This window comes from Cheilinus undulatus, linkage group 10 (assembly GCF_018320785.1).
Source record: "Cheilinus undulatus linkage group 10, ASM1832078v1, whole genome shotgun sequence".
In the NCBI taxonomy this organism is placed as follows: Eukaryota; Metazoa; Chordata; class Actinopteri; order Labriformes; family Labridae; genus Cheilinus; species Cheilinus undulatus.
The window spans coordinates 5714691-5858869 of record NC_054874.1 but is presented as its reverse complement, the minus strand read 5'-3'; the positions used below and the strand labels follow the sequence as shown (position 1 = coordinate 5858869).

Below are 144179 nucleotides of genomic sequence, written 5' to 3'. Positions count from 1 at the left end.
GCAGGGCTATTCAGTTATAAATTCAACTGGGCCAAGTTTTAAAATCAAGAAATGTAGCTGGGCTGGACATGTTCGGCGCCCAGCAAGCAGCTGGTAATGCCAAATTTTGGAAACAATACAGATCAATTTAATTTAAAATATACACTTTTTATTCATAGCCTCCCTTTTAAATTTGGCAACATGACAGAAGTACATCAAAAAGTGTGTAAAACCATAACAAGCTGTGTTTGAACATAACCTGAGGTAGTAGAAATGTTGTTTTCCCTTGAATAAAAATAAAATAAATAGAATGAAAAACAAAATGAAATTCTTTAAATAATAATTATGGTCACATCTTACTCAGGCATATCTTAGAGTGCATCAAATCTCAGTTTGCACAGTTGTAGCTACAGTTGAAGAGGACATGTTTTATACTCTGTATTTCAGGGCCACTTTTGGTTGCCCTCTGCATCTCTGACATGACCACAGACTGGGCCACTTGGGGGTTGGCTCTGGGCCGCATGTGGCCCCCGGGCCTCTGATTGAATAGGCCTGCTTTAGTGAATACATCTACGCCCTGATGCATCTTCCTCCAACAACTTCGGTCTACTTTAAAAAAGATTTAAAGAGACCAGGTCCTTCATCCTCCTGCAGCTGATTCCAAGTAACAGAAGCAGTCTACCTGAAACTCCTTTCCCCCATTTCTAGATGACTTTGGGGACAGATAGCAAAAGTAAGTCTAGAGACGGGGTCACAGACCGAAGACTGGAGCTTCCAACACTTTTCACATGAATAAAATCACACCAAGTATGCTGGGAGAAGGTTAAGATAGCCTTATAAATAAAGACATGCAAATTATTTAGTCTCAAAGTGGCCAATAAGGGCCAACCTGAGAATACGGAGTATTAGAAATAAGTTAGAGCATTAACATTTGTTAAGTGGTATCAGTATCTAAGGATTTAAGATATTGAGCAGATGGATGCTCCTAAAAAACATTTCTCTGTCCATTCATTATCTATACGGCTTATCCCATTTGAGGACACGTGGGGCTACAGCACATCCCATCTGTCATTTAGTGAGAGAGGAGTAAACCCTAGCCTGGCTGCCAGTCAATCAATCACTGATTTTGTTTCATGAATAAACTTAAAACAACAATGGAGAAAAGCTGTTAAAAGTGGCCACATCCCTGTGGCTGCAGGGCTTAACCAAACTGGGGTGTAAGAGACAATGAGTAATGATTAATTGTGATTTAAAAATCAAATGCACCAAACACTGTTCTAACAGCCCTACTGTTAAATAAATACACCTTACGAAGTGCATTTTTATTTAACAGAGCCCTAATTCACAAATAAGCAACTAACACCGATATAAGATCATGCACGGGTACACACACAGGTGATTTGCACTGGATTGATAACAGACATCCTGTGTGATTGTTACAAATGACCAGAGGTCCCAAGGTAATCCTAATCCTGTGCGAATAGGGCTTAACAGTCAAAAATATTAATAACAGTAAATAAATAATACTGAACATTTAAGAAAAAGGATGCGCCTTCATTTATGCATTTTTATTCAACAATGAATTGTATTTGTGTATGCTGTAGTACAATATGACATTTTCAAACTGTAAAAACTTTTCTTAAAACAGAATGGCCTTTTTATTTGTAATGTTAACAATGTGGTGGGCACCAGACTTAACCCTTTGGAGAGTAATATTGACTTTATAGTTAAGCCATGATGTGAACAAACATCAGGATACCAGAGAATAAAATAGAAGGAATTGAAATAACTTAAAGGTCAAAATAATTAAATATATGCAGAATAAAGATAAAAATTGGGTTGAAAGTGACAAAAATTTGGGAAATAGATGGTGAAATAGCAGCAAACAGGGTCTAAAGTGGCAACATTTGGCTTAAAGTGGCAAAAAAAAATACAAAAATGGCCTGGATAATGTGTAAAAAAAATGATGTTGAAAAAGGTGAAAAGCAGTTAAAGAGTGGCAAAAGTGTCTTAAAATGGCAAAAATGTGATTAAAGTATAAATAATTGGCTAAAAGTTTAAAGAATGGGTGATAAAAAATAGTAAAAAGTGGTTAAAAGTGGCAAAAATGGGTTAAATGAGGGAAAATAGATAAGGAGAAGCAACACAAACGGATATTAGCAAATATGGGTCAAGAGAGGAAAAAAGTGTAAAAATTGATCTTTAAAAAGGTGAAGAGCTGATAAAAAGTGGCAGAAATAGGGCTAAAGTGGCAATGATTTTGTAAAAGTGTTAAGAATTGGAGGTTAAAAATGGTGAAAAGTGGTTAAAAAGTGGCAAATATTGGTAAAGTGGCAAAAGTGGGTTAAATGTGGAAACTAAGCGGCAAAATGGCTGGAAACTGTGGTGAAAAGGGGTTAAAAAGTGGCATGAATAAATGAAATAACATGAGACACTTTTCAGCTCTGATATGAAGTAACTGTTCGCCCAGACGCTACCATCATGGTTACTGATCCAATACAAATGCACTGATACATCAATAAATCACAGCTGGGCCTGTTCACTGGGGTTTCAGGGGCCCAGTTAAATCTGTGGACAGGCCTGCAGGTTAAACCATATATAGAGAAGAGAGTGCTTGCTCATTTTAAAGCACATGTAATGGAGTGAATTTTGCTTTTCTAAACTGGATTCTATTTACATGTAACAGCCTGAAATGCTGCTCTGCTGAAATGTTGGCTCTGGTTTGGTGAAGAGGTTTCAGTAGTAAGTGAGAGATAATGCAGCTGTTCAAAATTTCTCATACTTCTAATATTAACTCTGAGACGTTCAAGAACCCACCTCTGTCTATCACAAAGTTCCTTTTCTGTATCTTTTAGTTCCTTTTAACAATGAGCTACTAAATGCACACCTCTGCCACTAAACCAGTCAACTACAAAAACACTGAGTCACTCTGACACAGTGCCAAACAAAGCACCTTTGACTTATTCTCTGTGCCTGCAGTGCTCGTATAGTCTGCCTGCAATGCAGTGCACTTTCATATCAGCATAGAGAAGGCACCAGTTAATCCACGGGGTTATGATAGTGAAAGTCCTCCTTTATCCACCTTAAGATGATCCTGCTTCTGCAGTCCTGCGCGGGGCAGATATCAGTCAGAGCCGAGCAGAGGGGAAAGAACAGGAGTTTGTGCAGAATGTACACCCCGAGGTCTGCGAGGGGCCATGATGAGTCGCCCACAAACAGCGCGGGGTTGTTCCACCTTTGTGATCAGTGAGGGATGGAGCAGAGGAGGAGCCGGGGCGGAGCACTGACAGCAGAATAAACACATATTGATGGGAAAGTTTACCAGTGTGGCTGCAGCAGAGGCTGGAGGAAGCTGTTTGTGGTCTCTCCCCTCTGCTGTGTGAGTTAACTCAATAAAGTGTGCAGTGGAAAGACAAATGGTGCATGTATGTTTGAGCGCTGCACAGTTTATAATCTGAAGGTGGACCCTGTGGAGGTTTTGACCGCTGGTGGCACCAGGGAGGAGAGTTTCCCCCTCTTTGTTTGTCATGAAGATGCTTTATTCCTCCACTAGCTGAAGCACACATGCTGTTGTTTTTCTGATGTGTTGTCAGGGTTAATTCAGAGAGACTGCATGACAGGCAAGGACAAAGAAAGGCAAACAAGGCCAACAATGCACACTGAAAAATGTTTATATAAGGGTATGTTTAACAAGGATGGAGCATGCCTGTTTGTTTGCTGTCAAGGATTCCTATAATGAGGCTGTAACTTTATAAGTTCAGGATTCTTGGAGTAATGTATGTATATTATTACTTTTCTCATTATTAGCCATTTAATTTGATTTATTTTAGGAAAACTTGAAATTATAGCTACACATGTCAAAGACTATCAAGAATGAGACTTGTGCATTTGTCAACATAAGTCATAACTCAATCAGTTATAACTCACTATTTCTAAATACTCTGTATGGACAAAAGTATTTGGCCACACCTGTAAGAGGTCACATATTTTACCCTTTTAAGACAATTTTATATCGGTCTCAGAGGCCCCCAAAACATGCTTGTGAGGTTAGTTGCTGAAAAAACACTCCAGTATTGGATGTTTGCAGGTCTAAAACCCCTCTATTTCAACCCCGCTCAGAACTGTTTCTGTGTCCGTGGGCTTTATATGTTATTAAACTGTCTGTCTCCGCCCCCTGACCACGCCCCTATCAGGAAATGGATGTGGCTCTCCTGTTTCTCCTCTCACCTCAGGTAGCCCTGACTGCAGTGTGCAGATCAGGGCGGAGCTCAACGCCGCTTAACGTCGGCATTCCATTGGCTGAGTTGGAGCTCAACGTCGTCAGTGGTATTTAGTAAGGTATTTACTGATTTGGAGTTTATGTAGATGAATTGGAGAGAAATTTAGGTGTTTTTAGCTGATTAGGAGGGTTTTTTTTTTTTTTTTTTTTTGAAACAGGATGAATAAACTCTTTAACCAACCAGTACAACTCACCACATATCATGTCAACACGTTTTTTAAAAAGAGCTGACGCTCTAAAAAAACTCTTCAGCAACAAGTGACACACTGCTACCTTTGTGTCTGTGTAACCTGCAGAGAGGATCTCATGCAGTGTCTCTGGATCAAACCAACTACGGGGAGAGGGGTGGATGTTTTTGAGGTTTGGATATAAAGCACAAGTAGAGGACTTGCTTTGACTTGAAAAATATTAGAGATGACAGGCTCATACTTAAAAATAGGGGGATAAACGGCAGAAATTACAAGTCGGGAGTCGAGCGGGAGAAAGGGTAAAAAAGCAGTTGCAAAATGAAGTGAAGTTGTATGTAACGAGACTGAACGCGATTGGTTTATGGAACGTTGAGATGGGTGGAGTCAAGCGCTGAACGCCGCCCAAACTGCACACTGCAGTCAGGGGCTTCTCCCTCACCTGGCAGCTCAGAGGAAGATCAAGAGAGGAGGATGTAACTTTCTTCCAAGCGGGGAGGGCCAACCAAACCTGGGGGCGGGGCTAACTCCCCACATGACATCATGAGGGGAAAATCTAGGAAGGCTTGTTTCAGCACACATTTTCTGAAAGGTGGGTAAAGACAGGAGGAGAGGGAATGGATTTTTCTGATTCTTGGGGGTACATGTTTTTGCTAGAAAAGTCTGAAAAGTGTATTTTGCATAATTGGTGACCTGTAAGTATTAAATTATCCTTGTGGCAACAATAAAGTGCTGACTATGACTAAGACATTTACTTTATTATAAGACATTTTGCAATACATGGATTTTTGATTACAGTGAAAGAAACCCATTTCCTCATAAGATCAGTACAGTTTGATTGCAGGACTGGTACATTTTAACACTGTATTTATAAAATGTGTTTAATGTGTGAATTATCTCAGGTTCTTTATCCACCCACTAAAATCACATTTCTGTGAAGTAATATAAATTGTCATAATTATTTCATCATATTATCAACCTCTGCCTTTGGAGCTTTTGCCTTTTTTCTTTATTCCAGAGGACGATATTCCTTCAGTATTCTGCTCTGAAACTTTCTCGTAGAAGTTAATAATTTGTTACCTTTTCCCTCTGATATGTTGCTAATAAAGTTGGCCTGCTTCTTCTCAGATTCACTCAGCTCTGGTTTTTAAAAACAGCCAGCAGGTAATGTTGTTTTTTTTGCAACTCACAACTAAGTTTATCTAGAAAGGCAGAGATCAACATGACTTCATTTAGGGATAATTACTGTCTTACCAGGTGTAAAGGAGTTTCTTGTTTACACGTTTTTCAAGGTGTTGATGCTCTAAAGCAGAGATTTTCGGATGTTAATTACCCAAAGCAGAACTAAGATAGAGCCAAAATCTCAAGGCAGACCATCTCTAACCTGATACGCCAGATGGGTTTGTTTCACACATTCATCTGGGAAACCTTAAATCTTAAGTGTTTGGGAAAGGGCAGAGCCTTTAAAAAAAAAGTGTGATTGGATGAATGTTCTGTGTGTCACATCTCTACGGGCCAATCAGAGCAACAAAACAGGTGACATAGCCACAACTGAGGTGCACGTGCGCAGTTACCGAGGAATAAAGCGAACCATGGCGACTGTAGATGTGTCAGTACATGACTTTTATTTTTTTTGAAAAGAAAACAACTCACTGTTGTTCTTTGTTCAACTTTTAATGAAGAAATGTCGTCAAGTTCTGATAAAATTGGCGCTTTAGCAGCATCCACGCTAAGCTCTTCCACCATAATTGCATCGGCCTGTTGTAGCTGCTTGCGTGAAAGCGCCTGAAAGTACTGCCCCTCATCGCTGATTGGTCCTGTCACTTTCTGCCCAGACAGCTTTGCAAGATGGATTCGCCAGTGAGAAACAAGGAAACAGGTTAAAGTTGACAAAAATGGGTGTAAAAAGTGATGATGGGGTTAACAGTAAGTCAAAAGTCGGGCTAGAGGTGAAAACGACAGAGTTACAGAAAAGGAAGTCAAGTGTGACTTCAAAACCAGCAAAAATGGGTTAAAAGTGGCAAAAAGGGTAAACCAGACAATGAGGCATAGTCAAAACTTGGAAAAATTGACATAAAAGGGATAAAATTGATTAATTTCTGCAAAAATGAGTCAACAGTGGCTGAAATGGGTGAAAATGGGGTAAAATGAGATTTAAAGAAGCCAAAATCAGTTAAGAGGTTTGATGGGATTTTAGAATTAGCAAAAAGGGTCTAAATGTGGCAAAAATCAGTTCAAAGTTCTAAATGGTTGTCAACAAGTGTAAAATTTGCAGAAAGGGATTTATTGTGGCAAAAATTTGCTTAACAAACTGTCACATGTGGTTAAAAAGGGACAAAAATGGGCATAAAAGGTGAGTCAATAGTGGCAGAAATGGGTGAAAAATGAACTGAGGAAAAAAGGTAATGGGGCAAAAAATAAGTTAAAAGTGGCAAATACGGACTTGACAAACAGTGAAACTAGGGCTTGAAATGGGCAAAAATAGGCATGGAAAGTAATGGAAGGGGATAAAAGTGACAAAAATGAGTCAAAAGCAGCAGAAATGGGTGCAGAATGGGTTAAGAAGGAAAAATAGGTACAAAGTGGCAAAATGGGTTGAAAAGGTGGTGTAATTGGATTTTGAAATTAGCAAACTGGGTGTAACAAACAGCGAAATACAGTTAAAATTTGCCATAAAAAGTAAGTAGAATGGAACAATAATGGCAAAAATGGATAAAATCGGATTAGAAAGTGGCAAAGATGAGTGCAAAGAGGGAAAAATGGGCAGAAAACGAGATGAAATAGGACTTAAAAATGCGCAAAAATGGGTTAAAAGTGGCAAAAAAAAGTTAAAAGTTTTAATAAAGTGATGAAAAGTACCTGAAATGTGGCAAATTTATCTTCAAGTTGAAAAAAGAGGTAAAAAGAGGCAAAAACAGGTGAAAATTGGACAAATTAATGAAAAGTGGCAAATTCTAGTGGCAAAAAAATGTTGTAAAATTGGTTTTAATGATAAAAAAAAGGTGCCACAAATTTAAACATCAGAACCAAATCATAGTTTAATACACTTTTTAGCTCCAGAGTGAGGGAACTGTTAGCCAGGACCAGCACTCCTCATCCAGCACACATGCATTAATGCCATCAACACGTCACAGCTGGGAAGGGCCCTACTCTGGTTTGTCAGGGGCCCAGCTGAGTCTGTGGGTGGGCCTGTCCCTCTGTGCACCCTGTCTGTCAGCACCTATGTCCACTCAGACTTGTGGCCATTGGTTGGCCCTTACTTGTGCGCTGTCCTGCTGTCTAATCTTGCTTAGATGTGCATCATGTTGGACAAAAGCATCTCCTACATGAAAGTGTTGTCATAGTTGTTGACACAGAATTTTTGGAATTAAACACAGCTGTCCCTCTGCAGGAAACTACCTGTAACCCTAAACTAGAGTTACAGAGTTGAAAATAAAACAGAAAGTTTCAGAGAAGAGGAAGCACTGCTGCCCTGCACCCTAAAAAAACATCACTTTTCTTAAATTCCACTTTACACAGTCTGTGCTCAGGTCTGCAGGAATGAGTTTTACCTCCTATGCTGCCATTCAGAGTTCACTTCCACTGCGCATTGATCCTGAACTACATCTTGGAAAATAGCCAGAGCCCAGGGAGCAAGAAGAAAACTGTCGAGAGGCGATTCCTGAGATGTGTCCCTCCCACCTTCACCCCCCTTTTCCTTTAAAGAACTGCTGACATAATCTGCATCTCTTGACTTAAATGGATCTCATAAATTCAGATACACGGTTGGTTAAAACACATGAATGAGGAGGAGGAACTCAGGTGGAATACAAACAGCGGGGCAAGTCGTGAAGCAGTTTCCAGGGAAGCAGAGCACTTGAGTGTGGACATCTCTCTCCCTCCCTCCCTCCCTCGCTCTCCCTCTCTCTGGCTGCAGTGTGAGGCTAGCTATGGGGAAATTACCCATGAATGAAACAACTGTTGACACAAAGAGAATTATTTTTTTGCCCTTGCTCCAGTGTACGGGCAGTGGATTATGAAATCCTGTGATCCCTCCCCGGTCCTCAGGCTTGGGTAAACATTAGCTGACACATGGGGGAAAGGAATCCCCATAGCCTCAGGGCCAGATTGCCTGCTGCCAAAATAAGCAGCACCCAGCCCCACTACATAGTAAGGGAGATAATGAAGCCAGGAGATGCCTGAGAGAGAAATGATCATAAACATTCAGGACCTTAGCATGCCTTTAGGTTGTATGGAATAAAAGAAGAACATAAGAAACATGGAGGAAATAAAGAGCATGCTGTATGAAGCAAACATTGAATATCAATGTAATATTGACACCTGCTTTGTAAAGACCATAAGTTTGGGTTTCTTTCAATGCATTTGTGTTTGCTTCAAAGGGACATCATGTTGCCACATGAATTATGACCGCCATATGCTAGAGGGAAGAAATCTCATCAGAACCCCTTCCGTAGGATGTTGCCATGGATGGCTGTAACTAAAAATAGCATGTGACTATGTAGAGGTATGGATTTCAAAGCCCTGTTTAAATGATTGTGCAGCAGCAGTTCTGAGAGATCTGGGAGAGACACATACAGGACTAAGGACGCGAATTAAAGGGTAACACACTTTGCAATTTGTGGATCACAGCAGCATCAAGATTTTGTGATTCTGTGGTAACTGATACACAAAGTAGTGATAAATGGTTCCTGGTTTACATTAGATTTAGTACGATTCATAATTGTGTTTGGGATTGAGTCTATCACATGAATGTGGAGGAATTTTAGCCCACAAGTCTTTTCAGAAGTGTTTTAATTCAACCACATTGGAGGGGCTTTCAGCGTGGAAGGTCATGCCACTGCATCTCAGCTGGATTTAGGTCCAGACTTTGACTAGGCCACTCCAAAACCCTCATTTTGTTTTGTAAGCCACCAAGAGGTGGGTTTGCTTCGGGTCATAGTCCTGCTGCATAACCCAAGTGTGCTTGAGCTTGATGGCCGGGCATTCTCCGATGGGATTCTCAGATAGAGAGCGGAATTTACGGCAAGTAGTCCAGGTCCTGAAGCAGCAAAGCAGCCAAAGACCTTCACACTACCACCACCATGTTTGGTTTGATCTTCCTCTGATGAAATGCGGTGCTATTTTTACTCCAGATGTGCCAAATAATTCATCTTTTGTCTGGTCAGTCTACATAATATTTTTGTAAAGGCTTTGAGAACATCACCATTTTGCCCAGTCTCTTTCTTATTGTAGAATCATGAACTCTGACCTTAACTGAGTAAAGTGAGGCCTGCAGGTCTTTTAAACATTGTGCTGGGACCTCCTGAATTAGTCTTCTGTGCATTCTTGGAGCCATTTTGGTTCACCCGCCACTCATGGGAAGGTCCACCACTGTTCTAAGTTTTCTTCATTTGTGGATAATGGCTCTCACTGGTGTTCACGGGAGTCCCAAAGCCTGATAGATGTCAATGACTTCCTCATCTGTTCTTACCTGGATGAAGCCGAGGACCTCCACTTCACACCAAAAGTTGAAAAATGGCCACCATATCTAGCCTTCTAATACCGGAGGTCACTTGAACTGAACGTCTTCTTTGTTGTTCTCTCCGTGTGTTGGCACCATATTAACAGAGGCAAGTCTGTCACGTAAGGAAATACAAGTAGATGAAAAATACGTAAGTTTTCGGGTTAACAAACACAGCAGGGGAGGTCCTTTGCTGCATCCAGGTCCCTCTCCAATTTCTTCAGATGGCGCCATGATGTGTTGCTTTTAGAGATCTTTTAGCCTACTTTACTTTGTCAGACAGGTTCTATCTGAGGGATTTCTGGATTCAACATTTCTGGTATTAATCAGGCCTGGGTGTGGCTACTGAGATTGAACTCAGCCCTTCAAAGAATGTGGTTAATCACAGTTCACTCATCACTCATGATTTAACTTAGGGCATCAGGGTAAAGAGCATTGTGGTAACAGAAGCTACAGTGGCTACTAGTGGCAGGTAGCTGCATTACAGCTGAGACAGAGCGTTTGGCCAGGATTATTGGCCTGAAATGGACAGAAAATATTAAAAGGAAGCATGCATGTTAGACATGTTCATTAAATTAACATGAGCGTCTCCTAGACAGTGCTTTAAGTGGAAAAAAATAAGTGCCAGTACTCTCTTCTCACACAATCTCAGAACTAATTTTGGCGGTATGGAGCAAAAATCATATCTTAGTAGTAATTTAGCTGAATGGCAATAGGTGTTTTATATTTGAATATTTTTAATCTACAAAAAATAACAAACACAGGCTCCTCTAAGTCAAATCCACATGGATCAAATGTCCCGGTGTCACACTTATTAACAGCAATCTGATCATTGTCAACATGGACATGGGAAAGTAATAAAAATAAACTACATGTTTGTGGGGAAGACACTATTAAACAATAAAGCTCCTTAAATAAAATAAGAAAAGTGAAACGCTATTTCCCCACTGGACTCAGCATTGAAATAGATGGTTTTGTGGTCAGTAAGCCTATTAGTGTTAGTGATTCAGTCCTAGTATTCCTGACTTTCTCTTCATGCTTCCCTACACCCTCCACTGTCCCATTCTCTCCAAATAAAGGCAACAAGCCCTTAAATACATCTTTAAAAAACATGAAATAACAAAATAAAAAATTAAACAAAAATATACTGTACATAAGAAGTAAAAAGGCTCTTTGATATAATAGAAATTTAAAATGCAGTGAGTTTAATAGTTGTTCTTTGTAACCATGTAGAGATTAATCAGCCCCTCCTCTCACTGACACCCTGAGTCTCTGCTCTGTCTGTGAGCTGACTTTGTCTCCGTATATCCAGGCTTTCTGTCTTTGTCAGTGAGTCGGCTGTTCTTTAAGCAAAACTACAGCCCTTGATCCTTTCAACCACAGTCTGATCGGTCATTTAAAATACTGCTATTGAACATAGTTAGTGTTGATGTCTCGTTCAGTGGCAGTACAAACAGGTGTCAGTGGAGCATCAAGCTCCTCGGTGGATGAGGCGCTGCACTCGCGCGCTGCGTCACTGTCCAGGAGAAGTGAACGATTTAATCTCTGGTTTCCCTCCAACAGTGGCAGGTGAGTTCACCTGGATTTGCGTACAGATAAAAATGTCACGGTACACAGCGGGAAGAGCGCCGTGTGCCACATAATGCATCTATTTAGATACTGTCATGAATCATCAATTAAAGCTGTCAGCTGTAGAGAGGACAGGAGAGCATACTGGCAAACTGATGAGAAGTAATGGTACGCTGGAAGAAGTCCCGGTACGCCAAAGGGCAAAATTTAGAAGTGCTGGTACTGCGTACCGCTGCATACCGGCCCACTTTAAGCACTGCTCCTAGATGTATGTTGCATAAAGAAAAAAAACTTCTCCAAACTAGATCAGACGGCCATTTTTGCGAGAAGCTCTCTGGGTAGTAATGCCACCAGGATGCATTGTTCTTCTTCATTTCTTTTCAAATGTTCTCACCTCAATCTACATCGTAGTTCTTTGTATTGTCCTCTTCACTGAAACTGCACTTGGGTTTGAAAATAATAAGGTTTCAAGTGTGAAACTCTGCAAAGAGGATATTGGTGTCATCGGGCTGCATTGTTCTTCTTCCTGGGGAGTTTCATCCATAAAACTTTTTCAAAAACAAAACCAAGTGCAGTCTAAGCAAAGAGGACATTGGGAAAGAAGTAGCTGTGATGTAGATTGAGGTGAGGACGTCAATCTACATCACAGTAGATTCACTACCGATGAAAATGAAGAATTTCTGCCTGTACTGCAGACCTCAATTTAAATGATATACAGTAGAGTGCAGAACTTTTAGGCCTGTTTGGGCCAAAAAATGAGGCTGAAGGTGTGTAATGACACGTTAGCCTGCCTCTGGGCACCACCAGGTAGGAGGATTGATATGACCCACGTTGTGCTCTGGATGTCCTTGCATTTACTAGGGTCATGGGACTTTATCTGTTGAAAAAATAACAAGTTCACACCTTTAGGGTGTAGTAAGAACTGGATGTGGCGAGTAAGCACAGCTTACCTCCACCATTAGCCATATCTTCCAATAGTACAGAATCCTTTAAAAAATTCCTGGATCCAGATGGTGATCCGGATCAGTCCCAAAATCTAATCAGATATTTCTTATGCTATTTCTGACATTTCCTGAAAATTTCATCAAAATCTGTCCATAACTTTTTGAGTTATGTTGCTAACAAACGAACAAACTAACAAACCCTGCCGATCACATAACCTCCTTGGCGGAGGTAAGAAACTATAACCCCCCCCAAGGACCCACACGCCCCCCCAGGACCCACACGGAAAAAAGTGACATATTGCTGTCAAAAATACACATACATTTTTATTGTTTTCATCATTTAAAGCCAAACACATTAACCCAAACCACAAATGCTATTAGCAAAAGATCTTTAATGAACCATTAATATGGGTTTATCATGATATTAGGTGGTTTGAGTGAACCATATTTTAACAGCTTCAGAGCAGACAGGCCTTCCTGTCCCCCAGAAATCTCTGGCACCCTCCCTAAGGGGGTCGCAGACCCCAGGATGGGAACCAAGAGTAGCCAAGCAACAAATACTACATCATTTTTTACAAATATCCATGCATTTTAATGTATTTTTGGAGCATAATTTCCTCATTTATAAGCAATATTTTTACTAAACTGAATTTACTTGCATTATATCGCAGCGTTAGACTATATCATTTGGACATTTTTATTGGAGGAGCAGGGCCCCCCTCAGCATTTATTTTACTCTCTTACTCTCCCAAATTTTAGTCTGTTGACCGATTCATTTTGTCACCTTTGATTAAATAATGACACTAATTACTATGAAAAAATAAATAAAAACACACTTTTCATTGCAGGCTCCTCAAGGGCTCCTCCCTACTGTGGGACCGGGTAATCAGTGCCCTTTTCCACCCCTGTGCTACGCCCCGGTCTAGGCAGGTTGCCACAAGGCCGTGGTCATTCTGTGCATGTCCCAAGGGCCTGAAATCTGCCGATGGTTTACAGGTGTATTACCAAGGGTGAAAAGACCCCGACACTGTCAAGCTTGACCTTGGTTGCCGAGCGACACTTGTGTATTGACATGTATCAAGCTTGACTCTTGTCGCCCCGTCCCCCTTCTGTCCAGCCCCAGGTTTTGGCACATCAGACCCTGATGAATCATTAGCCTACATGTCTAAAACTTATACACATTAATATTGACATTTTAGTGCATCTTCAACAACATTATTCTGTTGCTGTTGGAGCATTCGTCATAGCATGCACTTATCAAGAACATGTTGTTCTTCAAGGTAAACATTTCAATAATTACAGTGAAATTGCATGCTTCTTACATACCTGTTAAGTGCAGAGAACACCCTGTCTGCATAACAATGATCTGTGTTTACAAGCAGAACAATAACCAGTAAACTGTTCGACATTTCTCCACTATAGAACTTCTACAGGAGCCATTAAGTCAAGACATTATTAACCCAAAGGTCTCGCACTGTTCACACAACAACACGCTGTACTCATCATTAAGTATAGTTAATATAACGTCTCAGGTGAGCCTTGACCTCAGAACAGAACTGGTAGCAGTCAGCCAATACAAAAGTTCACAACAGAGGCTACGCGTGTGATGTTAGCGCGAGTGCGAGCAGAAAGTTCAGACTGGTAACAGGAATCAGAATGAAGTAAGAAACACTAACTTCAGCCAAAAGGCGCTGTGTCTTTTAATAATTAAATCTTAATAGTGTTCACTGAGGGCATAATAGATCTTCAGCTGATAGACTAGGTTTATAGAAATTTTTGGAGCCGCAACGGTACGCTCCATTCTCATCCCTCTTGGAAGATTATCTTTATTTAAGTTTTATACAGAAAATCCTGCAGTCAAATTGACACAGCTGGTTTTATAGGGAAAGAAAAAGACAATCCTAGCCCAGTGATAATCATCACAGATTAAATTAATTTATCTAAGTGAATTAACTTGACTTCTTTATGGTCAAAATATCACTTATTTCTGTGTGGTATTCCTAGAGTGGATAACAGTATCCTTTAAGCTGGTGATAGTTTGATTTTCTCCTGTTTGTATCTGTTTCCTGTTTCCTTCCTACTCAGCTCAACAGAGCAGGCATGCTTAAAGAGACATCAGTGCATGCATGGGCGTAGCACAGGGGGGGAAAGGGTACTGATTACCCACAGTAGAGAGGGGCCCTTGGGAGGCCTGCAATAAAAAGTGTGTTTTTATTTATTTTATCTTAGTAATTAGTGTCATTGTTGAATCAAAAGCAACCAAATGAGTCAGTCAACAGACTGAAATTTGTATTAGAGTGGAATAAATTACTGGGGGGCCCCCTGCTCCTCCCTTAAAAATGTCCAAATGGTGTAGTCCAGCGCTAATGCAAGTAAACTTAATCTAACCAAAGTAAAAATACTGCTCATACATTGGGAAATTATGGTTCAGAAATACATTTAAATGCATGGATATTTGTAAAAATGACGCAACATTTGTTGCTTGGCTAGCCAGTTAAGGGGGCCCTGAGTAATTTCTTTTTCTGGAGTCTCAAAATCCCTAGCTACGCCCCTGAGTGCATGCCTTCTATACCAGTGCTTCTCAACTGGTGGTTCAGGACCCAAAAGCAGGTCCCTGAGCTCTTTCCTGTGGGTTTCGAACAAGTGTCTTGAAAAAATTGTGGCAAAAATTCTACAATATATGGAAGCCTTAAGTGGACACAAACCCATATTTTTTTTCAATATTACCTTATTTTCATGTGATAAGTATATTTCAGACTCATGTCTGAAGATTTTCTCTTATTTATCTCATTTTCTTAGGATACCAAAATTAATAATGCCAAGATAACTAGGTTCTTCCTCAAGAAATTAAAAAAAATCCATGCTGTCTCAGGAAAGGGAGTGCAACTAAAATGTACCCATGCGTGCCCTTTCTAACTATGTGCTTTACAAGTATTTGTTTAGTCCAGTCTCTTGTTAACCCTTTAAAACCTACGGGAGCGCCGGCGCTCCCATTTTTCATATTTACTTTCAACCGCTGGTAGAATTGTAACCAAATGAGATAGAGCATTAATTATTTTTGCATATAAAACCAGAGAAGTAACACTAACATATCACATATTCAACGTGTTTCAGAGTTCTGTTTCCTTCTAGAAATATCCTTCCTTCTTTTGCAGATATGTAGGACAAATCACACACATCAAAAACAATATAATATAATATAACCCAGGCTATAATGGTGTAGTTTTCATGCAGGTCACAAGTCGCACTTGTTATTGTTTCAACACGGTTTTCTGAAAACACATGCATGCTCAAAAGTATTTGGCACACTTAGAGATTTGATTGCACTACTGTAAATAGTTTGTTTTTCAAAAAGATGCTGTCTCTTTGGAAAATGAGCACAGTTTAATTTTATTGTTGTTTTTGCCATAGTTCATAAAGATGAATGTATTTCATAAAGTTAGAAGTGGAGTTATGAACGTACTCGAAATAACTGTTTTTGTGGTTTGAAATGATCTTGTGCAACTTTTTTGCAATCACAATTTTGAGGGATACAGCTATGATATCTCTGTGTCAAGAAAATTGTCAAAAAAAAAGTTTTTCATTTTTCTAGTGGTTTTTTCACACTTTTGAGCAATTTAGTTGTTACTACATACTTATCATATACATATCATTAAAATTTGTGTTCTAAGGGTTGTATTGACGTATAGCCAGTACAAATACTACAAAAATTGGCACAGCATGGAAATATGTAAAGATATGCTCTTGCTGACTTGTTCTATGGTAGGTCATAAAGGGTTAAATCTCATAAGGATTGGTCGGTCCCAATGCCCAACCATTTGAGAACAGTCGCTCTATACTGAACACAAACGCTGTAATTTAATGTGGTACAAATGATTTTAGTGATGGGAAATTAGATGATTATTTGTTGGAATAAAATGTTAAATTTATTTTCTGCTCTGTAGGCGGTGCATGTTGGTGCAAGTATTCCATCAGTTAAAGTAAGGAGCTCTCTTATGTTTACTGAATATTAGATACTTTTCAGTTTCATCAATACAGATTGAATATTTTCTTCCCAAATGTGACCGCTGAAACTTGACATGCCAGATGGATATGTTTTACACATCCATCTGGGAAAACTCCCATAGACAGCGTTTGGGAAAGGGCAGAGCCTTTGAAAAAAACTCAGAGGGTGACTGGATGAACGTTCTGTCGGTCACATCTTTACGGGCCAATCAGAGCAACAAAACAGGTGACATTGTCGCCGCTACTGACGAGTAAACTCCATGGAGAACTGCATAACGCGAACCATGGCGACTGTAGACATGTCAGTACACGACTTTTGTCATTTTTGAAAAGAAAACAACTCAGTGCTGTTCTTTGTTCTTCTTTTAATGAAGAAATGTTGTCAAGTTCTGATAAAACTGGTGCTTTAGCAGCATCCACGCTAATGTCTTCCGCCATAATTGTACCGGCCTCTTGTCGCTGCTTGCCTACGCCACTCTCAAAAGTACTGCCCCTCGTCGCTGATTGGTCCTGTAACTTTCTAAACGAGCCCAAATGGTTCAGATGGAAGCTTTGCAAGATGGATCTGCCAGTGAGAAACACGTAAACAGGCGAATCCATCTGCTTTGCAAGGTTATGACCGCTGGTCTTTGGTACTTTAAACCTCTGACGTGCGTTACAATGCAGCTTCTGTAAACCTGCATCATGTCAGATTGTTTCCAAAGAATATAGCTTATAAATTACAGTATAACACTATAATAATCAGCTGTGCCTTTAAGGACTCCATGTTTTCTGCAGAGGAGGTTCAACATGTGTCAGCTTGTCACCATTCCTAATGCCCAGAGGAAGTATAAAAAGCATCAGAAGGCGAACCAGACCTGTCTCTCAGGCCTGGGCTCGGTTCCATCGGCTCAGCTGAAGATTACAAACTCTAATGTGTTTATTTAAAAACGTTAAGGACCTCCAACCCTCCATGGATCAAAAATCAGCATATGATGTTAAAATACAATCTGCTTAGCCCAGACCACTTCATACCACATGCACAATTAGTTTATGTGAAACGGCATGATATGCCTTTCATGTGCCATTTCCTTAATCCCACATTGCACAGAGGGATATGAGTCTCCCCAGGAAATCAATCCTGCTGTAACCCTGTGTTTTCTTGGTCGCCGGTATCTGCAAAGGGAACTGCCACCTTCCTGTAGCACCTTACACCACCTTTAATGCCAAAGGCTTTAGAGACAGCTAATTTCCATACTAATTTCTTTCTTTTCTCCCTCCCCTCGCCGTATTTCCAGGCCAGGCACGAGGCAAGGAGACATGTGTCGCTTGATCTAATGGCAGAGGACTAATTGCATTCTGGGATACATGCCTGGAATTCAGAATGTCCAACAGAAAAAGCATGTTGTGCAGGCAGACCACATACAACATGGGGACAATTAATAACCCTCCTTCAGGGGGGGAAAATTTGGACTGTCCAGCCTCCCAAAAGACTGCACTGCTGCCTTTATTGATATCTGCGGCCAGATAGAGACAGGCCCTGCCATCCCCAGGCAGCGTGACTCCACTGGGGCTCTGCTGTGACTGGACTGTTATGAGGCCAACTTAGCCAGCCCGCTCCAATCATAGGAGCACAAACAAGCCCCTAACCACACTGAAAGCTAAGCCAGATCAGTCTCGGGGGTGGTTTGTCAGGTTTTTGCAGGGATAACATAGCATGAGATTATTTTCTCTCTCTCTGGCTGTGTCCCTCCCTCTATTCCTCTCCGTGTGTGTCTGTTATTTTGAATCTCTCTGAGGAGGAGAATGCCTTTTCGACACATGCTGACACGCACATGCACTCACATCCATACATAGTGGCATAGACACAAATACGCTTGTGTGCTTTACGCCCACACGCTCTCTCACCTCCCATCTCCCCTCGACACAAGCAGCCGAAGCATTCGAAGTCTCCATTTACACGGTTCAGATGTGGTTCAGCTGCGAAATTAAGATGAGGTGTCGACAAGCTAATGTTGGAATAACAAGAGCTACTAATTTGAGGCTGGCCTTATGGAGCCTGTGCCATCAAATGTTGCTGCAGCCCAGTATTAAGGTGATGAAGTGTAACATTTTAAACTGGCACAATCATAGGGCAAAGTCCTCATTACCGTGAAGGCACCGGTGGCACATTATGAAAAGCAATAAACTTGACCCCCTCCCTTGTGCTGCATCCATCACGCAGACAACATATGGGTGCCCGCAGGAGTAACTGTGCCTCCCCGCCTGGGGTTCACTAACAACGCTGTCACGGCCAGTATGAAAGGAAATGTCAGTCTCTTAACATAACTGGATTTTTCCTCAGCGGGAGTTTGATAGAGTGAGACTGTAACCTTCCTCCTTGTAGCGCCAAGGTGTCTGTCCTGTAAGTGAAAGTGTGTGCAACTGTTAAGCATGGTGCATCTGGTACAGTATGACACGACTATTATGATTATGACAGAAGACAAGGAAAAGGTTAGATCTGGTAGGCATAGGACATTCTTCTACTGTGTTAAAGGCTGCAATCTGTGCTAATTTTGATGTCTGAAAGGTGTAATAATTTTATTTTAAAAAAGCTTCAGGACAGTGTGCTTAAATTCAAAGGAAAATGACCAGTTTGATTAGTAATAAGCTACAGTTAGGCCTGCCCACAGAAATGGCTGGGTCGCTTGGAAGCAGAGAATGGGCCCTCCCCAAGTTATCATCTACTGATAGTATCAATGCATGTGTGTTGGATCAGTAGCATTGGTGCTAGCATCCTGGCTAACAGTTACTTCATTTTGGAGCTGGAAAGTGTGTCAACCTATAATTAGGTTCTAATGGTCAAATTATATTTTAATACCACCTTTAACCCTTTTTCATCACTGTTTCCACCCATTTTGCCGCAGCCAATTTTTGCCATTTTTAACTAGCTTTCACTATTTTTACCATCATTTTTTCCTTTCTTAACCCAAATTAGCTGCTTATCCCTTTTCTTGCCTCTTTAAACCAATTATTGCCAGCCTTTAGCCGCTTTTAACCACTTATATCTGCCAATTTCTGCCACTTCTAACCTGTTTTGTCATTTCTAACCCATTTTTTTCACTTACAAACTGCTTTGCAGCATCCAGTAGCACTGGTGCTAGTGTCCTAGCTAAAAGTAACCTCATTTTGAGCTGAATGTGTTTCAGGCTTTTGTTGGGGTTCTGATATTAAAATTACCTTTTCATGCCACTTTTTAAACCCCTTATCCATCGCTGTTTTGACCATTTTTGCAGCAATTGAACCTTTGTTCTTTTCAACTCCTTTTCACTACTTAAGCCATCCATTTTTGCCACTTTTTTGCCGTTTTTTTAGATTTTTTTGACACTTTTTGCACTTTACTGAAACTCTTTAGCTGCTTTTCACCATTCTTCCTGATATTTTTTTCACATTTGACCCCTTTTTTTTTTTTTAAATTACCTTTTCATACCACCTTTTTAACCCCTCTTTCCATCACAGTTTTAAGGCCATATTAGCCAAAATTGACCCTTTGTTCTACTTAAGCCATCCATTTTTGCCGTTTTTTTCCCAATGTAGACACACTTTACATTTTTGACACTTTATAACTGCTTTTCACCGTTAACCGCCCATTTTGCCATTCTCAGACCATTCTGTTTATTTTAACCCATTTTTTCTACCTTTTACCCATTTTTGCCATTCTGTAACCACTTTTCATCACTTTTTTCCTCCAATTTTTGCCACTTTTAACACAAAATGTCAATTTTCACCTTCTCCCCTCATTTTGCAATTATTATTACCTCTCCCTTCAAGTAATTTCAATTCATTCTACTTTGCTCTCTGGCATCCAGACATTGTGCACTATATGGCTTAGCTATAAAATCTGAAGTTACTTTCCAAATAAGCCAAATCCACTCTGTAAAAAATGACCCATTAACATGTTTTTGTTTGAAGAAAAGGGGTTAACATTTTAAAAAATGGCTATATTAAACTGAAGTATAAATAAACAGCATTCAAATTGTGTTTCTTTGATAAGTGTGGTTATTTTTCAGGCGAAATGAAAATATGGTCATCACAGCTTAACCTTACAATGGACCATGATTTTGCTGACCTCCATGGGCCCCCAGTTTGGCCCCTGAAATCTCTCCCCTTATCCCCCATTATGGGAAGACTTGGCTACAGTTAAATCCCAGCAGGTGTTAGTTTTCAGACACTTCATTGCTAAGCACACTGATAAAAAACCTTTGCACATCTATTTCATAAGACAGGTGTGTAGGAGGGTAAAGTGTCCATCAAAAACTCAGAGGTATAGTTGAATCCAGAGAAAAACTAGGAGTTGAAGAGCTGCCATCTCTGCAGTTGTATCTCACAATCATGCTCACAGATTTGAATGAAATCTGACTGAAGGAGTGAACATTTTCCCTCTTTTAACATGACCTTCTATCTAACTTTATTTTTGACAGCGGTGTAAAGGACATCAGGTAGAGGCTGTGAAGTTTAGCACTCTGAAAGTCGTGACAACTTTGTACTCAGTGGTGTAGTGCAGGGTGTACAGAGTATACCTACTTATTTTTTAGTCTCCATAGAGCAGGGGTTCTCAAACTTTTCAGCCCACAACAACAAAATAGCGGTGTCAGAGACCTGGGACCCCTACTGGACCTGAAGGTGGCTCAAGCAAGGTTGAACACAGCCAAGAAGAGGCCTTTGCAGACTTGCATTTAAAGGATTTTTTAAACATCACTTTGATTTCAGCTCAAATCTCACCAAAGACCATATATTTATTTACATTTAATCAACTTTAAGAAACGGGGACCTCCAGCAGACAATGAGGCGGTTTGTAACTGAGTGCTAATAAGACGATGAGGGTTAGCACCTCCAAGTCCAAGGCCATGGTTCTCTGCTTGAAATCTGGACTAAAATTGGTAAGATAAACAATGATAACTCAAACCCTAGCATGCTACACAAGGTGAAATACAGCTGATCTATGACATGTTTAGAGATGGATCAGACTTTTGACCCTTAAAGGGGGGTTGAAGTTACAAGCTTATTATGATATTTTCAAATGTCACACTCACGGAGAAAACTGGCTACTTTAATTGTTGGTGTGTCTGTCCGTCTGTGTCAATTTGCACGCCACGCCATTGTTCCAATTGACCTCGATAACTCTCTGAAGACTTCTTGGGTGTACTGGTTCAAAAATGGTGCCATAACAAAATCACAAATATGTACAAATTTTCTATGAAATCCAAAGTTGTCACTTATTTTGCTTCAGTTTGCCCAGGTTGCACACGGTAATGGTCAGGAATCTAGCTTGAGCGGGACTAAGAAAAAAGTCTTGTACAGGGCTCTGGTCTGAATAAATGCAGTAGGAAGTAGAAATATGTTAATTTAATTAGCAGTATAAAAAAGACAAAAATAAACAGATCAGCTAAACACATGCTGTCTCAGTTTTCCACTCTAAATACACAAATATTCCTATTAATATACTAACATTATCAATAAAGAGTTTGATCATTATGGTGTACAAATAAGGGTACCAATATCAATAAAAATCACTGATCCTCATCCCAAAAATTTCTAATCCAATGCATGTTTTATCAGTATTTTAGATTATTACAAGTATGCCTATTGATAGTACAAATAGTTTTTACAATTGAGCTGATTATTTTAGTCAGGAAAAAATATTGTGACTAAAAATAAAGACTAAAATGTAAGGCCTTTTGTGTAGACTAAAACTGCACTTTTTGAGTTTTTCCCAACTAAAACTAGACAAAGACTATGGAGAGGGAACAGGACTAAAATGTGACTAAAACTAACTGAAGCCTGGCATTAGTTCATGCAGGAAATGGTAGTCATATGCCCAGCTGAGATCAGCTGACGCCTGATGATCCCAGTTATCGACTCCCAGCTCCCACAGCCAATCACAGCTCTTTCTCTTAACACAGCGATGTATTTAAATACGACATACTTCTCAATCCCTGCTCGAATAAATGCTGATGCACCATGCTGCTGCTGCTGGCAAAGCTTCATCTCCTCCACCCCAGCCTCCTCCTTTATAGCAAAAAGCTTGTTGCACTCTCATACTGAGATTCATGCTACTATGGATTTATTGCTTTTGAACTGATTTTATTGTATTCAATATGCCACTGTCATAAATGCATCCATCCATATGGGGTTTCCAGCCATGCACTCCCTGGAAAGTCAAAGCATGCTGCTTGGCTAATCCAGGGAGCATCTTCTGAGCAGAGCCTTCTCCACCTAAAACTAAGACTGCATCTAAAAACAGAACAGTGTGATCGACCAAGTACATTTGTAGTGACCATAACATTTGTAAGAATCTTATAGCAGTCATATAAAAACAGGTAAAGGCTTTCTTCTTCTAAACAGCAAATTAGCCTTCCTAGCACACTGTTAGATTAGCTGTCAGGTATCTTCATGCTAACAACGGCTGCTGACAGCAGCAACCACAGAGCCAACTTGTTGAAAAACGTTTTAGCAAGAGCCACAATGAAAGTGGTGAAAAGTGGCAAAAACTGATTAAAGTGGCGATAAAAATAAGTTAAAGGTAGCAAATACTGGTCAAAAGTGTCAAAAAAGTGGCATAAAATGGCAAAAAGTGGGTGAAAAGTGAAACAACAAGGAGAAAAAGTGGCAAAATAGTGCAGAAAAGGGTAAAAATGGGTGAGAAGTTACAAAAAAATGAGTTACAGGTGGAAAAAAAATGGTCAGAAAACAGCAAAAAAATTGCAAAAATGAAAGTAAAAGTGACTAACATGGGCAAAAATGTTGAAAAAAATGTCAAAAATCAGCGAAGAGTGGCAGAATGCTGAAAACAGTGGCATTTAATGGCAAAACGCGGCTTAAATTGGCAAAATTTAATTTAAGCTGGAATGGAAAATGGAAAAAAAAGGAAAAAATTGCAAATAGCAAAAAGCAGGATAAAAGAGGCAAAAAACTGGTGGCAAAAACAGAATAGACGTAGTAAAAATGGGCAAAAAGTGGCAAAAGAAATAGCAAAAGTGGGCTTAGAGCAGTAAAAATGGATTAAAAGTGACCAAAAAAAGGGGGGTAAAAAAAGGAAAAAAATAACAAATAAGGGCGATGAAACTATAGATACAAAAAATAAACGCTGAAACTTAAAGTCAACTGTATTAAAGTAGGGATTAAAACTGATTAATGTGACTTGCAATTTTTCTGAGGTCATACCTTCCCTTTATCAAGGTTTTCTGGGGGAATAATATTTCAAATTAAGACATAAAGGATCCACAAATCATCAAAAAAGAGCCACATGTGGCTCAAGAGCCACATGTTGAGTGGCCTATCAATGGTTTAAATAGAAAAATTTCCAGTATGTTCCTTTAGAATCTTAGTAAAACGTTGAAGCTGTGAAGTGATCGTAGGTTAGTTTGATACTGTAGCTTACATGCATGAGTGACACCATGTGAAAGAGTGTCGGTCTATGGCAGGCAGAGTAGATGGGTGCTAGTTGGGAGGTTATCCACTGTTGATATAAAACTTTTACCCTCATTATACAGCAAACAGCCTGGTCAGGCAGGGATTTAGAGTATTAACAGAGCTAAATCAGCCTCAATCGCTCCAAAAAAATTGGATATTAGATTAGATGGACAGATTAGAGAGTGAATAATAATCCTGACAATATGTTTTCGTCTACTTGGACTCCCATATTATGAATCTAAAGATCAACAAACACATTTACTTAACACTGACATATGTCACCAACTTTTAAATACGCCCAAGCATAGCCAGGCGTTTTCCCCAGTGTGGTACTGACCATGATGTTTCCATTCACTCTGAGAGAGTGAAGGAGCTGCAGCGCCACACTAATTTGTCTTGACGAGAAAACAGCTGTAAACACCCTGAAGGGGGGGCGAGGAGATAAGCGGCGTGTTGAGGAGATAGTATCGGATGGCAGCAGTGTCCCACCCAGGCTCCATGCTACATTTTCAGGTGTTCTCTCCACCATGTTGTGCCTATTAATCAGAGCTGACAAAGAATAAACACAGCAGCACAAAGCTAATTGACCGTACGCCAGGTGAACAGAAACTTCAGTGTTCACAGATCCCCGCTATTGTCTGTTGAAAGCCTTGGATCTGTTTGGCTTTTTTCTTCCTTTTTCTCTCTTCGAAGGCTCAGGCCTCTGAACAAAGACCACTGATTTTTGAACATCAAGTTAATTAGTTCAAAATGAAATCTCCCATATGGCATTATGCTCATGATTACATGCATTGTGCTTCATGCTGCAGAAATGGGAAAGGAGAGTTAATCACAGTGTTTAAAAAGGAGTTCAAAAGTATACAGCGGCTAAATCTGAATTATACACGGCAGAGCATCCAGACCAGCCTGAAAACACATTTCTGTCTTACTGCGTTGCCAGAAATATGCAGTACAATATGTAGAATGTTGGCCTTTCTGGTTTGCGCTGCTAGCATTACCAGAGTGCTTTGAAAGCAGCTCAGCCTCAGGATGGCCACTCTGTCAGTTTACTTACAGTATACACCCTAAGGAGTGTGTTATACAGTCTTTAAAGCTACATTCTGTAGACTACTTCACTGAAATATCATGTTAACTAAAAATGGCTACTCCTACGCTATATAAATTTAGCACAAAAAGTAAGGGCATTTGTGTTTGGTAGATTATTTGTTGTAACAAAGCTTTTTGGTCATAAATCTTACACCCTTGGAAAACGTGCTCATTTCCTTTTAAATGGGGCTACATTTGTGAGGATCATGCATTTGTGGGATGAGCAGCAGAGCTGAGTATGTTGGCTTTACCCATGAAAGATTTGCCAGTGCCAAACTAATTCTGCCGCTGACTCTTGTTTGGTGAAACGGGTGATTGGAGTCTGAAGAAACAAATTTAATTATGTATTTATTGGGAGGGCATCACATTCTTCAACCAGCATTTGTTGCAAGTCAGCCTGAGATTTAATGATGGTATCAATGCATGTTTATTTGACCAGTAGCATATGGGCTAGTATCCTGGCTAACACCTGAAACACCTTATTTCAATGGGGTTGAAGAGTGTCAACCCCACCCCACCCCTTTTCCCCCCTTTAAACCTGCCTTTGACACTCAATGGACTTTTAATTGGTTTATGAAAATGTTAACACATTGGTGCCACTGAATGCCAGACTTATCCAATTTTTCCAGTTTCATTCCACATTTAACCCATATTTCCACTTAATGCCATGCTTAAATGATTTTTGCCACTTAGTACCGTTTTTTAACAGTGATTTTCACTTTAGTCCAACTTTTGCAACTTAATACCACTCTAAAAACATTGTTGACACCTTTACTGACATTTGTTTTAACAATTTTTGCAACTTTTAACCCTTTGTTGCTACTTAATGCCACTTTTAATCAATTTTTGCCAATTTTAACCTATTTCTGCAATTTTTTTTTTCAACTTTTAACCCATTTTGCCACTTATCGTCACTCATAAGCCATCAACAATTAAAGCATTTTTGCACCTATTTGCATCTTTAACCTGTTAGTGCCTCTTATTATTATTTGCCCTTTTTGAACACTTTATTACATCTTTGCCACTTAATAATACCACTCTTAAATGATTTTTGCTACCCAATGCCACCCTTTGCTCATTTTTGCAATTTTTAACCCATTTTTGCCCCATTTGTTGCTACTTTAAGTCCAATTTTGTCAATGTTTACAAATTTCTGCTACTTTTTGCCACTTTTAACCCATTTTGCCACTTATTGTCACTCATAAACCATTAACAATTAAAGCATTTTTGCACCTTTTGCCTATTCAAAGCCAGTTTTGCATCTTTAACCCTTTGTTGCCTCGTATTGCCATAGTTGATTCATTATTGCCCCTCTTTTGCCACTTTTAACCCATTTTTGCCACTATTAAGCCAGGCTTTCCACCTACTTACACTTACAACCAATTTTTTTTTTTAATTTTGTTACGTTTTTGCCACTTAATAATGCCACTCTTAAATGATTTTTGCCACTTTTTACCCATTTTTGCTACTTAATGCCACCCTTTGCTCACTTTTGCAATTTTTAACCCTTTTCTGCCACATTTATTGCTACTTTTAGTCTATTTTTGTCAGTGTTTACAGATTCCTACTTTTTTGCCACTTTTAACCCATTTTGCCACTTATTTTCACTCATAACACATTCATTAATAAGCATTTTTGCACCTTTTTGCCTATTCAAACCCAGTTTTGCCTCTTTTAACCTGTTTTTCCTTGTTTACCCATTTTTCCTTTCTTTTGCCATTATTAAGCCAGTCTTGACACCTACTGACTCTTTTAACCAGTTTTTTGAAAATTCTAAAACATTCTTGCCATTTAAACCCCTCTATAGATTCTTTCCAGCTTTTCGCTATTTCTTTTCACTTTTTAACTTTTTTTTGCCATTTTTAACCTTTTTAGCCACTTTTAATTATTTTTTCCAATTTTAACCAATTTCTGCTAGTTTTTGACAGTTTTAACTCATTTTGCCCTTAATTGACACTCTTAACACATTAATATGTAACCCATTTTTGCTACTTTTTTCTGTTATTGACCCAATATTGGCAGTTTCTAATTATTTTTGCATGATTTAGAAATTATCCAGTTATTTTTCCACTAAAGTTTTCTCACTCTAATCTATTTATCTCCTGGCATCCTGACATCTGACATTAATAAGCCTACCTCCGCCAAGGAGGTTATATGATTGGCTGGGTTAGTTAGTTAGTTTGTTAGCAACATAACTCAAAAAGTTATTGACAGATTTTTATGAAATTTTCAGGAAATGTCACAAATGGCATAAGAAAGAACTGATTAGATTTTGGGAGTGATCCAGATCACCGTCTGGATCCAGGAATTTTTTAAAGGATTCTGTACTATTGGGAGATAGGGCTAATGGCAGAGGTCTGCGCTGTTACCACTTTACACCAGGAGATGGCAGACATGAGTAACTTCAATCCCAGCAGCATTTTTGGGTGTGTTTCTATTTAAAGTTTTGGAGTTTATAGAGTTCGACAGATGCACACCCGGTCGAGGAGACGAGTCGGAGCATAACAGAGAGAAAGACAGCGAATTGTAGCGAGAATACTCACAATGCTGGGAGGAACAGAGGAATATTCACCCCCTGACATGACTTCCAGTCGTCCAGTGAGACCATGGGTGAGACTGTCAGTGCATCTGTTGGCACTGGCAGGCAATGCTTCCACCATGACAGTCCACCCGTAGTGAAGCCAATGCTTTGCCTCACCATGTTTCCAGCAAAAGGGGGGATGGAGTAATTGGAGAATGCTGTGGCGGGGGGTACATGGGAATGGATCCAGGAATTTCTTAAAGGATTCCTCATTATTGGGAGATAGGGCTAATAGTCTGCACTCTCCGAGTACTTTTCTAGTTTCTAAATAGTTTAGTTCAGTGTGCCGATCCAAAGTGTTAACATTACACAAAAAGGTAATTCTGTTTTAGGAAAAGGGGTTCACACCTTGAAAGGTGCGGTACTATAGCATTGTATTTTTTTATTTTTTTATTATTTTTTATTTTTTTGCTTTTAATTAGAGTGAATATTAATCAGGTGTAGAATAACATATACTTTACCACAGCTTAAATTTACAATGGACCATGTTTTTGCTGACCTCCACAGGCCTCTAGTTTGGATGGCCCCCAGAAATCTCCCCCTTTATCCCCCCTTATGGACGGCCTTGCCTCTGATCTGTCTTCTCTATACAGCTGGTTGCACTGGTATTTTATTTGTTCTCATGCAGCTGTCTAAAAACAGATGATTGCTTTCTTTATTTCCAATTCATTGGACATTTTTAAACCTCTTTTTTTGTGTTGTCATTTTAAAATAGCATTCTAAAAGCCCACAATAAAGTGAATTGGGAATAATTCCACTTTGAAGGCAGTACTTCAACAAATAGCCATTTAGAGTTTAAATGCTGTTTATCATAGAGGCATTCAAAGCGAAACACTGAGAACACATTTGGCTGAAAACATGAGAGGACTGTACACAAAGTCTGTTAATTGCCGCCTAACAGCATAAATAGCCAAAGCAATTATGCACAAATAAAACAAGCTTCTCTTTAACATGTTTCATTTCAGAAACAAATAGGTCATTGGGTTACTAATTATTAATTGTTTAAACATCAACAAACTGCATATTAAATCAGTGCGAGCTCTTGATGATCAGGAGCCGCCACCAACCATGCAACTTCAAACAGCCTCGCTGAACAATTCTTTCATTCATTTGCATTTGTATGCATCAAGGCCCACATCCATTCTAATACGGGACCATCTGCATCCATTTCCTGCTCGTGTCAGGCAAAGCATGGCGAGAGCTCTGCTTCCATTAAACCTGAGGGAGACTGTTCAGGGGAGCCAATGACATTTCACAAGAACGTATAAAATAAAATATAGGAAACTCAAAAGCAGCTCTTGTGCTGGTAAAACTCGACACGTTTGTTCGCGGCAAATCTATCAGCCTCAGCCATGAGGAAAGTTAAAGTCGTCTTCTTCTATGGTGGCACTCCAGTAGATTAAAGAGGAAAAGGAGGAACCCGGAATAGGCACAAACACAAATACTTCACTTTATTTCCACTCAGTGACTCACAGAGAAGGGTTAGGGAGGAGAAGAAATGGTATTAAGTGGTATTAACACTGATTGAATGACACACAGCCAAGCTGGAGCCACTGTACTCTCTCGCCTGCAACTCAACCATGATGGGGGTCCCAGGCCAGTGCTTTGGGGAAATTAGGATTAAAAACAGGATTAAATTAAAAGTAGCACAACAACAACCAACAGCAAAACATTAAAAAGTAGTTGGAGAAGAGTTGAGAAAAGGCCCACTTCACTTGCGGCCATGTTGGAAAGCTCAGGGGACTCTGTGAACCCTGGAATGGACAGTGTGAATTGATACTAATTGATGTATCATGGACAGGCACAGTGTGGAATGGAGTGGAGGGCGTATCGTCATTGACGAGACGCCCATAGATTAAGCCTGTCAGTTCCCCTTCCTTTCTATGCCTCTGGCAAGGGGCGCAGAGGAGGAATCAATTTTTTGAGAAGCTGTATGGATGAGGACTATAATAATAATAATAACGTCATCCTCAGCTCCAGCCAAAATAAGCGTGGCTATCTTGCTTATTCGGAATCAATGCTCTGCTGTCTGTCTTTCAGTCTGTGAAGACTTGTTCTCGCTCCTGTAAGTCTGTTTTCTCCACGTGGGCCAAGTTCCAGTGGCGGGCAGGACATAGGGGTGATAATGCCAGCATCTGTCAGAGCAGCTTAGATATTCCTTTCCAAGCTAGCAGCAGGGACAGACTACAGACGTGTGCCATTCCTTGGCAGCAGAGAAAAAAAGGATGTGAAATAAAATCAGTCATTCTCTGTGTACTTTCAACTGCGCTGGTTCAAGCTTTCCACCACAAATGCCTTAAATATGCTCAAAACCGGTGCAAGGTTGTGAATTCCCATGGACTTAAGTAGCCTAGCACTGCCTTTTGACTGGAACTTTAAAGATAAACCCCCATGCAGCCTTAAACCTACATATTTTGAAATCTTTTTCTGTAGGAACAAAGGTATTGCTCCAAAGATGTGTATTTTTTGCCACGATTCCTTTTCAACCCAGAATGCTTTGTGCCTTGTTATGTTTTCATATGCTTTGTGGTGTTAAATGTCTGCCTTTAATGGATCCTTTTCTTAGATTGCATTGCTGCATTTCATGACCACAATTCCTTTGCAGTACAATAGTTACAATATAGCACTGAATATCTACAGTAATCCAAAATGACTAATTCTATATTCTATACAACACAGACTAGACCACTGTGAACCAGTGAACCACGGTTCTCCCTCATTAGGTCACTGTTAACTAAATAAGCCTTAAAGAGCGTACGTTTGACTGAAAACACTCTTCAGTTACAGACACAGGGCAGGTGGAGGAGGTTGAAGCAGCTCATAATCACTGTAGTTTGAGAGCTTAACTACCGTACTATAGCTAATAGATGTGCAAACTCTATGGCGAAACATAATACTAGAAGAACAACACAAGCTGGGTTTCCATTACACTTGGAAATGCGCAAAATCGAAATAGCACAATAAAAAGTTTATACATTTTCATGAGGAGGTTTTTCAGGCGTTTCGATATAGAAATATATCGCAAAAGTGTAATGGAAACACTTTTTCCGCATTTACAAGTCACAGGATGTGACGTACGGTGTCACATGACCACTCTGAGACAGCATGGAGCTGTACGTGTGGACAGAAGAAGAGACGAGACTTTTCTTAACATCATACTTATACCCATATAGGTGGCTTTTGCCATACATATAGACTTTACCTCTGAACTATCATCCATTGCCTTCGTCTATTGTTCAAAATTATCAAGGCAACCGCCGTAGATGTAACCAAAACCGTACCAACACGCAACAGGTTTTGAGCGTTAAGCTTCCCTGCAGCGGACTCACACAAGATGAAATTTTACGAGAATTGCAAGGCCTATGCCCAAAACTCCCTTCAATGGAAATGCATTCAAAGCGCAATTGTACTTAATCAAAAATTAAGAAATATTGCTTTTATTTTGTGAAAAGCTGTAATGGAAACCCAGCTACAGTTGCACAGAACTTTCATGCTGTGGACTTAACTGACTTAGAAGAAATGGAAATCATCATGCAAGAGAAAAATTTAAACCATGTTCTCCATGTAAGACTGCAAAAGACAGAATACCTTTATGCACGGGTGCAATGTATATTCCAGATTTCACAGGACATTCTATTTCCAGCCACGATTACTCTAATCCATGTTACTCAACCCTTCTCAGCCAAAGAGCCAAAATGTTGAAAAATACCTTTGCACAAGCCACAACCCAAGTGGTGAAAAGCAGCAAAAAAGGGTTGAAGTGGTAATGAAATTAAGTTTAAAAATATGTGGCAAAGGTGGGTGAAAACGAGCACAATGGGCATAGACTGGCAAAAACTGAGTGAAAAGTCGCAGAAAAAGAGCAGAAATGGGCAAAAAAGTGAGAATTGACAAAAAAAGTTTCAGGTTGGAAAAAAATTGTCAGAAAGCAGCAAATATGTAGCAAAATATTAGTGAAAAGTAACAAAAATCTGCAAAAAGCAGCAAAGGGGCAAAATGGGAAAAAAGTGGCATTTAATGGCAAGAGGCAGCTGAAACGTGGCAAAAGAAGTGGCAAAAATGGGCTAGTAGCAGCAAAAGTTGATTAAAATAGGAAAAAAAAGATAAGCAAAAATTGCAAATAAGGGCAATGGAAATATACAGACAAAAAATAAAGGTTGATGATTAAGTTTGTCAATAAAAAGCCCACTGTATAAGTGGGAGAAACAAACTGATTGTGACTAGCAATGGATAATTCCTGAAGTCAAAGTTTCCCTTTTTAAGGTTTTCTGGGAGAATAATATTTCAAATTAAGACATAAAAGAGCCACAAATTATCACAAAAGAGCCACATGTGGCTCCAGAGCCACGTGTTGGGTAACACTGCTCTAAACCATCCGCTGCACAGCCGTTCACGTTGTGGCCCCACTAGACATTTCCAGGTTGAGCACAGATTCTGTCCTCCATGTCTTCCTTAACCCTTTAAGGTTTTCCTTGATTTTTTTCCATTATTTTGAAATTTACTTTTTAACGAACTTGCAAATAACACAATACCCAAGTGTTTTATATCCAAATTTTCAGGATAAACTCAGCTTTATGTATACTGAGGTACATTTTTGTCCTAGAGGACTGAGGGAGTAATTTTAGCCCAAATGCTGAATTTTGAAATCTGATCTTTAAACATTTTTGAATCTCTTAAGAAAACACACCTTCACTCATGTGGATGAATTTTTTTTGTGCTTGAAATAGAAGTCCAAGTTTCACAAAAGTGGTGGAATATATGAATACGATAATAGGTAAGTGCAAAAAGCATGTCTCAAGTGACATTTTATGATATCGTTTTTTGAGCATAAATGTTGTCTGTCAGTCTATTTTCACCAAAATCTTCTCAGTATTTGTTCCAAGGCTTCTGCAACGTTCAAATGCTTCACCGTCATCAGAGCTCAACAGGTATAGTTCTCTCCTCTTGCTCCTGTCTCTGCCTTACATCTCCTACAAATACTATGATAGAGAGGGATTCCAATGTGTCAGTTATTTGGGAAGAGTTGACAAACAAAGGGTTCATCCGATGATGCACGGTAAGAGGTGATGACATGAGCCCGTTGCTCTCTTTTTGGCCCTGTAACTCCAGCTGTGAATGATGGTGGATGGCAAGTGAGGGCGGGGGTGAAAGCTGAGATTGTCTTGTTTACTGAAGTGTCTGAACCGCATTTCTACAACATAAAATGACAAAGATATCAATAAAAACATAGTGAAAACGAGCTGGTGAGTGCTTGGACTTCAGAGGATTAATATGCAAATATCAGGTTAGCCTGCCACCATGTTGTCTGTATCCCACAATGCATTGTGAATGGGCTGTGACAACTGATGGCAGGCTGTTCTGTCCTCATACAATGCGTGTGCAAACATATAGAAACTGGAGGAGAGAGCCTGAATGACTCATAATAGAGAGAAAGAGACACAGAGAGGCTGTGACGTGTCCCTCAGGTCACTGCAGACAGGAACGGCTTTGAATAATGACTAATAAATAAATAGCTAGTTATAAATAAATAGTTATCCTGCTGTGATCATGGATATTATATGATTAAAGGCAGGTGCTGATCGTCTCTAAGGCAGCAGTTATTTTAGTACAAAATTATGAGGATAAAAATAATTTAAAATGCTTCATAAAGCTTGTTATGTTAAATTCTAAGATCATTCAGACGACAAAAAGGGTGCCATCATTGATTAAACTGATTCTGAGATAAAGGGAAGATTCTCTCTCTCTCTTTCCTGAATGACCGATCGATGAGTCGGAGTGTGGGTGCAATTTACACATTTTTTCTTTGGTCAGCTACAGGCCTAGAAATGATGTTAAGGAAATATAGTAAACCTTGTAAAGAGCAGTTTTTAGTAGACAGACTCCTTGATTCAAAATAAGAATGAAGCAACGTAGGTGGGCGGAGCTTAGCACTGGGTCTCTACTTATTATGTTTTGCTATTGTTGTGATTGAGAGCCCCCTGGTGGTGGCATGTACACTGCGTGTGTTTAAACCTTCAAGGAGTAAGCGGTTCATTTTCACAAATCAGTCATGTTAAAATAATGCTGTTCAGAGGTCATGCCCTTGAAAGGGATATGTATATTTCCGAAAATAAATATTGTAAATGATGTAAATCTCATTCTGTTTGATGAAGCATGTTCATGCATCGTACCAGGATGTTCAGTCTGATTTTGACTGATAAAAAATGCCTTCAAAACTTCAATCTTGGGGAAAATTACAGTGCTTTTTGTTGTTATTTTGGCATTTTTGTGGTTTTAAAATTGCACCATCAAATCCCAAATAAACCCATCAACTTTTCCTCTCAAATGCCTGATTCATAAAGCACTGATTTTTCAAAGTAAGTGCTCAGTCTTTTGCTATCATCCTCTTCAGTGCTGGCCTTAACCGTAAGAATGCTCTGCACCATGGTGAAAAGACAGAACTGAAGCCAGAACATAAAGCATGGTCGGTCAGACAGTCCTGACCTTGACTGAGTGACAGTTCAATGAATCAGCAGACAAGTAAACACATTCACACACTTCACAATCAGCTCCTCTCTTTACTCCTCCCATACTGAACAGCAGAGAAAACCAGCGATGATGCTGCACGGTCAATGCTCCAACCCTCGCTCACAATGGAAATTTAAGGATCTTTACATGGGAGTGAAATCAATAAAGGACACAAAGGAACGTCAAACAGCAGGAAGTATATTGGGGAAGATGGGAGCTCATAAATGAAATATGCCACCGCTCATGCAGAGAAAAAAGACCGTGGCTAAATTACTGCACTGTAGTTTATGACCGACCCTGCTGCTTGAGGCACTGCTGTGTCTTTTTCTAATGTTGCATGTAAGTGAAGGACTGAGCACACCTGCAATGTTTTTAACCCTCCACAGAAATCAAAACTTCCAGACCCAAGGATAAGTAACCCTAAAATGTTGCGCATCTGCTTGAGTAAAGCTAATACCAGCACCTTGAAAGCCTAAATTTGACAAAAACAGTCTCACAAATGCACAAAAGTGGCAAGTTACTATCACAGAAGTCCCTATTCATAGTCACGCTCAAGAAAAAGTCCAGTCTCCCGAGCATTTACAGACAGCAAGTGGCAAAAAAGGGCCAATTATAGAGCTTTAATTGACATCATTACCATGGAGAACTTGCACCTGTTCAGCAGGCGATGCAAGCGTCTGTCAACATTACCAGAGACGAGATGGAAATACCACACATACTATCCGTTGTGTTGTACATACAGCCATCAGAACGCCCCGAGGAGAAAAAGACAGTCCCCTGCCACCGCCTACGGTTGTTTAACTCTGCTGACATTAAGAATTCATGAGCTTAAAGATTCTTCCGGCACTTTCCCTTATGCGACGGCGACATGTCTCGAGAAGTGTTCTGCAGGAGCAAACAAGTTGCTTTTGTTGATACTTTGTTGTTTGTCAAGATGCCGGTGCATTATGCAAGAGAGAGGGGAAATATTTTCACTCTGATCGTATCTTATCTGAGGCATTTAACAGGGATTCTTAAGGAGGCAGTTTAGCCTTCATTTATTTATTTCACACATGTGGTGGGGAGTGATTCTCCCGCTTTACTCTAACCACTGATAAGGGTCATTCTACAGAAACGGGCACTTTCAGGGCTGCAGTAGATAATTCTGGCACAAACTCACCAACTTCCAAGGAGCATGGAGGATGAAGGAAGGAAACAGGAATCTTCAGCCACACCTGTAGTGTAGAGCAGGGGTTCTCAACGTTGGGGTCCGGGGACCCAATTGGGGGTCAAGAGACAGTGAGAGGGGGTCTCCAGATGGCTTAAAAAAACCAAGAACATTTTTAAATTACACTGTTGCCACTTCACACCAATTTTGCCAAATTCTAACCCATTTTTTCAACTTAAAACCCATTTTTTTCCTGTTTTTGCCACGTCTAAACCAAATCATATAACTCTCTGCCCATTGCTGCCAACTCTATTGCCCCTTTTATCACTTTTAAGCCACATTTTACAATTTAATATGCCCATTTTTGCCAGTTTCTGTCTATTTCTGCCTCAGCTAGTCCTTCTTTTCCAGTTTATATCAATTTTCATCCTATTTCACCAAATTTCTACCTATTTTAGCCACCTTAACACCATTTCAGCCACTTTTTAATCCCCTTTTACCACTTAACATGCCTATTTTTGCCACTTTAACCCATTTTTGACATTTTTTTTGTTATTTTTTGCCACTTTTATCTATTTGTTGGTATTTCTATCCCATTTCTGCTACTTTTAAAATCTAATTTCACCATCATTCCCACCATTTTTGCCATCATTAACCCATTTTAGCTATTTTTAACGTATTTTAATTCGGTTTTTAACCACCTTCAGGTACAGTGGGGTCCCTGTCTCTGACACTTTTATTTTGGGGGTCGTGGCCTGAGAAGGTTGAGAACTCCTGATTTAGAGAACAGACCGACACGTTCTGGCTAATAGCCTTCATCAGGGTCAACAAGAAACACATGCAAACATCATTTAAATTAGGTAGAATGAAATCTGAAAATGTGAAAAGATACAAAACAACATAAATGTAACCAATCAGATACATCCACAAGTGTATCTGGATGTTTCTGATTGGTTACATTTATGTGATTTTTTAACCTTTTTTAAATTTTTCACATTGTTTTCTGATTTCACTTTCAGGGCCGCAAAATGTAAAAAAATAAAAAATAAAAAATAACCAAATCTAACACTTTAACCTGTTCCTAACATAACTTATTCGCTTGATACATTTGCATAAATAAAAGCGTAGAGATTTTTAAATCTTTGCTTAAGCATTTATTAAAAGATACCATACACCATATTTTTGTTAGTGGTGTTGCCTTCTGCAGTTATCAGTATTAAAGAGATTCAAATGTATAAATGTGATTAATCTCAGAATTTCTTTACTTAATCATGATTAATCCCACCCTTTTTCTTGCATTTAAAAATTCCACTAATTTGCATTTGAAGCTGTTTTCCTGTCATTTTGGATGTTCCTGTCTTAAACTAAGGGTAAATTACTTCCTTTTTGGGCTCAGACCTGCTTTTAAAGGTAGATCGAACACTTATCATTTTATACTTAACCATAGAAAAAGGAACTTGCTATGGATACATGTAAGAGATCATAAAAAGAGCAGATGACTTTTAACTTGTCCACTGAGCTGTCTGTGTTTTTTAAAAGTGAGATGAGGCATTAATGAGCAGTGCCTTAACCAAAGTGGGTTGAAAGGGATATCAAAGCATGCGATTAATCGTGACAAAAAAAAGTGCACTAATTGTGGACTCTAAATAATCGCACTTGACACAATTAATCTTGACAGCCCTAGTTTTTATAAATAACTGTATCTCATTCTCTTATGCACATGTAGTAAAAGTCACAGGAAAATCACATGCCCACAATTAAAATTGTTGTTTAAAGAGCGACTTAATGATAACGGTTAATTTTTCAACTATTAATCTGCTTTAAAAAGGAAATATTTGAGAAATGATCATGAAAAAGTTTAGAGACAGACATTTGATTCTCCATTCTTGTCTTTGAAGCAACATACAATCAATACAGTTATTCATATGTCAGAATTGACCATTTTTATTCAGTCACACAGGAAAAAACCCACTAGAGCTGTTACTCAACCCTGCTCAACCAAAGAGCCAAACTGTTGGAAAATACCTTTGCAAGAGCCACAATCTAAATGGTGAAAAGTGGCAAAAATGGTCAAAAAGCAGTAAGAAATGGCAAAAAATTAGGGAAAGTGACTTAAACAGACAAAAAGATGGGTAAAAAGTAGCAAAGAGTGGCAAAAAATAAGGGGAAAATTGCATCTAATGATAAAAAGGCAGCTTAAACGAATGATAAGTAGCAAAAAAAGGAAAAATTGCCAAAAATCAGGATAAAACTGGTGAAAAGGGCACAAATGGGATAAAAGTGGCAAACATGGGTAAAAGTGACCCAAAAAGAAGTGGCAAAAGTGGGCTTAAAGCTGTAAAAATGGATTAAAAAAGGCAACAAAATGGGAAAAAGAGTGCAAAACATTTCAAATAAGGGCAATGAAAATAATACAGACAAAAGTAATTGTTTGCAATTTTGGGAGTGATCAAGGATTTTTTTTTAGGAGTAAATCACAGCATGGGGGGACTGAGCTGCCTTGGCGGAGGTCTGAGCTCTCCATGTGCTTTTCTAGTTATTATTACATTGAAATACTTTTTTTTTTTTATCAAAAATGACTTAATGTTAATTCAATTTTACAGAAACACACCTGTCAGCCATTATTAGTAAATAAGATCCATAATAAACATGTAATTAGTCCATAATCAGTCCAGCTCTGATTAAATCTGCAGTTTTATGTCATCTTTCCACTTCAGGCTCTTCCTGCATGAGAGTCAAACCTGTTTCCTGCATGTGTTTTCACTTATCAGGGCATCCATACCACTGCCACACCCAGAAATATGTAATTCAAATATTTCAATCCCCTATAGGTGGCTGTTGTGTAGGCCATAGTGACTGATCTCGCTGTTAAAGCCTAAAAATTATTTCGTTTTGGAAGAAAATAAAAATGCTAACACAATAAAACGTTAATTAGATTTAAATATTTATTCTACTTGAGTTCATTTGACAGTCCAGGCCCAAAATAATCTGTTATGGAAAAACCTGACCCTTGTAAAAATGTAGCTGATGACCCTCGATCTATGCACTGGGGTCACTGGTGTTACTGGTCAAAATGGCTACACACAGGGGGAAGGTAACACCGGCTGCTGATAAAGAAATATTTCATAAATACTCCAAAAACTGAGGTGAGAGAAAGACATGAGAGAGAAGATGACTGAAGTCGAGCTGTTTACTAGTCTCGGCCGAGGAGAAACAGTGACATCAACAGAGTGAGAGGTTGAAGCCAGATTTCCAACAAAGCCAAAAGTAGTTCACACTCTTATACCTTTGGTGAACCTTGATCTTGATCATAACTCAAAATATGATCCACAGACTCTGACACACTGGAGCCAGACTGTTTCTGTCTAAGGTTCACAAACACACAGGCTGTGAGGAAACAATCCTTGACTATAGGAACAAACAGCATCTTATCTACTCAAGAATGTGAGTTTAGACTATCGACCCAGGAGAAGAGGAGAGACGACTAGAGTCTCCACTCCTGACCGTACAGTGTGACCTGGGACCTTGAATTACTTAACAGAACATCTATGAATCATTAGAAATATAAGGAATATTGGAAATTTCCTTATCAGCTACATTTTTCCAGAAAAAATCTTTTTACAATGTCGCCGATGCATGTGATCAAACATGCTGAAAATCAGTATATACTCACAAATTATGCGGTTTAAAATTTTTTGTAATCCATTTTTGTACAATTCCCTGACAAGAGTGGGCCACACCAGTGCTATTGAAAACTTTCACAATAAATCAGGAGATAAATTTGACTTTGTTTTTTTTTAACACTGAAGGATCAGTGGACTTATCCTGGGCATTTCTACATAGATCATAAAGAAAGAGCTACAGAAAGTGAAATAACATCCTTAATTTCAAAATAATTGACATCTTTTTAATAGGGTAACACCAGTGAGACCACCCTGAGGGACCAATACTTTCATGTTATAATTCATAACATTTATTTTAAACCTCGTTTTGCTTTAGATATTTGAAAGCCATGCATACATACTATTGATTCTTAGGTAAGGTAGAAAAAAAATCATTTGACCTCTAAATACGCCCTCGACCCCTATTTATAAAACTAGGGATGGGCTTTCATGTGGTGCTTGGCATCTATGTATCTAGTTCAAATAAAATCATTCACTCAATAAAGTATTATTGTTCAAGTAAGGTGAGGTTTTATATTAAAATATAAAAATGTGTCTTCATAATGTTCAGTAAAAGCAAGAGATATGAAATGCACATTTCTGTAGCACCAACAGTGATTTTGTGCATATATTCTAAATGATTTTGATAGTTTTATGTCCATCTAGAAGGCAAAACTAGGCCAACTGCAGCTCCTACTATTGATCAGTCCGGATCTTAACAGACCTAGACTCTATTTATAGCTTTATTTATTACAAATACCTGATTTACATGTCCATATTTCACAACAATGACCTTCTTCTTCTCTCCACGCGCAGTTCAATCACTCCTTATTGATTAGCAATGATTGGATATTACTCAGAACTAACTCACCTCTCGGAGCAGCATATTAATTGTGGTCAAACTGCAGTCTTGTAGTCCCAATATAAACAGGAAATTGATTTGCCGGCGTGTTTCATTGTTATTCTTCCGGCATTGTTGTTGTTTTCTGTACCGGGGTGAGACAGTCTGGGGGTGAGAAGAGGAAAAAAAAATGGACAAACTGGAATCACAGAGAGAAGCGGACGCTAGGTGTCACCCTTGTGACTTTGAAATCGGCCTGCCCTCCCGAGGAAGTGATGGCGTCTGAGCGCGTGCTGCATGGGAGGGAGAGTGTGGAAATGTGTGGAAATGTGTGTGTGTGTGTGTGGTGGACCGGCTGTGGCTGTGACCGAGTGACACTTCCCTCTGAAGGAGAGGCGCGTGATTTCAGAGAGGAGGGTGGTGATTACAGTCAATATGTTGAGCTCAATAATCGCCCTTCATGGTTTTTTTTTATCTTAACTGCTTTCTCTTAACTGACACGTGACCGGCGTGAATCGCTCTCGCCATTGTGAGCGGTCTAAGATGTCAACATGAGTTAAAGCAGACGCTGAATGTAAGCGATGTGTTTGTTTATCTGATGAGAGGCGACATAATGGAGGCTAAAGTGCGTCCACTTAAACATTAACCTGCTCAGATACATACCCTGTCAATGAAGGCAATCATAATAACAATTCAAAGTGAAGGAAATGTACCCACTTTATTCCTGTGGGGGGGTCCACTGTAGCTGTGGTTGGAACTTCCGGTGAATTACAGGTAATAGAAAACGTCCCTCCCCGTGGCTCACTATGGTAAAGGAGTTGTAGCTTTGACAGGCAGTTGCTGTGTTGGAGGCTGTGAGCAAGCAGAACAACGTCAGTCTTCCTGCTTTAACACCTGAATGTCTGACTCTTAGCATAGCATGACATAAAGTCAACAAACAATGCCATAATTCACGCCTTGAAGCTGTATCCTTCCGCCATGTAACTAAAGGCAGAGTGCACCACATAATCTAGTACTCTTAAATTCAATGTCAACCGGAAAAGCTGAAAATATATAAAATTACCATTAGATGAATTAGTGTGTATTACCTTATATGGTAAAAATAAAGACATACAAAATAAAACTCACTTTACAATAGTGATTTAGCAACAATAGTGTTTTAAAGGAACAAATCCTCAATTTAGTAACTGTTTCATTGATTAAACCAGACATCCAGCTTAATGTTAATCAAAGCTCAATGTTGTTTGTAATATTTTGTTAAACAGCTGATATCTGTTGCTCTATTCTTGATAACTAGGCACGGTTTAATATGTGTCTCAAACAATGGTGTTTCAAATATGCTGCTCACTGTTAGAATTAATCAGAGATTTGATTTACCACACTGAAGAGTTGACCAGGTGAATCATGGGTAAATCCGAATCAGATTTGGGTTTGATTGCCAAGTGCATTTTCAAATACATGGGATTTAGATTGGAGTTTAGTTCAAACAAGTACCATAGAGGAAGAATAAAAAATATTAAGAGGCTATTGACAATAGAATAACAATATAAAATATAAAATATTAAGGGGTTGGGCTTGAATAGGTTGGTGTAGAAAAAATATAGTACTAAATTAAGAATATAAAATACAATAAAACCATCATAGATGGGACTAGTTGGTGAAATAAAAATCTCACCAACTCCACAAACCAAAGAAAGAAACATTAAAGCTCAAGCCTACAGCTTCTTTAAAGTATTTCAAGTCATGTCTCAACTCCTTAAGTCAGGGGTTCTCAGACTTTTCAGCTCGCGACCCCTAAAATAAAGGTGCCAGAGACTGAGGACCCCCACTGTACCTGAAGGTGGTTAAAGCAATGTGCAAATTCAAGAATAGTGTCCAGACTCATTTTGATGATTTTTTAAAAACATAACTCTGATTTTAGCATAAATCTCACCAAATTACCATGTTTATGAACACTTAACCAATTGTATACATGTACTTTTTATAAAATGGGTAAATTTTATAATTTGAAAACTTTTAAGAATATAATTTGTTTTTTGGAAGACGTCTGGCGACACCCTCTGTGTTTCATGACCCCTAAGTGAGAACCACAACCTTATTACTATTCAGATACTGAAAACTACAGTTAAGCTATGCTTGCTTCTAAAGTTAGCTAACATACCAGTGATAGTGGAGGTGTTTTTTTATTTGTCCTCTACAGTTGAAAGTGGATGAATATTATCGTGTTTCAGGTGTAACAGATGACGTTTACATATTTTAAGTAGTGATGGGAATTCAGGCTCTTTTTAGTGATGCGGATCATTTGGCTCGGCTCACCAAGAAGAGCCGACTCTTTCGGCTCTCAAACGGCTCTGCATTTGGGTGTCTGTTTGGTGTAACTTGACCTGCCAAGTTTTGCAATGTCACAACACATGACTGATACACATGCTGATGCTTTAATTCAATTATGCTTTAGCTTAATAATGAAGATATGCAATTAATTTTAGACGTACACAGTCTTCCCAACACGTTGTGGGTCTTATGAAATCTGCTCACTGGCTGGGTTGTATGACACACCTGATATAACACAATTTAACATCATTAACATGGGTCTTTAAGATGTGGTGTGCCTGTGGTAGTGTGGAGAGAAGATTGTCCCTATAATGCACAGACACATACGAAATATGAATAAAGAAACAATCATAGTAAAGATGAGAATGATATCGCTAAAACGGCCCGTAAACGGGATCCGGATCTTTTCGTTCACGTCAAAGAGTCGGTTCTTTGAACCGTGTCGTTCACGAACGGCACATCACTAATTTCAGTTGTTCTAATAATTACTATTAGCGTTTTGCTTCCATGCAAACTTCCGGTCTGATCGAGTATCACAGACTAAAACTGCTAACTTCTTCTTGTATTTTGATGACGTAGGCATCAAAATAGACTATTTCAGTTTAACAAATTTCTGCAAATCATTCACATCAACCCTGCACGGATGTGGTGTCACTTCTGACCTTAATAAACACTTATAGACCAGCACACATTTAAACCTTTGGATCCCGTTGTGTTTCCAGTAATAGATTAGCCTGCTTAAGGGCAACATTTAGTCTGAAAACCTTACGGTTTTTCTCAGACATCACAGAAGGAAAAACGTGGGTTATTTATGTATTGATTCAGCCCCTGGCGAGATTTCCTCCCAGCATGCAGCTACATAGAAACCTATAATCTATAACGTTTGTTGGTTATTGGGGAATTGGCTCACCATGGTGCCTGCCTGCATGCATGCAGCCGTGGCTGGGGTTCACTGTAGATGTGGTGCAAACACTCGTCAGGATATAAATGATGTAACACAACGCGCACGGTTGCAACGGGTGTATAGATCAACTGGCCCTCCTGCACTTTATTTTGTAAAATGCATCTGAGGATACAGGAAAATGCTGTTTGTCTGTGAAGGTGTGCTCTTTCCTGAGGATCAGGTGATTCCTTTAGTTGTAAAAATGCTGCAGAAAATCAAACAAGAAGGAGAAATGTGGGTAAAGTTATCCTTATGATGCTCTCTGGAGGAAATGACTGCCCTGCTCTGTTTTCCCCCCCCTCTGAATTCAACTTTTTTAAAACAATCATCTTCACATCTCTGTGCTTCCACTTCCACCCTACAATCGTCCGTTGAGTCGTCCGTCTGCAGGAGAACAGGTAGTTTGGTCGTGTATTCTCGCCTGTACTTTGCCCCTCCCACCAGCAGCTCCCAGCCCTCCTGTGTAACCCCTGATTGGCTGAGGGGATTGCGGGTCCTGAGACTGAGCGCTCGGCTCGGAGCTGCGCGTCCGCCAGTGTGCACCAGTGAAGCGAGAGGAGCGCTTGTTGGAGTCAACTGTAGACAGCCTACTGGCAACGAGTGGTGATTTTCTTTTTCTTTTTTTCTGCCTCCACCAGGCTGGATATAGGCGACTGTGCCTCTGCTTTGCTGCAGCCCAAAAACACATTTTAAAGGCGACATTCACTAGGCGATACATCTTTTTTTTTCTGCCACTGGCTTTTGGCTACATTCTCATCGGATTGTGCGTGTTGCATGGACTAATTACCGGAATACGTGCTGCCTTTTTCCAAGTGAGATACGAGGAAATTAATTAGTAAGTAAAGCTTGAAGACTTGCGGAAGGGAGGAGAGACTAAATCTGCTGGAAATAATATTAAAGGTAATCGGGACTTCAGTGGTGTGATGAGGCATTCCTGCATTTGCACTCTTGTTCTTTAGGCAAAGATATCCGGACTTAAGCTGTTGAATGATTTTCTGACTGCACCTTTTTCATCAGATGTGCAGTTTGAGAGCACCATAGCTGCCGACTGAAGAGGAATTTTCATCACAGCTTGTTCTCTATCTCACAGAGTGAGGTGCATATGCAGAATGCGACTTCAATTTTTGCAGCAAGGAGGAGAATCGAACACGGACTTTTGAACCTGATCACTCGAACCTGAAGATTTTGTCCATTTATATGGACTTTTGCTGCTCCAAGGAATTCCTTTTGCGTGTGTCCTTTCTTTTTACGCACGTGAAAATGAACACTTCATCATGTTTTTGATAAGAGCTGCACGGATTTACTCGCTCAAATCAGTGTTGTGAGAAAGATTCAGGCATGTTTCCACGTATCTGTACCGTCCGCTGCAGCAGACCGGAGGATGTGCTGCGCCTGAGAAGAGTCAAATAGGCTGAGGCACTTGTAACAATTCTAGCGTCCACACCATGATTTAATTTGCATGCACGAGAACCATTCGTCACCTTAACATTTCTTCTCCGGACACTTTAATGACATGATTCATTTGGAACCCTTTTCCTCTTTTCTCTGACGTGCAGTCTTGTGCGTAAAAATCAAGATTTTCATTAGAGAAATAACTCAACAGGTACAATGCAAAGCAAGGAGATGGAATTAATACAACTGATTGCTGTGTTCCTCTTGTTTTTGGTCGGGGCTGAGGCTGTCATCAACTTGAAGTATGGAATAAACGAGGAGATGAAGCCCGGCTCCGTGATTGGAAATGTGACAAAGGACGCGCTAAAGCAGGGATTTCAGATTGCACCGCAGCCCCCGTACTTAAGGGTTATATCCAATTCTGAGCCCCGATGGGTGGAACTGAGTCCAGCCGGAATCCTTACAACCCAAATGAAAATAGATCGGGATGTAGTTTGCAGACAGAACCCAAAGTGCATTATTTCCCTTGAAGTGATGTCAAACTCTATGGAGATCTGCGTCATCAAAGTTGAAATTGAGGATTTGAACGATAACGCACCCAGATTCCCAACCAGCCACATTGATATTGAGATTTCTGAAAACGCCTCCCCTGGTACCAGGTTTCCCCTAGAGGGGGCAAGCGATCCGGACTCGGGGATCTTTGGAGTGCAATCATATTCCATCACCCCAAATGAGCTTTTCGGACTGGAAATAAAGACCAGAGGGGATGGGTCCAAAATAGCTGAGCTTGTTGTGCAAAAATCGTTAGACAGAGAGACCCAGTCCCACTATACGTACGAAATCAGCGCAGAAGATGGAGGAGACCCTCCTAAGATAGGCGCGGTCCAGTTAAATATCAAGGTGATAGACTCTAATGACAACAACCCGGTTTTTGACGAGACTGTGTACACTGTTAACGTGATGGAGAACTCCCCTATCAATACGTTAGTCATAGATCTGAATGCCACGGATCCTGACGAGGGCACAAATGGAGAGGTTGTGTACTCCTTCCACAGTTACGTCAGCGAAAAAACGAGGGAAGCGTTTAAAATTGACCCCAGAACCGGAATCATCACCGTGAACGGGGTTTTGGATTACGAAAACACGCAGATATATGAGATCGACGTCCAGGCTAAAGATTTAGGTCCCAATTCGATCCCAGCTCACTGCAAAGTCACAGTAAACGTGATGGACACTAACGATAACCCACCTGTCATCAGTTTACTCTCCCTGAACACGGAGATGGTGGAAGTTAGCGAGAACGCGCAGCGCGGGTATGTCATCGCGCTGGTGAGGGTGTCAGATAAGGATTCTGGGGCAAACGGCAAAGTGCAGTGCAGGCTGCAGGGAAACGTGCCGTTCAGGCTGCAAGAATATGAAAGCTTCTCCACCATACTAGTCGATGGCAGGCTGGACAGGGAGCAAAAGGACACGTATAACCTGACCATTCAAGCGGAGGACAGTGGCATCCCTCCTTTACGCGCCACCAAATCTCTGGTAGTTAAAGTCACGGATGAAAATGACAACCCTCCCCACTTCCTCAAACCGCACTATCAAGAGATGGTGATGGAGAACAACCTCCCTGGCTCCTGTCTGCTGGCTGTGTCAGCAGAAGACCCAGATTTAGGCATGAATGGCACAGTTTCCTACTCCATAGTTCCCGGTGAGATTAAGCACATGGATGTAAACACATATGTCAGCATAAACCCATCAGGCCGCATTTACTCCATGAGATCATTCGATCATGAGTACACCAGGACTTTTGATTTCAAAGTTTTGGCTAGAGACAATGGCAACCCCTCTTTATCCAGCAACGCCACTGTGCGTATTGTTGTCCTGGATGTGAATGATAACACACCTGTGATGACGAACCCTCCTCTGGTTAATGGCACAGCGGAGGTGTCCATACCCAGAAACGCAGGGGTGGGTTACATGGTGACCCAGGTGAAAGCAGACGACTACGACGAGGGGGAGAACGGGAGGCTGACGTACACCATCTCTGAGGGGGACAGGGCTTTCTTCGAGATCGACCAGGTGAACGGAGAGGTGCGCTCCACCCGGATGTTTGGAGAAAACGCCAAATCCACGTATGAGATCACTGTAGTGGCGCGTGATCACGGCAAGCCCTCCCTGTCCGCCTCGGCCTACATTGTGGTGTACCTGTCCCCGGATCTGAACGCGCAGGAGCCTATCGGACCTGTCAACCTGTCCCTCATCTTCATCATCGCGCTGGGCTCTATCGCCGCCATCCTGTTCGTTACCATGATCTTTGTGGCGGTAAAGTGCAAGAGGGACAATAAGGAGATCCGGACGTACAACTGCAGGTACTGACTTAGTGTGTGAGTGTGCGTGTGAGTGAAAATGTCTGTGCGTAAAAGCGCCGTGCGTTGTGCCATCACGCCATCATGCTTGGATTTGTAGAGTGTCAGTGCATTGCTTTTGTCATGCAGCATGTTGAGGCCCAAGACTGCAGATTTTCTTCCTTCCTAACACACACACACACACACCCACACACACACACACACACGCACACCACCGAGAGCGAGACCGTCTGCCTTAAATCAGACATTCTGCTGAGGAGGCCCCCACTGTTCCGCGTTAAGGACAACCTGATTGATTGATTTAATCCAGCCATTGTAACCAATTGACTCATAAATATGACCGTTCAACTGTCATGTTCAATTTGCAGCTGTGTTGCCGGACAATTAACGTCCCACTGGTTCAATAGCAGTCCCAGACATTTATTATTTAACGTGCACCGTGGCTGATTGGCTGTTATCAGCTCTAATCTGGTGTGATTATGGACAGTCCTCTCTGTCAGTCACATTTACCTCTGCTTTCTTATGCACCAAGGCAGCAAGAAAGATATTAACAGTGCATGTTAGATGATTCAAAAGCACTCAGTTTAGAGAGCCACCATCTACTTTAGGCATTCCTGGTGAGAAGTCAATGATTATTTTCCAGACCTTGCATATTGAACACTGTTTTCTTCATCAATCAGATCATCAGCCCAGGCTTTGATTTCCCTGTGCCACATTACCACTATGAATTTACATATAGATTGGATTTGAGAATTTAACCTGCAGCTATAATCATATTTTGCTCCAAACATAATTTTGTTAATTTGAAGGTAACTCAAGCTGTATTTCAAGCATGTAGCCCTGGAAAAATATCCTCAACATCCTGAAATAGTGCCCTGATGCCCTTTTTTCCTCACTGTAGTGTTGATTAATTGTGCTTTTTTTCATATGTAGGCCTCTCAATTTACACTTTCTTGTGCAGAAGCTTGGATAAGTTCTCTAATAGCTCCAAACAAAGGCAAATCCCCCCCCTTCCTTAACAGGAGGAAACAGTTTCGACATCTTGATCACAGGTTCCTGGTGTCATATCACATTTGATCACACATTTGTTAAGAGAAACAGTGATCAACAAGAACAAAAATCCCCATCCGAGTCCCCTTCCTCTGCCTGTGCGAGCCCCTCTCCCTGCTGGGAGCTTTAATCAGCTCTGATGTGCTCTGCTCCTCAGTCGCCACCTCAAATTTGAGGAGCAGTTATCTCCAATTTATTGCACGTCCTCTGTCAGTCGGTCTGACTCTGAAGATTTTCCCCCCTTCAAGATTTCAATTTGGGCAAAGAGTGGAGACACTACATGTTAAGATGATAAATGAAAATGAGATGGGAGTATTTTTATTTGCAGGTTCCCATTTTCTTTCCTCTAAAACAGGAGGTGTGGGGCATAGAGTGGGGGAGGAGAGCTGGTTTTTTTTTTCAAGATGCAATCTGAGAGAAAAATGAAAAAGACAGAGTACACTGGGGCTTCTTAACAGTGTGATTTGAAAAGCGACTGAGGATTAGAGCTGCCTTTTAGTGAGAAACAGAGGCCAGTGGGGGCTGGTGCAGCAGAGATGTTCAAGACAATACAAGAAGCAGAAACAGACACATTCCAGATATTGCAATTTCAAGGATAATGATGGTTCTGTTGCAGGCTTAACTGGGAAATAAATGATTTACTCCTTGCCTGGAGGTTAAAGAACGGCCTCTAGCAGAATTTGAAGCAATGCAGATGGTAAAAAGCATCAAAATTATATGGAAGATGTCTAGTGAAGTTTGTAGTCATCACTATAGAGTGCAGAGCATCTGTTCTACAGTGAAAAACTGCTAGGCTGTGCGAAGAATGAATATTTCCCCCAGTCTGAGTTTCCTTTGATAAAACATGGCTGTGTTGCTCATTTGCTCTTATTAAAGTCAAAATACTCAGCTCAAGTTTGCAGCAGCCACTGAGAGCAGCTAAATGAATCTGAATCTGCGTTTCTCCTGCACTCCGTCTCGCTACTGGGGAGCATGATAATGAAAGAAAAACTGGAATTAGTGTGGGCTGTGTGCTTTGAATATGATTGCATATACCGGTAGTGCTGCTCAGAACTCATGTGTCCTTTTTTGCTTTTTTTGCTTCTGTGGTTTTGGCATGTTTGCATTTTGCCTGCCTGTTTGTGACATGTTGATTGTTGAGCATGCAAATGCAAACAAACAAGGGGATGAGGGCTCCATTGCTGGCCGGGAGCGTGGGAGTCACTTAAATGTGCAGTTCCACGCCCGGACACACGCAATGAGCCTTCGTCTGGCACCCATGGTCGAACGGTGGGCCTAGCTGGCATGGCGGGGCGAGCTTTTCGACCGTGTGGACAGGGGAGGGGAAAGACAGGACACTGCTTTATTGAGTCTGTTCAGTTTCTTCTACTTACGCAGGGTGGCGGAGTACTCATACGGCAACCAGAAGAAGTCGAGCAAGAAGAAGAAGCTGAGCAAGAACGACATCCGCCTGGTGCCCCGAGACGTTGAGGAGACGGACAAGATGAATGTGGTGAGTTGCTCGTCTCTCACCTCCTCGCTCAACTACTTCGACTACCACCAGCAGAGCCTGCCGCTGGGCTGCAGGCGCTCCGAGAGCACCTTCCTCAACGTGGAGAACCAGAACTCGCGCAATGCCGCTCCAAACCACGGCTATCAGCACCCGTTCACTGGGCAGGGCCACCAGCAGCCAGACCTCATCATCAACGGCATGCCGCTGCCAGAGGTGAGATACAATTCGCTGTGCTCTGTCCTGACGCATTGGCTGGGCTGCTCTTGTTGTGACTCAAGTAGGAGAAAACTGGTTTGAACATTGATCCCTGTTGCTAAATATGAGGGGAACCCATTAGCTTTGATAGAGTCCCTTTTCTAATGTAGATGTTCCGGTATCAAGATCAGTGATAAGTGTTGTTGGTATTGGTAACAGTGTCGGAGGCCGATCTTGGTGTCAATGTGTGTATATTTTTGTTTGATAGTGCAAAAGATAATGAAATAATCTGATTCAATAATGAAATAGGCTCTATTTTTATTAAGTTATGATGAAATTTGCACGGCTGTGCTAGAGGAAGGTGTAATCAATAGAAGCAGATTGTTAGGAATCCCTTTCTCCACTAGTGAGCTACATTTTTCATCCTAGTATCTGAGGGATAACCAATATCCACAAGCTTAAGTATCAATATCAGTATCAAAAGAACAAAAAAAATATATTTGAACATCCTGAAGAATTAAATCAATAGGCCTTACTGAATTAGATTCAAAGATTCAATGCAACATCTCTTCACCCATCTCAGCATCTAGGAATATTTTTCATTCCATTGTGCCACCAGTTGGGGTCCCAGAGAGCCCGTCTGTTATTGATGGCAAGATGAGCTATTAGAAAAGGCACGTGTGACGCCGCGTCGGCCCATCTGAGTGGAATCTTTCAAGACATTTCAAAAGGCCGAGACACTGATGCTGACCTGTGACTCGGGCGGAACGCTTTGCCAAGCAGAATTTGGAGGCCTGACAGAGTGGATTATTTGGCCTCTCTTGCACCAGTTTTTTTTTTGGCCCTTTGTATTTGTGCTGAGCTATTGCAAATAAAAAAATAAAGGAAGAAGAAGAAGAGTGCGAGCACCTGCCAGATGTATTGACCCGGCTAATCAGCTCCAACACACCATGCAGTCATTTCAGGTGCAAGCAGAAAGAATAATCATTGCTTAAATGCTTTATCTGTTGTCTTGTCCTTTTGAGTGTTAGTGCATGGCTGCTCTGCACACCCAGCCATCGAATTTCCCTGACATGCCATGCATGGCTCCAGCAGAGCAGAGAAGGTCTGAACGAGTGCATGTAGACTAGCTGATCTTTAGGTTATAGATTTCTGAATGTATGAACTTCGCTATTGGATTGTTTGGCCAGCCTTCCTTTACTTCTCCTTGATCCCACGAGAGAAAGGAAGGGGGGGGGTTATGCTTGTGTAGCTGTGTTTGTTTGTGTTTGTGCAAGAATGTGCTCGCTCTTACAGACAGCAGCAAATAAGCCCGAGCTCCTTGCACACACATACGCTTGTAATTGATGACTCCAATCTCCGTTTGACATTCAGTGAGAAGAAGGTGGTGGCTGGGAGTGGGGGTCTTAAAACAAGAAACACAAGATGGATATTGATGTATTGACTGCATGATCCGGAGAGATCCAGGCACCGATGGATCCTGAGGGGTCAATGAGACCTACTTACAGGCATGCTGATTTACTAGGCCTGTCTTAGCTGGTTCTGACCGAGTGTGGTGTGAATAACACAGGTGGAAAGAATGAGAAACGTTGTGCATAGGGAGGAGGGGGTTGTCCTGTGGTGTTATCCGGTCAGTGGAGAAGCAGAGGTGGGGGGATTCAGCGGGCACATGCAGTGACCCGTATGCTGTGATTGTATTTGCTGGTAGGTAGCACGGCGCAGGTCAACACCACCCTTATCCCTGCCAAAGAGAGAGAGAGAGAGCGAGAGAGAGAGAGAGGGGGAAAAAGTGGGCTCTGACTGCACAGAGAAATCAACGGCGGCTGTGAAAGGCTCCAGCAGCATCCTGTCTCTGTGGCTTAAACATCCAATAAAAGCCCATTTGCCGCAGGATTAGGAGAGCCTTTATTTGTTTCAGCTAATGAAAAAGTGGAGAGGGAGACAAATGGGGTCGAAGATTGATTTTGATGATTCCATATGCAAAGCTGCGAGCTGCGTGAGGGCAGATAGAGAGATAAGTAGGGGGATGAAGTGAGCGAGCGAGGGCAAATGAGTCTCAGTGCCAGGTGTCTGAGCCCCCGACCACGTTCTCTCATCTTCTTAGAGCCAGTTGATTGGCTTTGATAGAGGCCGGGCCTGTTTAGCATGCAGCTTCCACCGCTCTCCGCCTTGCACATGATGTTGACAAACATCTCTTTGACCCGGGTTTTTGCATATCCTCGCCTGACGTGTGCGACCAAGAAAGTTAGTGTGAAGTAGTCGTGTGGAAATATTTATATAAAGGAAAACAAGATCCTCATAAAGCAGCAACAAAAACACTGAGCCTTTTCGAAAAAGCTATTAAAAGCAGGGGTCGACTGATATCGTTATTTCTGCAACCGATACGATTATCAGTCATGAGACAGATAATTGATATTTATTTACAGCAAAAATGAAAGTCTTTTAGAGAATCTGAATTAATTTGAATAAATGCTACAGCAATAAAGGTGATTTTTAACCAATAAAAGCAGCAAAAACGGTGTAAAAATAATCTAAAACAAGTACTCAAGAACATCTAAATATGTCAAACAAAACATATGTAATATGGCAAAGGTAAAACAGAATGTTATATAACTTTTAATGATAATAGATATATTTTCTTCACAATTATAACTACTGATGCATTCACTTTTAATATGCATTGCTTAAATACAGTACTTGAGTGTCCTAAATATACTTTATTAATCCACCACTTGGGTTAACAGAGGCCTAAGATCCAGCATTTGTCTAAGGCCGGCCACACACTACAGCCCCGACGATCGTGGAGGCGTATCCCGAGAGGAGCCTCGTCGCAAATGATTATTTGTCGGAATAGTCTGCATGTGTGTGGTGTCAACACAATTCATTTACTGCTCCAAATCGCGTCGTAGCCTCCCAAACCCGGAATCGTGAATATCAAACATGTTTGATATCTACAATTCTAAGTCATAGTGCTGCTGATGGAGTACCCACAACAACCAATGAGAGCGAGCAGACAGGTAGTATCACCAGACGAATCATATGTGCTTTCACCACTCACAACCATGAACACAACTGTACCTTAATTCCAGCCAGGGTTTCGTCCTGAGTCTTTCCCCTGTTTTATGATTGTTGCTTCACCCGTAACGCATGCCAGGACAGCCTGTTGTGGAGAGACAGCAAGACGGTATCGACAGACATCCATGTTTTGTTTTTTTCTCAAGTCACGTGATCACGCGAGGTCATAGGCAGGTCGGCAGGTGTGTGGTCTTCAGTGATCTGACGATCTGGCTGAGTCGTCTAGTGTGTGCGTTCAGAGGATTAAAGACGAAAAATCTTTGGAAATTGTCCTGAAGTCTGTGGTCTCCCACGGTTTTAAAATCGTTTCAGATTTTAAAAATCATCTAGTGTGTGGCCGGCCTAAGGCAGTGATCATCACCTGGCAGCCCGGGAGCCACATCAAGGCCCCAGAAGACTATTAAATTCAGAAAACATGTTTTTTTAGTGTCTATTTGTCCTTATATTGCTATAGCTATTAAGTCAACCCTAAAAATGATCAGTATTGAAACAGCGTTATCAGGAACATTTTGCATTTGACCCGCTTTTACAAAAATCCACCATCCAGCCATCATTAGTAAACATGATGCATTAAAAAACACAACATCATTCCTGTCTTAGTCTAATCTGCAGTGTTTTGTGACAACTTTCCACTCCAGGCTCATGGAGAGTGAAATTTTGTGATTTAAATTTTTGAGCTTTAAAAGAAAAGACTTGTTTCATGCACATGCTTCTGACCAATCAGGACACAGCATAGTATCAAACACAGGGATGGAGAACATAGAAACCCCAGAAACATGGAGCCTAAATATCTCAATCACTTCCCTGTGCCTGGTAAAGATGCCAGGGGCTTAGGCCTAAAAATCATATATAGAGGAAAATATTTATTTATTAATTTCATTTGAAAGTCTGGCCCCCCACAGCATTTGTCAAAACAAACCTGGCCCATTGATAAATGCAGTTGATGATCCCTGGTCTTAGGTCTGCTGCAGTGATTTCTCTCGTCTCTATGATGTCAGCAGGAACAACATCGGGACATTTCAGCACCGCTGCTGTAAACAGGGGAGAAGAAATAACGCCACAGTCCAATGATGTTCAATCATCTGGTTATAGGATGAATCAGCAAAAGATGCTTTCTAACATATTCAACACATTATAAGACTCAGCTAATGCTATGTTATATAAGATGACCTGAAACAGATGTGAGATCAGAAGTCAAGATAAGCCCCTGCTGCACTGGTAACAGTGTAATTTTAAGGATTGTAATGTTTTTATTCTCAGATATAACCACTGTATTATCAGCACAGGGCAGCACACTAGAGTGCTCTTCAGGCTGGTGTGAGTTTGAGACGCATCTGAATGCAGACCTCTATGGTGGGCGGTTTGGGTTTAGGTGCCTAACCCTGTCTGGGTTTTACTTAGTTTGTGGTGTGTAAGATTAAAATTGATCCCCCTTGGTACATTTTTATTCATAAAATTCTGCTGTAGAAAAAATAGCTACTTACTGTACCCTCTGACAGTGAGAGGAAAATGTAGGTCATTTAGTACGTCACTATGGTTCTGGTTTGAAACTATGTCACTTCCTGCCCCACGGTAGAGATCGCCCCATTGTAGAGGGCTGCAGCCAGATCATCTTGTTGAGTTTGCAGGCTGCAGTTTTGATTGGCTAGAACTCATGTGATGTCTTAGCCAATCAGTCGTTGGATGAGGGCGTGACAGAAAGGATGAAACACATGCAGAGGAGCCAAAAAAAGCAGAATTTTGTGAATCATATCAGTGATCAGTGGAATAAAATACCAATACTGTTAGTCAGCAAAATGACAAATATCGGCGCCAATTATCAACCGGACCTACGACATTAGTTCCCAACCTAGGGGGGGTGCCAAAGATCTTAGGGGGGGGCTCAAAATTAGATCTGCAAATAATGACTAAGACAGTAATAAAGCGGTTATTTAGTAGTTTATACAAAGGTCTTTTTTTAAGAAAAGCATGCACAGGCCTTTTTGGGTTTTATCAGTGAAACAGTTAAAATCTGTGCAGATTTTTGATGGCAATGTGTCACTTTTTCTTCTCTCTTGAGTCCTGGGGTGGGGGCCCCCACTTTTGTTTGGTACATATCCCCCTGTATCCAAGGAAAAATGGTTGCCTTCGGTATCTGTAAGGTTAGATACTTATTCCTCATCAGCAGGCATCTTTCCATCCAAACAATGAACAGCAAAAAGAGAATAAAACCGTTCCCACCCTCAAGGAGTGCCACCTGACCCCATATGTGCAGCATTTAAGTGATTATTTAGCTCTGCAGAAAGGAGTTTAATGGCTGCCAAATCTCCTCAAATTTATCCAGATTATTTCTAAGAATAAATCTAATTCCTTCTTAATTAAGTGTTTCTGCCAATTCATTTAACCACACTTTAATAGTAGGCCCTTTTTCTTCCAAAATAGGAGAACGAGCCTCTTAGTAGTGAGACGCCCATAAGATCGAAGGCATCGTTGAACAACGTGCAACTTTTCTGCTCTTTTGCTGCTCCGAGGATGATTAAAAATGGATCGGGTTTAATCATAGTCGTAGTGAGAGCATACAGCAGTTGTCATTGTTGTTCCCACTGTGCCTTTTTTTCTCTACAGTATATACAAATGCTGCTCTTAAATAAGCAGTTTTAACTTTAATTACGATGCCATTTAAAGCACAAACAAACAACAGTGCAATGACTGATAATTGCTTCGTTACGATGAGCAAGCTCGAGCTTGAAACCACTTGACTCCACAAGTCCTCCACCCAGATCCCATTGACTGGCGAGGACACACGAGTGGCTGCACTGTTGTGATTACTGAGGCTGCTTTGCCCCCCCTCCCAACCGACCCCCTAAAAATCAGTTCTCATCCTAAGGGCAACTTCATTATTATCCATGATTCATTTATTCGGCGGAAGAGCTTTTATTCTTTGTTTATTTTGCTAACATGCAGATTAAAATGATGACAGGATTCAGAGCGTGGACAGAAGGTCAGATTAGCCGACTGCTAATGGAGCTAAAGAGGATATGTGTCTGTTTGATCGATGTAGGCTTCTCCTGCTTTGTTAGTTTATGTGGGCCAGTGAAACATCCCGCTTATGTCAGCTGGAGTCGAGCTTTCCCTGCCTCAGACACACACACATACACACACACCCACAAACACGGCAGACTCGGCCAAGATAACAGTGACAGGTCTCCCCAAAGGCCTCGTACCTGCTATTGCATTGTGTATATTGTGCTCTCCCTTGTGAGACTGTGCAGCAGCGTATACCTGCGTGAACATGGCTGTCCGTTGTTTTGAGAAGCATCAGCTGTGAGATGTTTGTTAGACCTGACCGTGGTAGCACTAATACGAACGCTCACAGGAGAATAGAGCTGTCTTCCATGGCTTAATTATAGCGAATCACTTGGTGGGGGGGGAGACAATTATACAGTAAAGGAATGGCCTTTGGCTAGAATGTGTTTTTGAATTTGTAATGTGTGCTAAGGCTTTGCGCACCTGTGATTCCAGATAATGAGCAGAGCAGAAAAATAAAGGATCTTACTTTATTGATCAGCCTTTCTCAGGTAGGAGATTGTCGATTTTTCTTTTAAACGGGCAATAAATGAATGAGAAAAAGGTGATAAATGAATTGGGAGAAAAGGGGGTTAGATTTTGCACTACAAATGATAATTTTTACACGTTAAAGCTCACGTGAAGGATTTTTAGCTGCTTATGAAACAGAGCAAAATCAATACTGATGCCTCTCTATGACTTATGAAAGCAAACAAAACCATCAGCGGCAAGATTGATGGTTTTTATGGAGTCATTTTTTAATGCTTGCAACCTCTGCTGCAGCCTTTGTTTACAGTTTTTCCTGCAAACACTCAAGAAGAATCAGACATTTAAACATCTAAAGACAGGCATAATCAATTTTCCTTGCAAAAAAACCCCAAATAATTCTCTGTGATGATTAATTGCAATTAATCAAAGTCCATAAAATGTACATTTTTTTATCTCATTAATTGCATGCTTTATTTCCCATTTCAGCACCCTCAAATAACCAACTTCACCCTCTCCCTGCAGCCACAAGGGATGTTAAATAAGCCGACCACTGATCTTTAATGTCTCATTTTTTTAAACCCACAACTCAGTGGAGAAGGCAAAAGCTGCCTGCATCTTGTTATCAAATATTTATGTTTTACTGTTCCCATATTTTCTTCTTAATCCATAACAAGCTCCTTTTTCTGTGGCTGAGTTCATGTCATAATGTACCCATAAAAGCAGGCCTGTATTCAAACGGAAAGCCATTACCTTGAGGTTGACTGTACAAAAATCCAAACTGACATGAAAGACAATTTTAATTGCAAAGTTTTGGAACTCTGAAATGCAGCAATTAATTGCAATCACAACAGAAATTCAGAGATGGATTGCAATTGAAATTTTAATCGTTTGACAGCCCTGCAAATAACCAAATCAACAAAAACTTAGGCCTTGCTTACATTTTGCATTAGCAATGCATTTGGGCATTGGAACACCAAGTGACTACACTGTAATGCATTGCAATGCATCCAATGTCTGCAGCATTGACCTGATAATAGAACAAACCCACCTTAAATGCAGATAACACCACTGAACACCAGTGAAACCATTGGGAAGCTAATGAATGGGGCAGATTGAGCTAAGAGGCTTGCAGTGTTTGTTTAACAGCTTTTCCCCTTCAGTTTGACATACATTTTTTTTAGTAAAGGACATGGTGGCGATATTGTGCACATAAATGTTCTTAGGCACTGGTGTAATTGAAATGACAGCTTAGTCCAACACAAGTAGTTACAAAGGAGTTGTGAAGTGTCGTTTGCAGACTAGGCTGTTCTAAGAGCTGGCTCTTATTGTGAAGGACAAAAGACGACTTCTGTGTGAGAGTTGTTTGCCTTTCCCCCCATTTTTTTAGTTGTTTTAAAGATATAAAAAAGGCAAAATGATCTAAAAAGAGGAGCTAGGTGGAAGCCAAAACACCAGCTTTTATTCAGGGTGTCTGCCATATCTTAAGAAGTATTGCAACTGAGCAAAAATCAAGGCTTTTGAAAATAATAAATGGCAAGACTTCAAGGTCTTAAATTCTGTATTTTTTTTAATGTTCATGTCCACCAAAATCTGAATGCATACCGCTCTACTTCATGATTTTAACAGTGATCTTTCATTGTTGGCTACATTATGGTATCAAACCAAGGTCTTTTTCTATAATTGTGATAAAATATTCCGCAGGAAAGCCTAATTTTCATGCTAAGATGCTACAGTAATGCTACCATATTGTCTTCTCTGCGTTGTTGAGTTTTTGTCTTACAACCAGTTTAAAACCAAAAACTGAAGATCTAACAGGTTCTTTACCTCTATGAAGAACTGTATAAACATATAAAATAAGTCAGATTGTCTTTATGTACCCTGTTATAATAAAGTTGAGGCATTTCATATCCCTCAAAAGAGACAATTCCCATCACTCTAATTGAGGCTGGATGGATAGAAATGAAGTGACTCTTTTCTAGACAGGTGCAGTGATTCTCAGGACGCTCCGCCACCTCCTTAAGATAACCCACCATCCAAAAGTCCAGCCACTTGAATTTATCTGATGAAAGATGTTGCAGTTTTAACCCCAAATTGAACTAAACATAATTCTAAATGATAAATAAAACATTTTCCCTAGACAATTGTAGGAAATTTGGTAATTTCTTGAGGAATATCCTCATGTCATCCAAAGAAAAAGAGATGCATGAGAGAAATCTTGAGACAAATACTTCAATTCACTCTGCATCATAAAAAAACTTAAAAATATATGTGTTTATTTCCTGTATACCCACTTAGAGCAACTTATATTGACTTTTTGGGGCTTTTTTCCTGACAAACATTCCTGACCACCTCTGTTTGCTGTCTTACGCCCTATTCACACGGGACAAGTGTCACCAAGTGACCTCTGGTAATTTTTAAGAATCATGCAGTGTTTTTACTCCATGTCCTGCAGCAGATCTGGAAAATGTTTACAAATGTTTATATAGAGGGACAAAACCCTGAAGTGCATGTTGTCTGTTGGAAACTCTGGTTAACAGGATGTAAAGGACACATGCAGGAAATGTCACATGCAAAACACGACGTGCACGACATTGCTTTTTTTTTATGAACTTTGTAATAAAAATCCCCCGTGCATTTTCATGGCTGCAGCCATGCAACACCCAGAAATGTCAGTAATTTCAGGTACATTACTGGCGCAGCTTATCCCGTGCAAATGCACTGCACCAAACTCTGACATCAGGGGGAAATTCACAAATTATCAGAGGTCCACAGTTAATACTAGTCCTGTGCATATTGTTCTTTAGCTATTAGATTGTAGATTGTCTTCTGTATGCATTGAGAAGCATCCATATTAAAGTATTGAGGACTATTGCTTACACATGGTATCTAAATGCCTGAAATCTTTCCCACAGGAGCTTTAAGCAACCTGCTGGCTCTCTGCACAGTTTCCTTACAGGTGCTTTAGTCTATTTTGTGTGCTCCATCGTCAGGTTCAGACTTTGACAGAAAAAGGCATGAACGTGCATTCTGTGTTTGTTTGTTCACTTTCTGAGTCAGTCGAAGGCGCCTAGATGAGAAAAATGAAAATTAAAACACAACATCTGACAAGGTATCTGTGTGCAGCAGTCTCTGCCTGTTAGCGAGGAAGATGTTTTGATATTGATGCAGCAGAGACAACGGGGAGTGGTTCCAGCGAGGCTTGCACATCCCTCGCTATCACTTCCCATCAGGACAATATGCATGGGAGCATTCAGACGTGTCATATTGAGCATGCAAAGGAGATGTCATGCTGTCAGCGCATACTACACATCTGTTCAAAGTGCCAATCTCCTCCCACACATATACTCATGAATACACAGGCACACAAACATCTCTTATGGAGAGCCACATTTGTTTGAAATATGGGCAGTGACATTATCATTTACATCATTATGGTCGGCGAGGAGAAGGAGAGATGAGCAATATAATCTGGCTTTCTTTATAATCATGCATTCTGCCTCTAAAGCACTCTTTTATTTTGATATTAGCATCACTCCCTGTTGTTAAAGATATGCGCGGCTCTGATCAGATTTCCTTAATAGTCTTTTAGTGTTAGATGTTCTGGGACAGCTATAAAAATGTTGCATATTTACTGCACTTTCCTACAGTTTCCCTGGGTGTCGACAGTTTTTTACAGCCTTGAAATAATTGATGTTTCCTCCTCATTCTAACAGCTTTTCAATTTAGCTGTGAAATATGCATTAACACTCTGAAGGTCTTTTTTTCATAGGTAAAAGATAATACAGTGAGAGGGAATTCAAGCTTTATTTTTATTTTACCTCTAGCAGAGTCATTCAGTTCGTTTTTTTTATCGCTGTTAAATTGAACAAACTGCAGTTGAGAGAGAAAGTAGAACTTCACTCTAAAGTGCAATTAGTTGAGGACAGCATGGACTATGTCTCCTTTCAGCTCCTCAATGTCACTGAATGCACACGTTACTGCGACAGGAGTCTGTGGCTGGTAATTGAAGTAGGAATGTAAGAGCTCTTTACCTGAATTTTGTTTGTAGAGTCTGACTGTCAGCTTTGTGGTCGGCTTTCAATGCCATGTGGAAGTGAATAGAAGTAAATTGAAGGTGTTTTATTAGGCAGAACTAATTCAGCAAAAGTCCCTAGTCATGGTCTTTGATTTAAAACTCTATAACCACTGAAGTGAATATTTTCCTGCAAGAAAACAAGGAATAACTCAGTGGAGGTACAGGCAAACATGGCATGGGAGTTTACCATCTTTAATCTATGGATGCCAGTACTTTTAAAAGCATTTACTGGTTTTAATAATCAGTTTGCATGCAGAGATTTGTGCTTGTAACTTTTATGCTTAGAGGAGTGATCTTATTAAGAAGTTACAAGGACACGGAAAGCTCCAGAAATTCTTTATTTAAGAGAACAGGTTTTTCTGGTTAAATACCTGCTTTTCTTCTAAGGCATATACAAGGTCAGGACTATGCTGTATGAAGTCATACTGCTCATGGTGTTTAAAAATAACTGTTATATTCACATCACATTAATAGAGCTTTTTTAACCCTAAGAGCTCACAGCTATTTTTTTACCATCATGTCACATCTGGACTTTTTGTCTTGTCTTGTAAAACATCAACTCTGTGGTGCACAGTCAAGCTCTATACATCCTTTTTTTCAGGACAACTTGGGCTTTAAGAATATATTTACTAAAGTAATGCCACTTGTATTTTTAAAAAAGTTACAGGACTCTAAAGACTAAAGAAACAAATCAGAATTTGAAACTCAGAGGTTTTTATTTATAACACAGAAAACAACAGTGACTAAGCCTTTTCCTTGCAGAGACTTGTTCTCCCATCTCTTGGGGACACAACAGTGAAAACATAAACATTCTGTGACTAATGGTTTTCATAATATCTTCATGTATACAAAGAAAAAGTCCATGCGCTTTTTTGTAGTTAGATTCATTTGTGCCAATCTTCAAAGCAGTAGAGACGTAACTGGTCGACTTCAACTCCCACAGTGCCTTGTGGTAAACAATATGGCGATGCCCTGCGCGTAAAGCGGAAGTCAATGATCGAAAATGGATAAAAAATGGATAAAAAGACGCTTATTATCGGATCTAGCAATGTGGATTCAGTCTGTAAAGACCCCAAAAAGTCACCAAAGTTCCAGGTTCGCTAGAACGGCGTCCTTTAGGGCAACGGAGACATCGGGGTAACAAACGAACGACAAGAAGGTCGGCTTTCAGAGGAAAAAGGATTAAGTATCTACGCTCTAAACCCGAATTAGTTGACATTACTAATAAGCACAAGTAAACTGACTGCCTTATACCACTTTAGTTTTTACACAAGCTAATACTAAAGAGGTCAAGTTAACATAGAACCTTAATTTTATGCAGTAGGCATGTTAAGTGTATATTAGTAGTCTTTTTAAAAATCACATAAATGAAGTCTAAGTTGTATGAAATAACAATGCTAACTTCAACTTACATGAAAATATATGAAACTAGAAAAGCACTCAGAAAGCGCAGACCTCCGCCAGTAGCCCTATCTCCCAATAGTGAAGAATCCTTTAAAAACATTCTTGGATCCAGACGGTGATCCAGATCACTCCCAAAATCTGATTCGCTGATTACTCCCTCCCTGCTGGGGTGGAGACACAGTGAGGTAAAGCATTGGCTTCGTTACATGTGGACTGTCATGGTGGAAGCATTGCCTGCCGGTGCCAACAGATGCACTGACAGTCTCACCCATGGTTTTTTGAAATTTTGAAATAGCCCCTCCCCCCTCTTAAAGAACTAAACATACTAAGTTATCTCAGCTTAACATGATCATTGCATTGCATCTTTCAGCTGAATAATACAGACGGCTAATTTGATTTACTAATGTCAACTTTTTTTTTTTTTTTTTTTTACAAAACATGAAAGAATAATTAATAATTGCTAAAAAGTTTAATTAGAAACAAAATCCGGGTACAGTGTATGACTTATGGTTCCAAAGTTCTAAACATTTTTATAAACTATTCACTCCTCATTATTTACGACGATGCCTTCCTCTGAGACCCCTGAAAGTCAGCCAAGTTCTGGGCTCACTAGAAAATGTTCTGTAAGAGCTGCAAATGCATGGAGAACATACCTGTGGCACGGATCTGTGCCACGTCAGCTCTCAGGGTTAACAGTTTTTTTCCAGAACTAGATCTGCATGGCGGCACCTCAGCGCAGCGGTTAGCGCTGTTGCCTCACAGCCGGTCAGGGTCTTTCTGTGTGGAGTTTGCATGTTCTCCTGTGCATGCATGTGCACGATCTCTCCAGTAGAGGTGGGAGAGAAAAATCGATTCTTAGATGCATTGTGATGTGAAGGTGGAAGGTTCTGAATCGATTTGTAAATGTTCCATAATGGATAATAATTTAAATATTTAACACTAGAATAGCAGGAACACAGAGATGGAACTCTGACACGCAGCGTGTAACAGCAAGATTTAGATTAGCAGCTGTGGAAAAGGACATTTTTATGTTAGTAATTTCAGATATGTTAAAAGGAAAGGATTCTGCTACTTTTGGTTCACTGCAGTTTAAACACATCTTCCATTAGCGGTTCTTAACCTTTTCAGTCCACGACCCCAAAAATAAAGGTGCCAGAGACCGGGGACCGCCACTTGCACCTGAAGGTGGCTGAACACAGCCATGGACATTCAAGAATATTCAAGACCACCCATTAGACAGCTTAAACTAGGGCTGAATGAGTCTGAAAAATTGTGATTGTGATTATTTTGACTCATATTGTAAATTCAATATAAACCATTGTCATTTGATGAAGAAAACCACACAAAAAAGTGAAGAAGGTGGGATTTTTTTGTAAGCTAGTCTAAAAGAATACCACTTGCATGTTTGCAGGATGTGCAGGGCATAACATCTCTGCTGCAAAAAACATTTAAACTTGTATTGACCATGTTGCACCTTCTGTAATTTGAAAATTGCAGCATGCCAAATTGCATTTTAATGTAACTTGTGATTATTGCCCAGCCCTAGTGCAAGCACAGTTCTAGTGTGAAAGATGAGAAGTAGTAAATACTGTCTAACCATGTTGCTCCTTATTGCATATTTTTCATTCAGGCCTGTATAGAAGTATAATGAATCATAATCCTTGTATCAGTGTCTTTCTATTACACCATCCTAGTGCAATAAGAAGCTAGTGTGCATGTAGCCAGTGACTTTTAAAGCAAAGCCTTATGGGAAAATAATCCAGGTTTTGTGATAACACGGAGCCCACTCCCCTGAACACTTTGTCAGTCATAATGAAAAAGCGGCGACACGTGCACGGATATGGTGCAGTAAGAGCGGGGATGCATAACCGGCTGATCTGAAGAGCTGTCTTATTTATTTATTTATTTTTGATGTGCTGGAAGAGTGGGAGGTGTATGTTGCATTCTTTAAAGTCTCCTCCTTTCAAAAAGGGTTTGAGAGCGAATCGTTTCATCTCCAAAAGCTTCAGCTGTGCGCTGATTGAGTGGCAGATGAACCTGTTAATTATTTAGAGAGGTTATTTGTAAGGCACGGGCTTCAGAAACGCTCGGCTTTTCAAGTGTCAGTGTTTATAAGGTGAAATAAAGCCGAGTCTGTCAGAAATAAATTAACGGAGTGACAGTGATGTACTCGACGCCCTGCTATTGCATTCCTCAGCTGGCTCCTCCCTTCATGTTTAACCCTGAGATGAAGCTGGAGGCTCGTTCTGTGACATTACTCAACAAGATGCTTTTCACTTCATGCCCAACCAGTGCTAGTTTTACACTCGGTTGGGTTTTTATAGCCTTGACCCTAACCCGCAACACCCCATCACTGCATGTCATTCCCGATGTCGCGGAGGTACAATGAAATGACATAAGGACCGCAGGCGGCCAGTCAGAAGCAGCCGGGCCCGCTGGGTTGCCACCCTCTCGTTGGGATCGGAGCATTCAGCCAAAGAGCTTAAGAATCAAAACACGAGTGACGGCGTCTGATGTACACATGTCACCGTATGTGTCCCTAACAGCATGTGACTGCAGAGGCATACAGAGGGAGTAATAGTGGAGAGAAACGGCACGGCCGAGCAAAACGAGGAGAGACAGAGAGGAACAGGGGAGGGCAGAGGGAGCTATTTATAGAATGCCAATGATTTTGCTCAACCTGTATTGCTACTGCCTGAAACATGTTATTTCTCTCTGTAAAATGCAGTGTAAGGATGAGGAGAGCTTTTATTGCACAAACCATATCAGCCTCTACAGAAAGCAATAATGCCACGCTTCTATTGTTAGTACAAGATGCTTTTTTCCTGTAAAGGAACAAACAATGTGATTATTTCAAAGTTCCTCTGAACGTGGAGGGATAACAAAGCATAGAAGTTTGAGTGTAAGTTCTGCAGCAGCTGTTTTTTCTTAAATGGCACAGTCCGGGATAAAACGCGGATAAAATCAAACCGTTAGGGCTACAGACATTTTTAAGCGCTCTGATTCATCACTTGACTCTCACAAGCTCTTGAGAGCAACGAAAAACAGACAGCAAAGCCATATGGTTCTATTCAACCTAGTCATCCATCCATCTTATGAGAATCGGCTAAAAACAACAGAGGGGATTCTAAAAGCTGCATCATGTGAGAAGAATTAACTTTCCAATAACATTAAAGGAAGTAGATTTTTAGTGGAAGCAAGTTTTTTGACAAGGGGCCGCATTAGATGCACAGGTTGGTGGGTCTAAATGAGAGACGGCTAAATGGGGGGAAGGAAATGGACACAGTTATGATGTTTATCGCCGGGGAAGGGGGACATCATTACGCACCTTGTTAAGCCTCGCAAGCAATGCTGCGTGGACGTAATTACCCATTGAAATGAGTTTCCTGCGGCGTTGTTTATTTTTATTCCTCAAATTAAACTCTCTGACATGAATATGTAGCATTCTGATTTTTTCTGACTCTCAAGTGGGAGCAAGAGTGGCCATTAAATTGTGGAAAATTCACATTTAAAGTGACAGACTCACAAAATGATTCTTCAGGAATCCTGCTCAGGTATTACATAGTTTATTGCAGGGGGGTCAAACTCAAGGCCCGGGGGCCAAATCTGGCTCGCAAGATCAACTCATGATTTTATTCTAACTGGCCTATCAGTATGAGGTCTGTAGATTTCCTCCTGTACAAGATTGTAAACTTTAAAAATATCCTGAAGTCATAAAAATCTTACAAAATAAAAATAATCAGAAAAAAAGTCAGGAGTGTGAAGATTTGATTTGTTTTTTTATTTCATAGTTTCAATTTTGCACCTCACAATTATAACTTAAACTTATGATTTTGACCTTTTCAATTCAAAATTTTGGCTTTCTTGCTCATATTTTGATGTATTAGATTCACTGTTTTAAATTTTAAGTCATATTTTGATCCTTTAGATTCACATTTTAAAAATGAAACTCACATTCTAACCTTTAAAACCCAGGATTTCAAATTGTATCTTATATTTTGACCTTTAAAACTCATGATTTTGAATTTTATCTCATATTTTGACCTTAACTATGGCTTATTTTGACTTTTGATTCCATATTTTGACCTTTAAGACTCAATTTTTTAAAAAGTAGTCATTTTTTGACCTTTAAAAACCATGATTTTAAGTTTCATCACATATTTTGATCTTTAAACTCACAACTTTGCCTTTTATCTTATATTAAGAGCTTGAAAACTCGTGATTTCAAAGTTGTTCTTTTATATTTCGACCTTTAAAACTCATGATTATGACTTTTATCTCATACTTTGCCCTTTTCAACTCCTAACATTGACTTGTAATCCCATATTTTCATCTTTTAGACTCACATTTTAAAAATTTAACATAAATTTGACCTTTAAACCTATGTTTTCAAATTGTTTCTCCTATTTTCACCTTTTAAACCCATGATTTTAAATTTTATCTCACATTTTGACCTTTACAATGGCTAACTTAGAATTTTCATCCAAAATTTCGATCTTAAAGACTCAAAATTTAAAAAAAAACAACTCACATCTTGACTTTTAAAACCAACAATTTTAAATTTTATCTCATATTTTCCCCTTTAAAATTTTCAATTTTACTTCATATTTTGATCTTTTAGATTCAAAATTTAAAAATCTAACTCATATTTTGACTAATAAACCCAACTATTTAAAATTTCATCTCCTATTTTGACCTTTAAAACCCATGTTTTCAAATTGTTTCTCTTATTTTGACCGTTACAATGGCTAACATCGACTTTTAATCCCATATTTTGATCTTTTAGACTCAAATTTAAAAAATCTAAGTCATATTTTGACCTTTAAAACCAACAATTTAAAATTTCATCACATGTTTTCACCTTTCAAAATCACGAGTTGTACTTTTATCTCATATTTTGAACTTTAAAACTCACAATTTTGCCTTTAATCTTATATTAAGAGCTTAAAAAGTCATGATTCGAAAGTTGATCACATAATTCGACTGTTAAAACTCATGATTTTGACTTTTATCTCATATTTAGACCTTCAAAACTCAATATTTACTTTTTTTATCTCATATACTTACCTTATAAAACATAGTTTTTACATTAAATTTGTGTTTTGACCTTTTAAACTAATAATTTGATGTTTTATCTTATATTTTGCTCCTTTAAATAAATCATTTAACCTTTTCTCAATCCCAAAATCATTTATCATCATTTCTTTTTACCATAATTCATCACTGCTGAAAACGAGGTTGACTGTTTATATTAGATGCTGAACTTAGTCTCTCAGGTTAGACCTAAATCCAGAATCCAGCCCTGCTGTGATTGACTTCGACATCTGGGTCTATTGCAAAAAAAAAAAAAAAAGCTCAACGTGATGCATTTTTTGAATTTGAGAGAAATAATAAGACGCACACAGAACTCAGGAAAACTTCTGATGAGGGACGGCTCCAGGAGAATAAAGAAATAACCCCATCTCTCATTAATGCAGATGTTGCCGCCTGTGTTGCCTGTAGTTATTTTAATACAGGATAGAAAAGGTCAGCTTACATATTTAAAAACACAAACCTGACTCTTGTTATGGCCAGGAGTGAAATCTATTTGCCGTGGACGCTCACAATGTTATTTACTTTTGTGTCAAGAGGAATGTGCCCACCTCTGTCCCTCTGGCATAAGAATATGAAAACAGCAGCGTTTCTACGCCGCGTATTAGCATGCACGGCAGGAACGCATTGACACTCTTTCAATATATTTGTCCCCTCTTGCAGATAAGAATAACAAAGGAGCCATAATCAGTCTTTAGGGAAATTATTATTTTCTTTTCAGATCTGCTGTGGAACAACAAAACATGAATGTTTTTCACCAAGTCAGAGAAAAGTAATTACAATTCTCAATTAACAATTTAAACGTGCCAGAAACTAATTCCATCCCAGAGTTGGGACAAAATAAAGGTATTAATTAATATTCATGGATATCTTTTTATTGGGTCCTGGTTGAACTGCAGGTTAGCAGACTTGTCGTTAACTGGGCACCCGAGTGCAGATGTTCGGCGCTCTGAGTGACAGGGAAATGGGGGAAGGGATAACAATGCTCACAGAAACTTTTCCAAGCAGCCAGCGCTGACACCAGGGAAGAATGACCTTTCCAAGTGTCCTGTTTTCTGCCTAAAACAAAGAGGGAGCAGGAGGATGTTAGTTAGCATTTCCCCCCCATCAGATTAAATGTCAACTTCTGCATGCATAATTGTAGGGAAGGAGGACTTGAAGGGAACCAATTTGCTGGTGGATAGATGAATCCTTGGCTTAGTTATTCACTGCATTGCAGATTTTGTCGCTGCAATCGTTGCTTGCGCTTTATGGCTTTTATTTTGCCATATATTCAAAAAGCAGTAAGTTTTAGAGTAAGTAAAACTTCGGCTTGGAAAATAATCCCCCCCTTTCTATTTAAAGAGCAGACAAAAGGGAGCAAACGTCATTGTGTTGCACACACAAATGCAGCTTGTGTTGTTTGCAGCCCTTCCTGTTTCTACCCTCCTTTGATTTCTGCAAACTCATACGCCACTTTTGTTTCTAGACATAAACCTGGATGCGCATTAGGGAGCGCATGTATGGGATGTATGATGAGCACGAGAGGCTGTTGGCAGGCGAGCCACTATAGCAGCAATATCGGCCGCCTCAGAGGCATGCAGCAGCGGTATGGCTGGAGGAGCAGCAGGGTAGCGTAATTGTGCATTGTTCATCCACAGAGCAGAGGCAGAGCATGTAATGAGCTGTAGCATTTTCACCAAGCCAGCCTAATGGACTATGACCGAGTATAGGCCTCTCAGAGCCCCCTCGTTCCCCCTGCCCTGTGTGGCCAATGCCTCGGCCCTCTTTCTTTTCTTTTCTCCCCCATTCCTTCACCCCCTCCTTTATCTGCGCTCCCCCTTTCCCATTGTCCCCCTGTCTGAGGAGATGCTGGGACCCCTAATGTGTTCTATGTGTGGCTCCTTTTCTCATTCATGATGTCTGCAAAGCTCCAAGCAGTCAGTCTGATTCAGGCTGACATAAATCAGAGCGGCTCATTGATGGGGCGCCGTGTGCACTGTGATTACATTAAAAACCCAAACACAGCGCACAAATAAAAGTTCAGGAGGAGAATGTGCTGATGTTAGGTGTAGGGGATTTGTTGTTAGAAGTCGGCTCATTTTTCTATCAAAGGCTGTTTTGCATTTTGATTATCTAGTTCTCCTGAAAGCAATTCAGGTGGGCCTGTTTCGCTCAGGTTTGTTTTCCCGGGATTAGGGCTTTTTCAGAAAGAGCCCGCTCCTATTATTTACTCCCATATCTAGTTTCCAGGGAGGCGGGAAGCCATTTCTTTGCTCGAGTGATACCGGGTCAAGTTGGAAAGACAAGAATGTTCTCAGGGGAATAGATTAGATATGTTCTCCAGGCCGACCTCGGAGGATGAAAACACTACTAATGATAATAGTTATGATTGCCGCGCTAGGGGATTGATAACGACTTTACCCACCTCTCCCTGCTCTCTTATGGCATCAGAAAACAATATTCAGGGCTGAGTCAGTGTCTGGCTGTGGAGCACAATGGGATGTCGGCTTTGACTTTCCCCTCACGTCCGCCGTTTGACATACCACGGCATAGGCAGCCAAGTCAATGAATGAAAAGCACTCGGCCCCGTCAGAGTATTCAGAGTGCCATTCTTTCCCCAGTAACCTCCTTAGTTGGAGATTACTTTACTGTACCTGTTCTTTAATCGAGAGCTGAGTCGTATAGGGAGCTGCTGAGAAGGGATGGCGCCGTACCTATAGTTATTAAAGGGACCACTGTTTATGATGTTGAGCTTTTAATGACTCAGGATTAGGGCTGAACAATTTGCAAAAACAATCTAATTGCGATTATTATTGCAATTGTGATTTAATGTGTGATTATCTTTAGGTTCCCCATCTTATGTGTTGTTAAACAAACATAAACAATGAATCACTCCTTATTAAAAAGAGAAAAAAGTGATTTTGATTCATATGGCAAATTTGATATCAATTGCTATATTGAAGGGGATGATCTCTTTTTGTTATTCTTGTTTCAGATAAGTAGAACACATACATGAGGGAGAAAAGTAGTATTTTTGTTTAAAAAAATCCACAAAAGAAACTCTGTTTGCATAAAGTGTGGACCACTGATACTCAACGTGTGGCTCTGGAGCCTTGTGTGGCTCTTTTGTGATGATTTGTGGCTTAATTTTAAATATTATTCCCCCTGAAAACCTCACATAATCTTTTTTATTGGCATTTTTGCCATTTTTTTTAGCTGTCTTTTGCCATTAAATTACACTTTTTTCCCTTTTTGGGGGCCATTTTACAACTTCTTTTACCACTTTTTCCCCATTTACTCCACTTTAATCCAATTTTTGTTCTTTTTCACCATTTTTGCCACATTTTGCCCACTTAAGCTACCCTTTGCCATTAAATACCACTTGTTTCATTTTTTCCCAAATTTTTGCTTTTTCTTTTTGCCACTTTCTTCCCCATTTTTTGCCATTTTTCGTCTAAATAAGCCAACTTTTCACCATTTTTGCCACTTTTTGCGCATTTCAGCTACCTTTAACCATTACATACCACTTGTTTCCTATTTTTTTGCCCATTGTTGCTACTCGTGACTGTTTTTTGCCCATTTTAGTCACTTTTCACTTATTTTTTTTGCCACCTTTGGACCATTTTTTGCTACTTTCTGACCATTTTCCATGTTTTCTCCAAATTTTCGCCTCTTTTCACACATATTTTCTGCTTTTTGACCATTTTTGCCACCTTAAACTTATTTTTATTGCTACTTCATGCCGTTTTTGCTACTTTTCACCACTAAGATTGTGGGTCTTGCAAAGGTATTTTTCAACAATTTGGCTCTTTGGTTGAGTAGGGTTGAGTAACACTGCTGTAAAGCAGAAAACATCTACTGCAAAAAATTGTATCTGGTATTCTGACACATTTCAGTTTAAAAAATATTGCAATATTTGTGATTAGAATATTTCAGTAGACCAAATTGCAATTTAATCTAATTTGCGATTAATTGCCCAGCCCTACACAGGATAGCTACACAGTAGGGAAGTCGCTATAGAGCTGATTTTGAGTACCCTTACCTGATTCAAAGATTGTAGCATCAAAGCTAGCAGGGAGGAATGCATCAACAGATATCATAGCTGTAGTTCACACTGGCAAATGCATTTTACCCAGGCACTTTGTTTCCCTCCCACAAGCTCTCTTTAAGAAGTTTTTACTCATTTTTACTCTTTACAGTCCAGAATTACTACTGATGCCTTTCTGAGTTATTAAAGCAATTTGATTTGACAAAAAAAAACAGCACCAATTTGCCCTCTTCTCAGCAGGAAATTAAATAAAGGTGGTTTCACATCAGGGGCCTGTGCTCAGATCTGAGTATACTTGACCCTAAGAGTCTGGTTGCATTTGGTTGGTGTGAGTGCAAACGTTTCTGCAGACATCTCCAAGTCTTCTTGAAGAGATGGTCATGTGTATCTTGGCATCATTCATAGGATATTTGAGCGCAACCAGGCCTGTACTTGTGAGTGAGTGGAGTTGTAAAGTCAATTCTAAATCCTGTCTTTTTAAAACCTTTTACTTTTTCTTCATTTCTTGGCGAAACCCATGTGGGCTTCATGTCGCGTTCTTAAACTGCTGAACTTTTCTCACCGTAGGTGATGAATGCATGTGCACATTTCTCCTCATTAGCATAAAGAAACAACTCTTCGATGCCCATTTAAGGGCATAAGACTGCAGGGCAGTGTGCAAACACAGGAGAGGAAAGAGGCAAGATATCATTCATCTATCCATTTTCTATACTGCTTATCCTGTTGGGGGTTTATTGTAGGCCTGGAGCCTGTCTTAGCTGTCATTGGAAGAGAGAGGGTACGCCCTCGACTGGTCGCCAGCCAATCACAGGGCCGACATGATATCAGTAATTGAAATAAACTGAAAATAATCACAACACTTTGAAATTTTTTAATAGATCTAAAGTGGATGTAGTGCTGCTATAAATGACACCAAAAGAGGAAAATGTAATATTTTTAGCACCAGTTGTGGATATTAAATATAGGCTACAAACACATCAACTGGATGATATAACTGTGCTTTCATCAGAAATAAAATGCATCATTCAGTATTAAGAAAAGGAGCATTTCAGATGAGCTATAACGCAGGGTAACTGGGTATGATATGAATAAAATGTACATTTATCCTAAAACTTGACGCTTCAAAATGATAAAACATCATTTAAATGATTTTATGATGCACTCATACCTGCGTTTCTCTGATGATAAAACTCCCACACGTGCAAAACTTATACTCATAATTTTACATTTTTCAGCTAAGATCAAACATTGATACTTCACCGTATTCAAAGATGTATTTTTGCATATTTGCATGGATTTAATAGGTAGAAATGTGGTATGATAGAATTAAATTTTCATTTTTGTCATGTTGTTTTATCTAGCACATTTTAGTGCTGATGAGTGCAAAAAAAAAAAAAAAACATTTTATCCTGTTATATTAGCATTCAAATGTTGGTCAGCGTGCCCAGGAGTGCTCTGAGCTAAGATAAGACAACTTTGGTGAAAATCAGAGTTTTAAGAACAAGGGTTGGTGAAATAGGCCCATTGTTGGCGTCTTAAATATGATGAAAACATCCTGTAGCATGCAGGACTGACTCCATATTCTGCACAAATGTTGACCTGGGTGATCGCCATAGCTGTCCTTTCCTCTCTGTTTTTCTTGGCGGATTTGCAAACCAACTACATGCTGCCACCAACTTTATCAGGCAGAATACAACCAAAAGTGACACCAGCCAGGGAAAGATGTCACTAATGTGAAAGCAGACCAGTGCCTGTGCAAAATACAACCCAATCATGCCTAATGTGAGAACACTGTAAGAGAATATCCCTAAATTCCCAACCATATTCTTAATTTATTCCTGTGTTTTTGTGATGCACATCTTCTAGAATGTAATCCTGGTCTTGTTTCTCTGTTTCCAAATGTTGTCCATCCTAAATGTTATTGTGTGGATGCTCCTTGTTTTTATGGGATAGGGCGAGAATATCAAATGTGGTGGGGGGAGGACAGACATGGGAGCAGTGCTCTGACTTTTCATTTGCTTGCAACCCAGTAATGATTATTTTTGCCTCTAAGCCCCAGATTTGGCCTTGTTTTGCTGTGGGAAGCAGCATCATTGGGAATGAGCAGCCTTGCCCTGTCTGAGGAGCTTGTCTGTAGCTAAGCCGGTTGGCAGCGAGAGTCAGGTACACGGCATGGAAGACATTTTGAGTGGAGTCACAGGATGTCTGCTGGGAAGTGAAAGTAGAGAGAGAGAGATGCTGGATGTTCATTGGAGGTGAAGACGGGCTGAGTTTTACGCACGTACGTTGGCCCGCTGGCTGAATGAGGGCATTTTCTAATTATAGACCTCCATCGTTTTCCTTGTTAGTAGAGCTGGTAACAAGCCAGTCGCCAGCTTGCATGAGCAACTGCAGAAAGCTGACTTTTGGTTTAATTTGGAGGACTAGCGATAATCCAGACTAAGTCCCTTAAAGCTGAAGCCCCCTCCGTCCCCCCCACTGCTGTTGGATTACGGGAGTGTCTTTAAAAGGATAAGGACCTGCTTATCACTGCTCCCCTCAACACTTGTTTGGGACTTCAGATGTGGGGGAGGGCGCTTCATCGTCACCCAGTGCGGCCTGTGTGGAAATGAGTCAAAGAGATTAGGCATCTGACGGATGAGATCAATGATAATCACAATTTACAGATTTTAAAGCCTCGCAGTCACAAAGGCATATGGATCATAGCTTATGCCTCCGCTCCCTCCCCGGCCATTTTCATCAGTTATCCCGCTCTAACTAACTAAAGCAGCTCGGTCTGATGTCCATCACTGCTTCATAAGTACACTGCTTGTTGTCTTTTATAATACCCTGACAGTTGTTTATTATCCGTCTTAGCTTTAGCCTTTTTCAGTGAAAACAAGGCTTTATAATGGGAATATTAAAACCAACCGTGATAGTTAAAATTGAAAAAGCTTCTGAAAGCTCACTGAGAGAAAACCTCTCATTCTCGTTGATATCCAATCAAAGTTACAGAAGCAATATGATCAAATCAGGTGTATAAGATAAGCCTAGAGTAGATTCCAAATATGTAATAGTCTATGGAGGATGATTTGCATCAATGCTGTTAATTATTCAGTGATAAAATAATGCTGTTCCTCTCACTATTTCTAGCACCAGTAGTGCTGAAGCTTATAAATAAGATGACTGTTGCACTTTTTAAAATCATACTTCCTCTGTTTGATGAAGATGCACTCAACTTTGAAATGTTAGCCCTTTGCACCTGAACTTACCATCTTAAGTGACTTGTTTGCTCCAGTTTTACTTGGAACATCTTTTAGAGTGCTGGTACTGTCTCTAAGTACATACATCACCTTAAATTTAAATTAAATTAAGCTTCGTTTATGCAGGACATGGTAGTCTAATGCTCAGGCGTAGCTGGGCTGCTGCTGCTTGCCAAGCTTAACCTCCTCTACCCCAGCCTCCTCCTTTATAGCCTAAAGTTTGTTGCACCCTCATATTCAGATTCTACTACGGATTCATTGCGCTTGAACTAATTTTATTATAAAGTATATGTATTCAGTTCACATTGGCATAAATGTATCTGCCCATGTGGGGGATTCTAGACATGTCATAGCATGCTGCTTGACAAGCACAACAAAAACTCAAAGTAAACTCAAGTAAAGACTGCACACTGTAGCAGACCATTTAAGCACAGTGACTGATGAGAAACTGAGGAAGACATTGACAACCTACAGACTCAGTGATCACTGTCTGAACATAGAGACAGGTGGACACAAACACACACCTGGCGAACTAGAGAGGACAGACTGTTTCAGCCCTGTTCACAGAACCAGGTAGAAACAGAAGCACACTTCCTGCTACATGTTAGGAGAAAAAAGAATCATCTGTGTAGACACTGCTAAAAACACTCGATCCTGCCATAGCCTGAGGGACAACCAATCAGTCTCTTCCCAACAAACACACTGATTTTTTCTTTTTTCTTTTTATAATTTTGTAGTCTTATTGTTTTATCTAATAATCCATCTTTTTCATCACCATTGATTATTTGTGGAATTATTTAATGTGCAAATTTATTAAATTATGTGTAAATATATAATGCATTTTTATTTTTCACACTGCTTTGGTGGTAACTGATTTGTTCATGCCAATAAAGCCAACTGAAATTGAAATTTAAAATTGAAATTTAAAATTAGAGCAGAGCCTTCTCCAACAAGTAAAACTGTATATCTATATTGCAATAAAAGGGTTAAATGTATGACAAGAGTGCTCCTGAATGCAATAAGCTTAAAAACAGGTAGTTGGTTATTTAAAAGAATAATTTGTCATTTTTGGTGGATTTGATGCCACTTTGAAGTTTGAGACCACAGTCAGAGATGCGGACCAGTTAACGTCCCACATATGGGGTATGGAAACAGTATTAGTGTTTTTTATTAATAGCCACACCTCATATATGGGACTACTTTTTGAATGTTCCCTATCTCTGACTGTCGTCTGTGGCCTAACTGTAAAATTTCAAGTTTGATGTGTGACTAGACATCTTCTAGCAAGCAGTGAACTAAAGACGTTACTTATTGGAAACTTACAGTCATAATCATTTTAGTTTGGAGATACTGAGTTAATTTATTCACATTTCTACAACTATGAGCCCTTTTCACACATGCAGTCACCATCCTGAAAAATTTCCTGACTTGCATGTTGGCACTTGTCCCTTGCAGCAGGACGATTTCCAGGATTTCACCTGTCAGGCAGGGAAAAATACAAGATGTCTTGCAGGGAATTTTAGGGTAATGTGTCAGGGAAAATTTCAGCTCACCCTGAGTTTTCTGCCAGAGTGAACAGGGCTTACTGTGGTGCTACTGGTAAAGGTGCACAGAATTGATAGATTTAGCCCAGATTTGCATTCACTTAGAATGCTAACATGGTTGGAGGATGCTGCAGTACTCTGGCTGCAAAAAAAAGTAAATTTTTACTATTTTTTTTATCTCCTTTGCTGCACCAAAATAAAAGCTATTTTAAGGACAATTTTTTCATTAATATTGGATGAGACAGGAGGAGTTCAGTCCGATTTTTAGTAGCAATCCTGTAACACCATTAAGACAAGACATTTCATTTTTTAAAGGCAATTTGAAGGTATCCTTTAGCCCATGAAATCCTCTTCAGTCAATTTCAAGTCTCTTTGCAAGGCTGAACTAACCATTACTAGCCTCAAACTGACCCGTTACAAACTTCCCGACTGACTTTCTGCAAGAAGCCCATTAGGTTTCTCAAAAGGTTACACGAATTTGAGAGAGAAGGGAAAACTTTTTTGAAATGTTCAGTTTTTAACCAATTAAAATGCTCATTTTAGTTGCAGCAGATTATTCAATCAGCATTTACAATTTATCCTCAGTCACAAAGGAATTAAGTGAACTAACTGACTGAAAAGGTGTACCCTTTAACATCACATACACTCAAAAGCAGACTGTAAACTATAGAAGGGTGCAAATGAAGTGATGTTTAGAGCAGGGAGGGGTTGTGAGCACCTTCAACGGGGAATTGAGACCAATCCATCACTCATAGGTGTTGTTTGAGATGCTATATTTGAGACTGAGGCTCCTATTTATCTGCTCAGGGTATGATCATGGCGAAGAGGCGAGGGAGCCGAGCATATTCCTGGTGGATGAGGCTGTGAACCCTGAGCTCTCAGCCAAGGAGCACTCTGGGAGTTACATCAAGAGCCGGGCCACACGGGGGGGGGGGGGGGGGGGGCACAGAAATAGAAGTAGCTTATTGTGAGCACTTGTTTACCATCGGTGTCAACGTTTTTGACTCAGCTCATTAACCTGTACGCCTGGGTGAAGCAACACATCCCTCCCTCTCTCTCTCTGTCTCTCTCTCTTTTTCTCACAATTAATAGCAATAACTAAGGGTTAGCATAAACGCATTACACTCGGGCTAATGAACAGATGCAACAACAAGGCAACGAGGCAGCGATCACACCTCAAAGGCAGCGAATCGATTTCAGCTGATGCCAGTTCACAGTTACACCCTGTAGCACTTTCCTCAAATCTAATCACGGATCCATTTAAACTATGTTAGCTGGGAGTCTACTTGCCATCAAAATGGGTTTTCAATTCCTATTATTTTGAGAGCATTGGTTAGAAATGAACCGAGAGCAGAGGTAAACCGTACTTCTTCTATATTTGAAAAACGGAAAAGCAGACGAGTCCGCAGCCTCTTTCTCTCCTTCTCTCTCTCTCTCCCCCGATTACCCATGCAGTCTGCATCCTCTCTAAATTGTTTTGCATGACCTTTGCTACAGTAGCTCTAATTATTACCATCACACAGGCCCTGTAAGGCACATAGCTAATTATACTGGATTTATCTGAAGGGACATTGGTGCCATTCTTCATAGGCATGTCTCTGCTACCATCAGTGGGGGTGATCTAAACCCAGAATAAGGTTAATTTGGGTAATACTGTAATAGTAATTAGAGTCACAGTAATTACAAGCATAGTTGTAATAACAATAAGGACGAGGTTATTAGTAATAGGGGTCTAAATGAACTGGTATGTCATACCTTATGTAACTGAGCGAGAGAGACATTATTACCGAGCTGGACTGTTTCTGTTTCTTTTTCATTGCTCCCAACTGGTGCTAGTTGAAAGATGTATTTTCAAAGACATCGCAGGATTACCTGTTAGTGTGTAGGTACTAGGACCTCTAGTCAGCGTATCGCATAAAGAATTGTTACTAAAGGAGGCCCATAGTTTTCAAAGCTCCGACATGAATGAAGAGGGGCAGTTGGAGTCGTCGTTTGGCTGGCGGGCAACTCTTGTAATGAGCCTAAGAGGGTTCCAATTATTCCACTTACGATCAAAAAGGAGAAAGAGATTACTTCTCTTGCCGCTTTTTTCTTTGACATTTTGCACAGTAACATCTTTTGATAGGGGCTGGGGGAAGCGGAGGAGGAGGAGGAGGAGGAGGAGGGGTGGAGAAAGATTGCTGGTGAGCGCCTGATAGTCGTGTACAGGCTGCAGCAGAACTGTCTTTTTTTTTTCCTGCTCTTTCTAACAGAGACAAAGCAATGCTTCTGCAGCTCACTCACATTATTTCTTTATTTTCTGAATGTTTTTGTAATAAAACTTCTCCTTTTTCCCCCCCAGAGCATGGTACATTAGATTTCTCACGGAGTATGTCACCTGCAGAAGGTGACAGAAAAGGAAGCTTCTGTATGACCGCGGGCTTTGGCTACAGCACTCTTCATGGATGATCGCTGCCATATTTTTTTTTCCCACTGTAAATTGTGAGGAGGCATGTTGGGCGCTCACTCACTCTCTGCAGTTGTTTTTCTCCTCTGCTTAACAGCGCAAGTCATGTTCCAAGGAATACAATGGGGAGTTGAATTATTCGATTGTGTACAGATTTTTTTCCCTCTCCTTTTCATTTATTAAATTCCCAGATTACAAGTAAAAGCACATTAGATGCCTGGCGGTAACTAAAAGGATTTCTCCACTATAGGATATCAAGCCATATCAGCCTAGGAGAAATAAACACTGGGAAAAAAACAAAAGACAAATAATATTATGTACCACTGCTCTGAGACAAAGAGAACTCCAATCTGCATCAGCACAGATAAACATCCACCCCTAAGATATGTTCTCAGCAGATAACAGTTTAGTGCATGTGTTAGCAACACGCTCACACACAAACGCTGAGCGGGGCTTTGATAAGCACAGAAAATTACTACATGTTGTTTATGGTGGCAGAACAAAAGGATTCAAGGTATTCATTTCAAGAAATCAAGCTGTGGAAAGGTGGATTCAGGGTCTAAGATGCATTTCAATGGGGAGAGATTTGACTTCATAATATAGACATAATTAGAGAGAGAGGAGATGCTGGAGCATGGTGCAAGCGTGTGTGTGTGTATGTGTGCGGCCTTTTTTTTTCCCTCATGGATCCAGGCAGAGATCCACCGTCTGTTGCTGTTTTCCTGTGACCCCGTATATTTCCCCCCGCAGTGAAAAGCGATGTTTGCCCCCAAAGACGGCCCTAATACAAATTAAATTAAATGAAGTCAGTGCGGCTAATCCCTGTGTGTTTCAGCTGCTCAACAACCCCCCCCCCCCCCACACACACACACACACCCCCACACACACTCCTCACTACTCCCCTTACTCACAAACGAGTGGGTCAAGCCCGCTGCATCTGGCCCCCTCGAAACTAACCCTGCTCTCAAGCTGCCAGGCTCCCGGTCCCTGATGGAGACGACAGACGGCCCCCTCTGCGACTGTACGTTTGTGTGTGTGAACACGTGTGCTCTACTGTAAATTTGTATTGTTACTCCCTGTCTGACTCACTCGCTGTTGATTCCCTCTTTTGCTTGTTTTGCCTTTGTGCCTGTGTGTCTGCATGTGTGCATTTCTTGAGGAAAGATTTTCTTCTGTTTGTGACCGGCTTACACTCTTCACACATTTCCCTACTTCCAGCCGAGGTCTGTATTTTTTTGGTAAATTTACAGTTAAGTGTAAAATACGGAGGATTCGCATGTTGACATCTCATAGACAAAGGAGGAAACAGCATTGAACAGTGAGGTTGGAGTAGGGTTGTCATGATACCAGATTTCTACACTCAAATATGACAACAGGAAAGTAGTCCAGGGCACCTGGGAAAATTTGCTGACAAATTCCTGCAAACTGGACAAAAGCAACATTTTGTAACTTTTCCACCTTAGAATACATTAGTAGTACCAAACCAGTTAGCTTTTCAGTAAAGAAGCCTCTCTTTGAAGAAGCTTCACTGTAAAGTGGCCTCACTGTAAAGAAGTCTCACTGTACAGCAAGCTGACTGTAAACTAGCCTTACTGTAAAATGGCATCACTGTAAAGCAGTCTAACTGTAAAGGCCTCACTGTAAAGAGGACTCACTGTAGAGAGGCCTCACTGTAAACTGGCCTCACTGTTAATTGGCCTCACTCCAAACTTGCCTCATTGTAAAGGCCAAACTGTAAACTGGCCTCACTGTAAAGCAGCCTCACTGTTAACCGGCCTCACTTTAAACTTGCCTCCTTGTAAATTGGCCTCACTCTAAACTTGCCTCACTGTAAACCAGACACACTGTAAACAGGCCTCACTGTAAACCAGCCTCACTGTTAACCGGCCTCACTTTGAACTTGCCTCCTTGTAAACAGGCCTCACCGTAAAGAGGCCTCACTATAAACCAGACACACTGTAAACAGGCCTCACTGTAAACCAGCCTCACTGTTAACTGGCCTCACTTTAAACTTGCCTCCTTGTAAACAGGCCTCACCGTAAAGAGGCCTCACTATAAACCAGACACACTGTAAACAGGCCTCACTGTAAACCTGCCATAGGACAACTGAATAGAGACAGATTATACTGGGAGCAGACATGCACCAAACATCCCCAAAACCAGGAATCAATCCCACGACCAGTGCTTCTTGGACATTAGCCACTGCTTATAAGTGCCTGCTCTACCAACTAAGCTAAACCAGCACCCAAGTTTGTATTTTTTTAGTGCTGTCACTGTGTCATACTTTGAAGCTTTTGCAGAAAGTTTTCTTACCTTGGGTATGTCTCAGGTTTACATACAGATTAATACATAAATCCATATGACAACAGAACATTTTGTCTTTCCTTGTCGATCTGCAAGCTAGCTTTATATATTTGGAACGTTGCAGACCTATTTGTGCTAAAAGTGACATACTGCCCTCTCTAATGTAGCTATTTAGACAAGCCCCATAGAAATCATGGTAGCAGTTAAATACACGTACTCCATATACAGTTACCTGGCTGTAGACACTAGCAGAGCCACATTTGTGCAAAATCCAGAAACATACTGTACCATGCAAGTGGATATGGGTCCCTAGCTTCTCACAAAATCTTCACTGGCTTTGCAGTTTGTCAAATGCATGCTGTCTATGAGGGGAGGATTAACACTACTGTGTGGGTTTTACAACAATGCAGGTGCTGTTGCTTTAATTGCACAAATGTATTTTCACTGTCAGTCCAAAATATCTGACAATGCAAATTAGACAGTTTTTACACACTGTAGTCTATTGAGTTGGTCTGGCACTGCTCTCTCTGTCTCTTGAAGCAGCTTTGGATTAAAAATGTCAGCTAAGATCTGTTTTCTTTCATTTTTCTTTTTTTTTTATATTTCTGGAGCTTTTTTGACAGCCTTACATTGCGCCAAATACATTTAGATGTTGTTTTGTTCTGCCTGCATCGTGATGGCGCCCGGTTTATCCCCATTAACAAGCTGGATTTACAGATGTGGCGATGATGTGCGAGCAGCTAATACTCTGCTGTCAATCTCAAGCTGACAGCTGCCTGGAAATGCCCGCCCCAAATATTAGCACCAGATGTGCCTCACATTCAAGCATACAGGATCAAAAAGGCTAACTAGGCTTCCGTATAGCTGGTTAAGAGAAGCCTTGTTGTGACCAGAGCTAAATGATCTCCAGAGCCCATCTGTTTAATAAAAAGCCCTTTTTCTATGATACGCTCTTTGGCACCGTGCCCGAGCGTCCACCCCTGATTTGAGCTGCAGCAGACCTGATTTGCGAGACAAAGTGCATGGAGTGAGTTTTAGCAGCTGGTGCGCACAGATATTATGTTTAGGGGGGATTGTGGGTTAGGAGTACAGTCTGGAGTGTGTGAGCGTGCAGGGACAGTATATGCATTTGTGTGTGCGTTGCAGATCCAGGCACCTGCACACATGCCCTTTGAAAAGCTCCATCACCCCTCCATCCAGGAGTGTAAACACGGTTTGTTTGAGCAAGTTGCCCGGGGTAGTTGGATTAATGAGCGCTGATGAAGTTCCCCCTGTATCCCGGGCGCTGCCTCCCTATTTGCTGGAGCGGCTGTGATGTGGTGGTAGTGTGTCTGGAGGCGGTGACTCATTCCCTTTACCCAGTGTCAGATTAAGGCATGTCAATAAACAGACCCACTCAATCCATCTCCGAGTGACTGCATCCGCTCACAGAGCCTCCCAGTCTGTAATGAGCTGCTGCAAATCTCCATCCAACTAAAATGTCTGGAAAGATGCCTTGTCACAGGGAGCGAGAGAAAAAAAAAAGAGGGGAGGGAGGGAGACAGACAGGGAGGCTACAGCTGCACCGATGTGACTCGCAGCCAAAGTGAAACCGCTGAGAGAAAATGTAAAGTACAAGATGATCAGCACTTTCTGCAGACTTCTAATTTCTGTCCTAGTCTTGTGTGCGTTGATTAAAGCACAGAGTGACTTTAAGTTGCCCCATTTATTCAGTCACTGCTCTCGTGTAAGCATTTAAAGGGACGTGTTTACATAATCGGCTCTGTTTCTGAGTGTTTATTTTTAAGACCCAGCCCAGGGGAGGCGGGAGAACCCTTTGGGAATCCCCTCCCCCTCAACACTGGCTAATATAGGGCACAACCAAGATGATAAACTATCTAGTAATTCTCTCACAGATATTAAATGGCTGCTAAAAACACATGTTTGTAGTAGTGCTTGTTCCCAGAGGGAGCTGGGAACTTCCTCGTCTACCTGGATTAGATGTTACCCTCAACATTTCTGGAGAAAAAAAAAATCCCCACCTACTTACCTACCTCTCTCATGTGGCGGCATACACACATTAACGGATTTTGGGATGAGAGGAGTGTGAAAACTTTTCCATCTGACATCCAAATTAAAGAAAATCCCTCAAGACTTGCCTAAAGGGGAAGTTCCTGCTATTTGAGTTTGATTAGGCTCTGCAGGCTTTAAGAGAAGTAAGCCGATTTCTCTTAGGAAACAGCGCAGATAGTAAAGTCTTTCTTCCTCCCTCCCTCCTTTCCTTTTTACTATGTAAAACCATGAATTGTAATCTCGTAGAGATACTCAGGTTTTCTCTCTGACTTTGAGATAAAATAAGCTTAGGAAACACAGACCTGAGCGCGGAACAGGTGTTCAGTGAAACTCAAGCCGGCCTTGTGACGTCCCAGGGCACTAAAAGCAGCCGCCCCGTCTCTTAAGACAAAGACGAAACAAAAACAGTGACCCCAGGAACCTGCACAGCCATCAACAGTTAGAAACATGTTGGTGCAGGGCTGTGATTCTCTGGTAAGACAACAGCTCTGACTTAAGCCTCTTTAGCGTCAGCCGACTCCGCTGGAATGCAGACGTCTGCAGAGGGGGCCTATTATTTAAAATCTTTTCATCATGCTGAAAGGGAGGGAAATAGCTTTGACGTTGAGGAGCTCATGAATAATGAATGTTGTTTCTATCAATGTATGTATAATTAATCACATCTCTACTAACTGGACTTGTGTGGAGCCTGTAGGCCTGAGTGACATGGAGACTGGTCTGGAAGATCGTCTCCGCTTTCAGGAGAAAAAAAAACAGAAAAGACCGCGGCGCTGCAGTTTCCTCTGTGCTGGTGTTTGTGGTAGGGGTGGTGGGGGGATATGCAGGTGGAAGGAGCTATCGCCTTTGGCCCTTTTTCCTCACTTTATGAGAGCGGGGAACTGATTGTTTTGGTCAGAATGAGCAAATATTTGTTCTGTTTTGCACGGAAAGGCAAGAAAAATGAGGAGGAAATGCCAGCAGGAAGTGCTGTTGTGTTTACGCGCCTGTTTCATTGTGTTTCCACAGAGCCTGTTATTTGGTTCACTCAAACAATACACTTAACACATGTGGTCAAGGGCACAAGTGACCTCATAATAGCGTTTAATTCAGCCAGATTGTTTATTTTCTCATCCACTCGCTCTCAAGACTGCAGAAACGTACAAGCTAAGGAGGCTTTTAAAGCCGCTTTCTTTGCAGTTTCACAACATGATTGATTCCCAAATGGGCTGCTAGGTTTGGGGTGAATTGATGGGTGATGAAGTGAAATGATGCAGAGAATGTGGCAGGTTATTTGTCACACGTGTACCCTTCTGTCACAATTGATTGTGTATAATTTGAGTATGCAGGCGAGCCGCTTGATATTAAATGGTAACAACTCTCTGTATTCATCACGGCAGGCCCCCTTTAGCGGGCAGAAATAGAAAATGTAATCTCATCCTCAACCATGGCTGTGCCTCAGGCACTCTTTCACCCTTTTTACCACTGATCCTCCCTGTGGGGCCCTGCCCTCTCTAAAGGAAGAGGGAAATCTATAATCTAGCAGATGGCAGAGCAGCTATGGGAAATTCTATGATGGGGAAGATGGTGGTCATGATGGTGGTTGGGGGGGCGAAGGTAGAGGTGGAGGGTTATGCCAGTAAAATGTTTTTTCTTTGTTTCATGTAAACAAAATATGAGCCTACGTGATGGAGAGAGCGCGCCGCGGTGGTCTGAGTCTTTGTCACGGGGTGTCACACAGACTCAACTATGAGCTGCTTAGAGGTGCTGCTGGGTGCTGACCCCTGAGGCATGATGGGAGCACGCCAGCTCAGCCGTCCGACTCAGAGATTGTTGGCGGAGTGCTTTTGTAGGAAGGAGAGAATCTGTGTGTGCAAGAATGTGCAAGAAGCTCAGAGTGAAGCATTTCTTTTCATAGTCACAGTGGATAGGATGACAAAGATGCAAACACACATTTACACACTCCCACTGCAGAATTACTCCAGAGGAATCATGTTTTTATCTCTTCCTTAAAATGTTTTTTTTTTACCCATCTCTCCTTTTTTAACACCAACAACTAAACCTAGCCTGATAATGAAGCCTTTTTATTTCCTAATTGCAGCTGGCTTGCCCTGTAAGCCCCCTGCATCTCTTTCTCCTCATGGTTTCCTTTAGCAGTGGGATATCAATAACAAGGCACATTGTGTGTAACATTTCCTTCCGGGACCAAGGGGAGTCCATGAGCGAGCTGCGGCAACAACAAATGAGAAAAAAAAAGGCTGAGGCGCAACCTCGAGCAGTACAAACACAGAAACCAGGCAGCAAAAATTGGATCCGACAGTTTTAATTGATTTTGTCTCGTCTGATGTCCTGTATGTTAAAACTGTGCATTGAAATGTGGCGATGGGAGCTCTTTGAGCATGACTGGATGTTTGTAATAGGCATGGAGATCGTTAAATTTTATTGATATTGATACCCTTATCAATACTTCTAATTGATCTGAGTCCTTATCTGTTGTTTGGTGGAAATACAAAATGATAACAGCACATTTGCAGCAGGCATAAGACGAGCTTGATTAAAAAGGAACATTCATGATTCAGTCTGTTACATCTGTTTTATATCTCTTCAATTTAAGCACAATTCTTTTCTTCACAGCTGTATTTATTCAAGTTTTGAGATGCATCATGACATTTTATTTTCAGTCGTCTTATTTACCGAGTGACCCTGAATGCAACAGTCTTTCACCTCGTTAAGTCCACTAATTAACTGTAACTCTGCTGATCCAACCACAGATTTCTACACTGGATTGATATTTTCAGCTAAAGGGACTTACTACAAAGTTCTGAAGCATTTTTCAGTGCTGATCTTTGCAAAAGAAGAAGAAAATTGTCCCGTTAGCGTTATGATTGCATGCTACTCCCAGAACAGCTGGTGTCTTTTTTATGATTTAGTTAACAGTTTAAGGTAAAGCTGCTTAATTATTGCACAAATCATAATTATTTTACCACATTCATATCACATGCATTTATTAAATTTAAACCTTCCTAACACTTTGGAAAAACAAGCAAGCAATGAAAAGGAATGAGAGAAAAAAATCATAAGAATATAAAGATAACAGTATATATTCAGAGGGCTTTATGGAGCTTTGTTTCGGGGTAGAGCTGTTGCCTCCCAGCAAGAAGGTCCCTGGCTCGAATCCTGGTTAGGGCCTTTCTGTGTGCAGTTTGCATGCTCTTGAGGGTTAATTGGGGAGTCTAAAGGAGTCACTGTAGTGTGAGTGAGCCTGGTTGTTACTCTCTAGTGCCATTTCCCAAGGAAGGATCCTGGAACGGCCATTTTTGAAGGATACTACGTCATCGACTGGCGTAGGAGGAATGTTCCAGTTTCGAGGATCCTTGAAATTCTTCAAATAACTGAGTCCCTCAAACAGAGAATTTCCAGCCCCCGCTAGTAGGAGTTACCTACAATGAAATGCATACCAGGAACCGTCTTGTTGTGAGGCAGCAGCGCTAACTCCTGCACCGCTGTGCATGTGGCACAATAACTGTTGAATCACGATGATCCTGGAAGCTGAATATTGGAGTGGAAATGAAACCTTTATATGCCAAGCACTAGTTGTAGGTAGCATATTTTGGTCTAACAGTGCCAATGTACTTTGAGCTTGTGCTCCTCCTTGCAAGAACGAAAGTTTTTACACCAGTATTCACAAGGTCAAGCTTCATTGGTTTCCTGGTCTTTATGGCCCGTACCTGGGCTTCTATCTGCATCCCTAATTTTTAATGTGATAAACTGATGGCATTAAATATTCAAGACATGAAACATTCTCCTTGAATCATCAGCCAGCTGGTAAACTGGTCATCCTGCATACAAATTAGGGCTTCAATTATGGAAAAGACATGATCATGATTATTTTGATTGATATTGAGATCAGAATTCTAAAATTTACTCGTTGATTTGACAACATCTGCAGCACATGCACATTAGACTTTCTTATCTCTTTGAAAAAAAGCAATAAATGAAAATTTTGGATGCTCGATATTTACCCAAACTTAAATGTAGCTCAGATCTAAAAGTCCTTGAAAACACACAGTTTAAAGCCTTAGGATGGACAAATTAACAAGTTTCAGCCCTTAAAACAGACTTTAAAGTGTAAGGAATGATTATGAATGAAGAAAAAGTCTTCAGCTGATGTGGATCTGTCGACCCTGCTTCAAACGTCATTAAATATTTTCTGCACAGCCCATGTTAACAGCTGATAAAAGTACATTTTAATGGACAAAATCAGTCATAAATATCCGCTAAAAACTTTCATACCGGCCTATACCAACATCAAACCAGATTGTGCATCCCTAATGAAGCTACATGAGTGAAAAATCATAAATATATCAAATAATAACACTTAATCTAGTAACTTTTATGACCAAAGTATAGCAGCAAAACCACAGTCACAGTAATCCTTTATCACAACTATCTTGTTTGCAAAGCTAAGATCATGATTGAAAATCCCCAGCACTAATAAATATCTCACTTTTTTTGGTTGTTAAAGGACATATGCATAAATTTGGAGGTTGCCTTTCAGACTGGTAGCGTGCACATGCTTCAAAGCATGGTTAAATATAGCATTTTAATGGTTTTTATTCCAGACAAATAAGAGCATTCTGGATTCATATCAGCCCTTTTTTCCAAATCTAAATGCACAGGCATTAAGAAAATGATGTCTATAAATAGGAACCGGATTGCTAATAGTTTCGTCATTTTAAAAATAACATGAAGTTTGTTCATGCTGCTGCACCAGTGAATGTGTTGCAGCTTGCCTCCCTGTTTGAATGTTATATTGTTGCTTTATCAACCGCCATAATGCATATAGCAGGGCAGCTGTGCGACAGTTTTTTTCTCTCTTTTCCTCTCCTATCTGTGTGACATCTGCTGAACTTGTCGGGTGTTTACTGGTGTAACAACTGGCGTCTTCACTCCCTCCCCTCCTTCGCCACTACCACCTCTCTCCTCCTCTTCTCTCCGCTGCTCCCTGTGCCCCCACACAATGAATACACTTGCATCCAGACTACAGAACCAATTGTCACGCTGGGAGGAAGGCAAATCAAATCTTACGGCAGCAACTAGGCGAGGAGATTGCTTTTCCTCTCAGTGGCAGAGAGGCGAGGCCCATCGTCCCTGTGCTTTGGGTTTTTTTCTTTTTTTGCTTTTACGGGAGAGAAAGAAGCACAGGGGTGAAAAGGGGAAAGCTTCTGGGCTGAGACCGCAAGTCTCCCGCAGGTCAAGTCTCACCCATTTCCCCATCCCATCTTCACCCTCCACTCTCTTCCCACTTCCCTCTGCACTCATCCTGACACTACCTATCCGTCAACCGGCGACACCAGGGACTACTTTCCCTCCCTGCAGTCCTCAGGATGAAACGGAACAATAATTACGGGGATAGAGTGGCTCTGGCCGCTAAACCGGGCCCGCTCAGATCACAACAACACATTGTCCAACCTGATTAAGGAGCCATTTGTGGCATCTTCGCTGTAGTTAAGGAGTCCTCATCCTCTCGCCTGAAACTTGACCTTGCAGCAAGATGTATCGACACGCACTCCAATTTGAGGTCAGCCAGAAAATGTGGGGGCAGACGCTACATTTCTTAACAGGAAGGCCGTGCTAATGCTTCTGATTGTTCCTCAGAATAGGCTCTCGTGAGTGACTCATCAGTGCCCAAGGTTATGCCCTCACATGTTGGGTGTTTGTTTATTCCCACTGACAATTTGATAAATTGAGGAAATGAGGTTATCTCCGCTGAATCCTTTGATTAATGAGCGGCCATAGAGGAAGAAACGGAGGAGCAGAAAGCGTGCAGTGGTGGAGCTCCATGGAGGATACTGCACATTTAAGAGGGCTCCATGTGAAAAACCCTGAGAGAGAATTGCATTATGGAAAGCACAGTCCCATTTCTGGACTGGAACAGCTTGAGAGCAGAAGCGTACCGCCTTCCTTCTTTGGGCCATGCTCACACAACCTGCCATCCAAACCAATTACAGGCTGCAGCCAGAGTGACATTCACAGGAAATTTTCTATCTTGTCTTTTAAATGAAGTTTTCCCCTTGTTACTCATGCCTTGCATTTTCATTAGTCTCTCTCTGGATGCGCAGCCACTGTAGATGATGAGGCAGGTTTATTTGGGGACTGAAGTGGAGCTAAGGTGAACTCAGTGCAGACTTAGTAACATTAAGGATCTGCAAATGTTGCAGATATTTGCGGATAAAACATCTCATATTATACCTCACTAAAATGTGGCATAAATCATAAATAAATCCTGTGATATGTGTTAATCCATGATTAATGATTAATCTGTGTTGCAGGGAGTTGCCACAGCCGTTACCTTTGATATTTAATGGAGTCAGAAATAGTCGGGGGGTAATAGCAAGAGAACAAACATGGTGTGCTCCGAATTAAAGGCTAATAATAAAATGTTAATGAAATTCCTTTTATAAATGATCTTCTGTAAAGTCATGAGTGAAAGTTTAATTAGGGCTAAATGGTAAAAGGGAGATGCAATGATGCTAACCTTCAGTGCAAACACATTGCATCATAATTTAGCAATCCCAGTCAGAGGCCTGCCCTTGTGTTGTTGCTAATCATTTCACAATTTTCCCACAGAAATAATTAGAAGTAAAGGTGGTGAGATGGCAAACAACAGCTTATCTGCTAATGACTGAAGGTAGACCTTTTCAAATATTGGGGGAGAAGTTCATTTCTGACGCGGAAAAGTTTGCAGATATTAAAGAGGCTGCATGTTCCCTTTGAAGACGAGTGGAAATGGCACAAACCGAACCAAACCACCAGAGCGTGTTTTTGGTGTGATAGCTCTTGCATTTTTTATAAACTGCAAACAGGTCACGGGAGCTATTTGCCAGAGGTGAACGCCATGCATCGGCTCCTGTGATCTGACAGCATGGCTTTTATTTATTAATGCGTTTATTTCTTACTCCAAAAGGGGCCTAAAGATGACTAGGGCTATGATGTTTGACATTTCCCCTGCTGCCCTCATCTTCACTGCTGTGTTGTGGGTTCATCTCTGTGCAGACGCTGAAAAGTTTGTTCAACCTCATTAATGTCTAATGAGAATTTTTTTGCGTGCTGCTATTTAAAGATACAGTGTGTAAAACTGGGATTATTAGTGACAGCTAACAGTCAGACTCTAGATTGCAATGCCCACTTTTGGTGGTAATGGTGGCAACTAAGGTTGCTTTCACACAACGGGCCTGGTCCCGGATCCGAGTGCACTTGAGCCCAAAGTCCAGGTCATTTGGGTAGTGTGGATTCAAACGAACCACTTGGGGAGGTGGTCTTGAGTGCCATTCAAGTGGACTCTGGCACAGTTGGGATGAGATACAACCGCGCTCAGATACAGGACAGAGCGTCGTATCAGCTTTATGACATCATCGTAAAAACTAAACTCCTTCCACCGCGTAGCAGTTTGTTCACGTTTTTCCTTAATAAAGGGCGGAAATTATCAGAACTCAGCCAATAAACGGTCTTTTATGACTCACCTTATAGATGAACACAAGTTGGAGTCAGTGAGAGGAGATGCAAAGGCAATTAAAGTCTCATGTCACCTCAAAAACGGCTGCATCTGCGCAGCGTGAGCCCATTTAATCTTCTGAGCTGTAGTAGACATGCAGATTGGAAGAGCAAAGTTGCTGGCGTCTTAAAAAGTGATTTTAATCATCCATGGCTGTAAGATGGACTTTTGCCAGGTCAAAACAAAAACAATCTTCGCTCAGGTCATGACCCCAGTGGTTGCCTTGGTAGCTTCTTCTTCTTTCTCCTCCTTTGCGGGGTTGTAAACCAGCTACATGCATACTGCCACCTGCTGTTTCAGACCGAGTAAATACGCAAGTGTGCCCTGCCACGGTTCGATGTTGCTAGTGTGTAAGCACGCTGGGGGGAAGGGGGAGGAATCGCACCGTGGCGTGGTTCGAAACAACTGCGCCTAATGTGAAAGCACCCTCAATGAATTGGAAAAAATGCATGCTGTGGAAGCATGCAAGATGCAAAAATCTCAGTATGAGGGGACCCACATTTCTAATGTGAGAGACCCCACACATGGTGGCATATAATCACAAGAGGATCAACACCACATCACACTTCAGAATCTGCTCACTAACCACTGGACTCTCTGCCTGACCTAGTCTCTCAAAACCAAATCTTGCACTGTCAAACATGACTTCAAAGTAAACAAGCTAATGTGGCTAGCTGTTAGCTACTTGCTACATCCATATGCGGTCCAGCTTTCTCATTTTGTGGTATGTTTAACAGAACACATTGTTTGCTTTTCTCCCACCCCTACCCTTCCATCTACCCCTTCCCAACCCAGGCGCAGCCTCAGCAGAAGGCTGTCAACATGAGTCCAGTCTGCTTGACATTCCTGCCCCTTACGGGAAGGTTTTTGTTGCCACTGGCTAGTACTCAGCTCATGATGATTAACGCTGGTCTTATCGTAACAGGCCCCAAAAGAGGATATAGTCTAGACCTGTCATCTTTTTAAAGTGTCTTGATATAACTTTGGTTATAAATCAGCAGGTTGCTATCCATTTCTGAAATCATCTGCCTTTATGCTTCCTGTTTGCAATTGTTGCCATGGCTGTGTTTTTGTTTTGCTTCCTCCTTCAATCATGCTCCATGATTGGCTGTCGCTCTGTTCAACTGACAGTTCTGCTTGTGTCTGCTTGGCTGTCCTTGGCGCTCACCACACATGACAGGATTTCTGATCATTAATATGGAAGATGTTTGATATTTGCTATCTTGAGTTGCAGGCCTCCGAACTAATCAGAGAGGGAAAAAGTCATTCGTAATACACCACACACCACAGGATAATCCGGCAAGATTATCTCTAGAACCATCCAATGATCAGGCCTTTGCTGACTTTGGATGAAAGAGGGATTCAGGCTGAAAATCAGCACAATTATCATGTAGTGTGTGGCCCGATGATGTTGATTGAAACAAAGCTTGGTGTTCGTTCGTGCAAATCACAGCTCAATCTCCCAACGTGGCACACTATTTAAATATGTCATCCTCCTTATTTATACCTGCTTCATCAATGCTGGTAACACCACACCACTACTGGCAAAGGTGCACCTCCACCCCAGCCTCCCCCTTAATAGCATAAAGCTTGTTGCACCCTCATGTTTGGATTCATGCTACTGCAGTGTATATTGCTTCAGAAATAATTTCATTGTATTCAAAATGCATTATCATAAATGTATCTCTAGTCATGCACTCGCTGTAAAGTCAAAGCATGCTGCTTGAATCACTCAGGGAGCATCTTTTGAGCAGAGCCTGCACCGCCAAGTGAAACTGTATATCCATCTTACCATAAATGATTAAATGTATGATAAGAGAGATGATTTTTAGGGTTAGGGTTAGGGATATTACACCTTTAATCCAAATCAGTTTGTTTGCATTGAACGACAGCTGCTGCAGGCCTGTATCAAATGTGTGGCTCACTCCCTAATCAGTGCTAGTTCTCCTGCATTAACCTTTCTTATCACAGAGGTGACTTTTTTTCAACAGGGCGTTGATATACTGTAGACTTCCCTTCGGAAGTCGGCCATTGACTCACAGCATCTATCAGGATACAGTATCTGTGTTATGGAATTTTAAGTGAGGCCTTCTTCTGCTTTCATTTTGCAGAAAACACCTGCATCTTATCAAACTCTGCCGAAAGGGTCATATCCCGGCGTCTCTCGCAGGAGAGGGGAGAGTCCTTTGAGAGGCTTTGATACCCTTTGACATCTTACCCGGTGTAAGGAGATGCTCTGCAGACGCAGAAGAGGGCTACCTGCACAGTGCACATCAACTCCTCTGTCCATGTGCTTTCACTCCTTAGACGTTCTCCCTGCTCAATAAAAGTGGGGGGAAGAAATGAATGTAGGATGCCTTTGAACTGTGTTCACTAATATGGGTCAGAGATCTATCGTATGCATATTCTGAAAGCCTTTTCATCTGCAATTGCAGAGTTAAGAATCCCTCGGTACACTCTTAATTTCATCTACTTTTTCTTGCAGTTATTTATTTAATATTTTTCCACATTAATGTCTCCTCAAACATGGTAAAAAAGTGAAGAGTTCAGGGAAGAATAAAGGGAAACTTTTCTTTTCCCTCTGTCTGCATGATGGTCTGTCCGCCCTAATGACTCCATTTTAAAGACTGACCGGCAGCAGAGGGAGGGAGGGAGCAAAGGGAGAGGGTGAAGAGGAGAACAGAGGCTGCACACGCTCACTGCAGCACTCCTCCTCTTCTTCTTCTTCTTCTTTCTCAGCTCTCGACTCCCAGTCAGCCTCTCTGTGTGTGTGCTTTGAAAGAGAATAGGATTCAGCCCTTTGAAAGCCTGGGCTGCTCACCGGGGCCTTTGTGTAAAATAACATTTCTACTGAAAGCCAATTACTAGCTAACATTATTTTGGTTGCTTCCATTATTAAAAGTACCTCTCTCTCTCTGTTTGCCCCCCCCCATCATCCCTCAACCACACTTCCCCCCTTCACCCACCCATCCCCCCCTCCCTCCCCTCTCTTACAGACGGAGAATTACTCCATCGACAACAGTTACGTGAACAGCAGAGCCCACCTCATTAAAAGGTATGTGTTGATTAGGAATTGTTACCAGCACCTCGTTACGTTTGTTATCTGTAATTGTTTTATCTAATGAGCGCGCAGCTACCGGTGCAGCATTTGTTCCTGCATGTTTCTTCATTCAGTGTAATTGCAATGGGGGGATAAGACTTTTCGGGGGGGATGAATGGAGTTCCTTCATAATGCGTTTAGTAGACACTTGTTGAAATGAGGCACAAACTCATACTCTCATTATTAGATTACACAGAGAAGCAGAATTTATGAGCCAGCGATGATTTTCACATTTGTAGATAACCTTATTACTCCTCTAACTTTGTTCATTAGCAGATTTGTGGCTCGATCAGGTTAAGCAACTGAATGAATTATATGTTAGGGACCTAGAGAGGAGGTTTGAGCTGTTTTTTAATACAGGAACAACCAATAATTGGTTGCAACGGAAAAATAAATGTTACATTATTCTTTGTATCCAAACAAGGATATTAGATAGGGTTGCATGGGGGTTGGGATTTGGGTCATAAAATTAGCAGGGCTCTGTTATTTGCAGAAATGCAGCATTTTTAAGACGTGCAACAAAAATAAAATTTATAATTTGCTTGTGCTAAATTCATGAAAATTGAAATCTAGTTGAAGGCCTCTATTGTGGGGCAGTTTGGGCTCATCTGTTGCAGTTCTCTACATTGGGGCAACCTCGACCGTGGGGCAGGAAGTGATGTACTGACCCTTGTTGGGTTTTTACTTAGTTTGTGGTGTGTTATTTTTAGTTATATCCCCCTGTCCCTAACCCCAACTTAAGGTTTTGTTGCCTAACCCTAACCCTCTTTGGGATTGCCTTAGTTTTTGTTGTTATTTTTAATTTTCTCCCCTTCCCCAGCCAACTTTCCCTAACCCTAACCTCAAGGATTTGTCGGCTAACCATAATCTTCTTTGGGATTTCCTTAGATTGAGGTGTGTTCAATTTTTCCCCCTTAGTACATTAGAGTTAGGGCTACTTTTATTCACAAAATGTTGATGATGTGGATCTGATTACCATAACCTCTAAGGGCAAGTAGAAAATATATGTTATTCAGGTTGCAGTGGAAAAATGAAAGTTTCATTATTCTTTGTATCCAAACAAGGATATTAAATAGGACTGTGGGAATGCAGGGTTGTATGGGGGTTGGGATAGGGGTCATATAATAAACAGGGCTCTGTTTCTTACAGAAATTCAGCATTTGTTAAGACATGTAACATAATGAAAACATAATTTGTGCTAAATCAATGAAAATCGGTATCCAGGTGAAAACCTCTATGTTGGGGTGGTTTGTGCTCATCTTTTGCAGACCTCCTCACCCCCCTTTCCCTAACCCTAACCTTAAATAACCTTAAAAACCCTGACCCTCTTTGGGATTTCCTTAGGTTGAGGTGTGTTCAATTTTCCCCCTCAGTACATTAGGGTTAGGGTTACTTTTATTCACAAAATTCTTGGGTAATGTACACCACTTCCCACACCATGGTCCAGGTCAGCCCACTGTAGAAGTCTGCAACAGATGAGCCCAAAACGCCCCACCATGGAGGTTTGAAGCCAGATCCTTGGAAAACTAACCACGCAAAAGAACAAAAAATGGTACAGGGAAGAGTCTCATATTCTCACTATTAGATTACACAGAGAAGCAGAATTTATGAGCCAGTGATGATTTGCACAATTGTAGATAGTCTTATGACTTCTCCAACTTCCCTCATTAGCAGATTTGTGGCTCAATCAGGTTAAGCAAATTAATGAATTAGTATGTTATGAAACCTAGAGAATTGTTCTATATTGTTTTTAATACTGGAATGGCCAGTATTGGGTTACAATGGAAAATAAATGTTCCGTTATTCTTTGTACCCAAACGAGGATATTAGATAGGGTTGTGGGAATGCAGGGTTGCATGGGGGTTGGGATAGGGGTCATATAATAATTGCCTCCAGCCATTGAAGCTTTCTTCACTAGGCTCACTTGGAAAACACTACAATCCTCCCCATTCTACCTGCAGCCATGGATCATTCCAGCCTTTTTCTTTTTGTTTGAGGCCATCCCAGTCCTTTTGAAAACCCATTATGGCAATTTCCCCCCCAAAAGATTCCCTTGCATTAATGTAAACAAAGAGCATTCAAGTGTGTGGGCCTTGTGCAGCACACTACAAAGAAATCCCCTCAGGAGCCAGGGAGCCTATGGTCTGGGACAGGTGCAATTACAGTGATAACATCAGAGAACCAGCATTACCTGCAGTCCTCTCTCCCAGGCTGCAGGATGTGAGGCTTTGGCTGGAGAATGCGGCTACCTTGCACTGTCCTTCACTTGCTCTGCCTTCCTTTTTTTGTTTGCATGGATTTGTTTACTCATTTTCTCCTTTTCTCTCTATCTAACCTCTTTTCTTCCCTTATAAGACGTCATTCATTTACTTTCTCCCCTTCCTGCAGGAACACATGTTCATATATCTACCCCTGTTTAGTGTTTGTAAAGCAGAATTTGTTCCAGTGGGATGGAAATCAAATGAAGGGAAATCACGCTGTTAGTGTGCAGCTGTTGATTGTAACCCCCCCCCTACCCGCCACATACCCACCCTCTTTATTGACTGTGAGCCCCAAACAAGACAGATGCTCAGTTTGTATGCTTCCAGCGTTTCCTACATCCATCTTCCTTCCAGGAAATTTCTGATTACTGCAGTATTTGTTTGATTGTAGTGAGTGAGTGCCTCCTGTTTGTTCAATGCGATGTCCTTGAAGTCAGTGCATCCATCCAAAATTGTCCCTCCGCTTTAGACAGCCCATAGCTGCTGTGCTATCTGTGAAGTTAAAGAATGTGCACTTAATCCAAAAAAGGCTCTCTTAAACTTCCCCCTTATTTCATGATTACTGCAGGCGTAGGAGCTTGAGCAGGGCTTTGTTCTTTCAGAAATGCAGCATTTTTTTAAAGACTTGAAACAAGAAGAAAATATGCAATTTGCTTGTGCTAAATTCAAGAAAATTGGACAGGCATCTAGTTGCAGACCTCTATGGTTGGGCATTTTGGGTTTATCCATTGCAGAACTCTACAGTGGGGTGACCTTAAACCTGGGGCAGGAAGTGACCTACTATATTTTGTTGGGTTTTTCCTTAGTTGTGATCCCCTTTCCCCTCTGCCTTACCATAAACTTAAGGTGTCTGTCGCCTAATCCAATCCTCCTCTGGTTTTCCTTAGTTTGTGTTGTATTTTTGGTTTTATCCCCAGCCCCCTTACCCCTGCTCTGACCTTAAGGGATTTATTGCCTAACCCTAACCGTCTTCGGGTTGCGGCAGTGTGTTATTTAATTTTATCCCCTTAACCCTAGGTGCCTAACCCTAACCTCCTCAAGTTTCTGGTGTCTTATTTTTAATTTTATCCCCCTTATGTTAACCCTAACCTTAAGGGTTTTGTTGCGTAACCTCTATTTTATCCCTTGCCCCCTTACCTTAACCCTGACCATTAGGGTTTGGGAGCCTAGCCCTAACCTTCTATGGGTTCTCCTTAGTTTGTAGTGTGTTCTTTCATTTTATGTCCCTCCCCTTCCCTAACCCTAACCATTAGGGTTTGGTTGCCCCTTACCCAAACCCTGAGTTTGAGGGTTTTGTTGCCTAACCCCTCTTCCCCCCCCCCGTTGGGCTTTCCTTAGTTTGAGGTGGGTTAAAGTTAAATTCATCCCCCTCAGTTAGTTTTTTTTTTCTGATTATAAAATTCTGCTGTTGTGAAAAATAGCCACTTGCCATGCCCTCTGATGGAAAGTGGAAAATATGCATCTCACAGTACATCATTCTGTCTCCAGCTTGATTATGTGCATCAGTTCCCACCCCATGGTCGAGATCGCCCCATTGTAGACTTTTGAAAAAATGAGGCCAAAACGTCCCACCATAGAGGTCTGCAGCCAGATCCTCTTGAGGAAAACTGACCATGCAAAAGAGCAAAGAACTCACAGGAGGGACAGGAAGGAGACAGACGGACAGCTCGTCACAGACCAAACCCAACTGTGTGCATGTTAGAAAAGGTGATGTGACATTTAATCAACATTTCCCTCTCCCCCCACCTGGCCCCCATGTAGCACATCGACATTCAAGGACCTGGAGGGGAACAGTCTGAAGGACAGCGGGCACGAGGAGAGCGACCAAACCGACAGCGAACATGACGTCCAGAGAGGACACTATGTTGATACGGCTGTCAATGACGTGCTGAACATGACCGTCCCCCCTAATGTTTGCCAGCTGCCAGACCAAGGTAAGAAAGTCTGAGTGTGTGCGCCGTGTATGTGCTCTGGTGTGCTGCTTCTTTTGGAGTGCCATTTCGAAGATAAGACCCATCTGAGTTTGTGTGAGTCTGTTTTTATGCCACGGGAGCATCTTTTAAGGTGCATTACGGCCTTTAGATGTGCAAGTATGAAGAACAGCACCGGTCTTTTTTTTTGTCTTTGAAGTCCCGTTGGAGCAGCTAATGTGCGGGATCTCTGACAGCTAAGGCTCCCCTTTGATACTGGCTTAGGCAACATTATTGACTGATAGTAGCCATGTCTGCTCTTGAAGTGTGCCCGACTTCAGATGTGCCTTGAATGGCAGCAATTAGGCTCACAAAGGTAGAAGGTGGAAATCTACATATCTCCACGTGCTCTCATCCATTATTCAGAGGGATCATTTAGTGGGAAATTAATGTTGATGTTTCATTTCTGACTCACTGTTTAAAAAGACATCCACTTGGTTGGCAGAAGTCGGCGTAAAGGGGTCGTGTTCGTTCTTAACTGCTGCCAGTCAGAGCAAAGGGAGAGAGCGGGTCAGTGAGATATAGAGAGAGAGAAAGAGCGAGAGAGAGGGGGGAGGAAGCAGGATAAAGCTGTCTAGAGCAGGCCGGGATGTTACTATATGCACCTGAGGGTATTTACCCAGCTCAAAGGAAAACGCCACATGCACAGGTGCAAGAGCTCAGCAGAGCACCAAAGGCAGACTGTGGGAAAATTGCAGACGTTTTAAGAATGACTCACATTAGCAATTTTCATTTGGAGTGGGGAGCAAAACACTGGACGTTTTATTCCAAAAAGCACACTCTTGAGGATGACACTTAAACATATCACTCATACTAACATTTTGAAAACTCTGTGCCAAATTTAGATTTCATTCCTTCATCATTTTCTCCTAACACTGCCCGAGTATTCCTCTCAGTTTTCTCTTCTCTCCACCTCGGCTTGCACAGGAGAGAAATTTTAATGAGCGAAAGATAAAGAATCCTACATTACAAAAACGCACAGAGGAATGAAGATTATGTGCTTTTTTTTTGTTAAATAGTTCTGCTATTTTTATCTGCAGACTGTGAAGTGTGTGGGTGTGGCTGAAGAAGCAGGAACAGACATGTGTAGGCTCCGGGTTGGCAGATTTAACTAACCAGATGCTTCACGTGGAGCAATCTGCCCGTTGATGTTGTTTGACTGGGAGATAATAACATTAGGCAACCTGCACTTTATGTTAATCCAAAATGGAGTCACACGATATGGCTTCATGGCCGCCCGCCCGCGTACCGTAATGAATTAGCAGAGACGTTTATGGGGGTCAGGAAGTATGGTGACCGTTAGAATCAACTGTGTGTTCCCTCGGCGGCGGCAGACGGTAATGAACAATGAAAGGAGAATTTGCTGACTGTTGGTTGCCAGCTGAAATCACCTCACAAGCTGTGGGAGAATCATATGCCTTTAAAGGAAAAAAAAGAAATGCACGCTGACAGGTCTTCCAGTCGCAGCATCTCATTATTTGAGACAATTAGAGATGATGTACATGAAGAATATTACAAGTGGGAGAGAGAGTGCTCTGAGGCGGCACTTTTTTCATTAACACCACCAACGATTGTATCTGTTTCAGCAAAATGGACGCTCGCCTGCTGAATGTGTAATGCAGCAACACATCGCCCGGTAAACAAGAAACAAGAGGCTATTTCACACTGCTGTCCATTCTTTTGACCAGAACGAATAGATGATAACAAAAGGATCTCTTCAGAATTACAATTAGGTGCTTTGTTATTGGCTTTTTTTCCGCTAGACTCACTTTTGGCCTCAGTAAAAACCCGACAAAATGGCTCCTTTGGAATATTTCCTCTTTTTATTTGAGGGAAGTCAGTCGGCAGAAGTGGCCACACTAGAGCGTAATGAGAAGCTGATCATAATTATTGAAATGAATTGTCCAGAAAGCCTGACACGTGCTGAAATGTAATGACATAGCAAATGAAATCAGGCCTCTATTACCGTCTCAGCAGGCTAAAGGGCGGACAGAGACGACGACTGTAATCTGCAGCTTTTTTCCACATTAGGACACCCAAAAATGTCTAGAAACTTCAGCAGGAGGGTCAGGAGTAGAGCTGGGCAAATAATCGGATATTAGGTTAAATCACAATATGGCCTGACCTGGCACGCCAGATGGATGTGTGAAACACATCTGGTAAACCTCTCATAGACGGTGTTTGGGAAAGGGCAGCACCTTTGAAAAAAAACTTGGGGGGTGATTGGATGAACGTTCTGTCTGTCGCATCTTTACAGGCCAATCAGAGCTACAGAGCTCCGCCCCTAACTGTTAGAGCTGGACTGTTGGACGTGTAAAATCCGAGACGTTTCTCCATTGTGCTATAATCAGTAAAAAAACAACAGGAGTGATGGGGGAGTGAGTTTTCAAGGTATATTGATAAAAACATGCTTGTCTACCTCGCGGGGTCGAGAGGGCGCCCATATAGCCCTCAACACAGTAGATATAGGATCAGTTCCTCTCTTACTCTATTCTCTCCACTTGTATTTCCTGCCTCTCCTCATCTGTCCTATCAAAATAAAGGCAGAAAAGCTGCACAGATAATCTTTTAAAAAATCATTAAAAATTCATAAACAATGTATGTGTGTGTGGTAGACACAGAGATGAATAAAATCGTCTGAATCTCAATCTGAATAAAAATTCTGAGAAAAAGAATTTCCTCAGTAATGTTGCAGCTGAAAATGGTTGCTAAAGAAGCCAAAATCTCCTTTTGGTTCTGAAAGAGACTAAAAAATGAAACATGAACAATTATTTGATTTTTACTTTGAAATGCAATAACTAGAACTGGAGAACAAGGTGATTTTCTTTTTGTGGTTGAAATTTGAGGAACAGAAACTTGAGAATGGTTTCCTTTTCCAGTTCAGAAGTGAAAATAACTAAAAACAGAGAAAAAAGAGGCTTTTTTGATATTCTAGGAGCACATGCTGTCACATGTTTGCCTTTCAAAATAAAAGCCCTGTAATAGATTCTATACCAGTGATACTCAACCTGTGGCTCTTTTGTCTAAATTTGAAACATTATTCCTGCAGAAAACCTTAAAAAGAGAAAACTAAGAGGAACCAGAAATTATCCATTGCAAGTCACATTAATCAGTTTCTTTCAAACACATATACAGTTATTTTTATTTTTTATTTTTTATTTCTATTTGTAATATCAGGGTCAGTACATATTATTAAACACTTGCATGTAAATATGTAGGATTGTAGCCAGTGGCTAATTTCTGTCCTTTGACCCTGGGGGGGAAAAAAGCAGCTATAATTGTTAGCCTTATTTTTTGTCTTTATATTTCCACTGTCCTTCTTTGCAATGTTTTGCAAATTTTTCAGTTTTGGCCGCTTTAAATCTTTTTTTTTTTACTGATTTAAGCCCTCTTTTGCCACTTTTTTTTGCAACTTTTAGACCGTTTTTGCTCTTTTTCACCAGGTTTCACCACTTTTATCTTGCTTATTGCTATTTTTTTCCCCTCTCTTGCCATTTTTGCCAATTTAAAATGCCTCTTGCTATTAGATGCCACTTTATCCCCTTTTTTGCCACTATTTGCTGCTTTTTGCCCGTTGTAGTCACTTTTTACTTATTTTTGACCATGTTTTTGACACTTTTTTTTGCTCATTTTTGTCACTCCTCACCAATTTTTGACACTTTTCTCCCAGATTTTGCCATTTCATGCTTACAGTTTACCTTATTTGCATCTTCTCCCCCAGTTTTTGACCATTTTTACCACCTTCAACCTATTTTTTCCACTTTTCACCACTTACATTGTGGCACTTGCAAAGGTATTTTTCAACAGTTTGGCTCTTTGGCTGAGCAGGGTTAAGTTACACTGTTCTATACCATAACTGGAGGCGTCTTATTTTTACTAATGAATTGCTGTGATTTTAAGAAATTAGAGCCAGTCAGTCACTGTCCATCTGCAGCTCAGCCTGATAAGTTTCGATTGCCTCTGTTTTCATGTGAGCTCTGTACATCATCTTTTCCATTTGGCTCCAGCTCCTCTTCTCTCTTCTTGGTTTCCCTCTCAGCCTTGAGCACAAAGGCATCAATAGAAGCCAGGGTCGGGATTATCTGAAAACAGCCGTGGTTAGGATCACGTGATGATGGCGGTTTCACTTTGAGCTCATCTGTCTTAATTGACGAAAAGTGGACACTATCTTCAGCTCTATTGGACGGATGCAGGGAACTGTCAGAAAACAAATAGGCATGTTCACTAAACACCCCACTGGTTAGACGTCTTCTGGGAGTCACTGTGTTGTACAGTGTGCCTCTCCTGCCAGCTAAAGCAGAAAACAAGTCGAGAGACTGCAATTGCCAAAGGACAACAAACACAGACACAAGGAGATGGTAGAAGAGGCTTGTTTTTGTCTGATTTTATTGTTCTGTTTTCTTCTGCTGATAACTGCGAAGAACAAAAGAAGGCTGGGAAGAGGAAGGGTTAAGCATTCAGGCTTTTACAGTGCAAATGTTTACCATTCCCAGCGTCATGTAAAGGTGTCGTTTGCCCAGGAGACGAGCCGTTACCTTCACGTCATCTCGAGTGCTTTTATGTGGGAACAAGACTCGGCTGCTCACAAACCACACACAGAGGGTATTTTCTCCTTTCTGTGCCAATTTAGGTCCTTGATATTTGGCTTTGTCCAGCAGAATAAATCTTCTTCAGTGGTTTCAACGACTCACTTCATAATTCTGACAACAGCCACCATCAAGGTAACTTTCACAGAAGTGCTTGTGAAGAGATTTTCGACTTAAATCTGCCTCTTCTTCTCGATGAAATCCCTGCCAAGAATGGAAAGAGGCATGTGCCTGCTCTTTTTGTAAAAACTGACCTGAAATCTCACCCAGTGGATTAGATTTAGGCAAGTATCTGAAGAGCAAATGACATTAAATCTCTTCAAATCTATAAAAGAAGGGCTATCTTAAACATGTAATAGCTCCCTCATATCTGCCAATAGAATAAAAATGGATGATATGGCTGTAAGTAAAAACTGAGAGGAAGAAGGGCTATATAAAATGAATTCTTCTTTATCTTTATAGGCATGTCTGTGAAGTTATGGAGGAGAGGGGGGGATTTGGTTGAAATGTGCGACATGCTAGCTTTGCCTCTGCAGAACCATTAGTGTCAAGGGAGAACTCGAGGAAGTGACTGGAAGGAAGCTGGTGACAAAGAGAGCTAAATCTATTTCTCTGAACTGGCTTTGATTGTCATAGCTCACGCTTTAATTCCTCTCGGATGTGGATGAGCCGTGGTTTTCAGGGATTCAGATTCACATATTGTTAAATTGCTGGAGTTATCTGTGCAGGAAGGGAGAGCGTGACGTCGTGAAACAGCATCCGATTTAGCGTTATTACCAGGTTAAAAAATAAAAAAGCTCTTCCTTTTGGTTTTATTAGACTCAAAGGGATTCAAGACTGCTCAATTAGCCTGAACAGGGAACAGGCCTCTTTTATTTCTGACACATTCCTTGGCCTCCACCTCTGGAGAATATCTCTCATCTATCTGCTCGCTCCCTGTGGGTGTGTGCCTGAAGCTACAGCCCAGGAATGGAAGCCCCCCCTCTCATGGGCCGCAGACATCTCCAAATTCCCTTCTTCCATCAACAGATCCGTAGGGTCTCACTGTTCCTAATTGATTTCATCCCTCCCCCACCTTTTCTCTTTCTCTTATCCCCTCTCATTCCATACGTCATCCTGCTCTGTTTCCACGCACTGGCTGCCAGAGGTGGAGAGTAGAGAAGCAACGGTACTCAAGTAGAAGTAGAAGTACTGAGGAGCTCCTGAGGAGCTGTGTCCAGAATCAATCTGAGAACATGCATCTTCAGCCGGGTCGCTCAGGTGAAGTCACACCTGTGCATCGGCTGTTTTTGGACGGGATGCGGGATCATTCTCTTGTTTTGTACTCCTTAAGTCATGTTGTCAACGCTAAACTACTGGACAGTGTCTTGGAGTTGATAGAAAGCTAGAGTGCTAAAAATGTAGCTAAATACAACCCAAATTCCAAAAAAGTTGGGACACAGTGTAAAACGATAAGAGAATGCTAACAGAATGCTAGGATTTACAAATCTCATAGACCCATTTTTTATTCACAATAGAGCATAAACAATATATCAGATGTTAATACTATTCTAATATTTCATGAAAAATATGAGCTTAAACTGATAGCAGCAACACATCTCGTAAAAGTTGGGACAGGGACATGCTATTAGTGTGTAACATTCCCTCTTCTTACAGCAACAGTCTGTAAACGTATTTGAAGTGAGCTGCTGGAGTTTTGGGAGAGGAATGTTGTCCCATTCTCATCTGATTTAGGATTCTAACTGCTCAACAGTCTTGCGTCTTCTTTGCTGGATTTTTCATTATTAATGCCTCATATGATTTCGATTGGTGAAAGGTCTGGACTGCTGGCAGGCCAATTCAACACTTCTATTTTTTTTTAAAGATTTTTTTTCGGGCCTTTTCATGCCTTTATTGGATCGAGGAAGGACAGTGGATAGACTCGGAAACAGGGAAGGGAGTGGTGAGAGACATGCGGTAAAGGGCCACAGGCAGGATTCGCACCCGGGCCGCCCTCGTACATGGGTAGCCCCCTTGTTCCCAGATTACCTTATTAGTTGCAAAATGTTCCTCCGGCAGTATTTTATTAGTACCACTTACTTTTCTAGCCTTTTGTTGCTCTGTCTGTTCTTTTTTTTTTAGATTTGCTACTGCCATCAAATTCAAAATGAGCTTATATTTTTCCTGAAATTGCAAAATGTCTCAGTTTCAACATCTGATATGTTGTTTATTTTCTACTGTGGATAAAATATGGGCTTGTGGGATTTGCAAATCATTGCATTCTGTTTTTATAGCACCCAGAATTTTGGGAATTGGGTTGTATAATCCTTGCCCTAAAATGTACGAGTGAAAGTGAAACTACTGATTTAAAAATGTACAGAGAAAAAGTGCAAGTACACAAAAAGGCTGCTCAGTGACAGTAATTTGAGTAAATGTTATTAGCTGCTTTCCTCCCCTGCTGGCTGCAGACATCCTCCCAACTTTACGCCTCTTGTGCAGTTCCCTTCTTCCCCTGTTGAATTAAAGAAAGAGCAGAAGCAACCTCACATATTTTCTGCTGCAAACTTGCCCTAAATTCAACACGGGGAACATTTCTAGTTTGCAGTCCTCTGATCTACTAACGAAAATGCTGACAGGTGTCAGAATGAGGAAGGCAACAGGAACAGGGCCGCACTGCTGACAACACCAGAGAGAGAGAGAGAGAGAGAGAGAGAGAGAGAAAGAGAGAGAGAGAGAGGGAGAGAGAGAGAGAGAGAAAGAGGGAGGCTGCGTGTGAGGGAGACAGAGATGGAGAGATGAGCTTAGAGTCTAGTAAGCAGTCTTAGCGGGGGGAAAATAAAAAATGGGAAAGAGGAAACAATCTCCATGACAGGTAGGATTGTTTTTTTTCCACATTTTTTTTTCTCTCTGTGTGAACGTGCCAGAGGATTTGACTGATTCTCAAACAACATTTGATTGAATTAAACACCAAAACTCTTCTTGTGATCCGACGCTGGCAACAACACATGTTGGGTTATGATGTCTTATGATTAGATTAACACACAAACTCCATACTGGGACCATCCATTTTGATTTGGATTTGTCTAATCTAATGTGCAACCCGTGGTGGAGGTAAAATGGCTGACAGTGACAAAGAGCTCGGTGCAATGTGAGCAATAAGGAAGATAGAGTGCACGCACATGTGCATACACACAGATCCACTGCAGGCTCTAACACACCAGAGGATGCTTGCAAGCAGGTGTGGCGGAGTCTGTAATGAACAACCAGGATGCAGATTTTGCTTCTGAGATGTAGAGACTTGAAGAAGTACCAAAAAAAAGGAATAAACGTCGTTTCAAGCTGTGTCCATCTGTGCTCGGCGCTTTCATCCAGTCTGAATGAAACTGTGCAGCACAGTGAGATCTCCGGCTCTGTCTTATTGAAATTACACTTAATGTAGTAAAACAAAGCTGACTGATATTGATTGTGCAGCTGGTAAAGTGGACAAAAAGACCTCTATTTCTTAATTCTCACGCTATCTTTGCTTTCTACATATCCAGTGGAAAGTGGACCAGCTTCTGCACAAACTCCCCCGCTTTTATGTCTGTTCTAAATTTAAAGAAATTGGCTGTGGCCTCTTGGTGCTGTTTGTTTGCAGTTCCCGCATAAGTAAACCAACAGATTCTTTTAAAAATCATCCGCGCGCCCATCCCTTTAGTTCTTTAGTTAATCCCAGGAGGGAATAAGTTACGAGATGTGAAGAAAGACTTAAACAAACTTGACATGTTTTGATTCTCCGTTAAGTTTTTACAAGCATCGCCTCTAGCTGCTCTTCCTCAGCTGGCGCAGACACAAACAAAACTGCATCCAAAAGGGTTTTTTCTTCCCCATCCCAGACTGAAAACATATAGTAATGTTATAATATTATAATGGCATCCCCAAACCCTCATTCTGCCAAAGCTCCCCTGAATATACCCAGTGTATTTAATCAGCTCAAGAGGGGACTGCTTATCTCTCTGCACTTGTCATGGATAGCGTATTGAACATATCAGAGAGAGAAATGGGAATAGTTCATTATTTTCTAGGGCTCACAATGAGCCTGATGTATCTCATTGCAGGCCCTCCACTGACAGCTCATTTTCTAGACAATCCTGGCATTCAGTTCACAACGCGGCAGGGCAAGAGAGAGAGACACAGAGAGAACGAGAGAGTGAGTGAAAGGGAGGAAACACAGAGACGGAGAGAAAATAGGGCTCCGGATCTCCATTGCTTATTCATGGCGCTGTGGCATGCTAGGTGTGTTAATAATCTCCGCAGAAACCAAGTGAATCACAGTTGTTTGTTGAACACCTAGCCAAGCTGGGCCGCAATCGACGGCAGATGGGAAAACAGGGGGATCAGGATGATCCCAGACAGAGGGAGGGAGATTAAGAACAGGTAATGTGCTGGAGTTGATGGGGGCCGAGTGTGTATTAAAGAGAGAGGAGAGTACCTGAATTTTAAATCTGTCTGAGAGTCTGTGTACACAGTACGTGGAGTGTGTGTGGCTGTGGGTTAATCAGAAAAGCAGGGGGAGAAGAAAGAGGGAAAGAGACGGCACAAGAAAGAGGAATACTGTTGGTAGGAGGGAAATGGAGTGAAATTCGAGCAGCAGGGCTTCGGCATTGTCTCCGGTCTTCTCGCCCTTTTGTGGCTCTGATTGATTCCAGTTCTATTCTGAAGAACAGAGGCGGCAGCCATTTTTCCTGACCGCACCTTTGTGTTTTTAATTCTTTGAGGTCAAAGTGTGGGCACAGCCCTGTCTCTATGGACCTATAAAGCAAACAGCAATAAGAGCGGGGTTTAAAGCACAGGTCTGAAGCTACGTTACTGCTTTAATAAAAGGCTTAATGGAAGGGCATTACTTTTTATAATTGTAAGTCTTGATAATAAAGTAGCTTTAAAGGTACAGTGTGTAATATTGGGAAAATAAGCCACATCTAACAACCAGATTGTAGGCTGCAGTGCTTACCTCCTGTGGTAATGGAGGCAACAAGTGGGATGAAAAGAACATGCATCAGGGTGCAGGTGGCCTGTTCAGTCAGGTCCACTTTGTCTAGAAAGCAGCACATGTTCCTGCTCTTCCTATGCCGATAAGGAAAGCCTGGGGGGGGGGGGGGGGCAGGAAAAACCCCAGCGCAGAGCAGGCATCAGGGAGGAGCTGGGGTGGAGGAGGATTGCAACAGCAGCTTGCTGAGTATAGCCAGGCAAGAGCTGTTAAAATAAGACAGCATGAGGGCGATTAGCCAATAGAGTGAACTAACGCTTGATATGTTGTACAGAACGCCACAGCACACCAAGGCTTGCCTCTTGCCACACCGTTTGAGAGTGGCTAGGCTGTGCCCCCTGTACGCAGGGGCCCAAGTTCAAGTCTGGCCTGTGGTTCCTTTTCCATATGTCTCGACCCAAATCTCTCATCCTTGTTTCCAACTCTATCCACTGTCCTCCTCTAAAATAGCATCTATTATAGTGTTGGTTTTAACTGCAATTACAGTTTTGGCCTCCCACCATCATAAAAACAAGATAATCCAGACTACAAGATTACTGTGCCACTTACTGAAGTCATGTTGCAAAGACATACAGCCTGTAAAATGGCGAGTAAATCATATATTCTATAGATAATGAGTTGTCTTCTGGCATTCGTAATGCTGTAATTTATGTTATTATAGAGATGTGAGGAAATATGTACCATTAAGTATTTAAAAAAAGAACCGAATGAAGAAAGACTAGCAGCAGGAAAACAGGAAGTAATGTCATAAGCTGTGCCAATGGCCTCGGTGCTGATTGGCCAGTTCTTGTGTGACTTGTAGCCATCAGATAGTGTTGTGGGCGGGATTTTAGGTGACACCTTGATGAATGGAAACAGAACTATAGGGAAAAGGTACCTTACAGTAGAGCTAAAATAGTGCACTTTAATGAACTAATTTGGTTGATTATCAGTAAAATAATTGTCCAAGAGCCAAATATCAGCCTCGATAATTGGCCAGGCTGATTATCAGTTGACCCCTAATTTTCAGACTTTTAGACCTTAATTCAGCTTGGACAGTGGACACAGTAAGAAATCAGGGGAAGGGAGGGAAAGACATCAGACTCCGCCCACACATGGGGAGAGATCCTTCTACTTAGACACCGGCATTTCACTATTTCTATGGAATTTCTGCATTTTTGTCTATACTTATATTGGATATAACAGAAGTATGATATGATAGTCTTATCTTTGTATAACAAGAGTTTAAAGCCTCTTCTACCAGGAGTTTTATTTATGTCCTTCCCACACATAAACAGTGGCTGTTCCACACTCATATATACTGTGACAATGAAATTTACAGTGAAGTCAAGGGAAGTTATTTTTTAAAAGTTTTTATACAATATGTTGTTACATTTTCAAGCTGGGGTGGAAAAACAGGGCTCTTCACACTGTTTGTTTTCTCCCAGCAGTCAATATTAAGTGCTTTTAACAATGACGATTGTTCCTGTACTTCAGCCGCGCTATTATTGCAAACCTGACTCTTCAAGACCTTGGACGCTTCCTGAACATAACTAAGCATTTACCAAGATTGTGCTACACTTACTTTTTACCCGAGTGTTGTCTAAAGCACAAAAGATGTATTATTTATTGTGTTTTCTGCCTTTTTAAAGACACAGAGAGCAAGTTTAAGTATTTATTTGCATTTTATTTAACTTGTGAAAATTCAACAGGATGGAGTGTATGACTGTCATTATGGAAAGTAACTGCAGCGCTGGTTTGGCTCAGTTGTTGAGGCACCCTGTATGGAGGCTCCAGTCCTCAGTGAACTGTTTGTAGGTTTGTCTCCTGATCTTGATAGTGTTTCATGCACAAGGTCTCCACTTCTGTCCCTCATGTTTTTTTGTCTATTTTCAGCTGTACCGTCAAAATAAAGGCAGGAAGCTCAAACAATCTTTAAGAGAGAAAGGTAGCAATTCAATGATGTTGACATTTAGCTATTGTGCACCTCATTCCCAACAATGATCCAAATTCTTGTGGTTTTAGTGGAAGCTTGGAATCCTGACTTATTGCAGGATTGCAGGACTAACTACTTACCAAAAGCACTGAGTAGTTATTTAGATTAAAAAATGGGGTTTAAAGCAATTTGATATTTCTTTCTATATTAACCCTCAACCATACTGTTTAGATAAAGCCCCATATTTTTACAAGTTGCAATGCAACCACAAATTATGGATGCAATGGCACACTTTGGTTCTGTCCCATTTCTAAATTTGATCCCTTAATTTTGCGGGGAATCTTCCCTGATGAAATGGGACGACCCCTCAAGTTTCTGATTCCTCATCAGTAGTGGATGACGGCTTGAAAAGGCATGCCAATAATACCGGAAATTTCTACTATGAATGTTTGTTTAAAATTCTAAAGGGCCACAATGCAATGAAGCAAAACTATGATATATTGGATTATTATTGTAATTTTCAAACCTTGCTAGTTATTTGCATGGCATTCTCGTGAGACACTCGCTGCCTCTGGACATCCCTGTTAGCAGGGCCATGTAGCCCAAACACTTTACCTTCCATTGCAACAAAAATCAGAAAACCCTATCCACTTAAGACACAAGCATAGGGTTAAATGGGTTTGGCAAGATATGAAGTGAGATTGGGATTGGAACAAACAGCTGGCCTGTTTCACATAGGTGACTAAAAGGTTGGATGTCATGGTGTTGACATCTTTCTCAAGCAATCTACAGATATATATCTAGCAGGTCTTGGAGTGCAATTTGTACAACAGCGCATTATTACTAAACTGTACAATAATTGAAGTTACTGCAACATGCTTTAAAAAGGCTATTAGGTATGGATATGGTGTGCCTTGAGATTTTGGCTTGATCTTACTTGGCCTTGGGCAGTAAAAGGTTTAAAACCACTGATTTACAGCAACTGCGATTGACTGGCAGCCAGTCCAGGGTGTACCCCGCCTCTCGCCCTGGGATAGGCTCCAGCCCAACCGCAACCTCCAAAGGGATAAGTGGTATAGAAAATAGATTAGTTTTCAGTTTTTTGGATGCCAGAGAGTTTGTGTGATGGATGTTCGGTTCTGTTTTTGTGGGTCAATTTTGCACAGTAAAGATGTTCTAGATCGATGAGTAGATGGTAGGGATGTTCCCAGGTGGCTGTTTCTCTACTTGACTGAACGTGCATTTAAATTGTATTAAACAAACTAGTCCAAAGTGGAAGAAAAGCTCAGAAAACAGCCCAATTAATCGCACAGTCATTTTGTAAGTGGTATCTACTGTGAGACTAATATGCTGATAGTGTGGCTAAAGTTAGCAGTTAGCTCCACCAGCTTTTGTTTATCTTTTAGGTTGAAATCAAGCTTAATGGGGTTCCTCATAACTCTGGTTGAGTAGTTATACATGAGTATAACCTTCAACAGCCTACATACAACTTGATTTCCATTCCCTGGCTAAAATACCCCCATACCACACTGTTCTTGTGACACGCTAAATGCTAAGCTACTGCTATGGTAGCTTACCGCTACGTGTTTACATTCAATGAAGTGCTGGGAGGAAGATCTGACAGGATGGCAGCAACCTTCAACTGAATCTGCAGCGGCTGCTAGTGGCAGGAGGCTTTAGTGCAGTTTAAAAGTGCATTTAATTGGGATTTCAGGGCTGTATTAAAAAAATGAGGGATGATTATTTTAAATGACTCGTGAATTTGTGCCAGCCAAATTGATATCAGAATTAATCCAATAAACCAGCAATCTCTGTGCATCCCTTAAACATAGATGCATAGTAGGGAGGTCATTTGTCATTTACACAGAAAAGCTACTCAGTTATACTGATGTAAGAAAATGTTATTAGTTCCTTTCCACCCCTGGATAAAACAAAGGTAACTTTGACCTTTCTTGGTGAATGTGACCCCTGCCGTAGACACCTGTCAGGAATGATATTAGTGTAAAGTCTGCCATGAGAATCCCTGCCCCAGATCGCAAAGTTCTTCTACACATCCTACCACAGCCTTGTCGCTGAAATGCTACGACTATAGACTCCTAGCATGTGGAGTAAACACCCCGATGAGGACATACTATACACATAGACTAACTCAAAGAAGCCTCAGTGTGTGGCTTGGAAGTGGGCACCGAGCGACTGCCAAAGCCAGGCTTGTATTACAGGGATCCCAGGATATCAGACACCAGGCGGCCTGTGCTCCCTCCAGGCGGGGCCGAGTCTGGCAGCTGGCCCGGAGCCCAGATAGCTATAATCAGCTCCATTACCTGTAGCACTGACTTCCATTTATGAGCCCTCATAGTGGAGCTGCGGCTGCACTGCAGGGCTTAAGGATGCTGCGAACTTTTGAAGCACGTTAGTATGCAGCCGCACATGCTAAAGCTACACCTGCATACACGGGAGCACGTTCCCACCATGCAGCATAAATGTAGAGTGAATGGGGAGAGATTTTCCAGGCATTATGTGTCTTGGCATGAGGCATTTGTTTTATCTTCTCCCTGGGTGAAAGCAAAAGATTAAGAATATACTCCGCTCTGTTTAAGGGGAAAATCAGCTGTCTTCTGACAAGTACATTGTAGCCTGCAGTTTTCTGTCCGGAATACAAAGAGACATTTATCACTGCAGCTGGGGTGAGGGAGGAAGCTTGGAAGAAAGAGAGAGAGAGGGAGAAAGGGGGGTCTCCTGTGCTGCAGCAATGAGCATTTCTTTTTTTTTAACCCCTATTACTTCCTTTTCTGTGTGCTGCATCCTTTTCCAAGGCATTTCAGATTCAATTTGTCTTTCATTTCACTGCTTTTGTCATCTTTGTCTGTTTTTTTTTTTTTTTTTTCATCTTGGCTTCCATCACCTTGTTTCTCCTGACAACATTATGACTGGGATGGAATATGTAGCAGGAATATGTAAAGTTATATCGCCCTCCTCAGTTGCACCAACAAAAGGTTACTACCTCAGGCTTAGTGCGATAGTGTTTCCATATCCTGCTCTCCTCATGTATATTCAGTGAGAATAATTTATTCTGTAGCATTTTACAGTAGTGAAACGCAGATTTCCTGCATATATACTGTAAAACAGCATGACAGGATGTACTCTTTGGATTTGTACTTGGCAGAGGTTGAAGACATGCCATCCAAATCGCCCCTATCATTATTATCTTTCATTCACCAATTAGTGTCAGTGTTCCCCTGCTGCCCTCTGGATGACCTTGCGGGAATGAGCTCACTGCGTTGTAATTTAACAATTTTGAGAAGGTCTCCAAAGTGGGAGACACGTTATAGCTGCGAGTGACCCACATTATAAACTACTGATGAGAGAGTGAAGACATATCAGCGCAGAGGAGTGACCTGTGGAAGTATGGGTGTGTAAGTCTGTGTTTGGATTCAGGGAGCGTCCCCCTGACCTCCCATTGGCCCGGAGCTCTCTCAGAGACCCTGTTTGGATTTTGTCTTTCAACACATTCTCATATTCAGGAGTCTTTGTGCTCTGTCTGTCCTTTTTGATTTGCACGGCTCCCTCAAATTTAAGCCAGAGAAACCCAAACAGTCTGAATACAAAACAAAGATATACTCATTTAATATTCTGCATGCATTAGTGCTTTTGGATTTGAATTTGGGGCTGTTATGATCTGGATCTTTCAGGAAATACTCTGTTAAAGCCACAAACCTGCCATAGGAAAAGGCACCAGTACATCTAGCCATCTACAGACATTATTACAGCAGGGCAGATGTTGAGTGTCAACCATAGTTTTCAGTTTTTTGAATGCAAGAGAGTTTGTGCACTTGATGTTCTATTCTGTTTTTGGGTCAGTTCTTTTACTGGGTCAGTAAAAATCTTCCAGATGGATTAATACATAGTATTGTTTCTACATTCACCAAAAGTCTGGTTAAATGTACATTTCCTGTGCAGTGACTGCCATGGGTGGGCTTCCTTACACCTTGACAGAAGCCAAAATCCATTGCTGTTTCATACAGTCTATGACTAAATTGTTATATTTAAAAAATGTTGGTCTCAATAGCAAAAATGAGAGTTTTAGAACAATTTCTTGTACTTTTAGATGTTTATATCACTCACATTTAGCAGATATTTAATGAGACTCTTGAGTTTTGTCTCATTAATACATTTTTTTCTACATGTGTCCAGAGGCTTTGAGGAAACATGTCTCTATGGAGCTTACATTATCCTACATAAAGAAGATCAAAATTTAAATATGCATATCCTGACCACCATACAAGTGTACTAGTGCATGCATATGCTTTGCACACTGTACACATAAATGTGAGCCTCTGTCGTCTCGTGTGCATGTGTGAGAAAGGTCAGCCGCTGAACAGGAAGCAGAGTGTTTTTCTGCATTGTGGCATCGCTGGTGGTGCTGGATAATCAAATTAGAGTAACTTCATCAACATTAAACACATAATTCACCAGAGCCTTTCTTTTTTTGTTGCACTGCTAGCAACACTCCCCTTAGGCTATAGCACATATTTGTGGGCATTAGGGTAATTATCATATTACATTATGCAAAATCAGGTCAGTGTGAAGCATGAAAATGCTACAGCAAGTGTTACATTCACCTGATTTTATATGCAGAAACATTTTTTTGCAACCTTTAAGGAGGCTTTACTGTTGTTGCTTTTATGTACCATTGACCAGAGGACAGCATTCACTCAGAAGGTGCATGTTGGCAGCAGAATGTGACTTTTTAAACCCTGCTGTCCCCCACCTCTTTAAAGGGGAGGATAAAAGGTAATGGGAGAGGTTGGCTGTTAAGTTTAATGGCAGACAGGAAAGTCTCCGAATGGCTCTTTTTAATGATGTGCCTGTTCTTATGCAGTCCTCGTTAAAGACAGAGCCAAGACGCATGCTGAGGACAGGAGGGAGGGGGGCCGTGGCCAGTAGCTGCACTACCCCGCAACATCTCTAAGAACCCTCAGTGGGGGTCTCCAGCTTCTTTGTGTGCTCGCCGGCACATCGTGGCAATCTTGCGCTCCTTCTGCATTCAGCTCAGATTAGCATCAGAAAATAAATAAAGCAAGCAATCAGGCCGCGACCTCTTATATCCACATGGCTGCCAGCCCCCCTAACCGTACCCTCCTTCCTTCATTCTTCCTTCCACCGCTGCTCTCTGCATAGGTCTAACCAGCTTGGATTTGCAAACTGAATGTCAAGCCCTGTGTTTGGCTTAACCACAGGGCAGGTTGTCCCTCCGGAGAAAAGGCAACTGGAGGATGGAGAGGAGTGAGGGAATTGGATCTTTGACACCTGTCACTTCCACTCTGCTGCACCTTGCTCCCTCGCCACACATAAGGACTTTTCATGTCACAGCTCAGCATGTTATCATGAGTAGGCACCGGGCCTGAGAAATCCAATTACTACCAGTGTGTCAGAGCCCTGCCATCATCCTTATGTATGCTATAGTCATGTTTCTCAAATCAGAGAAGATGTGCCTGTTAGCTTCTTCTCTCTTCTTCAGAGCCAGTCTCCCACCTCCATTTCAATCTCTGTGTCTTAGATACTGCAGTTTTCTCACCGCTGACAATCCTCTGTATAGTGTGGCACTTGCTAGTGGGTGGCTAATGCCACGGACATTGCTTCTGACTGCCTGATATTAAGTGGTATCACGGTGCAGACCTCACTGAGGTGAATAATGGAGAAGCTTGGAGAGGAGCAGCATGACTCCCAGATGCCAAACAGAATGGCCTTTGTGACGGGGAAATTAAACGTGTAAGAAAGGCCTCCCTCTGGCTTTTCCCTCTGCCCACTAGGTGTAAATCTAATGCATCTGCACGCAGCCAGGGTCTTGCTGTGTCTTCTCTCTTTTTGCTTTTTTCTCTATAAGTGGCAATGTCAGTCCTGGACAGGAGGCCGTCTTTGAAACCAGAATTTACGTCTCTAACCTGTCTTTTTTAGGGCCTGTGCACCAACCTGGAATCAGTGAGGACCCAATTTTATATGCGTTATTTCTCTGCCAGAAGAATTGCTATTTTGGGGGCTTTAGCATGCTCAAAAACCTACTAAACTTTACAGAAAGTTGTCTACCAGTGAGCTACATGCATGAAAATCAGTGCACATTTGTATCAAGACTAGACGAAAAAAAAAGTCTCTTGGGGCCATCCTCTAAAATGTACAGGAAGCACACTACAAACAAGTAAAGGTCTGTTTTTTGCATTTTTGGGTGATTAATAAGTTTAATATTTTAACGAACTAGTCAAAGGGATTTAATCCGATTGACTCCAGATTTTTTTTTGCTCATACTAGACAACTTGGAGATCTAAAGCTGTATGTATTGTGAGTTTTCACCATAGGGCGGGGCTATGACTGCAGCCTAAACTTTGACTACTTTTTTGTACGTTTTTTGCAGTAAAAATACACTAATAATGCCTTATAACTTTTTAATGCTAATGTCAATCATCACCAAACTTAACAGGGATGATTACACACTGATCCTGAATACATTCATACATCAAAATCATTTTGTCACAGCGCCCCCTTCTGGCAGTTGAACATTTCCACCTCAGATTTTCATGCAGCCCAGGTGTATGATTTTTGGTCTGCATATGGGTCATTATGAGACCTACAAAAAAAGCCTCTTGGAGCCATGCAGCACACAGCATGGGTTGCTAACACCCAATTATTCCCACACTCCCACAGTTGTACATACCCTGAAATGCGACGGGGTGTGAGGGCCCCTCAGTGCTGCTTGCATCCCTAGCACAGCATATGTTTCTGAGCTAAACCTGCCCATCACTCCACACACTCCCTACATTTCTGTGTCCTACTTCCAGAGGTTGTTAAAAATGTCGGGGAAGAGAGACAAGTAGGTTTTTTTCCCAAAGAGGGAAGAAAATCGGTATAGGAGGAGGAAAATGAGAGAGAGCAGGGACCATGCTGGAGCTTCTGTGACAAGATAAAATGGAATATAAAACACACAGTCCTGGCTGACACAAAGTGAACATGACTGGATGAGAAGCCACATTATATTAATTATGTAAGGCCACTTCTTTTGAGGTAAAGCTGAAGCTCACAGAGAGTTAAAGTCCTTAGATATTGGTACGCTGCCCAGTGTGCCGTCTCCACTTATTCAGGGCCGGACATGCTGACAGGCACTGAAGTATTGTGTTTGTTTCAGAAGGCTAATAGGAAATAGCACTTTGAAAAGGAAAAACTAAGAGGAATGTCTCTTTATAGCAAATGTGAGGATATAATGGTTTCTAGCGCTGATATTTATGGGTTATAGATCGCTCAAAACCATTAAATTCTCGAATCTAATTTCCCACACTTTATTAGTTGTGTGTATTTTGGCTGTAGGGGAGAAAAATAGGGTTCAGAAATAGAAATCTTAGCGGCAGTGAAGCATCTTTAATCCGTCATGGACCTGTTGTTTATTAAAGCCACACAAACCATTGCACTCAATCATTTAGTGTTATATTTCCCTGACATTTAAAGTCTCCTGTCCTGACCATTGAAAACATAGAGGTATATAACAGGGAGTTATTCCAGGTAATGCCAAGCTTTAATTCTAGTCAAGGGATTTCTAATGTTCCTCAATGGTTTAGGGCAGTGGTGTCCAAACTTTGGGCCACATCTACAAATAGACAAGGATGTTGGGTGCCCCTTTAATACCCACAAGGTGAGGTAAATGAATCTTCCTAAAGCCCAGGCCTAAATGGCTAGTTCAGTCAGGAAACACATGTTTTGCAGCTGTAAATATTTCTTTTATTAGCAGTTATTTATTGGCACTTATTGCTGTCTTTTATGTCTGGCTATGTGGCTGTTCTGGGATCCCCCTGCCCTTCCATGAGCATACAGGGGAAGGATCGGGCACACATTCCTGCTCTTCCTATGCTGATAAGGAAATCCTCAGGCAGGGAGAGAAGCAGCAAACACCCCCAGAGCAGAGCAGGCATCAGTGACATCGGAACAACATTGATTAAGCAGAATGAAGGAGGAGCTGGGGTGGAGGATGGTTGCAGAGAGAGCTGCAGAGCATAGCCAGGCAAGAGCAGTATAAATGAGAGTGATTAGCCAATAGCATCCTTAGAGCAAATCAGCTGGCTGTCAGCTGATGAGGGCTTGCATTAGATCAGCTTCATAGTTCAGGTCTTCCTGGGCTAACGCTTAACACTCGATTTAATGGCTAAAATAGACCATTTCCAGGTTTTTGGGGATGCCAGTCAGATTTCAGGGGGCCCTGTCTGGCCCTAGCTGCCAATGGCTAAGCCTCTGCAATATGACTACCTCCGCCAAGGAGGTTATGTGATCGGGTGGGTTTGTTCGTTGGTTAGTTTGTTTGTTAGTTTGTTAGCAACATAACTCAAGAAGTCATGGACGGATTTTGATGAAATTTTCAGAAAATGTCAGAAATGGCATAAGGAAGAACTGATTAGATTTTGGGAGTGATCCGGATCACCTCTGAATCCAGGAATTTTTTTTTTAAGGATTCTGTACTGTTGGGAGATAGGGCTAATGGCGGAGGTCTGCACTGTTACCACTTTACACCAGGAGATGGCGAACATGAGTAACTTCAATCCCAGCAGCATTTTGGGTGTGTTTCTACTCAAAGTTTTGGAGTTTGTAGAGTTTGAAAGACGCATGCCCGGTTGAGGAGACGAGTCAGAGCGTAACAGAGAGAAAGACAGCAAATTTTAGCAAGAAAACTCACAATGCTGGGAGGAATAGAGGAATATTCACCCTCTGCCATGACTTCCAGTTGTCCTGTGAGACCATGGGTGCATCTGTTGGCACCCGTAGCAAAGCCAATGCTTTGCCTCACCGTGTTTCCACCTCACCGGGGAGGGAGTAATCGGTGAATGCCGTGGTGGCGGGCACATGGGGACAGATCCAGTAATTCTTCAAAGGATTCTTCACTATTGGGAGACAGGGCTAATGGCGGAGGTCTTTGGTCTCTGAGTGCTTTTCTAGTTGGTACTATTTGCTGCAGAAACTCATCAAGGAGTTAAAAAAACATGTTTTATTATGTTCATAGCCAATATCTTTATCATGCAAAGTTTTGTCTTAGTTTACGCAAAAAAACACATCAACAAAGTCTTCTTGTTTGTTTGTTTGTTTACAGAATTACATGGTAGCATGGACAACAGGCCGTATTTGGCCCCCGTGCCAGAGTTTTGAAAACCCCCGGTTTAGAAAAATTCTCATACTCATGCATTGTGCTGCCATCACCCAGTCAAATCTTTTTCCTCTCTACGTCCGTGCCCTCCATTTCCCATCCCTCATCCCTCCCAACCCCAACCCCAACCACAAATGTAATTTAAGAATCTGCTTCTGTCCCCTCGTTTCTCCCAGACTCCAGGGTTTAGGAGCAAATTAGCCCGCCAGATCGGTCAAGCTTAAACACAGAATTGCTGTATTTGTTCCAGTATATTTAAAGATGTCCTCTGCCGATGTATTGTGAAGGAAAAGAGAGGTAGGCAGAGTAGCTGGCATGGCAGAGTGGGCAGGTCTGCACCTGCGGGACGTCGGCGGGCTCCTGAGCTGAGTTTTGTGGGTGGATTTTTACGCTCGCCGTGGGCCTGCGGAGCCGGAGCACAGGTTAATTTGAAACCCGTCGTTAGAAAAGCAATTCAGACGCAGAGCACTGGCAAGGGTGATATTCTTTCGTCGTTATTGTTGAGTAAATTACACCACGGTGCGTCAAAATACCTGAACTTATAACTTGGTAAATAAGAGCACAGCTGGAAAATGCAGGTACTTTCAAGATTGCCTTTGTAAGATTTAACTTGAAACCCATTTACCAAACATATGGCAGCTCAAATTATGAGCTGGTAAAATTGTAGCTGGTTAAACCAATAAAGCAGTGCAATAGAAAATTTTTGAATAAACTAATCCTCATCCATCATCTAAAATTACCTCTCTCTCCCATTTCCCAATCAATCCCATTCCTTCCCCGCATGGTGCTACCCCGATATCCTGTTTTAACTGGAAATATATCAAACTTAATGAGAAAGATGAGCTCAAATAGCAGTTTCTTTTGACTTTAATTGCATTCTTTTTCATCCTGTCTTTCATATTTTAAAATAATTATCCCGTTAAAACACATAACCCGAAGACAATTTTTCTCTGATCACTGAATTACATCCCTGATTAGTTTTCTCTGGGTAATGATATATATGGCCACAAAAGTATCTAATTTACTACCACAAAAGTTATTAAGCTGATTTCTTGTTCCAGTGACAGCGATATGGTTGGCATCATTATCTCTGAGTAGAGGAGAAGAACGGGCATATTAAAAGTTCTTTTACAGCTTTTAGTGGTAATAAAATGGGAATATTTTACAAATACACCAGGCAAGTCAATTCAACTCAAACTTTTTTGTTACAGACTCAAGGTCCAGATACATCCAGTGCAGTGTGACAGAAAATGCATGCTTTAAATACAAATACACACTAAAGCTGTTTTTGCATGTGCGTACCTGAAAATTTCAGGCAGATTGCACCTGAAATCCTCCTGATCTGGTTGTTCATACATGCATCTTGCAGCTTGAGACTATCCCTGGCAGACTAGAGGGAACAAGAAATGACACATAAGGAACAAAAGTGAAAAATTAAATTCTGCTTTCTTACATTTTAATAGGAATCTTCAGCTCTATATGAATGTTATGCGTAGTTTGGTGTGTTCATAGTATCGATGAAGGAGCGTAGCATGATGGTGCATTTCCACCACGTGCTCTGATATTATTCAGTACAGTCTGGTGTAGGGCTTTGTAATTAATTGCAAATGAGATTATATCGCAATATTGCCTGCTGCAATTTTCAAATCGCAGAAGGTGCATTATTTCTTTAACCTGAAATGTGTGTCAAAATACCAGTTTAGAATTTTACTTGCAGCAGAGATGATACGCATTACATATCATACAATCATTCTGGTGCCATATTTTTAGAATAGTGCACAAAAAATCCTGTTTTCTTCATTTTTGTATGTTTTTTTGATTAAATATGAGAATTGTATAAAAAGATAATTCCCTTTGATACAACAGTTCATATCAAATGTGCAAAATAAGTAAAAAAAATCATCACAATTTGATATAAAAAAAAATCTGCCCTAGTTTAATCTAATATTGTCTTGATTATTATATAGAATGAATTATTGCTTGTTTTTGTTGTAAAATGCATGAGATGAGGAACTTAAGAAATAATCGCTTATTAAATCGCAATACTAGGGTGAAAAATTGCAATTAGATTATTTTTTCCAAATCGTTCAGCCCTAGTCTGGTATGGTACTGTAGGATGAGCTCGCTTGCATCTCCATATATCCAATTGTACCTTAACCCTGCGGGCAGGGGTGTAAGCCAGAAGGCGATACTCTTATCAGCTGGCCAGTTCTTGGACTGCAGTGTACCTAGCTTCACTCTTTAGGCTCAAATCTGCACAGTTCAGAAGGGTGGGGAAAAGTAGCACAGTATGGATCAGTTATTTGGCCCCTTTTCCAACATTTCACAGTGGAAACAGAAAAAAATACTGAACCAAATGGAACCACATGTGGTGTTTTGTCAGTCCAGTTTGGTGTGGTACACAACTATTTGTGTTGGGCAGTTTATTGGGATTTAGGTTCAATTGCAGAAATTGGAAAATTTCTTTAACCTGGAATTTGTGTCAACATCCCAGTTTGATATCTTTTCTTGCTTCAAATATTTAATGTTCTACAAATAATGCAAACATGCAAGAGGCAATTTTTTTAGAACACATTTTTTAAAATTCCCACTTTCTTCGTTTTTGTATTCTTTTGCCATAAAAATCATCATTCCATTGTAAAAAAAAATTCTATTGAATTTGAGATATAAGTTAAAGCAATCATTATTTCACAGTTTTTCAAAATCTATTCAATATTGTCTTGGTTATAATATAGAATGGTTTATTTCCTGTGTTTGCTGAACAATGCATGTGATGAGGAATGTAAGAAATTAAATTGCAATCACAATATTGGGGAAAGAAATAGCATTTAGATTTTTCCCAAAATCCTTCACCGCTAGTTTTCACTGTCAAAAGCTGGGAAAGGTACGAAATAACTGATCCATACTGCATACTTTTCTGACCATAACCCTTAATTTCTACATACTCTGTCTGCTTAAGTATTCGAATAAATCCAGAGTAAATCACTCCCTCTCATGTCAGTCTCAAGCTCAGCTCAAGTCTGTCTCTGACACGTCCCATATGCACCCCTCCATTCAAGTTACATGCCGAGTCTATTTTCAGGACCTGCTGCTGCCAAACCACATCAGTCCATGTAGAACTGATTGGTCTAAACAGCAGGAAAAACATGCAAAACATCCTGTTAACTTAAAATACAACTAAATGCATGGACTCTTGATAGTAAAACATCACTGTATCAATGTTGTGTCCCATCCTGGGGCACAATCAACAGGTAAAGTTAACTTTTGAGTTGGAAAACTACAATTTTACATGAAAATGACACATCCTTTGTAGCAAACATAAACCATTTAAATTTAAGTATACTCACCCATGATGGGAGGGAAAAAACAAGGAATAACATTAAAATGAATGGCAAATCAACTCAACACTCCTCCCATGTGAACTCATTGTTCTCCTATGATCTTGCATCCATAGTTGCTTTGACCTGCTCCATCAGGGTAAAACTTCTGTGCACTGGATCACAGCGCAGGTGGAGTATGTGGAAATTCAGGGTGAAGAGCGGACAGACACAATGAAGACTTCCAATAAGTAATGGTATGGAATCGCTATGGAAATGCAAGCAAGGTTAGGGTTTCCTGTACCAAGCTGAGCTGAACCAAACTGGACTGTTCTGTGAAAATGGACTACAGCTTTTCATCATCCCTCGCCTTTACACCTAAATTCACCGGAGGGCTCGTAGGAGGTAAAACCTGAGTGAAAACTTCATCGGCTTTAACACATTCAGCTATCCTCAAAGTTTAAAGGAGTTTTGTTCACATATTTAAAAGGGCTTCAGTGAGCCATTTCCCATTTTTAATTTTACCTTTATGCTATTCGGCGATACTATTGAGAATACAAATCTTTTCTATGGTAGAGACCTGGGCAAGGTAGCAGCCATTCCAAATAAGAAAACACATTAAAAGCAGCCTAAAGAACACAACATGGGAGAGTCCTGAAAATTCAATGAAGTATTCAAATACACAACGGCCTTATGTCTAATCTTAGCTCATTCTGAAGATGTTTCTGTGCTAGTCAAAGCTGAGGTTACTGTGGTTTGTCTCATGTTGAGTGACCTGGCCTTGTCACTGCATGGAATAAGGCATAGCAGTGTTTCTATTTTTAATATTATATAAGGTTGTTTTTTAAAGCTCAGACTCTTTTTGCACAGAATGACACCACTGGCTTTGTAACATTTCTTGGATATGTGGGTTTGTTGAATCGCTGCTGCTGTTTATCTCTGGACACTTTGTGCGACCTCTTTTTTCTCTTTAGCCCAGTTAAACATTCTGCAGCCTGGCTTTTTGCCTCCATGCCTGGGTTAAATCCAGTCCTGTGTGCCTGATGAGGGTGTTAAACAGTCACTGGCTTGTTTACTGTATGAAAACTAGGGCATAACTTATGATCTAAAAACCTACAGATCCCACAAAATCTATAACTCCGGGCGTTGTGCATGTGCTGATAGAAACACTTTATTAATGCAGCACCAACATTACTTTTGGCCTGCGAGACACTCGAACCTCTGGGATGGTAGACGCCGGAGCACGGGAAGGTGAGAGAATCCTTTCAGAAAAATCCTATCTCTTGTGGAGGCTCTTAAACCAGCCCACTCATGTATGTCCTCATGACAAGCAGCGTCGTATTGTTTCCACTACATCAAGCAGTCCATTGGCTAGTGGTCCCGCTCCTGAACCGAACAGCGCACTGCGATGACATAGTGATTTATAAAACAGCGTAGCGATTGCTTTTTTTCCCCCCCACTGCTGTTACACAGCTGTTAAACAGATGCTGTTTGTACCAATTTAGAAGCTAGTGCATTGTTTGTCAACACCAGTTTGGAAATTCATTCTTTATACTGCGGTCCGGCTGCAGAATGTGAAGGCTGGGCGGATGGACCGTCAGCGAATGAGGGGAGGGGAGTGGGAATGAACATTTGCAGGATTTGTCTTGAAGTGCTGCCTCCTTTTAATAACAGTTATTGACATGTGCTTAGAAAGAATGCCAGACTGGGTTATAATGGAGCTATGTGTCATTTTGGATCACTTTTAGGGAGGACAGAGGCAGGGCTGCTGGAAGTGACAAGCTGTCAGACAGTGGATGGATTAGAAAGGGAATTCATTCTTGATAAATTGCCTGGTACTAATGTTCAGAAATAGAAACCAGGCCCACGTGAACTCCTGGCTGCACAAGGCACTACGACAGTGCTAACAAGGCTGCCCAGTGCTTCTAATTTCCTCCACAATTAATATTTGACCGAGTGAGTTGAAGGAATCCTCGTCAGATCGGCAGAAATGAGAGGGAGAGATTTTTAGGGTGAAGGATTTATTTAATTACACCGATGTACGTGAGACGGCAGCACTGATGAGATGAAAGAGGAGGACAGAAGGAGGAGACGTGTAAAGGATGTGCAGGGAGGATGAGTCTGGGGGTGTTTGGGTGGGGTGGGGGTGCTTGATGCGACTGAGCCAGATGCTGCAGGGAGAAGGAGAGGACTCGACGCTGTGTGGAGAATGATGGCTGTGCATGGCGCAGTAAGGGTGCCCCTCTACTGTTTGTAAAAACAAGACCATCACACTCCATCTTGCCGCTCCCGCAGGAGCCGGGCCTCCGGGCTGATTTATGGCCCGCAGACTGAATTGGCTGGCTGGGATGACAGCGGCGCTCGGACTCTCCCCGGTGAGTGCTGTAGGCGGCCAAACCTCGGCCTCAGCTGGCCGTCGAGCTGCCCTCTGCCGAAGTTAGGGCAGCGTGGAGTTAAAGCCGTAGGATCAGGCGGTGCCGGGGCTGGACTCAGATAGTCAGCCTCCATTCTGCCGGTGCCAGTTTTTCCCTCATCCTCCCCTGTGATACTCCTCTCGGCTTCTGCATCACAGCCTCCGTCAAGACTCTGTAGTAACAATTTAGATTTAATCAATCTTTGCCATGTGACTGCCAGGATGGAAAATTAATATGGAGAGCAATTAGAAAACAGCCATCTCGCTGTCAAAGATACGCTGAGATGAGAGCAGAGGAGTGGACGGCATTTTAGCAGAAAACAAAATCTCTCAGTGCACCGCTCAGACGTGGAAGGGAGTGTTTTCTCCCAGGCTGTCCTTAAAAAAGGTCATCAGGACTGCGGTCACTTTTATTTACTTTCTGTAGATTGAATTCTTCTGGATTTCATACCAGTCCTACACATAGCAATGAAAATAGACACTGTGTTTTCCTTTTGCTCCTCCAGCACCAGAGTGAAATAACTGTCTTTCAGACAGCAGACAGGATATGTTTGACCGTGTTGTTGCAGCATTTTCACATGGTTTCACGGCAGAGACAGAGAGGAAATAACAATAAATCAAAAGAAATCACTGATGCCAATGCAGCCAGCAAGTTAAGTGTATCTAAATTGCTCTAAATTATTTGCTTTTTCTAACAGCTACATCTACATTAAACTGTCTGGCTGTCTGTTAAGAAGTGTGTTTCTTTGTCTGACAAACAGAATCAGGACATTTATTGTTTCAGCTACAACAAGAATGTCAGCATGAAAGAAGAAATTTAAGCCCAAAGTGGCAGACATTCTTTGCAAAATGATTTATCACGCCATGCTGCTGTTCCATTTTTTATTTTTTTTAGGTTGCTGTAAAACCAAACTGACTGAATTGTGTCAAACTGCAAATCCCCATCGCCTCGTGGCTCCAGCTAAAAAAGAATGTAGATTTTTGTCACCTGAGCGTGGGTTCACATCCCTCCATCTCGTCTGCGGCCCTCCGCTCTGCCCTCCAGTTTGCTGCTTACACTCATTTTGCAGGATTACATCATTGTATTCAACCTCCAGGCTGTGTGCGCTACTTTTGGAGGGAAAAGCGCCTTTGTTTTCCGAGCCAGGCTCCGTGTGTTAGCCAAACAGGGCACAAAATAGCTGGCGAAGGCTCAGGGAGCTTTTCGGGGAGTTGCCTGTCTTTCCCTTCCCTTTTGTGTCGGGGGATTTTAGTCTTTTGCTGATTCCTCTGTTTTTGCTACATTAGCAACAAACAAATAGCACCTCCAGCTGTATGACGTGAAGGGATCATTATACGCCGTGCACAAGGGGGAACTGAGAAATGAGCTTGTCGGTTTGTGGGATCCCCTGTGCTGCAGCTGGAGATCAGTGTGCTGTAAGTTTGAGTTAAGACATTTTTATCTGATTGAGCTGAAGAGACGGGATTGAATCAACAGCTGGCAGCATGGAGACAGGGTTTTTCCCCCACTAAGACATGTTTTTACAGGTAGCTTTAAAAGGAAAGTAGCAATATTTACATGGCTTACACATCAGAGCATGCATATTTGGAAGGCTGCAACAGTGATCATCAACTAGCGGCTGGAGGGCCAAATCAGCCCCCCCGATTCCTTCTCGTCCAGCCCTCAAAATATTCTTAAATGCAGAAATGTGTAGAGGAAAATGTATGTTGATGTATATAGGTGTCTTTTTAAAAATCCATACAGCTGTTAAGCAACTGAGATTGCAAAAAAAAATGTCCTGATTGGTTTAATGTTTAACCCATTTTGCAGAAATCCACCTGTCAGTCATTATCAGCAGATAGCCCTGATAAACGCATATTTATCTGTTCATTCTTCATGTTTTTCTGCCTGAGAATCAGAACTAAAGACCTGTTTCTTGGTTTTTCACCAATCAGGACACAGCATCTTGGCATCAAACTCAGCAGTATAGAACGTAACAGCCCCAGAAATATTCAGCTTAAATATCTCAATCGCCCCCTTGTGGCTGGATGGGGTATATGACACAGGTCATCAATTCCATATGCACAAGGGTCAGCTTTTTCTTAACAGATGCTGTCAGGGCCAGACAAGCCCTGACCAGGAAGTGAACCAGGGACCTTCTTGCTGTGAGACAACAGCGCTAACCCCTGTGTCACAGCCCATGCTACGTCATAATTGGACAAAAACACATGCACTTTCAAAAAGCCTTATGAGGAAAACTGATGCAACAAAAACATTTTTAATAAAGTTAAGACTGTTAGCTACCCTGCCGACTTCAAAAGTACTACACTTGCGTGCTTCTTGTTTGATAAAAAAGTTAAACAACGGCATGCTGGGGTATAGATGGACGTGGTTAGGGCGTGCCCCATGTATGCATCCTCCAAGGGCTGGATGGGAAGCTGGAGGGGGCATTATGTGGCCCCCGGGCCAACAGTTGATGACCACTGGTAGGGACTGGTCTCACTTTTAGAGGCTAAAAAATGGCATACATTTGAAAGAAAATGAAATATTTTTAAAAATGCTCATTTCATTTTTTTTGGGGGGGGGGGGGGGGGTAGTTTATTTGAAAGTGTGGCCATCAAGGGAAAAGCTGGTGCTTTTTCAAATGTAGCTGATGACCCTTCTGCTCTAATGTGCCCGACTCGTCCCTGAATTCTGCATTAAAATGAAGCATTTCCGATGTAGTGAGCATGCAGTGCAACTGAAACAAGAATTTTTCATCTCTACCTCCATGCAAATGTTTGTGTTTTTAATATGGATCACTAAAAAACCACGCAGCAGCTTCCATCTCCCCGTGGAACTCCCTCACTAATTAATTTGTATTTAGTTGTGGAGAGGAAATGCTCCCAATGACATCCTGCTCTGTGCTGAACTTTAAGCCCGTTCCTGGCTCTGATTGGCAGGCTTATTTTCCTGATGACTTTGAATACACATTCACAGCAGGAGATGCCTTCTCCGTTTTTGTATTTCCTAGCTGTTGACTTCCAAATCCAAGCACAGCTATAAAGGCCATTAATTCATCTTCCACCATTAGAGTCTGCTCAGAGGTCAATGGCCTGTCACGTTTTTCTTAATTTAAAATCAGCCTCCTCCATTTTTCGTGCCTTTTTAGAGCAACATCTGCGTTTTATGAAGCTCTGTGCAGAGGCAGGATGTGCAAGCGTTGGTTAATGGCACTTGGCTTTCATAACAATGCCATTTACAACCCAGTTGCTCTCCCATAGACACCCTAAAGAAACTGAGAGAAAGTGCTATTCACTGCATATGCATGCACTGCTAAGTAGCGAGCGTACGACTTGTGTATATTTCTTTGTGCCTCGGGGCTTTTCATGCTTTGGAAAATGCTCGGGGCAATAGAAAAAAAAGCAAAAGTGTTTAGAGGAAATTGCATTTATTAGCAAGACGCTTGTAAATCTTTAATCAGTGGAAAAACGATCTACTTTGTCAAACATGTCGTAGTAGATTTATGGAGAAATTTGGGATTTAGAGCTGAAGTCTAACACGTGGGTACAAGTTTAAAATTTCTCTCCCAAATTCATATTATAGCTCTTTATTAAGTGCTGGAGATGTAATAAGCTTTACACTGCTACTTTAAGTGAAACATCGACCGCCTACAGCAGTCCTGGTTTTGCAAGTTATTAAAGAAAAGGGTTCAAAATACGGTTAACGACAAAGCTGTTACGTAGGATTAAAAAAATAACACAGGATTTAAAAAGGGGGCTTTAAAATAAGCATTGCACTGGACAATGTAATCTAGTGTGGTCGTGTATTTTCTTTATTATTCATCACCTTCTATTATCCTGGTACCTGGCTGCAGACTTTCTGTTGTGATTGCATTATTACATTCTGATTGGATCCTTTTTTCTTTGAACAAAACCCCCAGCTTTGTGCCTTTTGTCTCCTTGATTGCCACAAGTGCAGACTCTACATCCAATCAGCATTCATGCAAATTTACATACATACAGGAGTGGAGAATGTATTCAATCTGCTCATTTTCGGCCTCATATAATGCTTTTAACTGCAAAGAGATTGTGCGAAACTGCCGGTATGTGCTGCAGAATGGGCAAAGTGAATAATAGTATGTAATGATGTTTCATAAAGTTAATATTTTCTGCAGTAAAAGAAGCCATTTACATATGAGATCCTTATTAAAATGCTGCCCCTTGTAAGAAAGAGGATGTCTCAATCTGCGTTTATTGGAGATAATGCAGTGTCTGTGTGTTTCTCAGTGCGTGTGTGTGAGCATTTAAGCAGCAGTAGGATCAAAAGGAGCCAGTTCTTCGCCGCCTCTGACTCACTGTTGTGCATTCATGTCCTCATTGGTCAGTCATGTGTCTGCATTCTTGTAGCTGGTGTTCATGTTTCCAGCCTCGGAGCGTGATGATTCCTCCGCAACTCCACTCTCCAGCTCCGAACAGGGAATGATAGCGTTTACTCATTCATCCAGTCATTTAGTCACTGTGTTATCCATCACTCTCATCAGATTATACTTTATGAGGGACAGCTCTGGCACATCTGCCCCCGTAAAGCCCGTCTTGGATCTTTAAATATCGATCCCCGGGGGCCTTAGCGGAGGTGCCTCTCACAAGCGCAGGAAAAGAAGGGAGAAAAACAGATCATTAGTGATTTTAATTAGGTGATCTGTCAAGCTGCGATTGCCAGATGTAAGCGTATGCATTTGGGTCGATTGCAATCCCTTCTCACAATCCCCTGCTTGTCACCTTGGGCCTCTGGAACGCGGGATGGCTCTTGCTCGGAGTGAAACAAGCAGAAGGGGAGTGCAGAAATGTGTCATCTGTGGCAGTTTCTTTCTCAAGAATGGAGCAGGTGGAAAACACAACAGCACAGTGGCGTAGAAATGAAATATCAGGATTGTTTTGTCTCTTTAAGGCTGATTAATTCTGAAAGTGCATTGTATCTTAATGATGTCTTGCACAAAGCTCTTCCAGCATATACATTTACAAGGATTAGAACAAACAGGAAAGGCAAAATTGCATCATTTCAGTTTGATTAAGAGAGCATGACACTTATTTTGTTGTTACATGCTGCTCTTAAAAAACTTCTCCCCCTCCAACACAACTAAGTACAAAAGAGTGCAGTTCTACAGACTCAGGCAAATCTTCTTTCACTCCAGCGTTAAACATCATTACATATTTATAACCCGGCGCCAGATGACAGAGACAGAGAGGGAGCGAGCGATGAACCAGGCAACAACACCGCAACTCGTCTGCTGTGTCTCTCTGTGAGATATCTGATTGCACTGTTTAAACCTGCCTTTCATCTGCTGTCGCTACAGAAACCCGATTAGAGCAGAGCTGCAAATGGACTTTTGATTTAACAATACGTAATTTAATTGACGTATTAAAAGGGCCCTGAATGTCCAGCTTCTAGTTATGGGAGAGTGGTGTTGAAAGGTCTTCTGTCTTGGACAGAAGCAGATCATATCTTCAGCTTGAGTTCATTTCTTTACTATTTGAGGACCTGTTTTTGTAAAAATATCAGAGTAAGTCTTCAAGGTAATCTAACAAACACGTGTCCTTTTTGTCTCTTGCAGATCCCGGTGAAGGCTTCCACTGCCAGGACGAGTGTCGCATCCTCGGCCACTCCGACCGCTGCTGGATGCCCCGCGTCCCGATCCCGGCACGAGCCAAGTCGCCCGAGCACGCCCGCAACGTCATCGCCCTGTCCATCGAGGCCACCACGGTGGACGTGCCGCACTACGAGGACGGCACCACCAAGAGGACTTTTGCCACCTTCGGCAAGGACGGGCCCGAGGACGTGGAGCGGGGAGAGCTAAAGGGAAAGCGGACTCAGGAGTCGCAGGTTTGCAGCCCCAAGGCCAACGGAGGGGCTGTCCGCGAAGCCGGCAACGGGCGCGAGGCAGCCAGCCCCGTCACGTCCCCCGTGCACCTGAAGAGCCCCGTGTCCAAGCCGTCGTCTGCCTACAACACGCTGAAATGCCGCGACGCAGAGCGGATCGCTAACCACAGCCTGCTGCGGCAGCCGGAGGGGAAGGACAGTGAGCCGGCCGTCAGGGAGATCAACACGCTTCTCCACGATGGCCGAGACAAAGAGTCCCCCAGCAGCAAGCGCCTGAAGGACATAGTGCTTTAGCGAGCTTCTCTGACGCACCAACATGCATACACATGAACAGTGTAAACTCACTTATATGTACCCCGCAATAGCTGTGAGTGTACACAGAAGAGAGCCAGGCTGACTCACCCATTTTGCAGTATACAATATTCAAGAAGCAGCCCGGGCTGAGGACGACGAACTGTAGTATGCTGCAGCTAGCTGTGTGCTCAAGCCGAGGTAGTGGATGTGGCTTTGTCGTAGTCGCAGTACTTTTTCCTTGTTTGCTTTTCGTTCAGTTTTCGTTCTCTCGGTCTGCAATGAGTGTGGAGGCAGGTTACTGTCGACTGCATGGACACGGCCGGCGGAGCTCTCCAGCCCTCTCCAGCGCCAAAGCAGGACACTACGTGTTTGGACACCCGAGGTGCCAATTCTTCAGTACAGTTATGCCTTTTGAACTACTTTTGTATCACAAACTGAAATTTGCCTTCTTTGGTTTTTGCAGTTCGTTCTAGCTGCCAAAATCGCTCTTTGTTCCTTTGTATAGTGAGCTTCATCAATGTAATAAATGACACTCATCTGAAAGTACCCTTCATTTTACTCCTTCAACAGTTTTCAGTGCATTCAGGAGAAGCAACGGGAGGCCTTTCTGCCTCTTTTGGCCCTTTTCCTTCGGCTAATAAGAGAAACTTTCTCTGCGTATCCCTGAGGACGTCCTAGTGTCATCAGACTGCGAGGTCTACAGTATTTATATTTTATCACGCAGGGAGCTAAATGAACTCTCGCTATCTGCCCAGCCGCTGTGAACACTGGAAGTGGGACAGACACATCCTTGTGTTCAAATTGAGTTGTATGAAAAAAAAGAGACTTACTGCTTTTGAAATCTCCTGTGCCCAACCTTGATTGTAGCCAGTGGAGCACAAATTAGGACTTTGTGCTCTGGTCTTGTACTTTTTTTGACTTTTGACTATGGGGCTAGGATAGAAGGGATCGTCACTCATGTCTTGCTATGTGAAACTCTCCATAGGGTTTACTATTATCATTTTTAATAACCCGTTGTTATGTGACAATCCCTTTAATGTTTTGTTTCAAGAGAAAAAAATGAATAAACATTGGTGTTCAACTGAAGCTACAGTAGCGTTTGTTACACAAACACAAAAATAAAAAAAACATATATGCCAAAATATATTTTATAAATAATTTAAAAATGTATAATGAGAATATTTAATGCTGTGTAGTTATTTTATGAGTAAGTTATACTTGAAATTAACTTGCTTTTGTTCATTTGTCTCTTTGCTTTTATATTGAACCTGATTTGTTTTGTTTAGTTTTTTTTTTTAATTTTCAAAATGAACTTGGATTTTTTTTTTTTTTTTTTTTTTAATGTGTGACCCCCCGGCTACTGTTGCAGTCTACCTTGTTGTAAAGAGTTTCTTATTGGTCAGTTCTTGTGCCATCAAGTTTCTGTGTGGGCTACTAAAAAATGTATAAAAAGACAAAAAAAAAAAAAAGATCAACGACAAAAAAAGCGATATCAGCACCAACATTAGTGTGTCAGTTCAAAGAGCTTAGAGTGAGATAGCAAAAGATACCAAAAAAGATGCAAACAAAACCTTCAAGATTGCAGGATGTTGCTTATTCTTAGTATCCAAGGAGGGGGACAGAAGCCCCTCGAGCTGGCCAACTGAGTTCCACCTATTTAAAGCGCTGGCTTTCTATTGGACCCAGCTTTAACTGAAGGCATTTGGACGTAGCGCTCGGTCCATGTGCGTTCAGCTGAAGTGGAGCAGAGTGGTACAAACAGGGCTCTCCCCTCCTATAAACACCACACAGCACACCGGTGGGATCATGTTTGAGTGAACTAAGGTCTGAGGAAGAACCGTGTTGCACATCAGCAATGTGGTTTTATGTTGCTTTGCAGTAAACTATGTACAATGTGGAAAAATATGAATGACAATGGACAAATTGCATACAACAACTAGATCTTGTAGCTGAATGTTTTGCTGGTCTCACCCATGGCTTCTGGCAACATGAAAATCGGAATAATCACTGAATGTATACAGCAGCTTATAATTAAACTATTAAATGTCACCTGCTCTGTTTCCTTGTCTTTACTCAACACAAGTGTGTCTGACGTTGCACCAAAGTTTAAAGACCCTGTAAAGTGAAATCCAAACTGTGTATAAAGGCACTACATGTGGCTGAATTTTGGATTTACACCGTTAGAAACTTTTTTATCTCTTTCCTGGGTTCATTCATGTGAGCGGGGCAAATATGTGGGCTCATGAGCACACATTAGGGAATGACCCCGCCCCTCTAACACTACAATATAAAAATCACCATCTGTTATTAGCTGAGGTCACCATCTTTACTGAAAGTTAACAGCCGGGTAAATGCTGTTTTTCAGTAAAATCAGCCACAGTGGTCTATGATCCTTTATAGACGTGGTTCTCAACTGGTTGGGCATCAGGACCCACTACAATCACCTGAAGAGAAATTGCGATCCAGGTTTTTGAACATGTTTAACAACAAATTTATCTAATAGATTTTTGGACCCTATAGAAAAAACACATACTAAATAGGTTTAAAAGCACATCATTGCCGAAGAAAACATGTGCACACATCTTGTTTTCCAAGACAGCATAGAAATTTTGTGATTTCCTGAAGAAATTCCTTGTTATCTTGGGAAAAGCAGAAGTGTTATCCAAAGAGAAGGAGATAAATGAGTAGAAAGTTTGAAACAAATTCTGAAATTTACTTGTAATCAAAGGAATACTTAAAGCGTACATGTATAAATTTACATTATGTCTACCTAGGGCATTTGGAATTTCTATCTCATTTTTTTTTCCTGGCACACATTTGCAACCCATTAGAAAGAGCTTTGAGACCCACTTTTGGGTCCCGACCCATCAGTTGAGAACCACTGATTTAAAGCATCGTAACAGAGATCTGAACCAGAAAATGGACTTTGTCTCTTCTGAGAAAAAGCACACAGAGCCAGGCTGCTGTGCTCTGATCATAAGGTCAACATTCAGATTGTGACATTTTTTAAATCTGAGAGGATCCTATTTCTCCTGAGTGGGCGTGGCTTCAGCTTATTCCACAGACACGCCCACACCATCCTGGAGCAGATTTTACTTCCTCATTTTTCATGATTTTAAAGCTTTATTTAAAAACTTAGAGATGTTTTATTTGACTGAAATGTAGGGGTTCATAGCAGTGACCTGTCATACAACAAACCTAAATACAGATTTATTTTCACTTTGAAAGGTCTTTTAATTCTAAGTACTTTTAAATTTATTTGTGTGAATGTGATGCCTTTTTGGGTGTTTAGCTTAGCAGTGTTTGGCCTAGAAGCTGATTTTCTATTTCTTAGGGCTTACATTGCTTGGACCGGAGCGTTTTAATTCACATGCTAAGCTACTTATAAGATGTCCTGGAGCTTAGCAGGCCTGAAACACTGACAACTCCCCCTCACCCCACCCCATCAACAAGCCAACAGTGTTCCTTCTTTAATATTAAAAAATGAATTTACAGTGTCATCAGCATCTAAGATGTAACACTGTGTTGTGAAGCTGCTTAATTCCTTTGTTTACTTTGGAAGCTAGCTAGCTAGCTACCACTTAGAAGATAGAAGCTACTCTACATAGACCACCAGGGTGTAGCTAGAGATTCTGGGCCCCCAGAAAGAATATGACATAGGGCCCACTGTTACTGGCTAGCTAAGCAGTTAAAGTTGCATCATTTTTTTTTTTTTTTACAAAAATCTGTTCACTTAAATGTATTTTTAACCATAACTTGCTCATTTATCAGCAATATTTCTACTATGGTTAAATCAAATGTACTTGCATTACTTCACAGCACTGGGCTACACCATTTGGACATCAGGGAGGAGCAGGGCCCCTCCAGTATTGTATCTCACTCTATTGATTCAAATTTTAGTCTGCTGACCAATTAGTTTAGTCACTTTTTATTCAATAAAGACACTAATTACCATTAAAAAATAAATAAACAAACACCTTTCACTGCACGCTTTTCAGAGCCCCTACCGACAGTGGGCCTGGGTAGTCAGTGTCCCCCCCCCGTGCTACACCCATGTAGACCACCAACATGAGATATATGTTGTTCCTGGCAACTGTATGAGGGAGTTAGCTTGTTTGGGACTTTTTAGACATGTACAAAGTCAGTATAAAGGACAAACTGTTAACATTAGCTTTAAGGGGAAGAGCCTCAAAGCATTTGCAGCTTTTACTGATTGCAGATTTTGACTTAAGTCTGAATAAATAGAAATCAAGTTACAGGCATTGGCTGGAGCCTATCCCAGCTGTCACTGGATAAGAGGCTGGTGCATCCTGGTTTGGTCACCAGTCTACCACAGGGCTGACATCCAGTCAGAACTAGTCAGGATCACATGTACACCTACAGGCAAATTAGGTGTTTAACCTAATGAGCATGTCATCAGTGTGGGAGGAAGCCTGATAGAACCCATGCATGCACATAGAAAACATGCAAACTCCACACAGAAAGGCCCTGTATGACTGGGTTTTGAACCAGGAGCCTTCTTGCTACGAGGCAAAAGTGCTAACCCCTGCAGCACAGAGCAAACAAACACAATAAGTACAATATTGTAATGTATATAATCCCCAGATATTTATAAATGAAGGTTTAAATTTTTTTTTCTATTCTTTGGAGGATACAAGACAAAAACCAGGCCCATCTCTGACAGTGGGGCTAATTAGGTCACTGTTTCCAGATGTTATAATGGTAAACGACCAGTCAATCAAACAAGGCATGCCCCAGTCACACATTTGTATCAGAAAGCCAAGTAACTGGTGTATGGGATTATTGAGCATCAGAGCTGTTAATTGACAAATGAGGCAAAACAATGGCTAACAATAACCCCCCCGCAGTCTCCTGCCTGTGTGGCCTAGGGAAGTGATTTTGCATTTGTTTTGCCCACCCACCCAGAGACTCGGCTGTGCAGTAGTGATGTAGTGTAGGGAGGGGGGCTGTGACTGCAAACCGGGGATGAGCAACTTTGGCTACTTAGAGGTTCACATTATTTCTATCCTCACTTCCAGTACACAGAAACTTTAGCTGAGAAAGTTTTACTCAAATTGAGCAAAATTTTACTCTGAAAAATAGAACATTTGGTCCCAGTCTATTTGGATCAAATTCACCCTGCCTTCATAGTAATGTTTCCAGAGTTTTTTTTTTTTATTTAACTCTAAATCATGATTGCACCATGATAAACAAAATAAAAACAACTCTGCAGCAACTGGACCCAATGCAGAGTGACACAGAACATACTTTTTCTCAGTTTACTTTTAGATTATACATCATTCTGCTGCCTTTTTACCTGGAAATAGTTGAACAACAAAATTCCTTTTTACCTATATAAAGGTATTAGACTTGGTGTAATTTTAAAGAAACAAGAGCAGAGCATGAGACAAGATAGTAAGGTTAAAGGAGTTTATTTGGCAATAGTGAAACCATGGTGAGTGTACTGGCTAATGTTGGCAAAAGCTCTGGCAGAGAAATAGAGACTGCAAAAAGAAGAGGTCCAAATGGAGTTAAACGAAGCAAAAACTCAGCGAAAAATCCATATTCAAGAGGAGTCAGGTTACCTGACTGTGGTGCACAGGTGTCTGAAGGTTCATCATCAGGTGAGGAGATCTTGATTGCCCAGGATTAGCTGCAGCTGGGACAGCTAACGAGCTGCAGCTGTGTCTGTCCATGAGTGATGGCAGCCGAGTTCAAACTTGAGTGGGCGTGGTTTAAGTTTTACTCCAGCAAAATGTCACCTGTGTTTTACTCCAACTCTCACAGTGCCTGATAATAAATGCACTCAATAAAAGAGTGCATTTGACTATTGTTGAGTTAAATATTTTTCACTCTGGAAAAATCCCTCTTCAGATTTTCCTGTGTAGACCAGTTTGTTACAGACTGTGGGATCCTCCTCTGTTAACGATTACTTTTGATTTAACAAGAGGAACAACTAACACTGATTTTAATGAGCTTAACACAAAATTTAACCAATTTAAAACTGCTTATTATAATGCAACAGACATAGTTAATGGATGTTTCAGTATATCTTATTTGTGTTCCTTGTTTTTAGACGAGTGCATTAAAGGGGACATATTTTACCCTTTAAAGACAAGTTTATATTGGTCTCAAAGGTCCCCAGAACATGCTTTTGAAGTTTGTTGCTAAATAAACACTCCAGTATTGTTTTTTGCATGTTTTAAAACTCCTCTGTTTCAGCCCGGCTCAGAACGAGCTGTTTCTGTGTCTGTGGCTTTAAATGTTAATGAGCTGTTTGACTCCACCTCTTTCAGGAAATGAATTTGGCTGGCAGCTGAGAGGAGGATCAGGTGAGGAGGGCGGAACTTTCTTCCTAGCAGGGAGGGTCAATCGAACCTGGGGGTGGGGCTAAATCCCCACATGACATCATGAGGGTAAAATCTGAGAACTGCTTGTTTCAGCACAAATTTTCTGAAATGTAGAGAAAGAGCTGGATGGATTTTTTCTGATTCTTGCAGGGACTGTGGACAGGCCTGGGGCACAGATTGTTATAAAAACCTGGAAAAGTGATTTTTGCATATGCCCCCTTTAAAAAATGGATAAAAGATTTTAACAGTAACAATTAAAGGAAATTATATCTCTAATATACAATAGAAATTAATAGAAACATTTAGAATTTTTCATGCTTCTATTGCAGATTTCAGCATGTTTTCCTCATTTTTATAAATTCTTGACATTTTAATTAATTTTAAGGCCGCATTAGGAGAGGGGGAGGGATGTATGTGGCGCCCAGGCCACCAATCGCTCATCACTGCTGCAGAATAACAGAATTTCAGTGTTCCTTTTTGGATTATATTCTAAAGTTGAGAACACTAGATGGGACAAAATAAAGGACAAACACTGCATTGTTATGTCATCACATCCATATACAGGCATGTGCCTATGTTTCAGGCATGTGGGGTGCTAAGGAGTCATCATGGGCCTTATGTGCCACAAACCAGGGCTGGAGGGGGGGCAGTCAAGTTTGACATATGTAGATACACGTATGTCACTCAGCAGCCAAGGTCAAGCTTGACGGCATAGCTTTTGTTCACGCTTTTCTACCCTGGAAATATGCCCGGAGACCGCCGCTGCTTTTGGGCCCTTGGGACATCCACAGCATGACCGGGAGCTCATGGCAACCCTACTATCCACTTGGATGGTATCCTATCATGCTTACTCGCCACATCCACCCCTTACTTCAGCCTCAGCCTAAAAATTACGGACATTACTGTATGTATACACATGTACAGAAACATGTATACATATATTTTTAAAGCATGGTAATGAAAAAAAAGAATCCTGTCAAAGATACCTGGGCCTTAGAATTGGACCAAAATGACAGATTTTGGTCGGCCAGACCAGAAAATATAGTGAAGGTATAATTTAATGACTGTAATATAAGTTTTAGAATAATAATTTCCCTGCAGGGCTTAGGTGTTAAAGTTTATCCACTCTCCATTACATTATGGTGATTCATCGGCGTGGCTTACACTTCAGTGAGAGGAAGCTAGACCCTTGCAGCTCCATCAGAGGAGGCCCCTGCTGGGACTTGAACCCTGAGTAGTCCTGCTTAAAGGCATCAGTGCTAACCAGCACTACCCTATTGTAAATCATAGTGTTTGTCCGTTTGGGTTTGTTTGCTTTACAGTATTTACTTCAAAAGCATGGTGTTGACATTACTGGGAGGAGCTCAACCATTCATGCTGCAGATGAAGAGGAGGCCAGGATTCAAACCCAGCACCCTGGTACCAAGGGACGACATCTTAATCATGACCACTTGCCTGTCTTGAACTGCTCATACTTTTTGGGGAGTCTGACTTTCAGCTACTTAAACTGGTTCAAATGAGTCCTATAACCACCTTCACTTGGGATGCTTTTCCTGTTTTTACACTTTCTAATACATAATAGCCATTCAAAAGTGTCGCCCAGACTACAGTTGGCCAAATCCAGAAATGTATCGCCTATCAGTGGCCCCTGCCAGCAAACTTGCTGGAAGGCACCAGTGCCAACTCCAAAGTGCCAACTTCTGTCTGAACTGATTTACTTTAATGACAATATGGCTTTTTTAAACTATAGTTGCAATCTGTAGGGGTTTTCACAGTGGCTCTGCCATCGTTGCACCCTAAATCATGGCGTATAAGCACGACACAGCAGGAGCTCAGCATACACTGAAATATGCATACACACACGGAGTGCGGTCCTGCCTCATTCCTGTAACCCCTCTTGAACCCGGTACAAAAGGGGCATCACTTCACTGCCCTTTAGGGCCTCCTTGACATTCACACTGAAGGAGAAACGTCACAGTGGCATAAATATCACGCCTTGAAATGGCAGTGTGAATTAGTCATGTGAGAGGAATACAGAACATTTAAGCTCTGCATAGAAAAGCCCGGGGAGGATTCAGACCCAGACCTAGTTCGCTGTGAGGTGGCAGTGCTAATTACCACATAAACATGCCACCCTACGATGTTTATCAGTTTAAATGTTAAATCCAGTTCATGTAAGAGCGCCTGGAGTGGTCAGAAGAACAGAAAGGCATCATACAGTTCTGTTTGCTATTTACTCAGTTTAAAGTGAACTCCAGACTCCAGAATGAGGAGAAACAGACACAAGATCTCTTCTCAGTTTAGATAAAACATCAAATAAACTCTGAATGCACGGACCTTTCTGGTATTTGAACAATTAAGACTTCAGCATATGTTACCTCATTTTATCAAATCCAGGAAGTCTTTTATAACCTTATCATAGACTAAGAAACATCAAGACCTAAAGCTCCTTTTCCTTCTGACTTGTCACAGTCAGAGACTTCGAAGTATTTTAAATGTCACAGAAAAATTCAGGACTACAGTAGAATAAACTATAAAAGCAAGAGTGATATCCTCTATGAGAAATGTTCTTAAGGCTTTTATAATGTATTATTTCTTCTGGTAAGGGCCTTGAATGAAAAATTCTACTGATATCAATAAATCAGATTTGTAATTTTGTCCCTAGTGTGTGCTGAAAAGTGAACGATCCCACCTGACCTTAAAAAAAAGTTATTTTCAATTACCATCTTTAAGAGTGCACTCACACAAGGGCAACACTGGAGGAACAAACAGTTAAAGTTGTGTTAACTTAAAAATCTAAAACAGTTATTTCAGCTCTACATTCCTTAGTTGTCAACAGTCCTCATTTACTTTAAGGTTTTTTTGTTGTTGTTATATTTAGATTATTTGAAAATCATCCCTTAGTCTGCATAGCTGATGCCTTGGTGGATTAAACACTTTTGCACCATGAGTGAAGTTACCCACTCAGTATGAAAAGTTCCGCCTTGTGAGAAGCAACTTCAACACAGCATGGATGGTAAACTGGACTCCAAAGAAGAACACTCCCAAGTCTGAGCATACCTTTCAGTCACTATTACCTGGAGTCACTCAAATTATCCTCCACTGAGTGGCGTTAAGGTTTAAAATGTAAATGTACTTTAATTATGTAGCCCTTTGCAACACCCCACAGGTGACCAAAGTGCTTTACAAAAGATCAAATAGCATTAAAACACAGCACAAGACAAATTAATAAAGATATAAAATAACAATATTTAAAAATACAGACTAAAAGGAGAAAACAGTCACAGCACTACTAGGCATTAAAAGCCATCCTGAATAAATATGTTTAAGTTTAATTATTCTTGAATGTTCATGGCTGTTCAACCACCCCCAGGTACAGCGGGGGTCCCTGGTCTCTGGCACCTTTATTTTGGGGGTCGCGGGCTGAAATGGTTGAGAACCACTGCTCTAATATTTTGAGTTCTTTTATCAGGGTTTACTGTGTAAATGCTCCGTACCATGCAGAAGCACTATCATCCCCCAGCAGAACCAGTGAAATGGAGAAATTTGCAGACAAAATGACAGAAACTTTATTCACTTTCTTGCTTTGGGTTGTTTTGGTGCAATGCATCTCTCTGACCCTCAGATTCCACATACTCCGCCCATGCGTTCTCCATGCACAGCATGTTGCTCAGACCAATGGAGAGCAACCTTTCCCATTGGAAGCATTCCTGGAGTGCTGTGCAGCTTTGAGCAGCTGCAGACAAGAGTAGGTATGTTAACAATGGATTATTTTGCCTTTCTGGAGTCCATTTGTCACCCCTTTTGACAATATTCAATACTCGGGATATGTGTAATTAGTGGGGAACACTCAATTGTTTAACCTGTGCTTGTGCTTGTGCTTGTGCTTGTGCTTGTGCGTGAATCGTGCCAAAGCAAACCTATTCAGTGCGCTAGTGTCAAAGAAGTAAACTGTATTGTGCTTGAATGCAGTGGGGGCACACACTAGTCACTCAAACTGGGCATCAGGGGTCAAATAATCTGGACATGGTACTGATTGTGTGCTTCCTCCTCCATCAATTCCCTGGGTACCAGTCCCACTGCCCCCCATACGGTGACACCCACGGTCTTCTCTATTTGTCATGATAAAATGGAAATTAACAGTTTGAATCGAGGCTGGCTCCAGCTCCGCATTAATATTCAATGCGTTGGCTGTTGCTCCTTCCCATTATTTCCAAAGCAGACCTTTGGGAATGGTCCAACAAGTGCGGTAAGGTGAGCGTGCGCTGATGTTTGTGCTCCTTTCATTCTCTCAAGTGGGCCACATATGCCATTTCTGAGCGGTTAGCATCTCCAAACGTCTCTGAAAACACTGAAATACAGACACCGATCAGAACCACGGAGCCTGTCGACGAGGCTGTGCTTTCACAGCCAACAGTATGATGCCATTACAACACCAGATCCCACTTGAAATATTGATTTATTAGTGGACTTTGAGTGGAAGGGTTGAAGAGCTGTGAAAGAAGTTAAAAGACTAGACAGAGCCTGATTCTTTCTCTGCGTGTCTGCAACAATTTCTATGACATTCTCACTCAATAAAGGGCTCCACTTTTCTCAACCCTCAGACACAGAGGATCTTTCTCCTCAGTTAGTTTGTATAGATTGATGAGTAGAAGCAGAGGAAAGATGTAGGACAGGACACATTCCACCACAGCAGATGCAGAAAGAAGGGAACCTAGCGAAGGGGGAGTGACGCAGCTGCCCTCTATGATAAGAAAAAAGAAGGGTTGGCTTCATTTCTATAATTAATTTGCCATTCCCTCTATACCCTCTGGTGGAGCCAACATGAAAGCTGGTCTGAAAGCGCACTTGCTAACACATCCATTAGTCTATAAGGAGGATCTTGTTTCTTCCAGCTAAGTTCCCTCCTCATGGGCAATCCCACTCCTCCAGCCCAGCCCCCTCCTCCTTTGAGTTCCTCATGCCCTTTCCGTTGTTTTGAGACCCTTGGGTCTCCATAACAAACTCATGGAAGCTAAAGGTACAGTCCTGCCTCCGACTGAAGGGCAAAGCATGCATTTTAAAATCCACTTTAAAGAAGCCAGACTCATTATCATTAACAGGGAAAAAGTGACTCAGAAGCACAAAAGCGCAGTAATTCTTGTGGAAAAAAGTAAAAGTTTGTCTTCCAACAGTATCCCCTTGGGTCAAGCCTTATTTGCAATGCAGAAGCTGTATTTGTAAATCCCCCAAATGGTGCTTGTCCACGCATATTTAATGACTCCTGATTCATGGTGGTCATGGAGAATATTCTCCATTACGGCAAGATTTATATCAAAGGTTACCGGGACACACATCCTATTAACATCCTATTAATGTTTCAATTATCATTTTGCAAAATGGTGAGAGGGGGAATCAGAGAACAATTAAAGTGATTTATTTCTGACACAGACATGCAGTGAGAAACTGCAGGAAAGCGATGAAGGAGGAGGAGGAGGAGGTGCCTGCAGTGTGCATTCCTTCAATACAAAATAGTTTGTCGCCTGTTCTTTTGAGGCCTCCTCGCGACCAACCCCCCAATCAGGCACGCTGATCTCTGTCGCTCCAGTGACCTCATTCTATCAAAAGGGCTTGCAGCTGCTCCTGCCTCATTATGACCAACCACTCCTTTTCTCCAACCTCTGGTGGAGGTTCACCGCGGGATTAAGTGTCAATCAACAAAACAGTTGACACGAAAGAACTCTTCTTCTCTTGCACTCCGTGTGCATCAGTAGTTTTCTAACGTGCTGATGAATAATAGACTCAATTTTAGTCTGATTTGATGAAACGCCTTAGTTTTCCCCTCGTAAATATAGACCCAATTCCAAAAAAGTTGGGGCGCTGTGTAAAATTTGAATGAAAACAAAATGCAGTGATTTGCAAATCTTGCAAAGCCACATTTATTCACAATAGAACATAAGATGTTGGAACTGCGATCTCAAGTAAAATATAAGCTTCTGCAGCAACACATCTTAAAAAAGGACACTTTTACCATTGGGGATCATCCCCTCCTCTTTAAACAACAGCCTGTAAACATCTGGAAAGTAAAGACCAGTTGCTGGAGTTTTAGGAGGAATGTTGTCCCATTCTAGTCTGTTCAGGTCTAGGTCTTCTTTGCCAGAATTGCTTTAAATGTTTCCTGTTGATGAAGTGTTAATTCTAACAGCTATTCTTAATTTTAGTCTCTCTAGTCTAGTTTTAGTCCATGAAAACTCCTCACATTTTAGTCTTTAATTTGAGTCCGAGCTGAGGGGCAGAATAGACACAGATACATTGTATTTTGGCAGATATAACACATTTTGAATGTCTAATGAAAAATTAATCACATTTTAGTCTAGTTTTAGTCATCTTGATGAAAACTAAACTTAGTTTTAGTCAGTTTTAGTCATCAGGGATCTATTTTTGGCTGGTCTTTCTTTTGGAAAAAAGGCTATCAACAATTTTAGTCGAAATTAACTGTATTGATGAAAGGTCTGGACCGCTGCTAGCTTAGTATCATTTTACTGAACAGTGAAGGCCTTCCCTGAAAGATGCTGGGAGCAGATGTTGCTCCAAAACCTCTCTCTACTTTTCAGCATTGATAGTGTCTTTCCAGATGTGTAAGCTGCCCATGTGAAGGGCATAATGCAACCCCATACCATCAGAGATGCAGGCTTTTGAATGTGTGCTGATAACAAGCTGGATGGCCCCTCTCCTCTTAAGACCACAGGACATGGCATCCGTGGTTGCCAGAAGTAATTTTTTAAAATTTTGATTCATGTGACTACAAAACAGTTTTTCATTTGGCCTAAGTCCATTCTAAATGAGCTTTGGCCCAGAGAAGCCAGCAGCATTTCTGGGTCAAGTTCTTCTTTGCATGATACAGCTTTAAAGGGGACGTATTTTACCCAGTTAAGACAAGCTCTTATTGGTTTCAGAGGTCCCCAAAACATACTGAAGTGTTTGAAGTTTGTTGCTGGATTTTTGCATGTCTAAAACCCCCTCTGTTTCAGCCCTGCTCAGAACGAGCTGTTTCTGTGTCTGTGGCTTTAAATGTTCCTGAGCGTTCTGACTCCGCCCCTGGCCACACCCTTTTCAGGAAATTGATATGGCTTCATGGATGTGGCTCTCCTGATCCTCCTTTCAGCTGCCAGCTGAGAGGAGGATCAGGTGATGAGGGCGGAGCTTTTTCCAAGAGGGGAGGGCCAACCGAACCTGGGGGTGGTGCTAACTCCCCACATGATATCATAAGGGGAAAATCTGAGAATGGCTGTTTCAGCTCACATTTTCTGAAATGTAGAGATAGAGAGGGAGGGGAATGAATATTTCTGGTACTTGAGGGGATTGTGGACAGGCCAGGAGTGCAACTTTTTTTTTTAGAAAAGCCTGAAAAAGTGATTTTTGCATGTTATTTCCCCTTTAACTTACATTTGTGCATGGCACTGTTAACTGTGTCAAAAGACAGTGACTTCTGCAAGTGTTCCAGAGCCCATGCAGTGATTTTAGGAACAGAATCATGCCTATTTTTAATGCAGTTTTGCCAAGGGCATCAAACAATGACCTTCAGCCTTGTCCCTTGGACATACATTTCTCTAGATTCTCTGAATCTTTTGATGATATTAATGATTGTAGATGGCGGGAAAGCTGAGGACCTTTACTTCTGAGAGATTCTGCCTCTCTGAAATTCTCTTTTTATACCCAGTCATGTTACTAACCTGTTACCAGTTAACCTAATTAGTTGCAAAATGCCCCTCCAGCCTCTTGTCGCCTTGTATCTGCTTTTTTTTCAAGATTTGCTGTTGCCACCAAATTAGTTAAATGGAAAAATGTCTCATCTTATATTTTGTTTATCTCTAATTGTGAAAATAATATGGGTCTATGATGTGTTACAATCATTGCATTCTGTTTTTATTTACCTTTTTAAACAGCGCTTCAACTGTTTTTGGAGTTGGGGTTGCACAAAATAACAGCTGATTCCATTTCTTCAAATTTACATAGCTGCAGATTTTACTTGCACTCTATATTCAATGGCTGCACTCCCAAATACACAATCTACAAATAACGATTTCCCCTCCAGGTTTCAGTGCAGTTTGCCAAATTCATTTTACTTCAGGCATGCAAATGAGACTCTGACTTTGGGGCCTGTAGGCGCA

The 144179-nt window shown here is 41.2% G+C and overlaps 1 protein-coding gene across 4 annotated transcripts; it reads left to right on the top strand.

The window, feature by feature from the left end:
• The first annotated feature begins 43546 nt into the window (after positions 1 to 43546).
• On the top strand, positions 43547 to 131707 carry pcdh19 (protocadherin 19). 4 transcript variants are annotated; one of them, XM_041798235.1, is made up of 5 exons: positions 43547 to 46745; positions 49170 to 49284; positions 92804 to 92862; positions 96930 to 97102; positions 129120 to 131707. In XM_041798235.1, exons 1-5 carry the CDS (start codon positions 44599 to 44601, stop codon positions 129677 to 129679), a joined length of 3054 nt encoding a protein of 1017 aa, XP_041654169.1. In that variant the 5' UTR covers positions 43547 to 44598; the 3' UTR covers positions 129680 to 131707. The 4 variants fall into 4 exon arrangements, with proteins under 4 accessions (XP_041654169.1, XP_041654167.1, XP_041654168.1 ...); XM_041798233.1 differs by having other exon boundaries at positions 49170 to 49497; XM_041798234.1 differs by having other exon boundaries at positions 49152 to 49284.
• Positions 131708 to 144179: the final 12472 nt, after the last annotated feature.

Excerpts from the sequence above, each read along its gene's own strand:
- pcdh19 (XM_041798232.1), top strand. The coding sequence starts at position 44,599 with ATGCAAAGCAAGGAGATGGAATTAATACAACTGATTGCTGTGTTCCTC. Across the intron at positions 92,863-96,929 it reads AGAGCCCACCTCATTAAAAG|CACATCGACATTCAAGGACC; the intron begins GTATGTGTTGAT and ends GCCCCCATGTAG. Across the intron at positions 97,103-129,119 it reads TTGCCAGCTGCCAGACCAAG|ATCCCGGTGAAGGCTTCCAC; the intron begins GTAAGAAAGTCT and ends TGTCTCTTGCAG.